The 144,179-nt window shown below is 45.1% G+C and overlaps 1 protein-coding gene and 1 long non-coding RNA gene across 2 annotated transcripts; both read right to left on the bottom strand.

Annotated features, from left to right (window-relative positions):
• Nucleotides 1-25,443: 25,443 nt before the first annotated feature.
• Nucleotides 25,444-26,210, bottom strand: LOC309565727. The gene is made up of 2 exons (XR_014225826.1): nt 25,960-26,210; nt 25,444-25,639 (listed from the first exon to the last, which is right to left on the bottom strand). It is a non-coding gene; the product is annotated as an uncharacterized lncRNA (long non-coding RNA).
• A 6,228-nt stretch (nt 26,211-32,438) lies between these two features.
• CRISPLD2 (cysteine rich secretory protein LCCL domain containing 2) lies at nt 32,439-107,659 on the bottom strand. Its single transcript, XM_082270415.1, has 15 exons — nt 107,475-107,659; nt 87,860-88,155; nt 66,210-66,328; nt 65,305-65,437; nt 64,405-64,520; nt 63,779-63,879; nt 59,055-59,201; nt 57,244-57,304; nt 53,256-53,322; nt 51,951-52,081; nt 51,812-51,855; nt 48,598-48,670; nt 42,316-42,391; nt 34,704-34,837; nt 32,439-32,625 (listed from the first exon to the last, which is right to left on the bottom strand). The coding sequence occupies exons 2-15, from the start codon at nt 88,100-88,102 to the stop codon at nt 32,571-32,573; spliced, it is 1,500 nt and encodes a 499-aa protein (XP_082126541.1). The 5' UTR covers nt 88,103-88,155; nt 107,475-107,659; the 3' UTR covers nt 32,439-32,570.
• Between the last annotated feature and the right edge of the window lie 36,520 nt (nt 107,660-144,179).

Genomic DNA, 144,179 nt, shown 5'->3' on the forward strand with positions numbered 1-144,179 from the left:
AGTGACGAGCGGGGCCGGTGCAGGGCATTCTGGGACTCCGACGTCACCGAAGAGGAGGCAGAAGAGGATGCGCTGGCTTCAGCTGCCCACACCTGAGATGGCAGCGCTGGAGAAGAAATGTTAAAGATAAGTATTTCTTCTAAAAGGTAAGTGCGACCCGGGACAGATCAGAGGCTATCCATTATGGAATGTACCAGCCCTGACTGTCCCGGGGGTATTTTTATCTAAAATTCACCCCCGAGGCCGGAACTCCGCTTTAAGTGTAAACCATGCAATTTACTTGTTATGGGTATTGTCAGTGTTTCCATTGTTTAACCATTTGACCTCCAGAAGATTTACCCTCCCCTTCATGACCAGGCCATTGTTTGCTAAACGGCACTGCGTTATTTGAACTGACAATTGCGCGGTCGTGCAACACTGTACATAAATGAAATTTATGGCAATTATTCCTTACCAATAGAGCTTTTCTTTGGTGGTATTTGATTACCACTGGGTTTTTTATTTTTTGCGTTGTAAACAAAAAAAAAAATCACATTTCTTTATAAACTTAAGGAAGTATTTATTCTGATACATACTTTTAGTAGAAAAAAAAATCACAACAAGCGTATAATGATTGGTTTGCACAAAAGTTATAGCGTCTACAAACTATGGGATATATGCTGGAATTTTTATTTGTTTAATTTTTTTTATACTAATAATGGCAGCGATTAGCGACTTACAGTAGGACTGCGATATTGAGGCGGTATTTTTTATTTTTTGCGTTGTAAACAAAAAAAAAAATCACATTTCTTTATAAACTTAAGGAAGTATTTATTCTGATACATTATTTATTTTTTATACTAATAATGGCATTAATTAGCGACTTATAGTAGGACTGCGATATTGAGGCGGTATTTTTTATTTTTTGCGTTGTAAACAAAAAAAAAAATCACATTTCTTTATAAACTTAAGGAAGTATTTATTCTGATACATACTTTTAGTAGAAAAAAAAAAATCACAACAAGCGTATAATGATTGGTTTGCACAAAAGTTATAGCGTCTACAAACTATGGGATATATGCTGGAATTTTTATTTGTTTAATTTTTTTTAAACTAATAATGGCAGCAATTAGCGACTTATAGTAGGACTGCGATATTGAGGCGGACAATCAGACACTAACTGACCCTTTTGACACGTGATCAGTGCTAAAAAAAAATGCCCTATCACTGTACTAATGACACTCGCTGTACAGGGGTTATATACATCTAGGGCGATCAAAGGGTTAAATGTGTGCCTAACCAGTGTACTTTGTGTGGTGTTTTTTTCTAAAGGATGTGCTGGATTTTAGAGTCCGCTTTGCAGGGAAACAAAATCCAGCACATCCCCACTGACAGGACAGAGCTCTGCATTGTTTACATAGACAGAGCTCCATCTTGTGTGTCTCCTCGCTGATCAGCAGGTGCCGGTGGACATCCATTGGCCGACACCCGCTGATCGGCTTCTGCTGTGAGTAATCACAGCAGAACAAGCGTGCGCTAATGCTCCCCTATGCAGAAGTGCACAATCACATATACAGTATATATATATATATATATATATATATATATATATATATATATATATACAATATATGTACTATATTGGGAAATGTATTGGGACGCCTGCCTTTACACACACATGAACTTTAATGGCATGCCAGTCTTAGTCTGTAGGGTTCAATAATGATTTGGCCCACCCTTTGCAGCTGTAGAAAGCTTCAACTCATCTGGGAAGGCTGTCCACAAGGTTTAGGAGTGTCTATGGGAATGTTTGACCATTCTTCCCAAAGCACATTTGTGAGGTCAGGCACTGATATTAGATAGAAGGCCTGGCTCGCAGTCTCTGCTCTAATTCACCCCAAAGGTGTTCTATCAGGTTGAGGTCAGGCCAGTCAAGTTCCTCCACCCCAAACTCTCTCATCCATGTCTTCATGGACCTTGCTTTGTGCACTGGTGCGCAGTCATGTTGGAACAGGAAGGGGCCATCCCCAAACTCTTCCCACAAAGTTGGGAGCATGACATTGCCCAAAATGTCTGGTTATGCTGACGCCTTAAAGCGGTAGTATCCCGCTTTTTGACACTTTTACCTACAGGTAAGCCTATAATAAGGATTACCTGTAGGTACAATTAATATCTCCTAAACTGGCACGGTTTAGGAGATATTTGCAGTGCATGCAGCTGCTCACGCGAGCGGCGCATGTGCTCTGAAGGTCCGGGGGGACCTCCAGTTTTCCTTGCCGGGAGCTTGCCAGAAAATCACAGCGCCGGAGCCATTAAGTAATACATAATGAGCGGGTTTTTTTTTTTTTTTTTTTTTTTCGTTTTCGGGTTTACAACCACTTTAAGAGTTCCCTTCACTAGAACTAAGGGGCCAAACACAACCCCTGAAAAACAACCCCACACCATAATCCCCCCTCCACCAAATGATTTGGACCAGTGAAAATTCTGTTATGCCCATTCCAGCATCCTTGCAATGCGCCAATGGTTGTTTGCCTTTATCTTGATGCAGCAAGGCTTCACTGCCGGTTGCCCTTACAGGGAATGGTGGTGGCAGGACCCGAGTGAAAAATTGCCTGGGGTGCCGACCTCGCAGGATCGCTGGACAGGTAAGTGTCCTTATATTAAAAGTCAGCAGCCACAGTCTTTGTAGCTGCTGACTTTTTATTTTTTTGGTGTGGGGGCTGGAGCTCCTCTTAAACTATTCACCCCCCCTGCCTTTCATAGGGGAACTAATAGACTAAAACTCCCCCACACTCTGGGTAAGCCTTCTTTATTGTTTGACTGGCATTATCCATAAGGGACGTTTTTTCACAAATGCGTTGTGGACAGCGCACAGTAACACACATAACATGCATTACATGCATTGTGGTGTAATATATACTCAACACTAGATGGTTGTCCCCTTATATGGTCCCATCCCCTGCCCAGGAACTCTCTTTGCATGTGCAAAATTGCAAACAAGCACTAGCACTGTATGGTCTTTGTAGCCCTGAGGAAGTGTTTGGCGAAACGCGTCGGCACTGAAGACCTGCGCTATATACAGTACTTACTGCACTATCTATTATTCCTATCTAGGAATCCATTTTTAATCTCTCCAACCATGTATTGGTTCGCTACTAGGTATCGTTTTTTAAACTTTTTTTGATATAATAAAATATGTATTTTACTCATTTTTGATTATCCCTCCATTGTGGCCTGCAAACAAGGCTGCTGATAAGGCAGTACAGCCAGCTCTCCTGTACTGAGGCCCATCAGTTCAAAAGGGGGGCCCGGGTACCTGCTGAGAAGTAGGACCGGCTGCACTGATCCTCTTCTGCCTCCCCCTGCAGCGATGCCAGCCTCTTCTCCTCTTTCTCCCTCTGACTGCACTGCAAGGGGATTGGTTCTAGCACATTCGCCTCTTTCATTTGCTGTCTGGGCCCCCTTGTGTGCCCCTTTCCCCGCAGCGCTTCCGGCTTTCCTCCTCTCCTGCCAGCAGCTGCTGCGGGCACACAGATGGATGTTACAGGATGGAGAACGAGGAAAGGAGCCCGTAAATGTCATTTTCTGTCCGCTTCCTTTCCTGAATGAACACAGTGAGCGATCGCTATCAATCACTTCAATCACTCCTGTGTTCATTCATCACTGAAGCATAGTAAACCATTTTTTCTAAGCTTCTGTTTGTGAATGAGCAGGAAGCCTCAGAGCGCTTCCAATTCTTTCATCTGGAGGATGCAGAGAAAGGGACTGATAAATCTATGTCCTCAGTCACTTTCGGCCAAGGGGCTGGGAGGAGCCCTGTCAGGTAGGCTGTATGGGGCCCCGTGATTTCTAACAGCAGCCCTGCCTGCAAAGTCCTATTTTTTCTCTTTTTTTTCTTTTCTGGTTCTGGTTCTGTCCTGGGGCCAATCCTGTTTAATTTATTCATAAATGATCTAGAGGAGGGGATATCGAGTACAATCTCAGTATTTGCGGATGATACTAAACTAAGCTTGCCAATATCTTCTATGCAGGATGTGGAAACCTTACAAGCGGACCTGAACATAATAATGGGGGTGGGCAACTACATGGAAGATGAGGTTTAATGTTGAAAAATGTAAAGTAATGCACTTAGGGGCCAGAAACACAAAAGCAAGCTACTCACTAGGGGGGGGAACCTCTGGGTGAGTCTAGGATGGAAAAGGACTTGGGGGTACTGGTAGACAACAAGCTTGGCAGTGGCATGCAATGCCAAGCTGCTGCAAGCAAAGCCAACAGAATACTGGGATGTATAAAAAAGGGGATTCACTCCAGAAATAAAGAGATTATTCTCCCACTCTACAAGACTCTGGTCCGGCCACATCTGAAATATGCTGTCCAGTTCTGGGCACCGATCCTCAGGAAGGATGTGCTGGAACTGGAAAGAGTCCAGAGAAGGGCAACAAAAATAATTAGGGGAATGGAGGACATCAGCTATGAGGAAAGACTACAAGCACTGAACTTATTCTCTCTGGAGAAGAGACGCTTGAGGGGGGATATGATATCAATGTACAAATACTGTACTGGCGACCCTGGCATAAGGAACAAACTATTCAGAGAAAGGGAATACAATAAGACACGTGGCCACTCACTAAAACTAGAGGAAAAGTGGTTTAACCTTAAAATACGTAAGGGGTTCTTCACTGTCAGAGCAGTAAGGATGTGGAATTCTCTTCCACAAGCAGTGGTATCAGCAGGGAGCATCTATAGTTTCAAAAAACTATTAGATGGGCACCTTAACCACTTAAGCCCCGGAAGATTTTACCCCCTTCCTGACCAGGGCCTATTTTGCGATTCAGCACTGCGTGATTTTAACGGACAATTGCGTGGTCGTGCCACACTGTACCCAAATGAAATTGACGTCCTTTTTTTTCCCACAAACAGAGGTTTCTTTTGGCGGTATTTGATCACCTGTGCGATTTTTTGATCATGCGCTATAAACAAAAAAAGATCATCAATTTTGCAAAAATAACAATATTTTTCACATTTTTGTATATGAAATTCCCCCAAAAAAATGTAAAAATCAAAATTTTGTAACATTTTCAGCCAATTTGTTTTATGCTACATATGTTTGGTAAAAAAAAAACACAAAAAGCGTATTTTGATTGGTTTGCGCAAAAGTTATTGCGTTTACTAACTAAGGGAAAGATTTTTGTAGTTTTTGTTTTTTTTTTTAACGCGTAATGGCGGCGATCTGCGATTTTTTTTGCGGTACTGCGACATTGCGGCGGACAGATCGGACCCCTAACTGACATTTTTGACACTTTTGGGGTTACCAGTGACATTTCTACAGTAATCAGTGCTATACATATGCACTGTTACTGTAAAATTACACTGGCAGTGAAGGGGTTAACTTTTTTTGAGAGGGAGGGGTTATGTGTGTCCCTAGGGGCGTGCTTCCAACTCTGATTGGCTGTGGCTTGAGTTGTAGGAACAGTGATCAACGGTCCTACATAGTAGAACCGTATGATCACTGTTTCTACACAGGGGAGAATGACAGGCGGCTTGTTTACATCAGCCGCCTGCCTTTCTCCCTCTGCACCGGCGATCGCCGAGTGACCGGCGGACATCGGGTCCGCCGGTCACACCCACGGAGGGGTCCGTGACCACACGGGAGCGCGCCTCTGGGGGCGCGTGCTCGCTCCCTAGACCCTCACAGGCTAGCGACGTAGTACTACGTCGCTCTGCCTGTGAGGGGCTGACTGCCGACATAAATAGTCGTGCGACAGTCAGCAAGTGGTTAAAGACCACAACATACAGGGGTATACAATGTACGGTTAACAGCAAACACACACACACATCATAGGTTGAACTGGATGGACTGGTGTCTTTTTTCAACCTCGCAAACTATGTAACTATGGTTAAAGGCTAAAGTTATTACAGGTCAACAAAACTAGATGGTGACCCTGGATGATGCCTGAACAAAGATGGTGCCATCCTTCTGGAGAGAAAAGCAGATGAAAGCATTGTCAGGGGGAGTCCTGTGATCTCTGTGAGAAGTAATACATACCTGGAAGGGTTACACTGACACATTACTGAGCAGAAAATATTATTTCTGATGACAAGGTCCACTTTAATTCAGTTCCTGTTCCCTCTCCCCCTGCAGAGACTCTGTTGTGCTTTTACCTGTCGAGTGTTAATTACACCTAACTGCGGCTCTTTTTTCCTGTGCGTGTGCAGGAGACGCGGTGTCAGTTTTTCCATCGCCCGCGCAGCGCCTTCGCTGGTTAACCCCGCAGCGCGCCTGTCAGAAGGGCTTGTGTGCAGAGGAAGAGCCAGTTAAAGACTTTCTGTGATGTCCTCTGTAGAACAGTGTCCTCCTTGGTCAGAGGTGTTTATATTCTACACATCGCAGAGTCTCCGCTTCTCCTTGGACCGCATCCAGCGCTGAACAGAAGACATCTGTGGAGGACGGTCTCCACTTCTGGGAAGAAGGACGACACCTGCCCAATTATTCACATTAAAATAAAAACTGTTAGGAGAGCAGAGGCTGACTCTTAAAGGCGCAGTCTGTCCAACACGGAAATTTCCCATTTGGATGACCATCGAGGAGGCAGCGTACACGTGAAGTGGCTCCAGATTTTATCCCAGTGTTTTTATTAATAAGTGCCTGTAACCATGCATCAGGTGTGAATTCTGGTAACATTGCTGCCTCCTCCCCCACTTGGAGTTGAGAAAGGAGGCTGTAGAGCACAGGGTCATGTGACAAGAGGCTGGAGTTCTATAAAAAAAAATTGAGTGGACTTTCTGAGCAATTCCAGACAACAACTGAAACCAGTCAGTGAGGTACCAGTGCAATCCAGCAAACACTGCTGCTGTGCAAAAAGCAGTATGTCCAGGACTGATGATTGGAGGGGTGGGGGAAGCATCTCTCCTGTACCAAGCCCTGACTTCCCTATTGACTCAATGGGACCTGCTGTCTCTGGGGGGGCGGGGGGTTTAATGGGGGATGCAGGGTGCGTGTAATGGAGGGTACAGAAGGTGCAGAGGGCGGTGTAATGGGGGATGTAGAGGGTGCAAAGGGCAGTGTAATGGGGGATGCAAAGGGTGCAAAGGGCAGTGTAATGGGGGAAGCAAAGGGTGCAGAGAGAGGTGTAATACAGGTACACAGAGAGGTGTAATGGGGGATGCAAATAATGCAGAATGTGAGGTCGTTGGTGATGCAGAGGGTGTAGAATGGGGGGGGGGATAGTTGGGGATGCAGGAAGTGCAGAATATGAGGTAGTGGTAGATGCAGGGGGTGCAGAATAGGAAGTAGTGAGGGTCGCAAGTTGTACAGAATGTGGAGTAGTGAAGGATGCAAGCTGTACAGAATGTAGAGTAGTGAGGGATGCAGGGAGTGCACAGTGTGAATTAGTGGGGGATGCAAGAGGTGCAGAATGTAGGGTAGTGAAGGGATGCAGAATAGGGGGAAGTGACAATGAAAGGGTTGCAGAATGTGGAGTAATGTGCAATGTAGGGGTTGCAGAATGTGAGGCAGTTAGGTATCCAGGGGGTGCAGAATGTGGGGGGTATTGTGGGATGCAGGGGTTGTAGAATGTGAAGTAGTGAAGGATGCAGGGGGTGCAGAATGTGAGGTAGTGAGTGATGCAGGGAATGTTATAGTGGGAGATGCAGGGGTACCAAATGTGGAGTAGTGGGGGATTCAGGAGTTGAAGAATGTGGGTTAGTGGGGATGCAGAGGGTGTAGAATGTGAGGAAGTGAGGGATGCAGGGGGCTGAAATGTGGGGTAGTGAGGGATGCAGTGGGTGCAGAACGTGAGGTAGTAAAGGATGCAGGAGTGCAGAATGTGAGTTAGTGAGGGTACAGGGGGTGCAGAATGTGGCGTAGTTAGGGATGCAGGAAGTGCAGAATATGAGGAAGTGGTAGATGCAGGGGGTACAGAATGAGAAGTAGTGAGGGATGCAAGTTGTACAGAATGTGGAGTAGTGAGGGAGGCAGGGAGTGCACAGTGTGAAGTAGTGGGGGATGCAAGAGGTGCAGAATGTAGGATAGTGGGGGATACAGAATGTGGGGTAGTGACAATGAAAGAGTTGCAGAATGTGGAGAAATGTGCAATGTAGGGGTTGCAGAATGTGAGGCAGTTAGGGATCCAGGGGGTGCAGAATGTGAGGTAGTGATGGTGCAGGGGGTGCAGAATGTAAGGTAGTAAAAAATGCAGAGGTTGCAGAATGTAAGGTAGTAAAAGATGCAGGGGATGCAGAATGTGGGGTAGTGAGGGATGTGGGGGTGCAAAATGTGGGGTAGCGAGGGATGAAGGGGGTGTGAGGTAGCGGGGGATGCAAGAGGTGCATAATAGGGGGTAGTGACAATGCAAGGGTTGCAGAATGTGAAGTAATGAGGGATGAAGGGCTTGCAGAATGTTGGGTAGTGAGGGATGCAGGGGTTGCACAATATGAACTAAAAAAGGATGCAGGGGTGCAGAATGTAGGGGTTGAGAGGGATGCAGGGGTGCAAAATATGAGATGCAGGGGGTGTTATCATGGGAGATTCATGGGATGCTGAATATAGAGTGATGGGGGATGCAGGGGGTGTTGTAGTGGGGAATGCAGGAGGTACAGAAGGTTAGGTAGTAAGGGGTAAAGGGGATGCAAAATGTGAAGTAGTGAGGGATGCAGGGGATGTTATAGTGGGAGATGCAGGGGGTGCAGAATCTGAGGTAGTAAGGGATGCAACAGGTAAAGAATGTGGGGTAGTGAGGAATGGAGAAGGTGCAGAAAGTGGGGTAGTGAGGAATTCAGGAGCTTGGAACGTGGGGTAGTGAGGGATGCAAAGGGTGCAGAATATGGGGTAGTAAAGGGAGGAATGTGAGGTAATAAGGAGTGCAGAATGTGGGGTAGTGAGGAATGCAGAGGGTGCAGAATGTGTGGTAGTGAAGGATGCAGGAGATGCAGAATGTGAGGCAGTAAGGGATGCAGTGGGTGCAGAATGTGGGGTAGTGAGGGATGCAGTGGGTGCAGAATGTGGGGTAGTGAAGGAGGAATGCGGGGTAGTGAGGGATGAAGGGGGGCAGAATGTGGGGTAGTGAGGGAGGAATGTGAGGCAGTAGGGGATGCAGTGGGTGCAGAATGTGGGATAGTGTGGGAGGAATGTGGGATAGTGAGGGATGCAGAGGGTGCAGAATGTGAGGTAGCAAGGGATGCAGTGGGTGCAGAATGTGAGGTAGTAAGATATGCAGTGGGTGCAGAATGTGGGGTAGTGAAGGAGGAATGTGGGGTAGTGAGGGATGCAGGGGGTGCAGAATGGGGGGTAGTGAGGGATGCAGTGGGAGCAGAATGTGTGATAGTGAAGGATACGGGTGATGCAGAATGTGAGGTGGTAAGGGATACAGTGGGTGCAGAATGTGGGGTAGTGAGGGATGCATTGAGTGCAGAATGTGGGGTAGTAAGGGATGCAGTGGGTGCAGAATGTGGGGTAGTGAGAAATGTAGTGGGTGCTGAATGTGGGGTAGTGAGGGATGCAGTGAGTGCAGAATGTGGGTCGTAAGGGATGCAGTGGGTACAGAATGTGGGGTAGTGAGGGATGTAGCGGGTGCTGAATGTGGGGTAGTGAGGGATGCAGTGGGTGCAGAATGTGGGGTAGTGAGGGATACAGGTGATGCAGAATGTGAGGCAGTAAGGGATGCAGTGAGTGCAGGATGGGGGGTAGTGAAGGAGGAATGTGGTGTAGTGAGGGATGCAGGGGGTGCAGAATGTGGGGTGGTGAGGGAGGAATGTGAGGTAGTAAGAGATGCAGTGGGTGCAGAATGTGGGGTAGTGAGGGAGGAATGTGTGTAGTGAGGGATGCGGGGGGTGCAGAATGTGGGTGGGTGAGGGAGGAATGTGAAGTAGTAAGGGATGCAGGGAGTGCAGAATATGGCATAGTTATGGATGTTCTGACTCCAATTGCGTAATAGTGACTTATCCCTTGCTGAGACCTATTCCTGGCCTGTATAAGCAGATACAATCACTGCGGACAATCGTTACCAGATAGCTGAACTCACCAGACACAGTTTCTTTCCATCCACGTAGGTTTTATTGCAAGCAGTAGGTATAGCAGACAACAAAATGTGGCAGATGATTGAAAGATGGTATCTGCATGTTCGGGATGCGAGCAGATTGTATAAAGGCCTAGACAGATGTGGCTCTCTCTATTCCCACAAGCATAAAGAAGCAGGAACAGTAAGTACATCATAAATGGGAGGGGACAGGAAGTTACACAGAAGGGAAAGGAAAGTGCAACAACCAAAATAACCACAAGATGGCAGTATAATGACCAAATATATAGACAATAACATAACTATGCATTATATTATATCTTACATATTGGTATAACAGCACAATGGATGCAGAGGGTGCGGTAGTTGTAAGTGCAGGGGGAAGTGAGGGATGCAGGGGGTGCAAAATTTGATTTTCTAGGTTTATAGTTCTACATGGCAGTGTAAGGTTGACAAGGGAAGTGGGAGGATGATGCTGGTCTGGGGGACATGAGTGCTGTTCCTGATTGTATGATCGAAAAGAGATGACCGCACTCCGATATAAAATCAAACAGGAGTGTATTTATTCCACATCAAAAAATAGGCATAACTTCAAAACATCAAACTGTGAGTGCAAGGACAAAAAAGGTAGACGCGTTTCACGACTGGAGATGTCGCTTACTCATTACCAAGTCCCCAAGTGCTGTTCCTGATTCACATGTCCTGGCTGAATGGCATTCCTAATATTTAGATGATGGAACACCTGAGTCATGGATGGATGGAGAGTATTATGGGATCTCAGTCTCTGCGTGCTTCTATTTATTTTACAAGCTCCTTCACTGGCGCTCATAGCAGACTGACTCATCCTGGACCATGCAGGAGCAACAATAATCTGACCAGTACTGTATAATTATTATGATTATTGTTATTAATAATATTATTATTTGTATTTGAAAAAACAAAATGACACTTTGAAATGATAACCTGTTATAATCACTGAATACAACCAGTAATATCTACAGACAAAACTTTTTTTTTTTGGTAAAGATTGGGAAAAGGATACATCCCCTTTCCCCTATTTTTTATTTTTTTTTTATTTTTATTGTTTCGCAATTGGGCAGATTATCTTCACTTCCTGTCTGGTTAGTGTCCCCATTGATAGGTTTCCCCCTGGTGACAACTGAAAATTTTCGACTTTCCCTACCTTATAGTCCCTATGATTATGGACACTGGGACAAATAAAGAGGATGAATATTCCCAGTGCATATATCTAATTCTAAAACAAAATTTATTAATTTCACATCAGAAAAATTATGTGAAATTAATCAATTTTGTTTTATAATTAGATATATGTGGCATACTCTGTGGCTGGTCTTGAGGAAGCATGAAGCGAAACGCGTCGACCACTACGCCATCGTATACCTCTTATGTGATATTTATCTCTAGAGGTTCTTTTGTATATGCCACTGTTTGCAATTAATCCACACACGTGATACATTCGCGGTGTATGTGTGTTTTTTTAATCAATTGATGTTGAGTATGTCTTTTTTATATATTTTGTACAATAAATTAAATTTTATTTATATCTGATGACCATGTAAGTGCCTTTAAAATCCATCATCAGCAGGACTTGGCGCCTGCACACATTCCTTATGTTAGATGTATAGATAATTATATTTAATAGCCTGCCTATAGGGCGGTGTTATTTTTGGGAAAACCTCCCTATATATATATAAAAGGTACTATCTGTTGGTTCAAGACTTTGCCCAATATGGGATGTTCAGGATTGCACACTTGTATTTTAATACTATTTTATGTTTATACAGGGCTTTTTTCAGCGGGAACGCGGGGGAACGCAGCTCCGGCACCTCCAGCACTGAGTGTATGTAATGGCAAGGCATGCTGGGTTGTGCTACACTGTCTATTGATGCTGGCTGCTGCTATTGTTGCTGGAGGGGATCTATTCCTGCAGGAGGATTTATTGCTTCTGGGGAGATCTGGTGTGGCTGCTGGGGGATCTATTGTCTCTGGAAGAGATCTCGTTTTGCAGGGGGGGTCTATTGTTGCTGGGATGGGTCTAATGTTGCTGAGGGGTCAGTTGTTGCTGGGAGGGATCTACTGTTTAGGCAGCAGTCTATTGATGCTGGCTGCTGGGAGATCTGTTGTTGATGGCCCATTGTTTCTGGCTCAGGGGCGGACTGACCATTCGGGGATTAGGGCACTGCCCGAGGGCCCAGGGTCAGTAGGGGGCCCCATGAGAGGCTACACACTACAGAAAGAAGCCAGGAACTTCCATGCAGACAATGCTGTGGTAGATACTTAAATGCCCACTCTATGTGGCTGAGCTGCAATTTGTAGGTGGGGCTTTGTGTGGCTTGAGTGTGGACACAGGGGGCCCCATGATCTCTGATTGCCCGGGGGCCCCATGAGTTGTCAGTCCACCCCTGTTCTGGCTGGATCTATTGCTGCTGGGGGATCTATTGTTGTTGGCTGCATGGGATCTATTTTACTGCTTTTTTGTTATCATTAACAAATTCCATACAAATTACTTAGTACCACAAATGCTACTTTGTTCTGTATTTTCTAAAAGGGATGGTACTGGGAGGTGGGTAGTGGGTGGAACCAAGGAACGGTTCACGGAGGTAGGTAGGGGCGGAGACAAGGGGTAAGTCCAAAAGAGGGAGTTCCTGCACCTATTCTCTGAGAAAAAAAGCCCTGTGTTTATATAATAAAATTACTTCTTTAATACTATAATGGTCTGTCTTCTATAGTCCATGAGGGGTAGCATCGCAGCAATTTCTGCGTACTTTTTGCAATTTTTACTGAATTGGACAGGACAGAGCTTGGTTTTCTCTCTCTTATTATCTCATGCACGCTACAATACCTCATCTCAATAAACAAACTCATTTGGTGAGTTTTTGTCTCATGACTAACTGACACGTTATAGAAAACAACTCCCCAGGTCTTCTGTATCTCCGATACATTGCGATCTTCCTGTAGATAGGAGCTGACCGTTCCTGATCCACGTGATCCTTTCACTGAGTACTCACAGTTAAATGTCCGCACGTGATTGCGGTTGCAGATAACAACTTCCATGTGCGTGAAAAGTCGTCTACTGCCCAGCTGCCGGTTCCTAGAATCCGGGAATGGTGAAGACTCAATTTGGATCTGTGTCCCGGATCAGGTGACATGTGGTTCTGTTCAAAGGCGTGTTATCGATTTCCGCAAGAAAACATCTGCATCCGGAACTGTTTACTACCAGAGCGCAGATGGGTGCCGCACCCTTTTGAAGGTGACCATGTGTGTGAAGATTGCCTGCAGAGAAGGGTCTCTATAGGCTTTGGATAATCACACGTGTTGACTGGTCACTGTTAGTTTAATTCTGGTGGGATAAAATATGAAACCATCTGAGGGCCTTATTTTTTAATCAAAGCCGAAGAATCAAAGCCAGAAGGCCATCAAGACAGATAACTATTAGAAAAAGTGTCCTTCAAGAGATTGTTGGTATTGTCCCCAACCAGGGGCGTACCAAGAGGTTGGCCAGATTGGCCCCCGCCAAGGGCGCAGGCCGAGGGGGGGCGCAAAAAAATTGGCAGTGTTAGCAGTGATTTTTGCCCTCCACTCAGCCTGCATCACCGGCGCCCCCAGGCAGCGTGCGGCTCCAATCCTTGAGCCCGTAAGACCGCTCAGCACGGTGAGATTCCTGCAACCTCCTCTACCAGGCAAAGCTGACTGGGGGACCCCCCCTCTCTGTCACCCCCCTCTCTCTCTGTCACCCCCCTCTCTCTCTCTCTCTCTCTCTCTCTCTCTCTGTCACCCCCTCTCTCTCTCTGTCAGCTCCCCTCTCTCTCTCTCTCTCTCTTTCTCTCTCTCTGTCACCCCCCCCTCTCTCGCTGTCACCCCCTCTCTCTCTGTCACCCCCTTTCTCTCTCTCTCTCTCTGTCACCCCCCCCCCTCTCTCTCTCTGTCACCCCCTCTCTTGCTCTCTCTGTCACCCCCTCTCTCTTTCTGTCACCCCCCTCTCTCTGTCACCCCCTCTCTCTCTGTCAAACCCCCCCCCTCTCTGTAAACCCCCCCTCTCTCTCTTTCAGGGGGGGGGGGGCGCCGATACAGCTCCTCGCCAAGGGCTCTGGAGACCCTCGGTACGCCTCTGTCCCCAACACAATATGGAGGTTATCCCCAGCCTTGGCTACCAGGATTTGTTAGGTGTCCATGAGGCACGGGTGAATAGGCAGCTAATAGGGGTAAGAAAATATAAAAGTAGGACTTTATCCAAAACATGTTCCTGTTTCAGATAGAGCGGGGAAGAAGAGTGAGGACTTCAACTGGGTTTAATTGTCTTCACTATTTGTCTTCTGCCACCCTTCTATTGCAGAGCTGCAGCCTTCATCAGTCTCTTAGGCACTCAATACTTCTGGGAGTGTCAAATACCGTATTCCTTTCCGAGTGATGATACCAATACTCAAAACCCTATTGATGTAAGGTCATGTAGAGACTTCAGTGTCAGAGAATGGAACCACAGTGTGCAGTGGAGAATTTGGACTGGTTCCCCCATGTTTTTTTTTTTTTAGTAGCAAGTGAGTTATGCAACCAATGAAATTGTAAAAAAATATATTTTATTATAAAAAAAAAATTCATACAGGATTTTAAATATGAGCTCTGGTTACAAGATTTAAAACATAAACCATCCAACATAACAACAAAATAAAGTTAGGCAGGTATATTCAATCAATACAGTAGCCCTGCCCAAAACTTGAACCCCGACACGTTTCGACCCAATACAGTCGTGGCCTTCTTCAGGGGGATTGTGCATTTTTATAAAATACATCAAGATCTTAGAATTGCAACATAATGCCATGTGCTGTCCATATAGACACAGCAGGTACAGTATATTTACCGCTGTTGGATGGAAGACAATCCTCTGACCAGAGGCCTTTCATCCAGATCACTCCCCAGGCTCTCTCTGCAGCTCCCAAGGCAGGGTCCAAGGAAGGGCTGGCTTACAAGAAGTCATACTCTGGGCCAGGGCAGCCATCAGAAATGTTGGGTCCCTTACAAAGCTTTAGCCCTGCCCCCCCCCCCCCCCGGGTCTGATGACAAACATTTCCCAGGGCCCACTCACTGGCTGTCATACAGAATCTACCCATTGGTCATCCCACTGAGTCTGTCAGTCCACCCACTTTTATTTTAACATTATTACAACTTACTATATTACAACACCCCATATATTCTCAAAATATTCAGCAAAGAGACATCTCAATCCAGCAAAGCAGCATCCCCATATATTCAGCAAAGAGCCATCCCAATCCAGCAAAGCGACTTAATACAGCGAACGCACTTACCTCCCAACCGCCTTTGGATTGGGTGGAAGCATCCAGAGATTTGAATTGAACCCGGTGTCTCGCCAATCCAGGCTAAATCCCAGAGGAAACCGCACCGCATTCGTGTGAAAGCACCCTACTAGGGAGAGGGAAGACCAAAAGCATATTTTATGGGCTCAGGAAGGCCCTCCCACTTTAAATGCAATTTGGCCACGCCCACCATTCACTGCGGGTTTGGGTTTTGAGCTATGGGGTGCACACCCTAATGCTATAGGCCCCTCTGTGTGCCCACCCCCACAGTGCTGCTGGCTTCCCTCCTCTCCTTCCCACCAGCAGCTGCAGGCACTTAATAGGAAAATTCAGGATGCAAAGTGGGGAAAGGGTCCGGTAAATATATCATGTCAAATTTTTTATAATTTTTTTTAATATATCTTTTTATATATATATATATATATATATATATATTCTATACTTATTTTTTTTTTGTTTCCTATTATTGGTTGAACCAGATGGACTTATGTCTTTTTCAACCAGACTAACTTCGTAGCTATATATATATATATATATATATATATATATATATATATATATATATATATATATATATATATATATATATATATATATATATATATATGAGATATATATATATATATGAAATATATATATATATGTGTGTGTATATATATATATATATATATATATAGTTATTTATTTATTTACCAGCCCCTTCCTTTTCAGAATGAACACAATGTGTGATCAGGAACGATCTCACTCTGTATTCCTTCATAACTGAGTCCCGGTTCACACTGATACGATGTGGGAAACCCTAAAAAATCAGTGCCGTTTCCCGCATCGCACCAGAATCGTACAGTGTTTCTGTGAATCGCTGGGGGGTGTCAATGTAAAGTTAATGACACCCCCAGATTGGTTCGCGGATCGCAGTGCAAACTGTGAAATGGTGCAGGAATTGGATCACATAGGTGTAAACACCAATGCGATTCGATTCCAGTGCGAGCAAAAAAAAAGTCCTGCACCATTTTGGTGTGAATGCGATGCGATCTCAGCCATACATTTTGCATGGCTGAAATCGTATATCGCACAGACATCGCATGTGATCTGCACAGCAATGTGGTGCGAATTACATGCGATGTCTGGGATTGCACCAGTGTGGACCATCCTTAAAACATAGTAAACTGTATTTATTTAGGAGGTGGGGGAGCCCTGTCAGGTTGGCTGTATGAGCCCCTGTGTGTTTCTAACAGCAGCCCTGGGTGGAGGTGATCTGTAGTCCAGAAGAGGCAAACTGGGCTGACAACACTACTTGGTATTTGAGTGTGGCAGAAGCAGCATTGTCGGCTCACTACAGGAAGCTGGGAACTTGCTGGATTTCTAGCAGATAAACAGGTATTATTCTTTACCTGCACCACTTGTAAGCCAAAACAAGGGGAAATATGTACAAAGATGCAACAGCAGGCTGATGACATCATTTTAACATAAACTGGAGCCCAGGGATGGCTTTAAATTCATAAAAGGTGGAACTGAAAAATGATACTGTTACTGTATACTGTCATGTCAGGAAACTATCCCTACAGACTTAAAACGTTATTGAAAGGTCCACTTAAATTTGTCAGTTAGAGACAGGCTGCCAACAAGCGCGCAGGCAGCAACCCAATGTGCTCTGCAGATTAAATGACAAGAATTTACTCTGCTTTTATTTATTTATTTTTTTTTTAAGATTTATGTTAAATAGTGGAAAAAATGATACAAAACATCAGTTTATAAACAAATTGGCCAAACGCCATCTCAAATTTCCATTTTAAATAAAAGCAGGCTGTTTGTTTAGGAATTGATTAGTCCTTTACCTTTGTAGCAGAAATGGTTCTTGCAGGTGCTGTCATAGTTAGTTGTCCAGTTTTATAAGATGCTTCGTTTCCATGGGATAAAACATGGGAAATGGAAATGTATTGCAGAGATGCATTGAATATGTTTTTTCGCATTCTCCGTAATTAAAGCGGTATTAAACCCAAAAGCAAAAATGTAATATGTTGTAGCATACCAATCATTAGATGTGGTGTCTGCATTCATTTTATTTATTTTTTTGGCTTTTTTCCCCCATCTGTTTTCACCTGGTGATCTGGACAGTAACACATCTCCTCTATTAGTGAAACACAACTCTGGATGAAGGGACACAGGAGGCACAGCAGACAGCAGCACTGTCAGTCTGGGGGAGGGGGGGTGTTAAATGTATTAGCAAATTTAAATACACTCATACAATCAACAAATTGAAGCCAAACTCCAGCTCACACTTTATAATCAGCAGTTAAAGCAGTTTTTTTCTACTTTTGGGATAAAGGTTTTGCATGAATAACTAAAAGTTGATCATTGTAAGCACCCCTTCCAGTGTTAATGGGTTTGTCTCATCCATGCAAAAGGGATTTTAGTGACGGGGGGGGGGGGGGGGGCAATTACTGGAACTGATCCCCCTTGTGGCTCTCTCTGCACCAGCTGAAAGCCGGAATCTTCTCCTCTTCCTCCTGCCAGCTTTCAGCTGCTGCAGAGAGAGCCATACAGGGGATCGGTTCCAGTAATTGCCCCCCCTGCTGCACCGATCACCTTCCCTGTGCACCATACATTTCCCTCCTGCTGCCCAGACCCCTCTTTGTGCCCAACCTCACCACCGCAGTGCTGTCGGCTTCCCTCCTCTCCTTCCTGCCAGCAGCTGCAGGCACATAATAGGAAACTTCAGGATCGAAAGTGGGGGAAGGGTCCAGTAAATATATCATGTCAAATTTTTTATAATTTATATATATATATATATATATATATATATATATATATATATATTTATTTATTATTTATTTACTTATTTAGATTTTTTTTTTCCTTTGATTGGTTGAACCAGATAGACTTGTGTCTTTTTTCAACCGGACTAACTATGTAGCTATATATATATATATATATATATATATATATATATATATATATACAGTGTATATATATATATCAATGATATATATATATATATATTTATATTTATATTTTTATATATATTTACCAGCCCCTTCTTTTCCTGAATGATTAGGACCGACCACCATCTCACACTGGTGCAATGCAGGAAACCCTTTAAATCAGTGCCGATTCCTGCTTCGCATCAGAATTTTTTTTTTCTTCACAGTTTTTTTTCTACATTGGGATAAAGGTTGTGCATGAATACCTAAGGCTGCATTCACATGTCAGCGTATGGATCGCGGGCAGAATTGCTGCGATTCCGCCCGTGATCCGGAAATCATTGCAAATCGCGGGACGCCTGTGCAAATCGCGGGACGCAATACGCTCCAAAGAAGCTCTTGTACTTTTTCGGGTGTAATGCGTCCCACAATTTTTTTTTGCGCGATGTCACCGCGATTCGGCAGGCGGAAATCGCGGCAACATCGCTCAGCGTTTGGGGTGCTATTGCAAATCACGGGCAATGCACAGGCGTCCCGCGATTTGCAATGATTTCCGGATCGCGGGTGGAATTGCGGCGATTCTGCCCGCGATCCATACGCTGACATGTGAATGCAGCCTTAAAGTTGATCATTGGTAAGCACCCCTTCCAGTGTTAAATGGTTTGTGTCATCTATACAAGCTGATACATTCTGCTGGAGAGCTTGAGCTTTTGAACAACAGAAATAACGGACTTACTGGCTGGACCACCAGATGACAATAGAAGAAAGAAAGCCTAAAAAAGAAAACAAATGCAGCCGTCACATCTAAGAATTGGTAAGCTGCAATATAATAAGGCCCCTTGCACACTGCAGCTTAAAAATGCTCAGTACAGCTTTTTTTTTTTTTTTATGAGCTAAAATACAGCCCATTCATTCTAATGTGCCTATGCACACAGGTGCGTAAATGATCGCAGCCTATTCTTTAGTAAGAACAAAATAGAAAAATCTGCTTTTTTGCACAGTAAGGCCTCTTGCACACGATACTCCTGCTTGAGCATCTCCTTTTTTCAGCCGTAATTTTTATCTTATTAAAAAGTGTGCATTTGCTCGTATTTTCGTGCATTTGCTTTTGCGCAAATTCGCGTAAATTCGCTCCTCTGAATACGCAAATTTATTTTCCAGATCAACAGTATGATCGTGTGCGTTCATTTGATCGCATTTGCGCGTATTTGCGCGCAAATGCGCGTATTAGGCGTAAATTACTGTCCAAAAATGCAGATTTTTCTATTTTGTTCTTACTGAAGAATACATGGCGCTCATTTATGCGCCTGTGTGCATAGGCACATTACAATGAATGGGCTCTATTTTAGCTCATAAAAAAAAAAAAAGCTGTACTGAGCATTTTTAAGCTGCAGTGTGCAAGGGGCCTAATTTATGCCTAATGCACGCATTTGCGTGCAAATTCGCGCAAATACACGCAAATGCAATCAAATGAACGCACACGATCATACTGTTGATCTGAAAAAGAATTTGAATTTCAGAGGCGCGAATTTACACGAATTTCTGCAAATTTTCGTGAACGCGTATGCGCGAAAATGCATGCAAATGCGCACATTTCATTAAGACAAAATTTACGGCTGAAAAAGGAGATCCTCAAACAGGAGTATCGTGTGCAAGAGGCCTAAATGTTTGCTTTTGCTTTTACTACTGATTTAATTATATTGTAATTTTCCAGGAGTGAAATAAAGGACGGTAATTATGTTGCAGATGTCCTTACTCAGACGTTTGTGTCTTTTTTTGGACTCTCTCAGAGGATGTCATGGAATGTGATTGCACAACTGTTTAGTAAACAAGCCGTACTGTGCAGTGATTTATTGGGTGCATAGCCATGTTATATAACGGATCAGTTGTGTGGATCAGAGTGTGGGAATCGGGACACTCCGGTGCCGAAAAATGAACCCCCCTTCTCTCTGAATTTCATAAAAACAACCATAGCCAAAATCAGCAGGCCTTTCACAATGCTCCAGGCTGGCATTGTGGTTTTGAAGTGCATTTTGCTACAAAGTTTTACATGTGATCTGACTGCACTTTTCGCTGCACTGTAACTTTTAAAAGGTATGTAAACCCTAAAGCGGGCCGAACACTGTACAATCTGATTGTACTGTCTCTATCAGTGGTGTATTTAGGTTTGGTGCTGCCCTAGGCCTGACTAAATTTGTGCACCCCCTAATTTAAATATGACCCACCCCTTTCTGTAAAGGCCACACCCCTTCTTGTTTATGACCCACCCTGTCATCTGTAAACCACAGACCACAACCACAGTGTATCAGTGCCCATCAGCGTAGCTTCATCAGTTCCCATAAGTTCAGCCTCATCAGTGCAGCCTTATCAGTGCCGCTGTTCTAAAATTTTATCGGACCCATGAAAATTCCGGACCTCGTCACTTCCGGCTGGTGCGAGCCCCGGTGCGCATGCGCACAAGGTCCGAGGAAATTCTAAGACTAAGGGCTCTTTCACACGGGCGGTCCGATCAGATCCGCCTGTCAGTTTTTTAGGCGGATCTGATCGGATCCTCTATGCAGCTCTATGGGGCAGCGGGTGTCAGCGGAGGTCACCTCCGCTGACACCCGCTGCCATCCGCATCCGATCCTGTGCTGAAATCTGGACGGATGGAAACCCTATTTTTCCATCCGTTCAGTAATCGGAGCGGAGCGGATCTGATGAGAGCGGACAAGCGGTCCGCTCTCCTCCGATCCCCCATAGAGGGCAGCGGGTGCTGAGACACCTCCCTCTCCGCTCTGCAAGCGGAGACGGAGCTGTCATCCGCCCGGCTCAGCGGGGATCGCGGATCGATCCCCGCTGAGCAACACGGATCCGCCTGCGGAGGCGGACCGTGTGAAAGAAGCCTAAGGCAGGCCATAGACGATTCGAATTACGTACGATTTATCGTTCGATAAACGAAAGCGGCACTCGTGCACATCATCGAGTGTACCATCAATGTGAGCCGAAAATCGTACGACAAAACACTATTTTCTGTGCCTTTTAACCACATCTCTACCGGACACACTCCCTACTGTTCTGTGTTTTGTTAGGCGAAATCATACAACTCCCCCACTAATGATACGAAATTCGGCCGATTTTCGCAAAAAAAACCAACATGTTGGATATGTGAATTTTTGCTGTCGTACGAAAATCGAACGTTTTACATACCACACTAACGATACGAAAATCGTTCGATAACACTGCCATTTACGATTTTCGAACGAAATTCGAATCGTCTATGGCCTGCCTTAGAGAACAGCTGATTGAGAGGAGGAGGGGCTGAGGTGGGACGCACACACCGCCGCGGGAAAATTGCTGTCACGGGCGAACCATATGTGCTAGAGACCCCAAAATTGTATCGCAGGTAGCCAAGACGCTCCCCTACAGCTGTTAAAATTTTGGGGTCTCGGGGATGAAAGGGTGTGGAGCAGTGGTTCTCGGGGTCACTGCTCCGCGCCCTTTCATCCCCTAGACCCACGGGGTCACTACTCCGCGCCCTTTCATCTCCGGAACCCCAAATTTCTATCAGCTATAGGGGAGCGTTTTGGCTACCTGCGATACAATTTTGGGGTCTGTAGCAGCTTTGGTTCGCCCGTGACAGCAATTTTCCCGCGGCGGTGTGTGCGTCCCTCCTCAGCCCCTCCTCCTCTCAATCAGCTGTTCGCAAGGCTTAGAATTTCCTCGGACCTTGTGCGCATGCGCACCAGGGCTCGCACCAGCCGGAAGTGACGAGGTCCGATTTTTTCACGGGTCCGACAAAATTTTACAACACCGCCTCTTTACTTCCCATCAGTTCAGCATATCAGAGTGGCCTCATCGGTGGTCACCAGTGCAGCCCCATCAGTGGCCACCAGTGCAGCCTTATCAGTGCCCATTAGTACAGCCTTGTGTCACGGGATTAGTAAGATTACTCTTTTAACCACTTAAGCCCCGGAGGATTTGGCTGCTAAACGACCAGAGGGTATTTTGCGATTCGGCACTGCGTGACTTTAACGGACAATTGCGCGGTCGTGCGACGCTGTACCTAAACGAATTTGGCGTCCTTTTTTTCCCACAAACAGAGCTTTCTTTTGGCGGTATTTGATCACCTGTGCGATTTTTTTGATCACGCGCTATAAACAAAAAAAGAGCGTAAATTTTGCAAAAATAGCAATATTTTTCCCTTTTTTTTATATGAAATTCCCCCCAAAAAAAATGTAAAAATCAAAATTTTTTAATATTTTCGGCCAATTTGTTTTATGCTACCTATGTTTGGTAAAAAAAATCGCAAAAAGCGTATTTTGATTGGTTTGCGCAAAAGTTATTGCGTTTACTAACAAAGGGAAAGATTTTTGTCATTTTTGTTGTTTTTTTTTTTAACGCGTAATGGCGGCGATCTGCGATTTTTTTTGCGGTACTGCGACATTGCGGCGGACAGATCGGACCCTTGACTGACATTTTTGACACTTTTGGGGTTACCAGTGACATTTCTACAGTAATCAGTGCTATATATATGCACTGTTACTGTAAAAATACACTGGTAGTGAAGGGGTTAACTTTATTTGAGAGGGAGGGGCTGTGTGTGTCCCTAGGGGCGTGATTCTAACTGTGATTGGCTGTGGCTTCAACTGTATGCAGAGTGATCAATGGATCTACATAGTAGATCCATGTGATCATCTCTCATACAGAGAGGAGAATGACAGGCAGCTTGTTTACACAAGCTGCCTGACTTTCTCCCTCTCCCCCGCCGATCGCAGAGTGGCCGGCGGCGATCGGGTCCGCCGGTCACACGCGCGGGGGGGTCCGTGACCACGCGGGAGCGGGAGCGCGCCTCCGGTGGCGCGCGCTCGCTCCCTAAACCCTCACAGGCGAGCGACGTAGACCTACGTCACTTTGCCTGTGAGGGGCTGACCGCCGCCGTAGATAGTCGTGCGGCGGTCGGCAAGTGGTTAAGGTATTTGGACTTTGGTGTTTGCTGCCACTGATTGTAATTATAGGATTATTTCACTTATTTGTATAATAAATAGGAAGTCCATAGTCATTTTACAAATAATGAAATATTTTTTTTGCTGCCCCCCCCCCCTGCAAAGTGCCGCCCTAGGCCTGGGCCTTGTTGGCCTAGGTCAGGATACAGCACTGGTCTCTATACAATCCTTACCAAAACTATATAACATAGGGACAAACCTATACAACACCTTTTAGGCTGCCAGGCAGTTCCTTATACTACGTAGTTGAAGGTAGATCTAAATGAGATTGTATCATCAGATTGTATAGTGTATGGTCAGCCTAACAATGATTTTCTCTTATTTGCTCTCTTTTGGTCTGTTAAATATATTTATGTATTCTTTATTTCTGGTATTTATATAGTGCCAATAATTTATAGGGGCGGCTGCCAGCCCCATAGCAACCAAGGATGCTCTAGGGCACATGGTCATTCGTTGTTATGGTGTTAGCGGGTTGCTCGCCCGCAACATGGCAATGCATGACGCTCATCCAGGGCAGGTGGCATGGGGAATTCATGCCTCAGAATTCAGGCGAGAACATAGGTCCACCTCTTCCAGACCTCAGCCCGCCCTCTGCCCTGCTGCTGGAGACAAAAGGTAGGGCTCTAATGTGAACAGAGGACTGTGTGATTGGAGGGGGGGGGGCTCTGTGATGGGGAGGACTGTGTGATTGGAGGACTCTAATGAAATGTAAAGACTCCGTGTTAATGGGGTGACTCTGATGTAAAGAAGGTACTCTGTCATGCAGGAACTCTGATGAGATGGGGGTGTTCTCTTGTACAAGGGACCTCTAATTTGATGGGGGGACCTCTAATATGATGGGAGTTTTGACATGAAGAAGGACCCCTGACATGAATTGGGGACTCTGACATGAATGGGGACCTCTAATGTAAAGGGAGACTCTGGCATTAGAGGGGGCTCTGATGTGATGGGGGGAGACTAATGATGTGAAATAGGAACCCCTGATGTGAAGGGGGCTTCTGATTTGAAAGGGGGCTCTGATGTAATGAGGGACCTTTGGCATAATGGGGGGCCTCTGACATGAAGGGGGAACTCTGATGTGAAAGGAGGACTGTGATGTGATGGGAGAGCCTCTGATATGAAGGGGGATCTTTGATGTGAAGCGTGGACTCTAATGTGAAGGGGGAGTTCTGATGTGATGGGGGACCTCTGACATGAAGGTGGACCTCTGATCTGATGGGGGGACCTCTGATGTGAAGAGGGGCTCTGATGTGATGGGGGGACCTCTGATGTGAAGAGGGGCTCTGATGTGATGGGGGCCTCTGACATGATAAGGGTACTCTGATGTGATGGAGGACCTCTGATCAGGGCCGTCTTTATTCTTGATTGGACCCTGGACAAAAATTTTCTTGGGCCCTCTTGAATCCACTTATCAACTATTTGGGGGCTCAAAGGGCAGCTGCTTTGGGCCCCACAACAATGACTAGACCCGGGGCAGCTGCCCCTTTTGCCCTGTGTTAAAGACAGCCCTGCCTCTGATGTGATGGTGCCTCTGATATGAAGGGGGGACTCCTGACGTGATGGATGACCTCTGAAATGATGGGAGGACTTTGATGTGATGGAGGACCTCAGATGCCATGGGAGGACTCTAATGTGATGGAGGACCTCTAATGTGATGGTGCCTCTGATATGAAGGGGGGGGGGGCCTCTGATGTGATGGGAAAGACCTCTAAAGTGAGGGGAAGCTCAGATGAAATGGGAGGACCTCTGAAGTTAAGGAGGGGCTCTGATGTGACGGGAGGACTTCTAATGTGATGGGGGACCCCTGACCTTTGACATGAATAGGCGCCTCCAATGTGACGGGGGTGGGGGTGACTTATGTTAAGGGAGGCTTCTGCTGTGAAGTTGATTTCATTATTTAAGGCTGTGTGCATCCTCCCAGGCTCAGCTCTCCCACTGAAAAGAATCATTTACATTTACTACATTTTAGATCGGGGTGCCTCCAGATAATACATACTGTACTTTTATAGAGTGCTGTGGCTAAAAAAAGAAAAAATTGAGAAACTCTGCACTATCCAAAGCAAATAGAGAGAAGTCAGTTCCCTTTACCTGCATTTTTGTAGCTGGTGTGTGGCTGCCAAGAGAATAGCATTTTCAGTAGCACATCGACAGCCTCCATGACAGGTGACATTTGCCTTTAAATTCCACTTTAAACAAAAAAAGAGACCCAAATACAAAGAGACTGAAAGACTTTTATTGATTGTGAGACAGGAAGGGGGCAGACATGTACGGGTGGAGAATATACAACATACAACCAATGTGATTACCAGCATGAGGTAGGATTCCTAATAAAAAGTGACACACAAACATTTCAACATTTTACGTCATGGAGCCCAATGATGGTGAGTGGCCATGGAAGACCACGTGGATACCTGTGTGACCCAACCATAGGTGTGCACAGCCTATTGCATTAGGGTGTGCACCCCAAAGCTCAAAAACATCTGATTGCCACCTGCTGGCACAGGGAAGAAGCTCAGGTGGTGGGAGGCAGTTGATTAGGAACATATTACGTTACACACTAAATACGGATGTAACATGTTCCTAAGGTTGAACCTAGTCTTTAATATAATGGGGGCATTTACACTGACCACTAGCACCCCCAACCACCCACCTGGTGCCGCCCCTGGATAATACTAATGCAAATGAGGTGATTAAGGTGTGCCCAGGCACACCCAGCACACTCTGTGCGCACGCCTATAGACCCAACCTACATTAAAAGATGACCCTCCAGCTGCTGGAGAACCAGCGTGTTTTGTTGGATGACGATGTGGCTTCCTAATGCCCCCAGGAAGAAATCACCTTCTCCTTGCTGTGGGAGTCCACTCTGTGTAAGCTTCAGGGTCACATGGTGTCTGAGCTTACCCAGGTAGATGAAGGTACTGCCCCGCCATGTGGCATAGAATGGGTCTGGAGATTGGCCCCTCACGCCCAGGCAGTGTCACATGGTGTCTGAGCTTACCCAGGTAGATGAAGGTACTGCCCCGCCATGTGGCATAGAATGGGCCTGGAGATTGGCCCCTCAGACCCAGGCAGTGTCACATGGTGTCAGAGCTTACCCAGGTAGATGAAGGTACTGCCCCACCATGTGGCATAGAATGGGTCTGGACATTGGCCCCTCAGGCCCAGGCCGTATCACATGGTGTCTGAGCTTACCCAGATAGATAAAGGTACTGCCCTGCCATGTGGCATAGAATGGGTCTGGAGGTTGGCCCCTCAGGCCCAGGCAGTGTCACACGGTGTCTGAGCTTACCCAGGTAGATGATGTTACTGCCCCACCATGTGGCATAGAATGGGTCTGGAGGTTGGCCCCTCAGGTCCAGGCAGTGTCACACGGTGTCTGAGCTTACCCAGGTAGATGAAGGTACTGCCCCACCATGTGGCATAGAATGGGTCTGGAGATTGGCCCCTCAGGCCCAGGCAGTGTCACACGGTGTCTGAGCTTACCCAGGTAGATGAGGTTACTGCCCCACCATGTGGCATAGAATGGGTCTGGAGATTTGCCCCTCAGGCCCAGGTGGTGCCACATGAAGCAGGCCGTCTGCTCCTCAATACCTGGATGCCCTGCTCTATTACAGACAGTGTTCTGCTAGAATGAAGAGGGGGCAAGGGAGCATTCGTTAGTGTATACCTTCCTGGAGAGTTGGCCTATCATGAGGCCCTGATGTCACAGCGTCCCTTTAGGGCCCGTTTACACTAGTCTGGTCTGCTGTGGTGCCTTAATACATTAATAGGCATCATGTGTTTCGATACCACGTTCAGTTGAATGGGCTGCTCAATGCAACTCAAAGGACCCAATATGGTGCACACAGCACCGCGCAACACCATGCATGTTGGATGTTCAAGGTGCGTTGGAGTGCTGTTCCGAATTAATGTAACATGCTGCTCTGATAGTGTGAATGGGCCCTTAAGGAACCTGTTTTGGACTTTCCACCTCCACAACACCCATCTATGTAACATCCTTTAATGAGGATCCTGGGTGATAATTGGCTAATGACCTCTGCCGATGAGCCTGTGATCAGCAACAAAAACAATTGAGTACTGTCCGTGATACTTTTTTTATTTGCACTTAACTCAAATTGCTGACTTTTAACAAACGCACATATATTGTTGATGCGCGTTAATAGCTGTTGCAATTGAAGAGACAAGAACTCACTGCTCAAGGTGGTGTAATTGCCTGATGACTCACACCGGTGCATGCCCCGGCGCGCCTCCGTGAAAACTTGATAAAGGAAAAGGAATTGGCAGCACTCCAGGTTGAGTCAAAATCCAGATTTATTGACTGGACATCCAAATATGGCAATCGTGACAAGGTAGATGCGTTTCACACACTGACTGTGTAATGATTAAGCACACAGTCAGTGTGTGAAACGCGTCTACTTTGTCACGATTGTCATATTTGGATGTCCAGTCAATAAATCTGGATTTTGACTCAACCTGGAGTGCTGCCAATTCCTTTTCCTTTATCGCGTTAATAGGTGTGTTTGACTTGTGTATAATGAGCATTAACCACATACCCAGCCATGCACTGGAGGTTTACTACAACAGGCTGTGCAGAATCACGTATATATACGTGATTCTGCTTTTATGTTTAGGGGCCGAGCACGCCCGCCGGCTGTGCTGTGATGTTTTTAGTCCCAGCACAAGCCAATCGGTGGGTGCCGGCCAACGGATGACTGCCAACACCCGCTGATTGGCGAGAAGAAAGACAGGACAGAGCTCTGTCCTGTCAGCGGGGATGTGCCGGTTTTTGTTTCCCTGCAAAGCACATCCCTTAGTGAAAGCACCTCGCATAGCACACACATAAACACTGGTTAGGCACACATTTATTCTAGTAAAAAAATAAAAAAAAATAAAAAATAAGAATTCCAATAGTACAGCATCTACCATAGTTTGTAGATGCTATAACTTTTGTGCAAACCAATCAATATACGCTTATTGGGATTTTTTTTTTTTTTTTACTAAAAACGTGTAGCAGAATATATATTGGCCTAAATTTATGAAGAAATTACATTTTTTTTTAACGGATATGTTTTATAGCAGAAAGTAAAAAATATGTTTTTTTTTTTTTGTTTTTTTTACTAAAAATATGTAGCAGAGTACATATTTTTTAATTTTTTTTTAACGGATATGTTTTATAGCAGAAAGTTATTATTGCAAAATTGTATTTTTCTTTGTTTATAGCGCAAAAAAAAAAAAAAAAAAAAACAAGTGGTAATCAAATACCACCAAAAGAAAGCTCAATTTATGGGAAAAACAGGATACACATTTCATTTGCGCACAGTGTTGCATGACCGCACAATCGTCAGTCAGTGCCGTATAGCAAAAAAATGGCCTGGTTATGGAGGAGGGGTAAATGTTCCTTAGGTCAAAATGCTCCCCTAAGCGCTGTATGCGTGTTTTTGGCGCCTTTTATGCCTATTATTACTGTAATGTTATTAACACGCCACAACCAAAGCGTCACTATAGACTTGAATGGAAGAAGTTGAAAAGCTTTAATTCCTTTAAACTCAACATAAAGCTTCAATTTTGAAGCGACGCAGCGCTAACGCTTCAAGTTTTTATAATGTGAACAGCACTGTGCGCTGTCTATAGTCTATTGCATTAGGGTGTTCACCCCAAAACTCAAACATACATACGTGTGTGTGTATATATATATTTATATATATATATATATATATATATATATATATATATACATATACATACAGATTAGTGATCGTCCGATATCGTTTTTTTTTTGCCGATACCGATATTTTGGTAATCGCATATCGGTATCGGCCGATAGCTGCCGATATTTTCGGACATTTAAAAAAAACATTTTTTTTTTTTTTACAGGTACTCTTGTTGAGGGATCTGGGGGTCTATAAGACCCCAAACCCCTCCTCTACACTTAAAAGCATTCAAAACGCCAAGTTTGGCTGTTTTGAATGCTGTCATTTTTTTTAATTTGGCGCCAGTACCCGGAAGTGATGTCATGACATCACTTTCGGGTTTTTGCATGGAGACCCGATCAGAGCCGAATGCGGCTTTGATCGGGTCTTCGACAGCCATGCAGGTAGAATGCCCGGGTCTCCCAGTGGGATGGGAGACCTGGGCGAGCCGCGGAAGGCAGCGGGAGGTGGAGGGGGGGCGTTCCCTCCCGCTCCTTGTAAAGACAGTCGAGCGGCTTCTCAGCTGCATCGGTTGTCATTACAAGACAGCCGACCGTCGGCTATGGACGCCGGTACCGGGGTGATGCCTCTAGCTGCAGGCATCACTCCGGTACAGCACTTTCCGAAATATCGGCAATATCGGTAACCTCAGGGGCCAACTCATATATCGGGGAAAGTGCAGATCGGCCCTCAATATATCGGCTTTGCTGATAATTGGTCGATCCCTAATACAGACGTACTCTTATTGCAGAGTCAGTACAGTGAAAGAAAAGTACAGTAGCACTTCATTAATGGCAGAACTGGTGAGAGGAAAATATTTCCTATGTTCCCACCAGCACACACAGTTATAATGCTAATGTACTTGGGGTGAATAGGGTGTGCCCAGGCACACCTGGCACACTCCCTGTGCATGCCTATGGCACTGTCCATATTATCAAATGCAAACTCCTGCTTTAAATGCCACTGTGAACAGGACCTAACATCCACATTTTCCGGATAAGCTTTCCGGAGTGTACCCTCTTCCTCAAGTTCCAATCAGTACTTACTTTTGGAATATACTGACTGCTTGGACCTTAAAGAAGAGGGTGCACCCCGGAAAGCTTGTCCTGAAAATTTGGATGTTAGTGCAAATAAAAAAAGTATCACAGACGTACTTGATTGGTTTTGTTGCAAGTGCACTAATACGGCTACTGGCTGAAGACCCGATCAAAGCCGCATTCGGCTCTGCATCGGCACAGACCATTGGGACATGTAAGGGTCGATGAATAAAAATGAACAAGGGCCACCCCCCCCCCCCTGCATCTCGCAGAGATTAGGACAAGCTCAAGGCATCCATCTCCAGCCAAATACAGAGCTGGTCATTTATACAGGAAATGGTTTATGTGCCAAAAGATCAATAATGCACAGACTCTCCTCTCCTTTCCTGCGTTACAAAAAGAGAGAGCCAACACTTCAGAAACTGCAATTTGGATGTTCTGGTGCCACTGCCCCATCTCCTTCCCCCCATTTTGATTACTAGTCAACATCAGGTCAAAGCAACATTTGTGTTTTAATTCTCTCCTCCCCGTCTACCGGACATGCTTTCCTTTCCTTCGCAATCCTGCCATTTTGTTCAGCATCAAAAAGCCAAAGGAAATACCCAGTATTTCCATAAACTGCACTGACGATGTCCAACAAGCCTGGAACACACCTCTTTATAGTCATGGGAATCTTAAAAGGCCAGGCCACCCAAAATTGTGGTTGGAACACCCACCAGCTCCTAATACCTCCAAGAAAAAATACCAATCGGTAACAAGATCTCCCACCATAGTTGAAGGCTCTGCGTTTCTTATGGAGGTACTCATTAGTGAAACATCAGTTTTGAGTGGACTGACCCTTTAACAGATTGAAACGCGTTGCTAGACGTGTATTCTAAGCTCTGGGAACATTTGTGTAAATCTCGCAGACTCGCTGCTTTGAAGATTTGCGTCTGTGTGCGTGTTTTCGTTTAAAGTGTATCTATAGCCAACACTTTAGTTTTAGATTGCGTGGGAAAAGGTTGGAGTTTTTTCTGCTTTATCTGTTATTGAGAGATTTACCCTCTTAATTCTAATTACATGAATACCAATTGTCCCAGATTTGGTGGGATAGTCCCATATCCTCTGTCCCACCTATGCTGTGTCCCAAGCCATGTCCTGGGATCACAGCATCATGCTCATTTGAATTACTGCATATGTGCAGTAATTCAAAAAAGGTGTTAATTGCATGAATCGGGGATCATTTGGGTGGTTCCTGCATATATAGACTCTGGGCAGGGCCAAGCCATAAAGTGGTCATGGTGGGCAGTCCCTGCATACTTAGAGGTGGCATCTGTGCAGAACCAACCTTTAAAGTGATTCAGAAGGGGGGATTGTTGGGACTTTAAATAAGGCAATGACTTGGTAGGATCATATGCCTCCATCCCTATTGTAGATAAAGAGAAAAAAGTTGGCACACCCACCCCCCGGTACCCCATAATGTATGCTATTAGTCCTGGTGGCCCTTGTGGGAGAATAATGCAAATCCAAACGTCTCTGGTTGTCACCAGAAAAGGAAAGTATAGAGAAATTTTCCTGATGGGGACAACTGTCTTAGAAGGGATATCCCCTAATTTTAGAGAGATTTTCTCTCACTTCCTGTTGTGTTTTCAGGACAGGAAGTGAAGGCAAATCTCCCCAATGTGCAAAAAAAAAGAGTTCTACTTTTCTCCAAAAAATAGTTTTGGTTATAGCTACACTTTAATCACTGATCAACCAAAAGACTGGGGTAATAATTTATAGGTGTGTGAAAAAAAAAGGGACTTTAGGCCCTGCCTCAGAACCGCTACCATGTACACGCATTACATCAGTAGCGGGTAACGTCAGGGACTGGATCATGCTGAACAAGGATAAATGCCATGAAATAAAAATGGGGAACAAGGGTTAAAATCCTGACCACACTGTACATCATGGTAAAAAACAAAAAAAGTTTTTGTAAATACGGCACCATCCATTTGCTAACGTTACATATTCAAATCTATATACAAAAAAAAAACAGGGTGAAATTATTAACCCCGATATATAGAAAAAAAAAAAAAGACCAGCGCTGCTGTTTATAAAAACATCAATCTTAATAATAATATTAATAATAATAATATTAATAAAAATAATACAAAAAAAGTACAAAACTTTAAAGGCAATTATATACAGTACGGAGGGGCACCACGAAACAAACCGTTAAAAAAAAACCAAAAAATAAAAAAAAAATGCGGCACTTCCCCCGAATGCTTTCCATTCCTAGAGGCGAAATCTGGGCCCCAGCGTCCGTGAAAGCGAGAAGAAAGCCAAGTTTGCGGGACTTTTTTTTTTTTTTGGGCCCCCGTGGACAGTGCCGTTTTATTAGCATGGTATTAGGAACTGACGTCCGCTGCTCAGCGTCTCGGAATTTGGAGAATTCCTCCCGGCCCGGCTGGTTTCAGGCGCTGCGGTGGCGTGTGCTGGTTTTTCCGGTGTGGAACGCAGCGTTATTTTTTTTTCGGGGTTTGGTGTTCGGAGGCGGAGGAGGAGATGGTGGTTTGACCCAATTCTGCAGAGCAGACAGAGGAAGGTGTTTTTGGTCTTCTCAATGTTCATGTAGACATTCCACGGCTTTCGGGTTACTGTTTCACGGCGAAGATACGGAAGGCTTTGCCCTCTTTCCGATTCCTGATGCTGAAATTCAGAGAAAGGATTTGTTATTACTGGAAGGCATTGTGCGCTCAGCACCTAAAGCCTTGGTTGAGTCATTTCCCTATTTAAGGGAACCTCATACCTTGTTTAGCTCCTTAAAAGCCCCAAAGCCTAAGGAAAACTAGTATGCAAATAGCGACTTCGGGGTGTGCTTGGTCCCACCCCTTTTGTACAATGCTATTGGTCAGCGAGGCCGTCCATCATAATACAGCATGGGAGGTGGACTGCCATGGTTCAATGTTCGAATCCAGCCAGAACCTTTTATGTAGAGTTGGGAAGGTTTGGCCCTCCAGCTGTTGTGGAACTACACATCCCATGAGGCATTGTAAAACTCTGACATTCACAGACATGACTAGGCATGATGGGAATTTTAGTTCCTGAACAACTGGAGGGCCATAGTTTGTAGACCCCTGATTTAGAACCTCTGTTTTTTTAATGACATCCATGTCCCCTTTGGGTAGAGTACCTTCACGTCCTGTTAGGACAGGAAGTAATGGGAAATCTCTTCAATGGGGGGGGGGGGTACTAAAAAAAAAAAAACTTTTGGAACATTTTGCAAGGTGTACATGTTTTTATTGATTTCTGTTGTTTCCTATCCCAATGATGTCCATGGGCATCCACAGAACTTTCTCCGGGGGGAATCATTTTAAGGTCACCCATGCTCTGACCTTTTTCATCCATATAGATCCCCCTTTAGAGCACGCCAGGCCAGGGTCCCCCATAGACCCCTTTTAGAGCAAGGTCCCCATAGATCCCCCTTTAGAGTAGGCCAGGCCAGGGCCCCACTAAGATCCCCCTTTAGAGCAGGCCAGGGTCCCTATAGATCCCTATTTAGTCTTACCTTTTTACCTATATTCCCTGTGCTACCAGGTTTTCCTGCACCGCCAGGTACTCCAGGCTCTCCTTGCAAAGATCCTCATAGATCCTTTTTAGAGCAGGCCAGGTCCCCATAGATCCTCCTTTAGAGCAGGCCATGCCAGGGTCTCCCATAGATCCCCTTTAGAGCATGGTCCCCATAGATCCCCCTTTACAGCAGGGTCCCCATAGATTCCCCTCTTAGAGCAGGCCAGAAAATTTTCAGGGGGGGGGGCACTTCCCCCCCCCCCCCCCCTGTGCGGACGTCCATGATGATGACACACCCTCAATTTCTTGTTCAGATATCATAGGGGCAGGAAGTGAGAGAGAATCTCCCCAATGGGATCACAGGCAGGTATAAAAATTCACAATTCTTTAAATAACATGTTTGGTGGAATGTGTGAAGTGGCGCACCTGTAGGAGATAATCCTGCAAAAGTGACATCAAAATAAAAAACTTCTGGGGCTAAATGACAGCTCCTTCCCTTGCCTGCTTTTGTTTGATGATTTCAGCCTTTCTCAGCATCCCCAGCCGGTTTGTTGAGATTCAGCAGCCGGCCTGAAACTTGGAAGAATTATGAGTAGGGATGGGAGAGATGGTTGTGGCGCAGGTCATTGGTGTCCTGTATGTACATTGTTGGATGATGTAATGCACATTGGAATTACATCAGAGGACAATGTTTATTTCTTAAAACTTTTTACTTTTTTGTGAATGATTATAAAGGGTACTATGTAAAAGTGGGATACTATACAGAAGCGGCCTCCAGATTCCGATAAGCCCCCGCTTGCAGACCCCCACAACCCCCGGGCCAGGGTTATGGGGAAGAGGCCCTTGTCCTCATCAACATGGGTGAGGTACCACCTTATGTTGAGAACATGTGGCCTAAAATGGTTTGAGCTGCATGCTTATATAAAGGTCTGGTTTTTAGAATTGGGGGGGTGGGTGGGTGGTGGGGACATTAGGTCTAGTACGGATGTGGAGAGGAAAGGGTGCTTGCTTGTCTCCCCTCTTTTTCCAGCCAGCAAGACTGCATGCTTGGATGCAAGTCTGATATGAATTTTAAAGGTGGGACCCTAAAAATATTGTATGATAGTAGTCCTCCTTCCTTCTCTTTTGTTATTGGCCTGAAGGTCCCCTTTAACATTCAGCAACTACCCCCCCACCCAAAAAAAAAAGAGGTATTATTGGGGTTGATCAGACTCTACCTTTCTGAATGGATCCCATTCTTATTGGTGCCAAAATAATGGTTCTTCTTGTCCACAGGCATGACATCCACGTACCCGCCAACGTCGTCCTTTATGACTCCAGCGTGGACCGCCGTTCTGCAGATGCTGGAGGTCTGGAAAATAAAGGACGCCAATCAAACTTCATTATAACTATAAGATTCCATCAAAAACCATTTCAGAAATACATAGTTACATAGTAGGTGAGGTTGAAAAAAGACAATAGTCCATCCAGTTCAACCTGTGTAGGTGTGTGTGGCCGTAATCATCTCTCATACCCCTGAATGTTCTGATCCTTGAGATGTACGTCTAAGAGTCTTTTGAAAGCCACCATACTTCCCGCAGAAACCACCTCTTGTGGTAGAGAATTTCACAATCTTGTAGCCCTAACAGTAAAGAACCCCCCACGTTGCCTGAGGTTAAAACGCTTCTCCTCTAATCGCATTGTATGCCCTCGAGTCCTTATGACTGAATAGCTGTTTTTCTATGCCGAGATCCCCATTGAGATATTTATAAATTGCTATCATGTCCCCCCTCAGGCGTCTCTTCTCCAGGGAGAATAAATCAAGCGATTGCAGACGCTCTTCATAATTAAGGTCCTCCAATCCCCTAATTAGTCTAGTTGCCCTTCTCTGGACTCTCTCCAGCTCCAACACATCCCTCCTGAGGACTGGTGACCTACGTAAGCCCAGAGACAGGCCAACCTCTCCCACGGAACGATGAGCAGTCCTGACCGCATACCATAGTAGTCACCCCAACAGGACAGTCTATCTACAAAGCATTATCCTCTATCCACACAGCAATCTCTCTAACATGATAGTTTCTCTACATGGCAGGTCACTATTTTTCTGTAAGCTCTTAAGCCACGCCCACTTTGACCACGCCCACCGGTCGCCAGTATAGGCAGCACCATGTCTTTTAGGATCTCAGCAACATTTCTGCTTGAAGCAGTTGTGTACATACAGTAACTCCCAGGGTCCAAAAAGGGTGGCGCTCCTTCATTCAGCTTCAGCACGTGGGTGAAAGGTATTTTAACTACCCAAGTAAAAGTGTAAGGCTCCTTTGACACTGATGCGCTTTTGCTGCATTAAAATGCACCAAAAACAGAATAAAATATTTCCTTTTAAATCCTAAATCCTAAAGAACTCTTCATATCAGTGCTCTGTGGGTGCGGTGTGTTTTGAAAAGTCCTGCGATGCTGCATCTTTTGGTGCCCTGTTTAAAAAACGGTCTCTCACAGTACACAGAACATGGAAATGCAATTATTTTAGTAAATATAAACTGCTAAATACATTTTTTTTTTCATCAGCAGTATATAGCAGTCTTGTGACTCAACGCTGTATCTTGGCCTAGGCCAACAAGGCCCAGGCCTAGGGCGGCACTTTGCAGGGGGGGCGTCAAAAAAGCTGCCCCTGCATGAAAAAAACAGCCTCCTCCTGGCTCCTGCACGAAAAGAGTCCCCACCACTTGCCAGTTTTAATGGGCCGGGTGGCAAGGCCTAGGAGGCAAATCGGTCTGGCGCCCCCATAAAGCGGCCGCTCTGCTGGCAGTATGATAATACTGGCCGACGACTTAAAAAAACTGGCGGCCGCTAATACTAGTAAGTGTGGCACTGGCAACAGGTCTTAGCAGCCTAATGCTCCGCCTACCCTCCTCTGTGGCATACCGGGCTTTTGTAGTCTTCTGGATGAGCAGTAAATCTGGAACATATACTTTTTGCTCATGGTTTTTGCAACCTGCTGATTTGTCAAGTACATATACTGCAGCGGTCAGCCCCTCCTGGGCAAAGCGACGTATCGCTACGCCGTTCGCCCACGAGCCTCTAGAGGGCAAGCGCGCTCCTCCGCAGGCGCGCTCCCAACGCCGCTCGTTCCCTGGCATCCCTGCGCAAGTGAATGGCGGCTCCGATGTCCGCTGGCCACTCGCGATCTCCCGCTGGAGAGGGAGAGAGGCAGACAGCTGATGTAAACAAAGCCGCCTGTCATTCTCCCTGGTGTAACTGCAGAGACTATACGATCCTGCTATGTAGGATCGTATGTCTCTGTGGTTACATCACAAGCCACGCCCCTTGACAGTTAGAAACACGCCCCTAGGGACACACTTAACCCCTTGATCACTAATAAAGTTAACCTCTTCCCTGACAGTGTCATTATTACAGTAACAGTGCATATTTATAGCACTAATTACTGTAGTAATGTCACTGGTACCCCCAAAAGTGTCAAAAATGTCAGTCAAGGGTCCGATCTGTCCGCCGCAATGTCGCAGTCCCGCAAAAAAAAAAATTGCAGATCGCCGCCATTACTAGTTAAAAAAAAACCAATAAAAATGACATAAATCTTTCCCGTAGTTAGTAAAAGTTTTACCATCTATTTACTGCCTGCGTATCTAATGGCAGGCTTTGCCCTGTAAGCTGGCACAGCACTCTGTACCCATACAAGGGCAGAGCCAGGAATGCCAGCTGTATTAGGTAGACTGGATGTAAGAATCGTATTTTAAGTCTGATGGCTGTGTCTGCGGAACGCCAAGTGCTGGGAAGGAATGCAGAGTGACTTTTCCTTGAGGTTCACAAGCGATGCCCTACTGGGGGTCATGGAAAAAAGTGACCTGGGCACATTTCTTTTTTGGATGAGATAGATTCCAGTGAATAAATAAAACCTGTTTTTTAATGTACTAAGAATAAAATAAGGGCAAGGTCTCAGGACCACTGCAAGCCACTTAGTTCCCTACCAGTAATGTTTACTATAAAACTATGTAACTTATAATTATTATTAAAACGTACAATTATCATATTCTTACAGAATAGAGTGAATCAGGAACTGCATTACGGCCACTAGATAGCGGTGACAATCATAGTAAATAATCATTTGTTTCCTATGATCGTCAGCTCCATCTAGAGGCCAAATTTGGTATTTTCCTAAATTCCCTCTATTCTGTATAAGTAAGCAACATTTGATCTGGAAAGAAAAATAGCCTAATAACATTTGATTATACCTCTATTCGCACAGAACAAATGTATATGCTGTTTCACAGGAGGAATATTGATACAAATGTTTTATAAAATTACCCCTTTGTGATACTGCCAGTAACACACTTTCTGCCCTTTTATCTTTCACATCTAGGCCAGAATGTTTCCTTTTTGCCTCCCTGACTTAAAGCCTTCTGGAATACCCATGTCACGCATCCAAGAATGCTTTTGGGCTATGTAGAACACACTGCGCATGCTCAGTGGAGTGTCATCAGTGTGCCAGCTGCTAGGACCTGGAAGAGTCACCCGGCCTTCTGATGACATCAAAGAAAATGGCGGTACAGGACCTGGCGTATGGGGGATTTTGGTAATTCACAGCAGGATAGCGCTAAATTAAGCTGGGAAGGTGAGTTTCTGCCATACCCAGGCAAGCTAAGAGGGGCTTAAAGTGGTTCTAAAGTCTTGAGATGTTTTACCTCAATGTATTCTATGCATTACAGGGGTATCAAAGGGCCACATAAGCAGTATGATTGCCCTCAAAGGGCCAGTTGTATCTAGCATGCGTTACATATAGAGTGCAAAGTTCAGGAGTGCATTAGGTACAGAGTGTAGGGTTTAGGAGTGCACTATGCACAGTGTGCAACAAACCCCCCTAAAGCTTTCTTGTATCTCTCTCTCTCTCCTACCTGGCCTGGCTCTAGTACCTACCTGTGTTAGCGGCTCTGCCTCGCCTTTCAAAGAGGTCGTTCTCTCTCTCACCTTCTGGAGATCTGTCCCTGCCATTAGTGCGTGCAGGGATCTGTTACTTCCAGGAGAACTGCTGTGTTTGCAAGTGACAGTGGAGAGCGGAGGGCCAGAGCCGGAGGTGGTAGAATGGAGTTTCACCATGTTCTGGCTGCAGAACTGGGTGCAAGGGCCACTTGATAAGGCCTGGAGGGCCAGATTCAGCCCGCGGGCCTTGTGTTTAACATGTGTGCATTAAGGTAAAAACCTTCTTTTCTGCAGGATCTCCCCCCTCCCAGTCCTACTTATTATTACCTGAGCCAGATCTGATCCAGTGCCACTGTCTCCCTCCTCATTGGGCAGCCATTGGCTCCCACTGCTGATAATCAAATGTTGTAACAGGGGGGCAGAGGACAGGGCCGAGTTGCCCGGTCTGTGTCAATAGACGCAGACAGGGCGGCTCAGGAGCAAGCCTGCGTGGGTGCCCCTATGGAAAGCGGCTTTGCATGGGGGCAGTTACCGAAGAGGAGGGGCCTGTAGCGCTAGCTGTTCTGGCTGCAGAACTGGGTGCAAGGGCCACTTAGATAAGGCCTGGAGCGCCAGATTCGGCCTGCGGGCCTTGTGTTTAACATGTGTGCATTAAAGTAAAAACCTTCTTTTCTGCAGGATCCCCCCCCCCCCCCCCCAGTCCTCCATATTATTACCTGAGCCAGATCTGATCCAGCGCCACTGTCTCCCTCCTCATTGGGCAGATTAATAGCAGTGGGAGCCATTGGCTGATAATCAAACGCTGCAACAGGGGGGGCAGAGGACAGGGCCGAGTTGCCTGGCCTGTGTCAATAGACGCAGACAGGGTGGCTCAGGAGCAAGCCTGTGTGGGTGCCCCTATGGAAAGCAGCTTTGCATGGGGGCACTTACCGAAGAGGAGGGGCCTGTAGCGCCAGCAGCGGACCCAAGGGAAGGAGGAACGGGGCTGCTCTGTGCAAAACCATTGCACAGAGCAGGTAAGTATAACATGTTTGTTATTTTAATTTAAAATATATATATATTTTAAGTTCAAAAAGAACCCCAGATGGGTAAAGTTCCTCTTTAACTGGTAAACAAAATGCCTCCCCAGCAAGGTTTAACAAGGTCAGAATCCTATCAAAGATTTCCTAAGAGTTGCTCCATCCTTTAATGAAACGGTCATGTGCTCAAAGCACATGTGGACAATGTAGACCATGTGTGTGATCCTGCGACGCGAGGAGAGGGGGTGACGGAGCACAGCTGGCAGTATTTATACACTGCTTACAAAACTCCGACACGCGTCTTTCTTAGAAGTCACTTGTTTTTTAGCCGCATTCACATTTTGCTTTTCTGCTTGACATCAGCGAATCTTGCAGCAATCTTTGACCACCTGCAGCGATAACTCCCAACTTCCACCCCTAATGATGATCACATACGTAGCGGAGCATTTGTTCTCGCTGGTCTGTATACCTTGCTGTCTACTCTTCAATTCATATAAATATTTGATAGCGCATCATATTGACCTGTTGTAAGCTTTAACTCAATGAAGCTATCGGAAGTAAAGATGGACACATCAATGGTTTGAACTCAATGGGAAGGAGCCAAGGCTAAATTCCTTCTTGTTTTTCTTCTAGGACACTTTGTAATTCAAGAAATGGGGTGGAAGCCAAGAAGATCAAGGAGGAAAGAGAACTCTAGTCTACAGCTACATCCGAGGCCATAAAATCCGCTGTCATCCTATGATTGGATGACCTGACAGTTACCAGATCCTGCTATTTTGGGCTGGATCTAATCAGTGAAATTTTCCTGCAGTAGTTTGTGTCTCTGCCCCTTCCACGATAGTGAGATTTTTCTGCAGTATTTGGGGCCTCTGCTCCTCCCACAATGGTGACATTTACCCACTGTAGATTGTGTCTCTGCCCCTCCCGCTATGGTGAGATTCCCCTGCAGTAGTTTGTGTCTCTGCCCCTCCCGCTATGGTGAGATTCCCCTGCAGTAGTTTGTGTCTCTGCCCCTCCCACAATGGTGACATTTACCCACTGTAGATTGTGTCTCTGCCCCTCCCACAATGGTGAGATTTCCCTGCAGTAGTTTGTGTCTCTGCCCCTCCCACAATGGTGAGATTTCCCTGCAGTAGTTTGTGTCTCTGTCCCTCCCACAATGGTGACATTTACCCACTGTAGATTGTGTCTCTGCCCCTCCCACAATGGTGAGATTTCCCTGCAGTAGTTTGTGTCTCTGCCCCTCCCACAATGGTGAGATTTCCCTGCAGTAGTTTGTGTCTCTGTCCCTCCCACAATGGTGACATTTACCCACTGTAGATTGTGTCTCTGCCCCTCCCACAATGGTGAGATTTCCCTGCAGTAGTTTTTTGTCTCTTCCTCTCCCATAACCATGAGATTTCCCTGCAATAGTTTTCGTCTCTGCCCCTCCCACAATGGTGAAATTTCCCTGCAGTATTTGGTGCCTCTGCCCTCCCACAATGGTGACATTTACCCACTGTATATTGTGTCTCTGCCCCTCCAACAATGGTGAGATTCCCCTGCAGTAGTTTGTGTCTCTGCCCCTCCCACAATGGTGACATTTACCCACTGTAGATTGTGTCTCTGCCCCTCCCACAATGGTGACATTTACCCACTGTAGATTGTGTCTCTGCTCCTCCCACAATAGTGAGATTTCCCTGCAGTAGTTTGTGTCTCTGCCCCTCCCACAATGGTGAGATTTCCTGCAGTAGTTTGTGTCTCTGCCCCTCCCACAATGGTGAGATTTCCTGCAGTAGTTTGTGTCTCTGCCCCTCCCATAACGATGAGATTTCCCTGCAGTAGTTTGTGTCTCTACCCCTCCCACAATGGTCTCATTTTCCTGCAGTACTTTGTTTCTTTGCGCCTCCTACATTGGTGAGATTTTCATTACAGAGGGAAAGTGGGATTTGCTAATTTGCTTTAAACAGTCCTGCATAAAAATACCAATATTGCTTTTTTCTATAGTAATTTCCCTGCACACTAGGTGGATTTTCAGATCAGTCTGGAGGTGAGAGTGCCTTTACTGGCCTAATAAAAGACAAAAACAGAGGTGACTGTCCTGAATTCCATCCAGCTAAAATAGCTAGAAGGCCCCCTGAAGTGTTTGGTCATCTCTAACATTCATATGCAGGTCAGACCTGAGAGTCCAAGATAAAAAAAACTGTAGTCTCAGAAAACAGGAGTCTCAAGAATCAGGGTAAATCAGCAATTTAACATAGGGGACAGACTAAAGCCTCGTACACACGCACCGATTGTTGGCCGTGAATTTTCGGCCGCCGTCCAATCGGCCGATTATCGGCTTGTTAGTATGATGCTTCCGACAGCCGACTGCGACTTTTCGGCCAAACAAAATCTGGTGTGCATGCTATAAAATTTTTGTTGGCCGTCAACAGAACGGCCGATTGTTCGTCAGTCAGTACAGATTTCGGCAGACAAAAATCAGTTGAGCAAGACTGGGCATGCTCAGAGAAGAAAAAACACACGGAAAGTAAACCATCACATGACATCACTTCTGAAGTTGGTTGTTGTTGGCAGACAAAATTCGTGTGCAGTCTAGAGCACATTTCAACCAACACAACAACACTGGACAAAAGACGGCCGATCGGTCGGCCAACAATCGGTGCGTGTGTACGAGGCTTAACTGGCAGAGCAGAAAAAACAGAAGGTTATATCGGTATACACCCAACAAAATAAGGGCCTGGAGCAAGACCTTCTTTAAGTAATAGCGAAGAATTCTTCATTTTTGGCCATGCTCATCCTGGATATAAAATGAGGAAACTGGCTCAGCGTGAAGTTGGCACCAGCCCTTTATAATAACTTGCAACATACACACAGCTATCCCATAAAAGTAAAGAGCAGTAAAACAAATACCACTTACATCTGCATAAATGTTGGAGCCAATGACTGGTGCCCAGTGGGAAGGTTCGTCCTTACAGTGACTTGGGCAGTAAAATCTGGAAGACAATAAGACGGGTTATTGCAAATTCCCACTTGTGCCAGAATGGCATAAAAAAAATCTCTTTTCCAATATATATTCTGGCTCCAAAAACTTGAAGATTTATTAATGTTATTTATGTGCCATTACATCAGGAGTATCGGATGCCAAGTCCTTAATTCAATGTTGCTCTGTAAGTTGATGGCTGAGAACGGTTGAAAGATAATTCCATCCAACACTGTTGTAGAGTTAGTGGGTTGGATAGATTCTCGTATCTTTTAGAGGCTCCAGATTTCAGCTCTACCCAAAACAATCAGTCATAATAAGGGGACCTCAAACTCAACACTAGACTGATCTAAGCCAACATTTCAGTACAGATGCCAGGGCCCTTGTAATATTATTTTAGCAGTTGTTATCCACTTCTGGACCGGAAGATTTTAAAAGTAAGAATGTATGATTAATACAAACTTATAAAACTATAAAATACAGGATTAGCGGATATATTAAGGGCGATGGATCACTATTTGGGCAGTATTTTTGTCAAAAAAACGTTTCTAACGCCGAAACTCCGCTTTAATGACCAGGCCATATTTTGCGATTCGGCACTGCGTTACTTTAACTGACAATTGCGCGGTCGTGCGATGCTGTACCCAAATAAAATTGATGTCCTTTTTTTTCCCCCACAAATAGAGCTTTCTATCGGTGGTATTTGATCACCTGTGTGATTTTTTTATATTTTGTGCTATAAACAAATAAAGAGATAATTCTGACAATTCTGAAAAAATAAACAATATTTTTCACTTTCTGCTATATAATATGTATATAACAATCCCCAAAAAAAAAAGAAAAATTAAAAATATATATATTTTTTTAACATTTTAGGCCAATTTGTTTTCTGTTACATATTTTTGGTAAATCGCTATAAGCGTATTTTGATTGGTCTGCGCAAAAGGTATCACGTCTACTAACTAACTTTCTTTTGGTGGTATTTGATCACCTGTGCGATTTTTTATTTTTTGCGCTATATACAAAAAAAAGAGCGACAATTCTAAAAAAAAAAAAAAAAAAAAAAAAAACAATATTTGTTACATTCTGCTGTATAACATTCCCCAAAAAAAAATTTAAAAATCAAAATTATAGGCCAATTTGTTTTCTGCTACATATTTTTGGTAAAAAAAAATTGCAATAAGCGTATTTTAATTGGTTTGCGCAAAAGGTATCGCGTCTACTAACTATGGGAAAGATTTATGTTATTTTTATTGTTTCGTTTTTTTTTACTAGTAATGGCGGCGATCTGCGATTTTTAGCGGGACTGCGACATTGCGGCAGACAGATTGGACCCCTAACTGACATTTTTGACACTTTTGGGGGGGACCAGTGACATTACTACAGTAATCAGTGCTAAAAATATGCACTGTTACTGTAATAATGACACTGGCAGGGAAGGGGGTGATCAAGGGGTTAAATGTGTACCTAGGGGCGTGATTCTAACTGTATGGGGGTGTGGTTTGTGAAATGATCACAGAGACCTGTGATCCTATATAGAAGGATCACAGGTGCTCTGTGATCATTCCAGAGAGAAGAACGGTCGGCTGTATTTACAACAGCTGACCGTTCTTCTCTCTCAGCGGGGAGCGATCGCGGGTGTCAGGTGGCAATCGGAGCCGCCTGCCCCGTGCATCGGAGTCCCTCCCCCCTAGCTGCAGGCGTGCGACCAACGTAGCCCTACATCAGTTTGCGCAGGTGGGCCGCCCTGCCACAGTATATATGCGGTGGGCAGTCTGGAACCGGTTATATAACAGCATACTGTTGATTTTAGAACGTGAAATTAATATGAAATTCCTGGGGCTAGTATTAGTGTGATGCTATTGTTTTTGTTGCAGTGATATTGTCAGAAGGATTATTGTGGACTTTGAAGTCACCAGTCTCACCATATTGATATTTCCTACAGCAGGCTGGGCACGGCTTTCCTATCTTCTTGAAGGCCTTTATACTTATGAGTCTTCGCGAAGGTCAAAACTAGAACACCACCAGTGTGCAGTAGTCATGGAACAGAAGAGCAATGTCCAGCTCACCTTGGACCACATCATCAGCACATTGGTATGTGAACTAGATGGATTTGTGTCTTTTTTCAACCTGACTATGTACCAATGTAACTATGTTATCATCTTATCTGAAGTCAGTAATATTATACCAGGATGGTAAATGAAGGTCATTCAGGGAATCAGTGCACTAATACTCTAAGTTTTAGTGTTCTTGGGGACAGCTTGTGAGGGGAAGACTGGCCATTTCTTGCACAAAGTGGCATTTCTGCGCTAAGTGCATGGCACTTTTTTTTACACGGCACATTAACTAAGACACCTCAACTAATGCCCCATACACACTTTCAGATAATCGGACGACTTATCGTTCGCATTTTGTTGCATGATACCAACATCGAATTCAACAATGCGTACTAACCGTATGATTTTTGTCATACGATTCTGGAAAAGCTTCCTGGTTGCTACGTATCAGATGATGCAAAACAAAAACCATGGCAGCCAGGCTTTTTCCATGCTATTTTAGGGTTTCTGAGCATGCGCGGTCTTTGTCGATCGATTTTTAGCGAACGCATAGTGTACTGATGAAACGATTGTCGTTCGCGACAAGTTTTCCTGTTTGTCCTTTCGGATTTTGTTGGATGAACTGTTGTGATCGGCTGTCGAAAGCTGTGTACTAACGATCAGATTATCGTGCGATCAGGTCAAAAGCAAGTTTTGTGGTATGATTATCGGAACGTGTGTAAGGGGCATTAGGCAAGTACAAACAATAGTGCTCCATACCAAGTTATCTGCAGGTTCCCTTTCATATTTTCACTCTCTCCTTCAGCTCAGCTTCTTTTCCCCTCTCTTCATCTCCCAACATGCTCATACTAATCTTTTTTGCAATAATGCGTTTTCTCTTCCAACTCTAATTTTTATTATCCCCCCCCTTACCACCCCACAACCTGTACATGTCACCCTCACTTCTGCACTCTCACTTATCATCCCCTGCTCCTTCTGAGCCCACATAATGTCAACACTTCCAATTCACTGTGGCATTTGCCCTCGTAAATCCAACTCCCACCTCACCGCCCTCACCCTCCTACTACTCCTAACTTCTGGAGATATCACCCCAAACCCTGGCCCTCCACCATCTAACTCTCGCCCCCAGAACTGGTAGTCTTCTTCTCTGGCAACAGCCACAACCCTCACTCTCTTACTTCAATTCCCCTGCTTCCATGAGCTAGCCCCCCCCCCCCCCTCATATGTTCCCTCTGGAAAGCCCACTCAGTTTCTAACAGACTGGCCTCTGTCAATTACCTTTTCCTCTCCAACTCCCTCAACTTACTTGTTATTACTGAATCCTGGCTCAGGGACACTGACTCTGCCTCTCCAGCTGCCCTCTCCCATTGTGACCTCCTCTGGACTCACTCATCCAGACCCAGCGGATATAAAGGAGGCGGTGTTGGGACTTCTCCTTTTCCTGCAAAGCACGTTCCAGGTTCTTCCTACACTTCCCTCTCTGTCCCTCTGCTCTTTTGAAGTGCACTGCATTCGTCTTTCTTCTCCAGTTTGTCTGAGGATTGCAGTAATCTACTGGCCTCCTGGCCCAGTGTCTCACTTTCTCAAAGATTTCTCTGCATTGTTACCCTACTTTCTCTCCTCTGAAGTACCCGCCATCATCCTCGGTGACTTTAACATTCCAGTCAACACTTCAGCCACTTCTCAAATACTCAACCTAACCTTTTCTTTTAACCCTAACACAATGGACACAAAGCACAATTCACACCAATGGCAACACCCTCAATCTCATATTCTCCCACCTCTGCACTCCCAGCAACCTCTCTAACACCCCTTTTCCTCTCTCTAATCACAACCTTATCAGTTTCACACTCTTTTGTTGTCTCCAACCTCCCAATGCCTCCAACCAGCAAACAGTTACCCGTAGTAACCTTTGCCATCCCTTCTTCATTCTACTACTGACTGCCTTTATGATAAAATACCCCTGTCCTGCCCAGGCCTTGCCACTTTTGTCTACAACAGCTTACTGGTCATAGTTGCTCCTCTCTCTAGATGCAGAACCCTTCTTCGCCTGCTAAAAACCATAGCAAACAGATGACACCAGAAGTCTCAAGAGACGCAGCCGTGCTCTTGAGCAAGTGTGGTGTAAAACGAAATCCCTGCAAGATCTCACCCTCTACAAATCTGTGCTTCTGAAATAGAACTCCTGCCTCCACGCTGCTAAACAAACCTACTATGCTTCTTTCATCAAAACCCTCTCATACAGTCCTTGTCAACGCTTTAATACCCTTAATTCACCCCCCCCCCCCCCCACTGCCTCCACACACCAAATTACTTACTGCCCAGGAATTTGCCAGTCATTTCAAAAACAAGATATGATATCTCCAGTGTCCAGCCTTCCCCTCAGACCAACATACCAGGTGTATCGTATGAGTTGTTACCTCACTGACAACAACCGTCTTGATTCCCTACAGTCCAGCTGAAACTGCCCTGCTGAAACTCATTAATGACCTACTAACTGCTAAAACCAATGGCCATTATTTCATACTTGTTATACCTGAAGGGTTTCACATGTACTGTTACTTTAAGGCTGGCTCCACCCAGGAGTGATGACAAGGGTTTAAGGGGCAGAGTGGCCATCTTAGACACATGTAAGAGATGCATTGAGATACCGAGCTGTCCTGTAATGCATGTTGGAGTGTACAGTGAGTCCTGAATAAACATCCATTTTTCCAGATCAGAGTCCTGTGTCTCTCACAACACGGAGAATATAACAGTGGCGACGAGGATGGGATTTACAAGGTCACTATCCGTGTGAGAAAAGAAAAGAAGAAAAAAAAAACTCTGGATTGTCACCTGGATACAAACACCCACAGAGCCCAGCAGGAAAATGTCATTAATCGGGACATTAAGTGAATTTGATGGAGAACAGACATGCTGGAGTTCCTGGGTTGAGAGACTGGAACAGTATTTTGGTGCAAATGTCATCCCAGGCGACAGGCAAGTAGCAGTATTTCTGACAGTGGTTGTTGCTAGGACATATGACACTCTCAGGGATCTCCTTTTCTCTTAGACCTTTCCACTATCTTCGACACCAGTTGACCCGCCTCTCCTTCTCAATAAACTCCGCTCACCTGGCCTCCGTGAATCTGCTCTTTCCTGGTTCTCTTCTTACCTATCTCAGTGCACTTGCAGTGTCACAAACAGCACCCTCTCCTCCTCTCCTCTTTCTTTTGGGGTACCCCTTGGCTCTGTCCATGGGCCCCTCCTATTCTCTCTCTACACCTCTTCCCTGGGCCAGGCTTCCAATATCACCTCTATGCTGACAACACCTGATTCTGGAGCACTGTACTGGATCACTTTTTCACTTTTCAAGTCACCGCCAATTTTTTGTGCACATCTTTTCACTGAACTTTGTGCTTCCACCAATAAGTTTATATTGCTGATCTTGGGACTGTGCATTTAAATCTATATTTTTCACCATATTGGTTTTTATTGTTGATGTTTTATTCAAGATTGGACTTATATGTATACATTTTTTTTACTTTAGCACCTTTTTGGACTTTTATAACAAAGTATTCACATTTCCCTTTAGATTGTAAGCTCCATGAATAAGGCCCTCCTATTCCTTCTGTATTGAACTGTGTTGTACTTTTAATGTCCCCCTTTATATTGTAAAGCACTGAGCAAATGGTTGGTGCTATATAAATTCTGCATAATAATATTAGTTACACTGGGAGATATAGCCATCTCTGTTCAAGAGTATATCGCTACCCTTTGAAAAATATTCTTTGGGACAGCCATTTTTTGGGAGATCCATGGATAACTTCAAGCTTGAGGAACCCATTTGCTGTACGGTACTTGGGTTCATACATTCTGGTGAGCACATTCAATATTCACTTCGTCGTTGTGGGAATCCTTTCCTGTCTTGATCACGTGTACAAGTTTTGATGGTTCCACATCTATGCTCCAATCTTCAATACTTGGGACTCACCATTAAGGACAGGTCCTTCCGCCCAGTTGACACCACCCATCACTGAGTCTGATTGTACACTTATGTGTATAACCTAATTTAGCTATTCTTTAGCTCTTCCATGTCCCTCCTACACATGTACCTGGCCAATGTACCATTTAAATCAAACTCCTGTATATCAGACTGAAAGAACAACCACAACATGCCTACCTTGGACAGTGTTTAGCTGGCTTTTCGAAGGGGCATATCTCAGCAATAGTTGAATAGCAGTCAACTGTCTGTGCTAGGAGAGAAGACAAAACATGAGCATGTCATATATAGACATTCATTACCAGTCTCGGAGAACTCATCATCTTAAGATCCTTGTCTGCTGTCCCAGGTGAAAACAATCAAATCTACCAAATGGTGCCATAAAGTAAGAAATGTTTTAAAACTGCTCAAACTGGCCATAGATGGTGCGATTTTCTTTCCTGCAATCACATGCTGCAGTAAAGATAATGGCTTGACTCCCCCATAAACACAGTCAGCTCCTGTGGAGCTATTGTATTCTTCTGATGCGGGGTGAGGGAGCTGTCCCTACCGGGAGAATACACAGTGATTATTGTTAGTGGCTATAACTGCTGGCAATAATTGCGTGAAAAATCCAACATGCTGGTTGTACCCAAGCTGATTGATTGATCGATCAACTTGGGTACAATCATTCTGGCCATACATGGTTCGAATCTCATCCCGTCCCTGCTGAACTGGCCGAGATGCAAACCGTCTATGGCCAGCCTTAAACTTTTTACCCCAGGGGAACTCTTGTAGTAGTTTTCAGTCCTTGGAGAACCCTTGCTAAAATTCATTAGGGGGTCAGTGGGAAAAGTGCACCTTACATTGGTGGCTAGTGGGAGAAATATCCCCCTTACAGTGGTGGCCAGAATGCCATTGTTAAGGCTCGTTTATATTGAGGGGCTGTAAAACCCCACAGTTGATCTGCATTTTTACCATTCCTCCTTTAGCTAGAGAGGCAGGAGTCGGGGGTGTACACATGCTGCAGCCACGATGCTTTGCAGATGCAGCAATAATTATACTCCATATCACCTTCAGCTAGCATAGTGCCTGCCAAGTGCGACCAATTCAAGTGAGGCCTCTCAAATTTGCAAATTAGTATAATGCACACGTTTGCAGTGCGCTAATGCAGCGATCAAAGGGTTAAACCATGTGGTGAGGAGGCATTGTATCACTTCTTCACCATCTGTTCATTGCTCTCTGAAGAGCAATCTATATGTGGATCCCTCTTCAGATACCAAAGCAAGAGTGAACAGACAGCTAAAAATAGCATTGATTTCATTGGTTGCTCTGTCAAGTGGTGTTGGGACTGGAACTATGCAGGAGCCATCAAATGGGAGGTCAATTAGCCACCGTTTAAGAAACCCATAGAAATCTCTGGAGGAATTCTAGTTGAAAAGGGCTGGAATAGAGGGTGAGTGTCAGTTCTTTATTTTGCAACAAAGTAACCAAAATGTTCAAAGTATTTCTTCCTGTAGTCATAGTAGCTTTTCTTTTGTAGCAAATCACCCAAATACAGGCAACATGAGCTGGCTACAAATGTTACAACTTGGAACAAAAGAAGGAAAATACTCCCAATGAGACTTTATAGGCAGTAAATGGACAGACTAATGATAGTAGAAGATATAAAATCAATATATTTTATTCAAAATGGTAAAAAGGTGAAAAATATCACAATACAGTTTTAAAACAATGCAAGAATGACCATACGTTATAGTACACTAGTACCATAGGTTCACTTAGGGAGCCCCGGGTGGGTCTAGGAGTGTAGGTGCCCAACACAGGGTTCACACTGACATATCCAACATGTTTCGAAACATAATGATTCCTTCTTCAAGGGATGATGGGAACAAAGTACTGAGGTACTATATAATTGGATCAAATCATAATAATTAGCCCATAAAGGATGTGCTCCATTGCAACCATGCCTTGGTAAGTTACCCTGTAGTGTAGAACCGTGCATCCCAAGGTAATAGATGGAGAAAAGGGGATGCTGAAAAGTAGGTGCTAAAAGGCTCCGCCGAGCTGGCACTCACAAGGATCACAAAAATAGGAGACCAAACCTAATTAGTAGTTCGTATAGGTAGTTCTCAACTGTGACCAAGATGGATATATGGATGCATAGGATAGATCCAATTATATAATAAGGATCACAAAAAGAGGAGACCTCACCTAATTAGTAGTTTGTATAGGTAGTTCTCAACTGTGGCCAAGATGGATATATGGATGCATAGGATAGATCCAATTATATAAGGATCACAAAAATAGGAGACCTAACCTAATTAGTAGCTTGTATAGGTAGTTCTCAACTGTGGCCAAAATGGATTAGGATAGATCCAATAGATATAATTGATCCAATTATATAGTACCTCAGTACCTTGTTCCCATCTTCCCTCGAAGAAGGAATTATTATCCGAAACATGTTGGATATGTCAGTGTGAGCTTGTGTTGGGCAACTACACTCATAGACCCACCCGGGGCTCCCTAAGTGAACCTATGGTACTAGTGTACTATAACGTATGGTCATTCTTGCATTGTTTTAAACCTATACTGTGATATTTCTCACCTTTTTACCATTTTGAATAAAATATATTGATTGTATATCTTCTATTATTATTACTCTATCAATTTACTGCCTATAAAGTCCCATTGGGGGTATTTTCCTTCCTTTGTTCCATATATTCTAAGGCAGCCTTTCTCAACCTTTTCAACACAGAGGAACCCTTGAAATAATTTTCAGGTCTCAGGGAACCCCTGCTAAAAATGACTATATTTACAACTCTTGATAAATTGGTGTGATGGTCAGTGTAAGGAATGCTCCTTACACTTGTGGACATTGGGAAGAATTACCTTTTTCCAGATAGCTAAAAAGATCAATGGTGTCAGGGGAACTTAGCAGACAGGCAGAAATTTCTCATTGCTCAAGGAACCCCTAGCAACCTCTCGAGGAACCCTAAGGTTCCACGGAACCCTGGTTGAGAACCACTGTTCTAAGGGATGTGGCAGATAGTCCTTTTGACTCCACAACACTGAGCTCAAAGTATTATTTAAATGTTACAACTTAGGTTGTCTTTTAAAGTTCCCAAAAGCTATGTAGTAGAGAAGCCTTCCTGATTGGATATCCTGCATATTGAATGGGCCTTTTAGTTAGCCTCTGGTGCTACATAGTTTTATGTAAATTATAGAGGAGATTGACAGAGATTGTCAGATGACAACAAGTGTGACCAGCAATATTTAAAACAATGTTGCAGATTTCAATCACTGTGTCTCTTTGTGGTATTTTTGTAAAGTGGTCTACTGCTCTTTTTGATTTTTAGTTTTTTCCAACTTGTAAAATTTGACTTTAAGTACACAGTTTTCCCTTAACACTTACCGGTGACTTTGGAGACCATGAAGGAATTTGCTGGTTTAAATTTGCTGCGGGAGGAAAGCAAAATAAGTAATCAGTGCAGAAGACGAATTGGAGAACAAACACTTAGAATTGTTTACCGCTACTCAACGTAACATCTTACCTTAAAGATTCCACACCATTCCTAGTGGACTTAACGAAAAACTGCAGACGGCCCTTCCGTGTGATGTCCACCAGACCGCCATTATTATCGATGACCCCGTAGTGAATTGCTGCCCGGCAGAGGCTGGACATCTGCGGAAACATTGGATTTGTTTAAGGTCTTCAATTGGTAAAGTCAAAATATAGCATAATGCAGCTATCAGAACTAAGACATTGTTACTGGGGTCATCAGGTACATTTCTTGTGGACCTAGCAAAAAATTTGGTATAGATCAGGGATGCTCAAGCTACGGCCCTCCAGCTGTTGCAGAACTACACATCCCATGAGGCATTGTAAAACTCTGACATTCACAGACATGACTAGGCATGATGGGAATTGTAGTTCCTGAACAACTGGAGGGCCATAGTTTGAAGACCCCTGGTATAGAGTAAGGAAAGGTTAAAATCTCTGCCAGTTTCTTTTCTTTTTTCCGAAGGAAGTCTTGGCAAAACTCTTGGAATAGTAGTAATCACTGATACAGAATTGACAATACTTATTTAAATTCAATTTTGTAAGACACAAAGGCCCTGGTGAGGTGGATTTCCCCAAATAAGAAGCTGCATAAAGAGTACCATATCTAAACAGTCCAAAAAAACTTTAGCCATTCATCAAAAGTTCGAATACAGTCAACGCATTTTTAGGGGTCCAAACAATCCCCCTTCATCAGGGCTTGGAAAATAAATACACACTTAAAAGGACTCAGAGTACATATATGCTGACTAACTTATTTTTGGGACACTTTGTAATCCATACAAATTTATAGTTATAGTTTATAGTCCTTTTTTGTGACTTTTAGTCAATTTAAGTGTACTTTTAATACCTAAACCCTGATGAAGGGGGATTGTTGGGACTAACTAAAAACATTTGTTGGGATCTTCAATCGTCTGAAGAATGATTCAAGTTTTGTGGACTCATTTTGGTCTGGAACTTTATAGTCTGTGCTCCATTGGGGAGATTTCTCTTTACTTTCCCTCCTGGAGACATGACAGGAAGTGTGAGGAAATTCCCCAAAGGAAGAGTTTTCTCTATTGAAATATTTCTTCTATTTTTCTGTTCTGGCGACAACTTTAAAATGTGGGGTTTTATATAACTTTCTGTCTTGCTGACAATGGCCATCAGGGCGGATAGGGTAAATCTCCCCACCGGGGTCACAAACAGTAATAAACACCTGACAGGGGCTATTTTCCCCATTCTTTGCAAAACTAGAAAATAAAGCTGGTTTTAGAAACATTCAAAATTAGCCTTGCGGTTTGTGTGAACTACTTACGCTGTCATAGAAAAGTGTTCCAAAAACTTTTGCCTTCTTATTTGCACAACCTGGCGGGCAGAGGTACCTGTGGGAGGAATACACATTGGTTTATTTAATTTGGCGTACAGTTTGTAATCTGGCGAATACAAAGATGTTGCTTGTGATCATATCATAGGTTTAAAAAAAAAAATCTAAATTGGTATGTTTACAAAATTTTAAATTCAGTAATCATAGATATTTTAGATGTTGGATTGCATAAGGACTTGTTAGCATGACCCTAAAATCATGTCACTTTTTTTGCTATATTAGCTTTTTCTTTTTTGGATAGTTGAGCTAATTTAGAGGAAAACGTCTCCTTTACTGAAGCTGTTCCTTTAAGAAAACCAGGAAAGAGGCAAACACCGCCGACCTCCATTAAGTTGAATACTAGAATCAAGGATGTGGAGATTATGGAGTCTCTTACGGCCTGCCTTACTGATACGGTACAGCGACAGTCTCAGAGCCTTGGCATTTCCGAGAAGATGCCTCGTGAAGCTCTACTATTCTTCTATGTCTGTGACGTTGGCGTGCTCTGACCCCCCCAGGAGTGATGAACTCAGGATCCTTTTCTACTCTTGCTCTCCTTCTTTCTCTTTTCTTTTCTGTTATTTCTTCTTTTGGTCTTATTGTTGTTATTTTTAGAATTTATTTTAAGACTTTATGTAACACCTTGAGCCCAGCTTGCAGGCCTTTCTAAGTTATGGCTGGTCCCTTCTGGGATTGACCCCGGCTAATAACAACTGAGAAGCTAGACTGTTCATCTCATGTTTTTGGTTGAATGGCATTACTATTATTTGCAGTTGTCTTGCTGCTACAAAATTTGCAACCCTTTTGGGCTACTGGTCTTACTGTATATCGGTCTGTTGTAGTGATGGACCGATATAGTTTTTTCTATTTTGGTCAATGCATATCGGTATCAGTCGATATTGGCCGATATTTTTGTACATTTTTTTTTTTTGACAGGTACTTTTGTGGAGGGATCTGGGGGTCTAAAAGACCCCAAACCCCTCCTCTGCACTTAAAAGCATACAAAATGCAAAGTTTGGCTGTTTTGAATGCTGTCATTTTTTTTAATCTGGCGCCAGACAGTACCTGGAAGTGATGTCACTCATGACATCACTTCTAGGTTTTTTGCATGGAGACCCGATCAGAGCCGAATGCGGCTTTGATCGGGTCTTCGGCGGCCGTGCAGGCTGGTTGCCCGGGTCTCCCGGTGGGACGGGAGACCCGGGCGAGCCGCGAAAGGCGTCCCCTCCGGCTCCTTGTAATGACAGCCAAGCGGCTTCTCAGGCGCATCGGTTGTCATTACAAGACAGCCGACCGTCGGCTATGGACCCCGATACAGGGTGATGCCTCTAGCTGCAGGCATCACTCCGGTACAAGCAGTTTCCAAAATATCGGCAATATCCGTAACCTCCAGGGCCAATTCTGATATATCGGGAAAAGGTCACATCGTCCCTCGATATATATCGGCTTTGCCGATAAACGGTCGATCCCTAGTCTGTTGTAAACCTTATAAGAAGACCTTTGTCATTCTCTTTTTTCTTCTGTTTTGTAAAAGGAAAAAAATTTATTAAAAATTGTCAATTAAAATAAAAAAAGGAACTAGAATTTTTAGAAGGAGGTCAATATCAGTTAGTCTCAGTCAGTAGAGTTTTTCTTTACAGATGACAGCCCTCCTTTTTTTTTTTTTTTTTTTTAAATACATTTTCAGTGAAGTTCAGCATGAAGCATTACAAGTACATGGAGTTTATTTTGCCATCTCTGCACTGAGACCTTCAGAAGCTATAAAATGACTATTTAAACAATCTTTGCTTTTTGCCCGCCGTTCCCCCCCCGCTGCCTGTGACTCAGCCACCGGCCGTCCTCCATGACTGACATTCTCTATTCTGATGCTGCTTGGCCAGGTCTCCATGGTGAAGCCAAAACTGCACAATCTCTTCAAAGTTTTTAACAACAACGAAGGGGTGAAAGTTGAAGTAAAAAATTGCATTTTTGTCCTTGCCGAGTCAGCGCTCTTAGGAAACCCGCCGAAAAACATCTTAATGTTTATGTTTAACACATGTGCCCCCATCTTTTAAATATACGATGGAGTAAAACAGCGTTATGTCCATAACAACCAGATGTTTGTTTCTGACCTCAAATCGGCACTACGAAAATTATTTTCTGATTGGCTGCCGAGGAGTCTGTTTGGCGTTACGGATTTTTACTCCAGCTGGAGAAGAACAAGTTGAGCGGTTGTCCTAACTGCCAAGGTTATCAATTCTACTACAGTCAAAGCTTGACTTTACAACCACCCCTTATGCTACTATAATCTAAGGAGCATGAGACAATTATGCCATTGTTCAGCTATTTTGAATTGGGTTTATCAACCTGGTAGTGATGGTGATGAGGTATGAAACCTTGTAGATGTTAAGGTAGCTTTGTGGGCCCTAATTCATCAAGCTGAATAAGGGCTAAATAAGCTAAATAATTGCTAAACAGTGCTTAAGGAATGCTAAATTTACATACATTCAGACATGGGAGTAAGTCACACATGTGCAAGTCACAAGCAAGTCTCAAGTCTTAACCTTAAAGTCTCAAGCAAGTCCCAAGTTACTGTGGCGAAAAGCAAGCAAGTCAAGTCGAGTCCCTGCTAGAAGTCAAGCAAGTCAAGTCATTTGATTTGGTCAAGTCACAAATCAAGTCAAAATACTGATCTACCCCAATTTTCACCTTTAAATCAGTTAAAAGTCAGTGGTCAGGAAAGGTTTTGTTTTATTTTCAACATTAACAAAACTGCTTAGTGCTTTTTTCTTGGCATATTAAAGAAACACTTTGAATGCCCAAACAGCTCAAAATCCTTAGTCCGGTCAAAATCAGAACACACTGAGGTGTTTTAAGTGACTGTGGTGTCAGAAACATAACTGGCACATTCATTTTGCTTTAACACATCTTGAGAAAATGCAAATATTTAATATGATATGCATTGACCAAAATAGAAAAAACTTAAAAAAGTAAAGTCATTTTGAGTCATTTGTCTCAAGTCAAAGTCAAGTCTCAAGTCATGAATACCAAGTCAAAGTCAAGTCGAGTCTTTTATTAATTTTAGTCAAGCAAGTCTCAAGTCCTCAAACTGGTGACTTAAGTCTGACTTAAGTCAAGTCATGTGACTCAAGTCCCCCACCTCTGCATACAATCACATTGGTTGACAGGGCAATTTTGAATTCCTTAAATTCTATTGCAGCTGAAGGCCATGAATTAAAAACTGAAATCAAAGTCAAGGCCAGAAAATCAAAATTGACAATGAAGTCTTAAAATGCTTACAGTGGTCACTATTGCTCAGGACTTCTGTTCCCTGTCCAGACACAGCTCCGGAGCACCAAGCCACTTAATTGTGTAATCAAGACTTTCACAACAAGGGTTCTGTGGGACTGAAGGGTTTCTTCAGATCTTGCTAGGGTAGGGGTTCCTTAAAGTGGTGAATTGATCTCTTGCCTGATTGTGTCCACATAATTCCAGCACTGATGCCATTCTGCAGAGCCAGTGGCCTGGGACCAGTGGAGCTTCTTGATTTTCAGGTAAGTTGCAGTTGACACGAATGATCATGTTAGCTGTCAATAAGGGAGCATTCTTCCCCGTTTCCTCCAAAGTATGAGGAGGACATTACACTGACTACTGCCGTAATGGGCATTCTCACAGACTACTGGTGTAAAAGGGCATGTTTCCACTGACCACCAGTGCAAGCAGGGCTCTTCTCTAATTGACTGCCAATACGCTGTCTAGCAAGGGTTCCCTAGAACATGAAAACAACTACAAGGGCTTCTCCATGGTAAAAAGGCTGGTATATTCTGACCCATTGCTAGTAATCTGGTGACCTGAGAACACCTAATGACTTAAGGAACATGAATCAGCTTTTCCTTGTTCTAAATATATCTTGAAACAAGTACAACAAAGAGCACCAGCTGGGTAAAATGTAGCCTAGTACCTGTTACAGGTGGATCCTTTGCATTTGTCCCTCATTTTCGTCTCACACTTGATGACTTGAGCTGAGGAAGAAGAAAAAAAGTTGAAAATGAGAAAATAAACGAAGTCAGAAGACATATGAAATGTGTAAATACCAAAACCAGAAGAGGAACTAAGACTTAAAGCGGAGTTCCGGCCACAAAATCGACATAACCGATCTTGTGGCCATCCACTTGCTTTTCCTCACCTGAAACAGAAATGGATAGTTAGGATTTTTTTTTTTTTTTACTTACCTTGTAATTGTAGAAAGATATACTCACCTGTCTTCTACTTCCTCCCTCGGCGGCCACGGCCCGCGCCGTCACTTCCGGTTTGCAATGATTCCTGGGAGCTGAACGTCATCGCTCCCAGGAATCAATGCAACGGCACCGGCCCCGCTCGTCACTTCAGGTGCAACGCCGCATTCCCTGCTAAACAGCTTCTGGGGATGCCCAGAAGCTGTGGAGGAACCGGAAGTGACGAGAGGGGCAGGTGAAGGCGCATTCTGGGAGAAGAAGACACGGAAGAAGACGCAGAAGAGGATCGCGCTGGCTTCAGCTGCCCACAACAGAGATGGCAACGCTGGAGAAGAAATGTTAGTTAGTAAGTGAGTATTTCTTCTTGCAGGTAAGTGCGAACCGGGACAGTACAGAGGCTATCCATTGTGGAATGTACTAGCCCTGACTGTCCCAGGGGTATTTTTATTGAAATCTTTTTTTTTTGTGGCCGGAACTCCGCTTTAAGACATATGACACTCCGTAAAGACCAAAAACAGAAGAAGAATGTAAAGTTTGACATAACTGAATCTGATACAAAACAATGAGGGCAGGGACTGATGTGAATGTGCAATGTACATGTAAAGCGCTGTGTAAATTGAGAGCGCTATATAAGAACCTTAAATAATAATAATAATAATAATAGCATGTGCCATTATCAGTGTCTAAAACCAATGGTTGGAATTATATACAATGGGGCCCTAGAGCAAGTCATTAAAAGACCCCATAGCAAACCACTTCAGGGCCTCTTGGCCTGCTAACTCTTATCTCAGGGTCTTTTTTTTTATTCTGGTGATTTTTGGAGCGGTTGAGAGGGGTTGGGTGGTGGCAATGATTTTTATTGCTTCTCTTCTTGTTGTCACACAGGAAGTACGGGTGAGTCACCCCCAACTGGGAAAGCCAATGGTGTAACTATAGCAGCCCACGTGGCTGTTATGGGGCCTCAGAGTAGAATGGGAGTCCTTTTAGGCAAGCTTTTGAGGCAAATTAACTTGTGAAGTCTATAGTCTTCAAGAGTTGGCATGACCAGTTTGATGTAGAAGGCTTGGATGGTCTAGATAGAGCTCTAACCTGAACCCTACCAAACACCTTTGGGATGAATTGGAATGCCAAATGTGCACCAGTTCTTCCCACCCAACATCAGTTCCTGACCTCACAAATGGGCACAAATTCCCGAAGACAGCCTTCAAAATCTTGGGAAAAGCCTTTCTGAAAAGAGTGGAGGATGTTATAGACGCAAAGGGGGGCCAACTCTGTATTAAAGATTATAAGGGGAGGGGAGCAACTCCATAATATCGGCCATGGTTTTGGAATAGGATGTCCAAAAAACTCATAGAGGAGGTGTGATGGCCATATGGTGTACCTCATCTAAAGAGGATTACTGTATATTTTTGCAAAGATAGTTTTGAATTATTTTTATCCAAATACACCAAAAATTAGGGGCAGAAATATAAATTTGGGGAAATTAAACAAAAGACAATTGCACTTCTATAAATCACGCCTTATCAGTATGTCTTACTCATTCGGTTTTCAGTGGTTGGCTGTGTCGTCTTTGGCACAACTTTGGGTTTGTTGATCTTTTCGTGCACCCAGATCAGTGTTTCTTCAGGAACTCGAGGCGATTCGATTTCATTTGTCTCCTCCGTCTCCACCACAGTTTTGTCACCTGGAGGGAACAGAACAGGGCGCCGTGTTCAAAGCTGGCTGCAGAATGCACAACCGCCAAAACAATCAAACTGATATAAACAAGACTTTCCATTGTTTCTCCAAACATGTAAACAGTCCAATCAATTCTTAGGAATATAACAAATGTTATTTATTAATATTGTATAAATCCTCGGAAAGGACAAAGAGAGGCTTGAAGAACAGAACAGGCCGCTTCAGTAAAATTACTTCTTTGGCAGTGGTAGAAATTAAAAGAATTCTCTTTTAAAGCCTGACTATCCCAAAAAGATGTACAGTGTGTGATCTTCACTAAGGCACTGCGAATTCCAAAAATGTTCTGTTAAATCTTAACTCTAGCCAAAGCCTTTTTTTTTTTGTTATTTTGGATTGAGTGTGGAAGGAAGAATCTCATTCCTTTATTGTATAACACGAGTTCTCCTCAGTACTAACAACCTTAAATTAAAGCCCAACTCCAGGAATTAGAAAAAAATCTAGCATTACGGTGCACTGCAAGGGTTAAATGCTCATTAGGTCGAGGGGTTCTGGAATATCAGTATCTTCCTTTCATTGATGTCCTTATCAGAGTACACCCTTACATCAGGAGTTCCTCCTTTCATTAGGGCCCCCATCAGCACCTCCCTTACATCAGAGTCCCCATCAGAGCCCCCCTTACATTAGGGTCCTCCTCAGAGTCCTCCCTTACATCAGGGTCCCCATCAGAGCCCCCCTTACATCAGGGTCCCCATCAAAGCCCCCCTTACATCAGGGTCCTCATCAGAGTCCCCCCTTACATCAGGGTCCCCATCAGAGTTCCTTCTTTCATCAGGGCCCCCATCAGCACCTCCCTTACATCAGGGTCATCATCAGATCCCCCCTTTCATCAGGGCCCCCATCAGCACCTCCCTTACATCAGGATCATCATCAGATCCCCCCTTACATCAGGGTCGCCATCAGAACCCCCTTTACTTCAGGGTGCCTATCAGACCCCCCCCCCTTACATCAAGGTCCTCATCAAAGCCTCCCCTACATCAGGGTCCTCATCAGAGTTCCTCCTTTCATCATTGCCCCCATCAGCACCCCCTTATATATCAGGGTCCTCATCAGAGTCCCCCCTTACATCAGGGTCTTCGTCAGAGTCCCCTCTTACATTAGGGTCCTCATCAAACGTGAACACACACAACACAAAAAAGAGTGGGGAAAGGGAAGTGGAGAAGTGCGGGTAGTGTCAAAGTGCAAGACCTTGACAGGCCCCCGGTCAGGAATAAAGAATTCCTCTGGTCCCAGCCAAAAGGCTTGTCCCAAGAGGCAGGTGCGAAAAAAGTGTGTGTGGTGCAGTGACCAAGGTGCCAAAAACTCAAAGGTGAACTGTGCCTCACCAGTGAGAATTACGGCACCCCTGGGCTGCCACCCCAGGGGCACGTACACCACGGGCTTTTTTTCGGTCCCGGCCTTCGGCCAGACCAGTGCAGCCTATCCCTACCAGCAGGCATCGGAACTTGGACGGTCAGGCTAGGAGGTAAAGGACTAGTTGACGCTGGATGCCCTCCAGCCAGGAGATGAGGAGGGCTCTGTCTGACTTGCTGCAGCTTGTAATGCACATTGTGAGAAGCTCACAGTTTGCACTGAAACCAGAGTAAGCCATGTCATTACAGGAGAGGAGCCGGTACAACTGTGCAAGACTGAAGGGACAGCTAGGGGTCAGCTTTTGGTTTTGTGCATTTTGCTATTTTACAAACTTGAAAAATGTATCCACATTATTATTATTATTATTATACAGGATTTATATAGCGCCAACAGTTTGCGCAGACTTTACAACAATATGCATCCAATGCATCCGGATTGGATGCATATTGTTGTAAAGCGCTGCACAAACTGTTGGCACTATATAAATACTGTATAATAATAACAATATTAATAATAATGTGAATACTTTTTTCAAGTTTGTAAAATTGCAAAATGCACAAAATCACACCTGCAGTCAGAGAACCTCTTTAAAATAAAAACTCTGTATATCTGACATCGCTCTGCCAATATAGGGGCAATACTTCTAAAAATTGAGCATTTTTGCTTTATTGCATCCCATAAGCCGGAAGGCACAGTTTGGCGAGCCCAAATGTATGACGTATTCCTAATGGGAATCGCATGAGGACCTTCGACGTGTGATGTACACGTAACCCAGCCACGATGAAAGTCCTTCGGCGGACCCAGGCTGCAGTTTTTACGACTAAAATAATAAAACGCTTTCACGATTCATCATGGAACGCTCAATAACGCGTTAAATATTTGGTTGCCGGGCAGCCCCGCATGCCAGGACAAGCGTTTCTGATCGTCGCTGGATTTGCAGAGAAGGAATAGCTGCGGCGGATTAACGGCTTTTACAGCTGATTAAACAATTCCTGATGACTTTTTTTTTTTTTTTTCCCCATTTCAGGGAAGACGAGCGTTAAAGGTGATGACGACTCTTCAAAACAGCCCATTGATGATTGTTCCAGGACTCTGAGGAAGGGAAACATAGTCACCAGCCGGGCCTCTGCAGAGGGCGAGGAGGTGTTTGAACGGAACGGCTTTCCCAAAATCAATTTAGAATTCCTAACAAGATGGCTGGATGCTTTAAAGTGCTTCTAAACCGAATGTATTATTATTATTATTTTTTTAAATAACAAATGTTATGGTTTTGGACACAGCGACCCTGATCCTCCTCTTCACATGTCCCCCGATGGTGCTTCTGGCTCCTCTCCCCTGCAGCTACTTGCTATGGGGGCACTCATGCGTGCTCGCTCCTAAGCTGGCTCTGGGTGTCCATTGACACACAGAGCATGGCTTGGTACTGTTTCCTCCTCACTGGGGGATTGACAGCTGCTGTCTATCTGTCCAATGAGGAGAGAGGGAGACAAGAAAGCCACTACTCTCGTGCACATCACTGGGTTGAGATCGGGCTCAGTATAAGTGGGGGGGGGGGGAGGCACTGTATTGCAAGAGGTTTATTTTACCCTAATGCAGAGAATACATAAACCCGTTGGAGCTGACGCCTCCTGGCCCTTTAAGGGGTTTAAGATGCTGGGAGGCAGGGTTTGTTATCACATGACCGCCGTAATTGGCTGTCACAACAGTCATATGATCAGAAAGCAAGTAGCAGTTGGGAGCATTCCATTAGCCGCCATTAACTGTTCCAGGACAAAATAAAAAAGAATACAACTTCTCCTATATTCTGCAATACATGCACATCTCTCACAAGTTATCCCTTTAATACTACTGCAAGTAGAGAAAACTACCCGCTGATCCTGCCAGAAATCCAGAGACCTCCCAACTTCCTGTAGTGAGCTGACAACGCTGCCTCGGCTGCACCAGTATGTTAAGCAATGTTGTCAGCCCTGCCCTGTCCACCATTGTGAGCTACAGAGCACCCCTTCTTATATTATGGAGATAAGGAAAGAGGAAGGAGTTCTGTAGACCAGCAGGGGACAACTGGGCAGGGCTGACAACACTTTCAGGGTAGCAGAGGCAGTGTTTTCAGCTAACTATAGCAAGTTAGGAGCCTACTGCATTTGAGGCAGAGATTTTTCTGAGCTTGCAGTGCTTTAGTCTAAGTTCACACAGGTAGAGGGGCCACGGCAAAAAAACTGTAATTGGTATGGTAAAGACCCATGTCTGTTGATCACCTTACAGCCTATTGGGGCAGTTCAGTCAAGCGCATCAAAGTCACTTTGCAGCACTGCACGCTGGTTTTAACTTGACATGTTGAGTTCAACAGGAGTTAAGCTTGCCAAGTGCACCCAATAAAATCAATGCCAAATGCAGCTATGGTGGTTGGGGCACAGTATGTAAAATCCCCCTTGGGATGAAAAAACTGACATTCAGGAAGTGGTAGCGATGAACCAGCCGCCCTTGAGCTCAAGTTCAGTGCCTAGGCCCAGATCATGTCATCAATCAGCTGTTGCAACATTGTAACTTTGCACATGCATGTTATACATATGGTACATGTGGTACCCCTGTGGAAATCACATGACAGTAACGACACGCGTTGGGCGGAGCCGGGTGACTGACAGCTAAAACAGGAAGTGACGAGGGAGACGCGAGCCCACTGTTTCTTTTATGCCTTTACTTGATGTAAGCGCATTATATTTTTAATAAAATTGATTTGAAGAAGCTTGCTGCATTTGTGCTAGTTGGGATGATTAGGGGTATTTGTGCTAGGAGGGGGAATTTGGAGGGAGGGATTTGTGCTCGGAGGGGAAATTTGAGGGGTAGAAAATTTGTGCTAGCAGGGGAACATGCAGATTAGTGCTCACATTTTTTTGGTGGGGGATATTTGCTGACATATCAAGCTCAAAAACCTGGGGGGGGGGGCAATTTGACATGTTCGCCCTGAGCTCTAGGTGACCTTGTCCCGGCACTGGGTTTACCTACAGGTAAAAATCATCAAAGTGGTGACTTTACTACCATTTTAAAGGGCCAGAGGGAAGGGGTTAAAAATCAAATTGGCCAAACTCCATCTCAACTCAAATTGGCCAAACTCCATCTCAACTCAAATTTTAAAGAAAAACAGATGGTTTGTTTAGGAATCATTGAGCTCTTTACCTTTGAAGCAGAGGTTGTTCTTACAGTTGCCGCCATAGCTGGGTGGGCACTCAGAGCAAGGTCGCCCGGTTTTATAAGGCGCTTCACCAATCCAGTTACCCCTAAAAAATAAAAGGAAGCAGTGGGGAGAAAAAAAAATCGACATTAGATTCATATCACAGGCGTATGGTGAGCCTCCTCCGCTCTCTGGGGTGAGGTAACCTAAGAGGGGCGATGGTATGAATGCAGCTACTGTGCGCCGTAAAGGCAGACTGCGGCCGTGCTCTCAGTAACCTGCTATGAATGGATAGAAAGATGCTTTGAATCTCACAGCGGATGGACTAAGATTAGAACTCAGAAAGTGTTTACATCCTTTGCGAAACCTCTCGGCGTTCCGCTATTCGATTGCCAATTGTCGTGTTAACCTTTGTGATGATTTGATACATTTGATGAATATGCACATTAATGCGAAGATGTTTTTTAGGAGGATGCTAAGTCTGTCCTATAGGTGACAGAGAGGTTTACTGATGCCGCGAGGAGTATTTTCCACCTCCACCGCCGGCCATGAAAGCTCCGTTTGTGTGTGCGCCAGCAAGGCACCCCCCCTCCTCCCCACCAACCTCCGAGTTGCGCATTCTGGTCCTTACTTTGGGGAATAGTTGCAGACCAGGTAGACGGCGTTCTCCCAGATTTCTCCCCACACGTTCATCCGTTTGCAGACGTTGACCGCGCAGCCCACTTTTGTGGTCGTGGCCCAGACAATCTGGAGATGGAAAAGATGGGTGAAAAAAAAAAAAATTAACATGGTCAACGGGAGTCTGTTCGGAGAGGTGCGGCCGGTGGCTGCGGTTCGGTTCTGCCTGGGAGGTCAGGTCATCTGTGGGTCTCACGGTCCACTGCGGTACCACATTTAAATAACCGCAGTGGATTTAAAGGGAGTCTACCAGATGAGTCTCTCTGGTTTTAGGCTGCTTTTACACTGCTCCATTGCAAAAATGCAGTAAAAACTAATATGGGTTTTTTCCGCATTCTTGCCTCGTTTCTGGTGCATTTTGCACCTGTGAAAAAAAGACATTTGACTAAAAAAACACCAAAATTGCAACCACGGTGCATTTTTTATGCATTTTTGGCACCTTTTTGATGCGTTTTCCATTCATTTAAAGGGAGAGGTGCATTTTTGGTGCATTTTTTCTTTACCTCACCAAACATGCACCAAAAATGCAGCATGCAGGATTTAAAGTGGTTATAACGTTTCGATTTTTTAAAAAAATAAAAATACCATACATGCCTATAATTACAGAGTTTAGGAGCTGCTGCGGTTTGGTGAGATTCAAGCTCCGTCAACCTTAGACTCTGTGTATATTGATACATAGGCTTTTATGGAGTTGAGTTTAGGAGTTCTGGCAAAAAAATGCAAAAAGCTCCTAAACTCAAGTTTAGGAACTGCTAGTGTACATGAAGCCCTATGGGTAATAAAGGAATAATCATGGAATCCTCACAACCAACATTGGGCAACTGACATTTCTTGTCCAGAGGAGAACACTCACCTGGGTGTAATGGGTGCACATTGGTCCTGAACATCTCTCTGGACAATATGGGTTACATTCATGTGGGTACGGATAGGTATAGTCCTTCACCTCATCATACCAGGACTGGACGTGAAAAGCCGGAGATCGATATCTTCAAGCAGAGAGAAGAATGGGAATGTTATTTGACTTTACATGGGCAGTTGTATGAATATTCTTCCTGTAGTACCATTTCATGCCAGCAGGAAGTGGCAGTGGCTTGTAAGGTTTTTAAAGATTTTTGTAGCTGGCAGCCCCATTAATTGAGAATTCACTACAGGGTCTGTCTAGTCATCATTCAGTTATGGCTGAGCATTGATAAGATTAACAACCTTTGGGAATCTCTTTGGGACTCCAGCAGGATCTCTGCACAGGGCTCCCAGTCTGGCCTCCTGTAGACAATTCCTGATCTCATCAATGAGGGTTGACCTCCTTGTAAAGGACCAAGCAGGCAGGCAGAGCTGGTAACTTACTGTAAGTAATCACATGTTTATGAGGGGGACAAACAGATAATGTTGCACCATGTAACAGTAGGGTCATGGTCACACATCTAACTGACCTCTGATGTCTACATGCAGCTTTGTGAGTGCTGGTAGAAAGGCACTGGATGTTTCCTCACATTGGCCACCAATTGCAGTTGTATCTCACCATGCAATACATGGGGGTGGTCTGATTGATGACTGATTAAGACAAGCAGATTGTGCTGCACCATGGCACAGTAGGGTCATGGTCACACATCCAACTGACCTCTGATGTCTACTTGCAACTTTATGAATGCTGGTATAAAGTAGCTGGGTATGTTTCCCCATATTGGCCGCCAACTGCAGTGAAATACATGGGGGTGGATGACTGATTGGTAAATGAATGGCTCCAGAAGTGTCTCTCACCTGCCCCAGTGTACCGCTAAGTTTTGTCCAATGGACATGAGAAGGTTGGTTGGTCCATGCTCCCACATACACTCCTGTGCCCAGGCTTCTGAAGACCTTTCCAGCTCCTCGTCCCATGTCTGCTCAGACAAAAAAAAAGAGACTTTATTAATGATTATATTCTAGACATTGCCTATTCCAAATAGTGTACCCTTTTTCTGTATATACAGTACATGTGAATCTGCTCATCTCAAAGTGGAACTTCAAACAAAACTTGCATTTTGGATAGAATGGGAAAAGCATGGAACTTTTTTCAAGTTTTACATTATCCTCTTTGGAAAGGTTTCCCCTCACTTCCTGCTCTGGTGAGCACTGTCAGGGAGTGAAGGTACTCTCTCCAAAAGATATATATATAGATATATATATCTATCTATATATATATATATATATATATATATATATCTATATATATATATATATATATATATATATATATATATATATATACAGTATATATATATATATATATATATATATATTATTGGGTTTTTTTTTTTTAACTGACAGAGGTTCTCACCCTCCCCACCCTAATGTACCTACAGGAGAGGTTTTCTCTCACTTCTTGTCCTGGTTACCACAGGCAGGAATTGAGAGCACTCTCACTAATAGAGACATAGACAATAATGAAACCTCACAAAGGTTCTAACCCATTCCAATACTGCTGTCTCCCACTGTACTGGTTTAACGTAATTTCCTGTTCTGGGGCCCATAATCAGGAAGTAAGGGCACTTGGGGGAGCAGATATGCAGTACTGGTATGCTGGGGTTATTCTGTTGGCAAAAATATTTAATAGAATTGCACTGGTGCTTATACAGCGTATCTGGATTCTGGGCTGGCAGCTTCTACACACCAAAGGATTCCCAGTTTCTTTGCTTGTAATGCACATAAATGGATCCGAGGTTGCAGTGCCACACCATGAATGAATAGTGCAGATACAAACTAATTCCAGCATAAAATCAGGGGGAAGATCAAACATGAAATCCAACACTATTTAGGGGACAAACCCACCCCCCCCCCCTTCAGCAAGGCTTAAGGTTAGGAAACAATGGGGTTGATTTACTAAAAGTGGGAGTGCAAAATCTGGTGCAGCTGTGCATGGTAGGCAATCAGCTTCTAACTTTAGATTGTTAAATTTTTTCCTTACTGCCACCGCCTCTGGCCTTTAAGGGGTTTCTAATTCCGGATGGCGGGGCAGAGTTTATGATCATTGGGCCGCTATGATTGGCTGTCACATGATCTTCAAGCTCCCGATCCCAAGTAGCAATCGGGAGCTTTCTGTTAGGCACCGGTAGGGCATGCACGCTCCGCACAGGTTTGTTTACAATTTGGTACGCAAATATGTGGCCTCTCCGAGCAAGGCCCACCCGCCAAGAGGCCCACAAGGCCCACCGTGTGACGAGGTTAAGCTTTGACAAAAAAAAAACCTGGAAGCTGATTGGTTTCTATGCAGAGCTGCTCCAGATTTTGCACTCTCCAGTGTTTTAGTATATCAACCCCAATGTATCCTGAACTGAGGATGCATGGTTTATGACCAATAACGCCTTTGGGTCTTGTATGAATTTTAAAAGGACCCAACGTAAAAAAAAAATTTAAAATGGCATGAGCCACCCTCTTTAAATTCCATACCAGACCTTTATCCAAGCATGAAAGCATAGGGGGGAGATACATGTGCTCCAACCCCGCCACCTCTCCTCCTCAGAACCATTCCAGGCCACATACCCTTAACATGGGGGGGGTACCTTAACCATGTTGATGAGGAGAAAGGGACAAGGTCTCTTCCTCACAACCCTGGCTTGGTGATTGTGGGGGTCGCAGACAAGGGGTTTATCGGTAGCTAGAAGCCCCCTTTAACAATATAGGAGCTCCTAGATATTGTCCCTCATATGTGTAGTATATGACTGAGACAGAGTACCCCTACTCCTTTAAAAAAATAAATAAATGTACCCTAGAAATAAAAACACCTAGACATTTGATTGACTCCCAATGGCTCCCACTACTATCAATCTGCCCAATGAGGAGGGAAATTCCGCTGCTCTCATGCACGTCACTGGATATGGTTGGGCTCAGGTAAGAATAAAGGGGGGGGGGGCTGGGGGATCCTGCATTAAGGTAAAAAAAAAATCTTGAGGCTTTAGAACCACTTTAAAAAATGAATGCATGCAGTATTTAATTCATGTTTTTTTAGTGAACTGCCTACTACTGAGATAAATAACTGTTATTCATGGAAATTTGGCACAGCAAGCAAATGAAAAGAAATAATTACTCCCATGTTAACCTTTCAATCATAACACAAATTATTATGATCATTTGAACTGACATAATTACGTAATTAAGCCAAAAACTAAGTAAAGTAAGAGTTACAAAGGATCCCATTAGTAGATCACTTTGTGTGTTATGGTGGCCATAGACTCTTCAAAAAATGATGGATTTCTTTGATCGATCATTTGGATTGATCTATCTCTTCTGATAGGAATAACTGATCTGAAGTCAAAAACCTATTCAATCAATATACCCAACACGAGGATGTGGAATTCCATCGTTGGAGGTTGCGATCGCAAGTTATCAATTGTTCCTCTGTTTTCATTGTGCAATCTTATAATCTGATCAACTGAAATACAATCAAATTCATTAACTAAGCATCTCAGTGCTGCCAATCAATGCAACACAATCAATTATTTTCTGTCCTAGCTGATAGACTCGAAATCGAGTTTAAATCGAACAGAAGAGAATTTATGCTTATTTGATGGTTTGCCAATTCGATCGTTTTGATCAGATTGTACATTGATCAGATATATGGCCACCACTTAAGGGATGTTTTTTTTTCAATTAAAAAATATGTGAAAAACAGACAGAGAAGCAAAATGTGAGAGTTTCCATCTCCACCGCTAGCTCAGTTCTCACTCCCACCCCCAGCACAGCTCAGAACTGGGTCCAGATGTGGAGCAGATCACATGAAAGAAGCGTGACCTGTACAGGACACACTGGCCTCAGCTGACATGTGACTGCGCTTGGATATATTTTGGAACCTGCTGAGAATTAGCAACCCCCCCCCCCACCCCAGACTTCCCCCAGACTATCGAGATGGCTTTGAGCTTAATTCTTGTTAACATTAGGCACTTCTGTCATCTGATTTCCATTATAAAGGCTGAGTGAGCACATATGCGCGATTAACGCGACGTCCGCTAAAGATTATTCCACCCGCTGACACAGCGCCGAGAAACAGACAATTAGCAAGATATAAATACGAAAAGGAAAAAAATAAAATATATATATATATATATATATATATATATATATATACACAACATATATACAATATTCTCAGAGCACGTTAGATAGTAGAAAATAATCAACATGGAAGGTACAGTAGTGGGACAAATATTAAGGGGTTAATCTACCCAAGAGCGATATTTGGGTTATGGGTAGTGTCTGACTCGCCAAGTCACTACACCAGCTGCAAAATTTCCCTGAGTGTTCCCACTCTTCCTTCTGCATTGTTCATAGTATAAATGAAGAGTAGACCTCCTACTAGAAGAGTTCCCAAGAGAGGTAAGAAACTGCTCCAGCATCCACCAAATACCAAAATACCCATTTTGTACAGACATTCGATAACTTAGTCTGTGACATCACTGGCAGCGAAGCCAATCCATTCACTAGAGACCGGTGACATCACTGAGAATGCAGCCTATCAATTCACTAGAGACCGGTGACATCACAGAGAATGCAGCCTATCCATTCACTAGAGACCAGTGACATCACTGAGAATGCAGCCTATCCAATCACTAGAGACCGGTGACATCACTGAGAATGCAGCCTATCCAGTCATTAGAGACCAGTGACATCACTGAGAAAGCAGCTTATCCAATCACTAGAGACCGGTGACATCACTGAGAAAGCAGCCTATACATTCACTAGAGACTGGTGACATCACTGAGAATGCAGCCTATCCATTCACTAGAGACCGGTGACATCACTGAGAATGGAGCCTATCCATTCACTAGAGAGCGGTGACATCACTGAGAATGCAGCTATCCATTCACTAGAGACTGATGACATCACTGAGAATGCAGCCTATTCATTCACTAGAGACCGGTGACATCACTGAGAATGCAGCCTATCCATTCACTGGAGACCGGTGACATCACTGAGAATGCAGCCTATCCATTCACTGGAGACCGGTGACATCACTAATAATGCAGCCTATCCATTCACTGGAGACCGGTGACATCACTAATAATGCAGCTTATCCAATCACTAGAGAGCGGTGACATCACTGAGAATGCAGCCTATCCATTCACTGGAGACCGGTGACATCACTGAGAATGCAGCCTATCCATTCACTGGAGACCGGTGACATCATTGAGAATGCAGCCTATCAATTCACTAGAGACCGGTGACATCACTGAGAATGCAGCCTATCAATTCACTAGAGACCGGTGACATCACTGAGAATGCAGCCTATCAATTCACTAGAGACCGGTGACATCACTGAGAATGTAGCCTATCCTTTCACTAGAGACCGGTGACATCACTGAGAATGCAGCCTATCCATTCACTAGAGACTGGTGACATCACTGAGAAATCAGCCTATCCAATCACTAGAGACCGGTGACATCACTGAGAATGCAGCCTATCCAATCACTAGAGACCTGTGACATCACTGAGAATGCAGCCTATCCATTCACTAGAGACCGGTGACATCACTGAGAAATCAGCCTATCCAATCACTAGAGACCGGTGACATCACTGAGAATGCAGCCTATCCAATCACTAGAGACCGGTGACATCACTGAGAAAGCAGCCTATACATTCACTAGAGACCGATGACATCACTGAGAATGCAGCCTATCCACTCACTAGAGACCGGTGACATCACTAATAATGCAGCCTATCCGTTCACTGGAGACCGGTGACATCACTAATAATGCAGCCTATCCGTTCACTGGAGACCGGTGACATCACTAATAATGCAGCCTATCCGTTCACTGGAGACTGGTGACATCACTGAGAATGCAGCCTATCCATTCACTAGAGACTGGTGACATCACTGAGAATGCAGCCTATCCATTCACTGGAGACCGGTGACATCACTGAGAATGCAGCCTATCCGTTCACTGGAGACCGGTGACATCACTGAGAATGCAGCCTATCCATTCACTAGAGACTGGTGACATCATTGAGAATGCAGCCTATCCATTCACTAGAAACCTATGACATCACTGAGAATGCAGCCTATCCATTCACTGGAGACCGGTGACATCACTGAGAATGCAGCCTATCCAATGACTTGGTGAAGTGATGACTCCAGGAATGGATAGGTTGCATTGTCACTGTCAGCGTAGTCCTTATAAATGGAGCACACATCCATAGTTCAGAGGCTCGGCAGGCGCCGGAGTGGATGAGCCCTTCCCCTCCCCATCGGGGGAGACACGTCCCAGCTGGATAAATGTTTCTTCTCTTTCCATCCAGTACACATTACCCCCCCCCCCCCCCCAGCCTATAGATATATTTAACCCTGGATTTTGGCCCCGGTCCACGCACAGCGAACTTGGAAAATATACAGAATGCAGCAGCAGCACACCAGCAGCCTTCACCCGTCTAAGCGATTACATTTTGGCCCAGCATCACCCATCCACATCTGGCCTGGGACGGATTGTGCCAAACCTCTCAGCTACATATGAAACACTATTCCTGCCATAAAGCTCCACTCTGCTACAATGCCGCAGATTATCTCGCTGTTGTTACATTCACGCTCGGTCCTTTGGTTTCACTTCCAGGCATGAAATCGCTACTGTGACCTCTCTACGTAGTATAGATCCATTCTTAGAACTTTCGATTTCGCCATTGAAGGTTATAGCCTCTGGCTGGTTTTTATTGCCATTGGTGTCCCTGCTAGGGAGATTTAGCCTTACTTCCTGTCAGAACTTTGGAAAGGAAGTGATGGGAAATCTCTTCAATAAGTACACAAAAACATATTCTAGTACAGCGGGGGAGGGTTAAAATGTCTGACAACATTCCAAAAACTGCCTGTGCCTTTCTGTGCACTGCTCCTCCAGTTTTTGGGTTTCACAGGGACAGGAAGTAATGAAAAATCTCCCCAATGGGTTAAACCTGACAGAAATTGTAACTTCATCTACCCTATCCAAAAGCCAAAAAAGTTTGGATGGAGTCAAGGTTTGAAGGAAACCTTTATTCTTACCAATGCTATTTCATTCACTATATTGTCAAAAGTATTGGGACGCCTGCCTTTACACGCACATGAACTTTAATGGCATCCCAGTCTAAGTCCGTAGGGTTCAATATTGAGTTGGCCCAGCCTTTGCAGCTATAACAGCTTCAACTCTTCTGGGAAGGCTGTCCACAAGGTTTAGGAGTGTGTCTATGGAAATGGTTGACCATTTTTCCAGAAGTGCATTTGAGAGGTCAGGCGCTGATGTGGACGAGAAGGCCTGGCTCTCAGTCTCCACTGGAATTCATCCAAAAGGTGTTCTATTGAGTTATTATTATTATTATTATAATTCAGGATTTATATAGTGCCAACTTTTTTTGCAGCGCTTTACAATATAAAATGGAGACCATACAGTTACAAAAAAATTAAATTCAAGAGGATTAAGAGGGCCCTGCTCAGAAGAGCTTACAATCTAATAATGTGTTCAGGATTCTGTGTAGGACAGTCAAGTTCCTCCACCCCAAACTCACTCATCCATGTCTTTATGGACCTTGCTTTGTGCACTGGTCCAAATCATTTGGTGGAGGGGGGATTATGGTGTGGGGGTTGTTTTTGAGGGGTTGGGTTTGGCCCCTTAGTTCCAGTGAAGGGAACTCTTAAGGCGTAAACATACCAAAACATTTTGGACAATTTCATGCTCCCAACTTTGTGGGAACAGTTTGGGGATGGCCCCTTCCTGTTCCAACATTACTGCGTACCAGAGTCCAAGGCAAGGTCCATAAAGACATGGATAAGCGAGTTTGGGGTGGAGGAACTTGACTGGCCTGCACAGAGTCCTGACCTCAACCTGATAGAACACCTTTGGGATGAATTAGAGCGGAGACTGCAAGCCAGGCCTTCTTATTCAACATCAGTGCCTGACTTCACAAATGCGCTTCTGGAAGAATGATCAAACATTCCCATAGACACACTCCTAAACCTTGTGGACAGCCTTCCCAGAAGAGTTGAAGCTGTTATAGCTGCAAAGGGTGGGCCAACTCAATATTGAACCCTACGGACTAAGACTGGGATGCCATTAAAGTTCATTTGCGTGTAAAGGCAGGCGTCCCAATACTTCTGAGAATATAGTGTATTTGTAGATTCTTCCTCTATCACAGCTGTGCATTCCGCATTACTGCTGAACAAGTGCTGAGATTGCACATAGAGAGTCCACTGTGTTTATCATCTCAGTAGAACCTGCCTATGGGTGCCTCACTGCCTCTATGTGTGTATACTGACAAACAAGGCCATCCAAGCACTGATACTATTACTGATAGCAGGGCCGGCACAAGGGGTGGGCAAGAGGAACCACTGCCCTGGGCGCAATAATTTATTGCCGAAATGTGGGCGTCCTTACCCTAACCCTAAGGGAGGGGTTGCGCAGTTTGGCTGGATGGCCTTGTCCCGACACTGACTGATAGCAATGAGATCACATGGCCAAAAACATAGGCATAGATTCGGAGATTCCATATCTGGGTTAAAGCCCGACTGAACTTTCATTTTAAATCAGCGGAATAAATTCCAGGTGCATCATAACAAAAGAAGTGCAAAGTCTTGGAACTTGTTTTCTTTAGAAAGCAGCCACATCCTGAGAAGAAAAGCCTGATCCCTGCCAGCATGATACAGAAAAGGATCCGTGCTGAATATTAGCAGTTGTTTCAATGCAGAGCCTGGTAGACCTTCTGCTGAGTCACAGCAAGAGCCCTCCAATGAGCAAAGTTAGTTTGGTGACTCAGCAAGGAGCATGTTGAACCTCAGCAGAGAGACCACTGATTCCAGAAAGAGCAAGGGTCCCTCTCTGTCTCATGACAGTCAGATACATAGCATTTTTTTTAACTGAATATATCCCTCAGCAAAGGGTTCAATTAAGTTAAATTATCCTATAAATTATATGCTTTCAGCATACCTAAAGCCAAAACCTTTTTGTTTTTCAATGGGGCAGGGAAGAGTTAAAACTAGAATGTAATCTGTTCAGATTTTGCCTTCCTTGTTCCTCCCCCCCCACTTGTAAACATGCTAATTTTTTTTTTTTTAAATAAAAACTATTCAATTTTCATGAAATATCTGATTTTAGACTCAGTCTTGCCATCACTGGGTCTCTTTATATATTTTTTATATTTTTATATTTTGCCTCCTTGGTTCATCTTGCCCCCCCCCCCCCTTGTAAACATGCTAATTATTATTATTATTTTTAGTTAAATAAAACTATTCCATTTTCATTAAATATCTTATTATAGACCCATGCTTGCCATTGCGGAGTCTTTTTATATTTTTTTTATATTTTGCCTCCCTGGTTTCTCCCTCCCCCCCAGTAAACATGCTAATTAAGTTTTATTTTTTGTAAAATAACTCTTCCATTTTCATAAATAGACCCAGTCTTGCCATCACTGGGTCTCTATAAAAATAAATGTATTTTTATATTTTGCTTCCCTAGTTCCTCCCCCCCCCAGTAAACATGATGCTAACTATTTTTTTTTACATACATACATACACTATTATATATGGGAGGAATAGTGCCCCATCATAGTATTAGTGGGAAGAATAATCCCCATTATTAGTATCAGTGGAAGAAATAATGCCTCATCTTTGGTGTCAGTGGGAGGAATAGTGCCCCATCATTGGTGTCAGTGGGTAGAATAGTGCCCCATCATTGGTGTTAGTTGGAGGAATAGTGCCCCATCATTGGTGTTAGTTGGAGGAATAGTGCCCCATCATTGGTGTAAGTGGGAGGAATAGTTCCCCATCATTGGTGTCAGTGGGAGGAATAGTGTCCCATCATTGGTGTCAGTGGGAGGAATAGTGCCCCATCATTGGTGTCAGTGGGTAGAATAGTGCCCCATCATTGGTGTTAGTTGGAGGAATAGTTCCCCATCATTGGTGTCAGTGGGAGGAATAGTGCCCCATCATTGGTGTCAGTGGGAGGAATAGTTCCCCATCATTGGTGTCAGTGGGAGGAATAGCGCCCCATCATTGGTGTCAGTGGGAGGAATAGTGCCCCATCATTGGTGTCAGTGAGAGGAATATTGCCCCATCATTGGTGTCAGTGGGTAGATAAGTGCCCCATCATTGGTGTCAGTGAGAGGAATAGTGCCCCATCATTGGTGTCAGTGGGTAGAATAGTGCCCCATCATTGGTGTTAGTTGGAGGAATAGTGCCCCATCATTGGTGTCAGTGGGAGGAATAGTTCCCCATCATTGATGTCAGTGGGAGGAATAGTGCCCCATCATTGGTATCAGTGGAAGGAATAGTGCCCCATCATTGGTGTCAGTGGGAGGAATAGTGCCCCATCATTGGTGTTAGTTGGAGGAATAGTGCCCCATCATTGGTGTCAGTGGGAGGAATAGTTCCCCATCATTGGTGTCAGTGGGAGGAATAGTGCCCCATCATTGGTATCAGTGGAAGGAATAGTGCCCCATCATTGGTGTCAGTGGGAGGAATAGTGCCCCATCATTGGTGTCAGTGGGAGGAATAGTGCCCCATCATTGGTGTCAGTGGGAGGAATAACCCTTCATCATTGGTGTCAGTGGGAGGAATAGTGCCCCAATTACCCAAGGTAAAGGCAAGCAGAGGCCCATATCCAGCCTGTGGGCCGCAGTTTGGAGACCACAAGGATAGATGATGCTGGACGTCCTTTAGCCATTAAATAAAGTGGTGGTCTCTTTGTGACTTGCTGCAGTTTCTAATGCACATTATGAGAAGCTCACAGTGTGCAGGGAAATCAGAGGAAGCCATTTCAGTCCAGGAGAGGAGCCGCTACAACTGTGCAAGACTGAAGGGAAGGCCGGAGGTCAGATGTAAATTTCCCCAGCGCAGTGAATGAAATGTTTATGCGATAATGAAATCTGTCTCTCCTAAAATAACATCTAAATTTGGAAATCCTCTAAAAAAAAAGTCTTTCATTCTCACTTGTACTGAGAAGCTGCAAATTATTTGGGAAGAAGAGGGCCATGTGTTGGCGCTGGCAGAGGGTCGCTGGGCCCGCCAAGTGCCTTTCACGTACGACAAGTTCAAACGCTTCGCCCACCCCCGGGCCACCTCGGCCTCTCCTAAAATGCTCCCGTTCCCGGAGTCACGTCAGGTCACCTCGGACCAGGAGACGAGGTCCTCAGGCTGTAATTTTGGTGGCAAACATTCTGGCTGCGTCTGCCAGCTCGGCCCCGTCCTGGTACTTTTCCACGCTGCTAGAATGAGCTTCAGTCTCACCCCGCTCATACCTCTGCGGGCAGCGCCGCTACCTGCAATAAACTCCCTCTGCTCTCATTCATCCCTCACCTCATCTGTTCCCGGAGATCCACCAATCAGACGACGGCAGAAGATTTACGTTAGCGCTGAAAGATAGATCCCTATACACTACAGTGATAACTCAGGATGGGGGGGGCACTATATGTGAAACAAAGTAACTCTTTTTTCCTGTATAATATATCTTATATCTGGAGAGCTGTGATGTCACTCCTCTATAATGTATCTTATATCTGAAGAGCGGTGATGTCACTCCTGTATAATATATCTTATATCTGGAGAGCGGTGATGTCACTCCTGTATAATATCTTATATCTGGAGAGCGGTGATATCACTCCTGTATAATATATCTTATATCTGGAGAGTGGTGGTGTCACTCCTGTATAATATATCTTATATCTGGAGAGCGGTGATGTCACTTTTGTATAATATATCTTATATCTGGAGAGCAGTGATGTCACTCCTGAATAATAGATCTTATTTTTGGAGAGCGGTGATGTCACTCCTTTATAAGATCTTATATCTGGAGAGCGGTGATGTCACTTCTGTATAATATATCTTATATCTGGAGAGCGGTGATGTCACTCCTGTATAATATATCTTATATCTGGAGAGCTGTAATGTCACTCCTGCATATCTTATATCTGGAGAGTGGTGATGTCACTCCTGTATAATATATCTTATATCTGGAGAGCGGTGATGTCACTCCTGTATTATATATCTTATATCTGGAGAGCTGTGATGTCACTCCTGTATAATATATCTTATATCTGGAGAGGGGTGATGATACTCCTGTATAATATATATTATATCTAGAGATCGGTGATGTCACTCCTGTATAATATATCTTATATCTGGAGAGAGGTGATGTCACTCCTATATAATATATCCTATATCTGGAGAGCAGTGATGTCACTCCTGTATTATATATCTTATATCTGGAGAGTGGTGATGTCACTCCTATATAATATATCTTATATCTGGAGAGCGGTGATGTCACTGCAGTCCATGAATAGGAGTGTCACCCTTTTTATCCCATGCAATCATGCAGCACAGATGAATGTTTTGGCAGGAATGACAATTCCGTTGTGTGTTTTACCATTTTTCCCGGTTGCCCTTCAGGTTAAGTTTATTTTAGCGGTTGGTAGTTTGGCGCAGAGGCGTTTGATCTTCAGAATTGGAAGTGAAATGAGATTATATCGATTTGTTCTGCTTCATGCACTTTACGAGAAAGTTGACATTTTTAATCATTCGGCCGCCATGATTTAATTATTCACATGAGTGGCATGCTGGGCACACGTGGTGTCAGATTTAAAGGTACAGTCCAGCCAAACATGAGAAATGCTGCACATAAGTGACTGAGAGGCAGCCTACCTGCCAAACTCCTACATCTCTGTGGATGCTGCCATCTATATTTTCTGAGTTTTCTAAGCCAGGAAAATGCAAGGCAGAGGGGCCCCGGTCCTAGCTGCACCCTCTGTAGTTCCTAGGGAGTGAGGTTGCACATTACAAAGTCATGTGACTAGAGGTAGCAGTAATGTCTAGGAAGGAACACTGAGAATAGTCTACTAAATCTGGTTGCAAGTGATTATATAAAAATCTGAATTGCACAGCTACAATAAATCGAAATACTCTCAGAAGTCTAGGTGGGATGAAGTCAGTGCAGAGCTTGTCAACGAACGTAGTATGCAATGTTGCATAGCAAGGCTTTTCAGTCAGTGTTGCAAAGAGGATATGATCAGTACAGAGCAAGTATGAAGACAATGCTGAACTTATCCATCAGGAATCATGAGGTCAGTGCAGAGCTCATGACTCAGTGTAACAAGTAGGATCAGATCAGTGCAGAGCTTGTCAGTCAGTGTAATGAGGAGCATGAGGTTAGTGCTAAGCTTGTCCATCAGTATAGTAGGAAACATGAGGCCAGTACAGAGCTTATCAATCAGTGTAGCAGGGTGGATCAGAGCAGTGCAAAGCTTGTCAGTCAGTATAGTAAGGAATAGAAGTTCAGTGCAAAGCTCATCAGTGTACAGTAGAAGAATCAGGTCAGTGCAAAGCTCATCAATCAGTGTACAGTAGAAGAATCAGGTCAGTGCAGAGCTTGTCAACCAGTGTAGCAGTGAGTATGAGAATAATGCTGAACTTGATCATCAGAATATCAGGAATTATGAAATCAGTGTAGAGCTTATTAATCAGTGCAGAGCTTGTCAGTCAGTGTAGTAGAGAGCATGAGGTTAGTGCTAAGCTTGTCCATCAGTATGGTAAGGAATATGAGGCCAGTGCAGAGCTTATCACTCAGTGTAGCAGGGTGGATCAGAGCAGTGCAAAGCTTGTCAGTCAGTATAGTAAGGAATATGAGTTCAGTGCAAAGCTCATCGATCAGTGTACAGTAGAATAATCAGGTCAGTGCAGAGCTTGTCAACCAGTGAAGCAGTGAGTATGAGAATAATGCTAAATTTGATCATCAGAATATCAGGAATCATGAAATCTGTGTAGAGCTTATTAATCAGTGCAGAGCTTGTCAGTCAGTGTAGTAGAGAGCATGAGGTTAGTGCTAATCTTGTCCATCAGTATGGAGGTCAGTGCAGAGCTCATCACTTAGTGTATCAGGGAATATCAGAACAGTGCAGAGTTGGTCAGTGAGTGTAGTCAGGGCTGCTGATAGAAAAATTGCGGCACCCTGACAGCTACCCCCCCCCCCCCCCCCCAAGAAAATATTAAAGCTATTTTTTTATAAAAATACAAAAAAATCATTATTAGCAGGCACAAATACAACATAACTCACAGAATTCCTGCTAAACCTAAAAGATGAAACTGAGTTGATAAATAAATCTCTGTGTGTGGGGGAGGTGTTGGGGCTCATGCACATGGGTGCTCTAGTCTGTACAGTGTGAATCAGTGGTTCATTTATGTGGCTTGAGCCACCTGGATCTGTAGGAACACAGCTGCAGGTCCTAATCTGACAGGCGTGGGGATGCAGGTGTATGACCCGAACACTGACAGTGTGCATTTGGGGACCGCTCACCTGCACACCTGTCCAATTAGGGCCTGCGGCTGTGTTCATACAGGAGCTGCATCCCCATAGAATGACAGATGGCTGCAGCCCAAACCCCTCCTTAACACATCCAGAGTTATATTTTTCTAACCTAAAAAATAGATCTCTCCAGAAGTGTGCTGTCACTACTAAGAGGGATTCCATCTTCATCTGGTCTTCTCTCTGGTTTCTTGGGCTCCAGTCTTTTAGCCAAACTATTATGATGTAACCCACATGCAGGGCCGTCTTTAATATTGATTGGACCCTGGGCAAATATTTTCTTGGGCCCACCCAAATCCACTTATCAACTATTTGCAGGCAGTGCGGGCTCAAGGGGCAGCTGCTTTGGGCCCCACAACAATGACTGGACCCAGGGCAGCCGCCCCTTTTGCCCTGTGTTAAAGACAGCCCTGCCCACATGCATGTGCGCGGGTGTCATGGTCAGTGGCGTAGCATGGGGGGTGCTGGGGGGGCCAGCCGCACCGGGCGCAAACTCTGGGGGGGGGGGGGGGGGCGCAGTGTCATGCTGCCATTTAGGAGCCTGCTCAGCCATCCTTAGTGTAGGAATCAGGTAGGTCTCTGTAGTGGTCAGTGTAATTGTCAGGTAGGTTTGTGTAGTGGTCAGGTAGGTCAGTGTAGGAATCAGGTAGGTCTGTGTATTGCTCAGGTAGGTCTGTGTAGTGCTCAGGTACGTCAGTGTAGGTGTCAGTATAGAAATTAGGTAGGTCAGTGTAGTGATCAGGTTGGTTAGTGCAGGAATAAGGTAGGTCAGTGTAGGTGTCTGTGTAGTGGTCAGATAGGTCAGTGTAGGAATAAGGTAGGTCTGTTTAGTGATCAGTTAGGTCAGTGTAGGTGTCAGTGTTGTGGTCTAGTAAATTTGTGTAGGGGGCGCAAATTACTTACCTTGCCCCAGGCGCTGACAACCCACGCTATGCCACTGGTCATGGTCACAGCACAGCTCTCTCAATGGATGGCATGTCATCCATTGAGAGCGCAGTGCACATGCGCTGTTGCTATCACCGGCTGCTACGTTTAGGAGATATTCACTGTACCTACAGGTAAGCCCTATTATAGGCTTACCTGTAGATACAAGATAAACAATAGAGTTTACTACTGCCAGATCAGTTAGTAAATGGTTAAATAGAAGGAGTTGATACATAGATGCAGAGGGAACTGACAGTATAGGGGAGAAGAAGCAAAGCTGCATAGGTCACGAAGCAGTCTGGGGAAGAGGAGTGGGAAGCCCAGCTACATAAAGCACATTGAACTGCACTGGGACAAGATAACAGGCAGCTATAGAACCACTGAAACAGTAAATTCTTCACCCCATGGTAATGCAGCTGATCAGCTGTGACTGTGTCAGGAAGACAGAGCAATGGGGGGAGAGAGATGAAAAAAAAACAGGCTGGGACAAGGAATATAGGAATAACTGCAGGGAGAGAAACAAAGTTACAGAAATAACAAACTCAGGAGCAGAGCTAACATTAGAGCCAGCGCTGAGAGGGTGGGGGGCACACAGGGAGGGGGATTAGTGGGGGACAACAGTCTCTTTCTCAGCAGATAAAAGCTGGCAGCAGGGAGAGGGGGAGAGAGCAGCTTTCATCTGCTGCAGGAAGAGAGACACAATTGTTGTCTGTCACTAATCCCCCTCCCCCTGTGTGCTTGGGCCCCCTACAAGAGGACCAGTGGTCCCCCCCTACCAGCGGCCCTGAGTGTAGTAGGCAGTATGATGTTAATGCTAAGCTTGTCCATCAGTATAGTAGGAAACATGAGGTAAGTACAGAGCTCATCACTCAATGTAGCAGGGAGGAGAAAAAAAGAAGTGCAAAGCTTGTCAGTCAGTATTGTAGGGAATATGAAATCAGTGCAAAGCTCATCAATCAGTGTACAGTAGAAGAATCAGGTCAGTGCAGAGCTTGTCAATCAGTGTAGCAGTGAGTATGAGAATAATGCTGAAGTTGTCCATCAGAATATCAGGAATCATGAGATCAGTGTAGAGCTCATTAATCAGTGCAGCATGGTGGATAAGATTCAGTGCAGAGCTTGTCAGTGAGTGTGATAGGGAGTATGAGGTTCGTGCTAAGCTTGTCCATCAGTATAGTAAGGAATATGAGGTCAGTACAGAGCTCATCACTCAGTGTAGCAGGGAGGGTCAAATCAGTGCAGAGCTCATCCATCAGTGTAGCAGGGGTATTAGATCAGTGCAGAGCTTGTCAACCAGTATATCAAACACATTTCAGGGAGAAGAGCTTTTTAGGAGGTTTGTTTAATGTAAATCAAACCAATTCAATGCACTAAAAAGCACTTTTCAAAATGCTGATATATAGCTGGCAGAATGATTAGATCAACACAAAATAATTTACAGAAAAGGAGGATATTAGGGACTGATTTAGATGTCATTCATGATTGACCAAAAAATGGTTTAACCTTTATACAGTGCCTTGCAAAAGTATTCGGCCCCCTTGAACTTTGCGACCTTTTGCCACATTTCAGGCTTCAAACATAAAGATATAAAACTGTAATTTTTTGTGAAGAATCAACAACAAGTGGGGCACAATCATGAAGTGGAACAAAATTTATTGGATATTTCAAACTTTGTTAAATAAAAAACTGAAAAATTGGGCATGCAAAATTATTCAGCCCCTTTACTTTCAGTGCAGCAAACTCTCTCCAGAAGTTCAGTGAGGATCTCTGAATGATCCAATGTTGACCTAAATGACTAATGATAATAAATAGAATCCACCTGTGTGCAATCAAGTCTCCATATAAATGCACCTGCACTGTGATAGTCTCAGAGGTCCGTTTAAAGCGCAGAGAGCATCATGAAGAACAAGGAACACACCAGGCAGGTCCGAGATACTGTTGTGGAGAAGTTTAAAGCCGGATTTGGATACAAAAAGATTTCCCAAGCTTTAAACATTCCAAGGAGCACTGTGCAAGCGATAATATTGAAGTGGAAGGAGTATCAGACCACTGCAAATCTACGAAGACCTGGCCGTCCCTCTAAACTTTCAGCTCATACAAGGAGAAGACTGATCAGAGATGCAGCCAAGAGGCTCATGATCACTCTGGATGAACTGCAGAGATCTACAGCTGAGGTGGGAGACTCTGTCCATAGGACAACAATCAGTCATATACTGCACAAATCTGGTCTTTATGGAAGAGTGGCAAGAAGAAAGACATTTCTTAAAGATATCCATAAAAAGTGTTGTTTAAAGTTTGCCACAAGCCACCTGGGAGACACCAAACATGTGGAAGAAGGTGCTCTGGTCAGATGAAACCAAAATCAAACTTTTTGGCAACAATGCAAAACGTTATGTTTTTTTTTTTTTTACAAATCAGTGAGTTTATTGGAAAAAAAAAAGAAAAAAAAAAAATGAAAACAAGTTTTACAACAATAAACATAGAAATTCAACAGATGTCATCAAGGACCATGCATGTAGGTACAGTTTAAGCAAGGCACTTCAGTTGGGCACAGTGGTTAACATTACTTGCACAGAGCACACATAGAGTAGAATTTGCTACTTGCGGGGGTCACAGTCATGGGCAGGAGGCGTCTCAGCTCCCCGTGTCCGGGCTCTGGACCCACCTATCCCATATCTTAGTGAATTTGGCTGGATTTCCCCTGTTCTTATACATGAGTTTATGGTACGGTAGGACCACATTGACTTCAGCCTTCCAGGCACCGAAAGTGGGCGGGGAATCTCGCATCCACCTTCGGGCGATCAGCTTTCGAGCTATGAACAATGTGGTCTGGAGAAAAATAAGTTTGCTTTTGTCCATATCCTCATCTGGGTATATACCCAGCAGGCACTGTTTGGGGACCAGCTGTACCGGGGAGCCCATCTTGTCGTGAAGGAAAGTGACGATTTGTTTCCAGTACCCCTGGAGCTGAGGACAACTCCAGAGGAGGTGGAAAAAGGTGCCCACAGCCAACCGGCACATTGGGCAACTGGGTGACACTTCAGGCCTGTAGCTCTGGAGGCCGATGGGGGTTAGATATGCCCGGTGGAGAATGAAAAGTTGGGTGAGTCGATCCGACAGTCTGGGGGACACAGTTTTGCACGACCCCAGAGCATCATCCCATTCATCATCTTCTATAGTCCCTATATCTGCCTCCCAGGGGGTTTTAGCTGCATAGGCGAGCGCCGTGGAACTAGGAGTGTGGAGTTCTGCGTATAAGATGGAAATCAAGTGGTGGGGGTCGGTACTCTTAAGGAATTCTAACATAGAGGGGGTCTCCAGAGGGTGGGGAGGGGTCGGGAATTGGGCCCTAAACGCATGTCTAAGCTGGCAGTATCGGAAAAGCATGGAGGCTGGGAGGTCAAAGGTGGAGCTCAGGTCAGCGAATGTGCGTAGGGTCGTCCCATGCAGCAAGTGCGAGAGGGAGTGAATCCCTTTACTACACCAGAGCTCAGGGTCCGGCACAGACACGAACTCCGCCAGAGTCGCATTGTGCCAGAGGGGGGTATGAGTGTGTAGGGCTGGGTACTGCATCTTAGTCATAACCACCTCCCAGACCCTGCCATAATGATACAGCAAGGAGTCCGTCTCACCTGCAATCTCGGATCCCCTCACCCCCCGAAGAATAACAGTCAGTGGCTCGTCAGTCATCTGGGACCACCTGGGGCACAGGAGCTGCAGAAAACGTGTCCTGTCAGTTTTGTCTATGTGAAACAGGTGGGACAATTGGGCGGCTAGGTAGTAGAGGTTGAAATCCGGCAGGGCCACGCCACCCAGATTTGAGGGATTTTTAAGTTTGCGCCAGGCAAGCTTGTGCCTGCTCTGGCCCCATACAAAAGCTTTAAGAAGGGATTCCATTTGTTTGAAATATTTTAACGGCAGGTATATCGGGGAATGCCAGAGAATATAGAGTATTTTCGGGAGCAGGACCATTTTTACAAGATTCACCCTCCCCATAACACCTAGGGGGAGCCTTGCCCATATTTGGGTTTGCAAAACGTTATGTTTGGCGTAAAAGCAACACAGCTCATCACCCTGAACACACCATCCCCACTGTCAAACATGGTGGTGGCAGCATCATGGTTTGGGCCTGCTTTTCTTCAGCAGGGACAGGGAAGATGGTTAAAATTGATGGGAAGATGGATGGAGCCAAATACAGGACCATTCTGGAAGAAAACCTGATGGAGTCTGCAAAAGACCTGAGACTGGGACGGAGATTTGTCTTCCAACAAGACAATGATCCAAAACATAAAGCAAAATATACAATGGAATGGTTCACAAATAAACATATCCAGGTGTTAGAATGGCCAAGTCAAAGTCCAGACCTGAATCCAATCGAGAGTCTGTGGAAAGAACTGAAAACTGCTGTTCACAAACACTCTCCATCCAACCTCACTGAGCTCGAGCTGTTTTGCAAGGAGGAATGGGCAAAAATTTCAGTCTCTCAATGTGCAAAACTGATAGAGACATACCCCAAGCGACTTACAGCTGTAATCGCAGCAAAAAGGTGGCGCTACAAAGTATTAACTTAAGGGGGCTGAATAATTTTGCACGCCCAATTTTTCCGTTTTTTATTTGTTAAAAAAGTTTGAAATATCCAATAAATTTCGTTCCACTTCATGATTGTGTCCCACTTGTTGTTGATTCTTCACAAAAAATTACAGTTTTATATCTTTATGTTTGAAGCCTGAAATGTGGCAAAAGGTCGCAAAGTTCAAGGGGGCCGAATACTTTCGCAATGCACTGTATATACTCCCAGTTTAATAGATTAAACCTCTCCATATTTACCCAAGAATGTTACTAATAGTTTATTACACAGCCCAACTTGTTACTTGTATTTTGTGGCTCATTAATAGTCAAAGGATCCTCCCCTTCCTAAATTTGTTCTTCTTAACTTTCTGCTTAAAGAAAAGCTTCTGTTTCCCCCACAAGAAAAGTGCATTCAGCAGAAGACAAATATAAAATGCTGCCGGCTCTAATGGCTACGAGCAAACAGTATGTCATCTCTGAGCTTTCATATCCCGCGCCAAGCCAAATACTCTGCTCAGCTGTCTTTTCTGGGCCCAAGAGCCCTCGCTCAGGATTTTGGCCCCGCTCCGGGCTCTGCTGGGACCTCGGTTTCCAGAATAGATCCTGTTCAGTGTCACACAGAAGAGCCTCTTTTCAGCAGATTCGGCTAAACAGGAGCTAAACATCTGCGTTCCTGGGCCCAAGGAGAACCATCTGGATGCTGATCTGTCAAAAAGTCTTGCTTTCTTTAGAAAGGAAGACTTATGGCTAAGATGCGGAGGAAGATATCTGTGCAGCTTCAGCTGATTCTGGAACTACAGTTCATTTTACACTTTCCGGAATATTTAAAGAATATTTTCTAAAGGAGCCCTTTAGAGTTGAGTTGATGTCCCACAGGTCATGAAGTCTGTAGACTCCAGAAAGAGATTTTTGACTCGTTTGTTGTCAAAAGCCTACAAATGCTTTCCTTTTAATTTTGAATGGGATAGGGAAGGGTTAGGATCTCTGTCGTTTTTTATTTTCTGTTTGTTTCCAAAGATTTTACTTTAATTCCTAATGGTTGGGACCAAGACTGGACATGAAAGGAAATGTCCAACAACACAAACAGCAATAAAGGCCTGGTAGAGGTTCCAGGCATTTCATCCTCTACCCAACACCTAAAAAATACATTTTGTTGTGAAGTCTACTTTAAAGCAAAACCCAAAATTTGTTAAGAAAAAACAAGCCCCAAGAGTAAATTAAATACATTGTACCCATTATAAAAAAAAAATTGTTACCATAATTTTGTCCATCAGACAAATATTTAGCCAAAACAACCTGGACCATACATAGGAGGCGAGTCCAGAACTTCGATTTACGTTTCCGTTCTCATTTTCTCTTGTGTTTCCCAATTTAATATTCTCTTTAACTCTTTTTTTTAACTGCTACATATGTTATACTCCATCTGCCATGATAAGGAGAGGTGGAGGTCAAGTAAAGATGACTCAAGTACAAGGTTTGCATTTTCAAAAGTTCCAAAACAAACCATTTTTGAAAAGTGCTAAACCAAATTTTTAGCCCCTAAAAAATGACTTCCGGGTTTCCAACCATCCAAAATGTGTACAGGTGGTTTGATCAGACATTTTAGTATCTAAGAAGACACAAACAGTGGAGGTTCCCTCATCTTCAAAAAATGAAAATATTTTTACAGAGTTAAGTTGGCCTACATTGTTGCTCTAGCCAATTTAGGACGCACCTAACATGGACTTTTGGCGCTTTTCCACTGCATGGAACCGAACGGTTCGGCTCGCTTTTGTGCTTTTCCACTGCTGGTACCGGTGTAGGAACGGTTCGGTACGGTACGGCGGCGCTTTTCCACTGCATGGAACCGAACGGTACGGCTCTCAAAAACAGTACCACCTCGATTGTGGTTCCAAGAGGTACCATACCCGGTTCGACATGGACTTTTGGCGCTTTTTCACTGCATGGAACCGAACGGTTCGGCTCGCTTTTGTGCTTTTCCACTGCTGGTACCGGTGTAGGAACGGTTCGGTACGGTACGGCGGCGCTTTTCCACTGCATGGAACCGAACGGTACGGCTCTCAAAAACAGTACCACCTCGATTGTGGTTCCAAGAGGTACCATACCCGGAACCATATCCCACAATCCTTTGCATGCAGTCACTACTAGCCACTGATTGGTCAGAGAATAGTTGTTATCCCACCCACTTAACTTTAGTACTACTTTAGTGGAAAAGCAAACCGTACCGTACCGTACCGTACTGAACCGTTCCAACACCGTACCATGCGGTACCAGCAGTGGAAAAGCAAACCGGGCCAAGCAGAGCCGAGTAGAGCCAAGCCGGTACTTGCAGTGGAATAGTGCCATTTGTCAGATGGTTGTCACTTCAAACAAGGACAAATTTCAACAAAATCCAACTTGCACATGAAGCTAAGCAAAATATTCCTAAAACCTCAACACCAAATAATGGCTTGGTCAATTAAATAAGTCAAACTCCAAATAAGCAAAATATGGAATTATTTTCAAATACAGATGAAATTCATACACATTGTATCACAATTGACCTACTATAACAACGCCACTGGATTCAGCAAGCTCAACCATACAGCTATGTCTATAGCCATTCAAGTTTATGAATATTAATCACATCTGACAACTTACCATGAACTCCATGTTAGAGGATGATGGATGAACCTGCCCTCGTAGCTTGTTGTGCAGTTGTAGGATCTCTTCTTTATCCGACCTGGAGATGGCCCTTTTGCTCCGCGAATGGGGACTGTCGCTGTTACTGTATTTGCTCAAAAAGTTCTCCATAAAAGTGTTGTTGGGCAGGAATAGGCCATGGCACTGATCCACAAGGAGAAGAATGCTCAGCGGCAAGAACCATGAGTGAGATAAGCTCATGTTTGGAAAATTTGATGCTTGAGGTGCACTGGGGTGATATACTCTGTTCAATTCTAAAAGAAGAAAAAGAAGATATTGAAATTAGTATAGGAATTGTGGATCAAGTCAACAACAGCTCTGGAAAACCAGAAAAAAGAACAGGTGAAATATACTGTATACTGTATGTGAGATCAACGTTACTTGTCAAAGAGTATGTAAATAAATGTGGATACTCCTTATGCCCCGCTCCCCCCGCCCCAACTGCTTCTGTTCTATAAGAATGCTAAGATTAAAGCCTAGTACACATGCTCAGAATATCGTACAAAAATAACACTTTATGATAATCTGATCATTAGTACACAGCTTTCGTCCGAAATTATCCGAAGGGACAAGCATGAAAATTTTTCTCATAAGATACCAGATTGTATGATTTTCCTTTAAATAGTACAGTTTTTCGTCCGAAAATATAATACAAATACGTTACATCACTTCTGAAATTTTATTCTGTTGTACGAGAATCCTTGTACTTTAGTAACCTCTTCATTTTCGATATGAGATTACCATGCAAATCCATTCGTCCGATAATCTCACTGTGTGTACTAGGTTTATGGAGGGTAAAATTACTTTCAGAGCCTTCAGTTCCTTCGGAAGTATGTACCATTGCCCTGCCCCCTGCTGGCTCTGAACCACTAGTGAGCACCATCAACTTTTCCTTACCCTGAACTCCCTTCCTCATTTAAGCTCACCTATGTAACTTCCCTTCTGAGCAGTCATTGCCACATAGACCTCCTGCTGCCACGTCAAGTCTGATTTCAACTTTCAGCCTTTGCTTGGCAACACAACAGCAACTAAACTGAACAAAGATATGACAGTAGTCTCTAACAATGGCGTCTCATCCCCATTGTAATTTGGCTCTGGGCTCATCAACAAATCCCAAATCCAGAGACGTAAAATCCAATGCACATCCCCCCCTATAAGGGAAGAAGCCACTCAGGTTTAGTATGATTAATGCATTTCATGGGAAGTCTCCCAAGGCTCTGATAAAGAGGGGATTCACCTTGAAACATGTCAGCTATACTAAACCTGAGTGGCTTCTTTCCAACTAAGAGAGTATGTGCATTGGATCTCACGTCTCTGGATTTGTTGATGAGTTTACATACACTTGTGAGTATAACAATTTTCTTTATTTCATTAATAAATGATCTACAAAGACAATGCAGTAGGATGGTGCGCCCCCTCTCTTTGTTTTCTAGTTTCTTTTGTTATCGGGCTTCCCTAGTCCCAGGAGGGCAGCAAACCATGGTGGCTTAACGTATCTCTGGAGTGGAACGGCGAGGGTCCATTGGTCTCTGAACGCCACACTAGAGTGCAGGAGGTTCATATTTTTGCTCTGGGCCTGTAGAGATTCCTGGTGCAGCAGGACAAGGTGGTAAGCATGATGGAGAAGGTCCTTAGTCCTTAGGACTAAGGAATTTTCTGAAGGGTTAAGTTAGTGTTAGGGGATAAAGGTTGGATGTCAGGGTTAAGGTTTACAGGGTAGTTGAAGAGGAGCTCCAGTTTTCCCCCATAAAGTTAACAAATACTGTAGCTGCTGACTTTTATTTTAAGGAGACTTACCTGTCCAGGGATCCAGCGATGTCCTCACCTGAGCCCATTCTTCAATCGGCTTTGGGTGCAGGCACTGGCATCTTAGGTAAGGGAAGCAGACAGTGAAGCCTTCCGGACGGTTTCCTACTATGGCGCTTTGTAAATAGTCCCGCAGCCTCTTGGGACACATCATGGGTCCCAGAAGGCTGCTGGGGGAAGAAGGGGGGGGGATTTCCCCACAGATCGGGGCGGCAATCTGAGCAGAAGTGGGAACGGGGACCTGTCAAAACCAGGTACCCACCCCCTTCCCAAAAAGTGCCAAATGTGGAGGGGGGGATGTAAACAAGCGGATCTTCCCCTTTAAGTGTTGGGGAGGGGGATTAGGCTAAGGTTACACTTTAGTTTTTTCAGGTTAACCGCTTGCCGACCGCCGCACGGTCAGCCCCTCACAGGCAAAGCGACGTACTGTAGTACTACGTCGCTAGCCTGTGAGGCTCTAGGGAGCGAGCGCTGCCGGAGGCGCGCTCCCGTGCGGTCACGGACCCCCCCCCCGCGCGTGTGCCCGGCGAACCCGATGTCCGCCAGGCACTCGCGATCGTCCGTTACACCGGAAGAAAGGCAGGCGGCTAATGTAAACAAAGCCGCCTGTCATTCTTCCCTGTGTAAGAATGGAGATCATACGGTTCTACTATGTAGGACCGTTGATCTCTGTTCTTACACTAGTAGCCACAGCCAATCACAGTTAGAAACACGCCCCTAGGGACACACTTAACGCCTCCCTCTCCAATAAAGTTAACTCCTTCACTGCCAGTGTAATTTTTACAGTAACAGTGCATATGTATAGCACTGATTACTGTAGTAATGTCACTGGTAACCTCAAAAGTGTCAAAAATGTCAGTCAAGGGTCCGATCTGTCCGCCGCAATGTCGCAGTCCCGCAAAAAAAATCGCAGATCGCCGCCATTACTCGTTAAAAAAAAAAACAACAAAAATGACAAAAATCTTTCCCTTAGTTAGTAAACGCAATAACTTTTGCGCAAACCAATCAAAATACGCTTTTTGTGATTTTTTTTTACCAAACATAGGTAGCATAAAACAAATTGGCCTAAAATGTTAAAAAATTTTGATTTTTACATTTTTTGGGGGAATTTCATATAAAAAAATGTGAAAAATATTGTTATTTTTGCAAAATTTATGCTATTTTTTTGTTTCTAGCGCATGATCAAAAAATCGCACTGGTGATCAAATACCACCAAAAGAAAGCTCTGTTTGTGGGAAAAAAAGAACGTCAAATTCGTTTAGGTACAGTGTCGCACAACCGCGCAATTGTCCGTTAAAGTCACGCAGTGCCTAATCGCAAAATAGGCCCTGCTCAGGAAGGGGGTAAAATCTTCCGGGGCTTAAGTGGTTAAGTGTTAGGGTCCGGTTACAGTTTACTATTAAGGTTTAATTTATGGGTTATAGGTTAGGTGTTGAAGGGAGGGGATTACGTGTTAAAGACTCATGGTAAGGCATGGTTTCATGTTAGAATTGGGGGGATTATATATTCCCCCTCCCTTTAGATTGTGAGATTCATGAGCAGGGCCCTCCTTTTCCTTTTCCTCCTTTTCCTTCTATACTGAACTGTATTGTATTTCTACCGTTCCCCCTCTACATTGTAAAGCGATGCGCAAACTGTTGGCGCTATATACTGTAAATCCTGTATAATAATAATAATATAATAATATATGAAGGGACCAGTTAAATTTCAAGTGTTGGGAAAGATCAAATGTTAAGGGCTTGATTCAAAGGTTTAGGAGTAGGACCCTTTTTATTTGCAATTTATCGATAAACCAAAACAAGTCAGATGTATTAAATGGCGAAGGAAGAAATACTTTTCTAAACTACGATAGCTGTAAAACGAATAGTTGTGAACGGGGAAGAGAGACACTTGATACGGCGCCCGTGGAAAGTGAGGATATATCTGGTGGAAACCTCCTACAACACACCAGAGATGTGCGGGCGGCAGCAGGTTTAGCTGTCGGTGTCAGGATACAGGAAATCTGAGCGGAGAGGCGGTACGTGGTGTACGCCGGTTGATCTGGCCTCTCAGAGGTTTATGTAACAGATCAGAGTTACATGAAGAAGAAATGACTTTCTGTGGATCTCCAAACCGCAGATGACGCACAGCGAGATGTTCCAACCAGAAGCTTTGATACATAGACAAACACTGGCCAAATATTTACAGAATTACTCACTGCTGCCCTGAGAGAGAATTACTCCGCTGCTTGGTACGATAGATAGAGATAGATAGATAGATAGATAGATAGATAGATAGATAGATAGATAGATAGATAGATAGATAGATAGATAGATAGATAGATAGATAGATAGATAGATAGATAGATAGATAGATAGATAGATAGATAGATAGATAGATAGATAGATAGATAGATAGATAGATAGATAGATAGATAGATAGATAGATACTTGACCTCCAGATTTACCCCCCTTCAGGACCAGGTCATTTTTTTTCTATACAGCACTGCATTAATTTAACTGACAATTGCACAGTCATGCAACACTGTACATAAATTAAATTTGTCATTTTTTTTCAAATAAGTAGAGTTTTCTTTTGGCAGTATTTGACCACCTCTGCGTTTTTTATTTTTTTGCGCCATAAGTAAAAAAGGACAATTTTGAGAAAAAAAAAACTAATATTGTTTTATTTCTGCTATAAAACATATCCAATAAAAAAAAAAAAAATCACATTTCTTCATAAGTTTAGGCCAATATGTATTCTGCTACATATTTTTGGTTAAAAAAAAATCCCAATAAGCGTATACTGATGGGTTTGTGCAAATCAAAGGAATAAATCAATGATCAAAGGGATAAATGTGTGTCTAACCAGCAGGGGCAGACTGGCAACTTTCGGCCCAGGGGGCAAGTAAAAACCAGAAGTGCAGCGACTCGGCCCCCCCTCCCACTCTCCCTCTTCCCCACCTCCTCCTGACTCCCATTCCAGTCTGAAGCTTTGTTCCAGGTACTCTCTACCCACTGGTCGAATCCTGGTTCCCAACCTGGTCAGCAGGGGGCAGTTGGGGGGAGCTGGGACAGTTCAGTTGGGGCTGCCTGGTGAAGGAGAGTCTCCAGTGGGGCATGGAACCGGCCTCTGCTCAGACTCAGTTTACACCATCCATGCTAGGGGGGATGCCTGCACTCTGTCCTTGTCTTCATCCCACACTCAGTAGTTCAGCAGTGGGGACTTTTTACTTCTCTTCACCAGGAATCCTTTAGGCATGTCTGTGGCAGAAGCGGTGCAGCCTTTTTTTGGAGCCTCAGAGCAGCCCGGGGGGCAATTGCCCCCCTGTACCCTGGCCCAGTCCTCCCCTGCTAACCAGTGTTTTTGTGTACGTGTGCTGCTTTTAATAAGGGATGTGCTGGATTTTATTCCATGCTTTGCAGGGAAACAAAATCCAGCTCATCCCCACTGACAAGACAGAGCTCTGTATTGGTTACATACTGTATGCAGAGCTCCATCCTGTGTCTCTCCTCGCCAATCTGCAGGTGCTGGTGAATGTCCATTGGCCAGCACCCACTGATCGCCTTGTGCTGTGACTAATCACAGCAGAAGAGGTGCGCCAGCGGCGTGCGTGCGTGCCCCCTATGCGGAAGTGCAGAATCACGTATATAGAGTATACGTGATTCTGCACAGAACAGCTGCCCTGTAGCAGTAAATTTGCTATAGGGCGGTCAGTAAGTGGTCTTAAAGAGACAGATGTAGTTATTTCCCCCACAAGATAATATGTGGGCAGGAATGTCCTTCTTCTATCCATAAACATTATTATCTGATATGTGTATGTATGGTTACAGAAATATCTTTTTGTGGAAAGAAGGTCTCACCCTTCTGACTTATAAATGCATTTCTATGTTTTTGGGTTTTTTTTTGTTAGAAATTTAAATAGAAAACTGAACTCAGGAAAATGTGCCCTAAAAAAGTCAGGCAGAGGGCACAGGGCCAGTCACCAGTATTGCCTGTGGTCTCCCTGTAACTAATCTTTCCCCCATCGCTGACTTACCATGCCTTCTCCTGCACTGTCTCCATGTGGAGGCCCAGGGTTGGCCCAAGACATTATGCTGCCTGGGTCCAAAAATAAAATGCTGCCCCCCCCCCCCCCCACCTCTTCAAAAAAAAAAATCTGCCCACCAAAATGCCCCCACATTCATTATTTTATATAAATATAAAATGTTGAAAATATTATATATCCTCTTATCTTCTTCCATAACTAACCACCAGACCGGTCCACCAAAAACACCCACTGTCTGTCCTCAGTCCTCCTGTCACTCCTGTGTCTGCCGGGGCCATGGCACTAGAAGATCCAGCCTGCCCTGCGTGAGATGGAGTGCGCTAATGTCTGACGTCATTGCGCACACCACGACGCGAGGGACGTTCCTCAGAGATGCTCCTTCTCCTCATACTCATCAGTTTGCACTACAGGCGACAGTATGAGTTGGGGAGATGCCACCTGTAACGTGCCACAAACTGATGACACACAAAAGTGCTGGAAAAAAATCTTGGGAGTCAATTTGCTGCCCCTCTCCAAGTGCTGCCTGGCTCCAATGGACCCAGTGGGACCCATGGTAGGGTCGGCCCTGTGGAAGCCTACATCTTGGTAAAGCATCTGAGAAGAAAATGGTCGCACACCACCACAGAATGCAATGAAGAGAAGTTCCTTTATCCACATAAGCACATAGCAGTCGTGTGAAACGCGTCTACTGTCCTACCTTGCTGTACCTTGTACATGTACGACCTAATGAATAAAGGAACTCTCTTCATTGGATTCTGTGGTGGTGTGCAACCATTTTCTTCCCAGATGCTTCTCCTGGTGGTGAGCCGAGGTTCAGCACCTACCCTGGGTTGTGGATTTTGATTTGCCTGAGCGGTGTCATCTCTTTTTATTGTACATCTTGGTAAAGGCAGGGCTTGGCTTCCCATTGTTAGAGTTACTCCCTTGATGGCTGGTGATCTTTTAACTGGTGGAGTAATGATTGAGGTGGAAGAATCCACAGATCCACAAAATTCATGTAAGGAGCAGGAAGATCCTTGCACTGCAGGTCCCCAGGTACGGCTTCCTCTCCAGCAAGGAGAACAGTGATCAGCACAGAAGTGACAACATCAAAGCTCACTACAAATCTCCTACTAGAGACTAGCATTCAGAGAGACAGCAGTACCTTAGTATCAAAAAATCTCCACTTTTTGAGTTTAGTTCCTCTTTAATTATTTGCTCTATTCTTAACTGGGTGTAAGAATCCCCCCCCCCCCCCTCAACTTTTGACATTGATTGTGTTTAGTGATCAGATTCTGATCAGGCTGGAATTCGTCTGTAAGGGGAAATGTAGGAATTTGAGATTTCTGGATTCCCTATGGAGGGATCACACAGGTGGTCTGCAGGAAGGGGAGATGTCCTCTATTGATGAGATTGGATGCCCCTCACACACAGCTGCTGCTTTCCCTCCTCGCTCAGCCAGAGCTTGGCTTGTCAGGGTTATAAATATGTAAACAGTGATTTTCCCATCAGACTCCACCGGAAATGTTCCAAGGGGAAAAGGGGAACATTCCAAAAGTATCAGCGGACTTAACCCTTTGCGCTGCCAGACTGGTCTGCACAAATAATTATGGAGCGCCCTACCTGCCATGTAGGCACATATTCTCTCCGTGAGACAAGGCTAGAATGATTGGATTCACTTTATACATGATGCTAATATACATCCCTCATGTCTGTAAGCCAGCAAGAGATATGTAGTAAAATGTAATACTTCAATAAATACAAAATATATAATATAATATAATATAATATAATATAATATAATATAATATAATATAATATAATAATATAATATACGTCTCCCCTGCATTTAATTGTAGATGGGAAAGCAAGGTCTGTATCACTGTTTATACAGTGTGGTCTGTACTCTAGATGTATAGAAGGATCCTTATCCCATCCTATTGTATCCATATATTTCAATTTTTTTTATAGATAACTACAGGGGAACATAGGCATTATAACTTCCTGTTTTGACTGCAATTCTGCCGCATTTACTGCAAGTTTTCAATGCATACAACAGAGCCTAGATCTCAATATTCATCCCTGATCTGCAAATCAGAGCACATGAGGATTCTCAGCCTTGACCAGCCTCTTGGAGCACATGATGATTCTCAGCCCTGACAAGCTGCTCAGAGCACATGATGATTTCAGCCCTGACCTGCAAATCAGAGCACATGATGATTCCCAGCTCTGACTTGCAAATCAGAGTACGTGATGATTCCCTGCCTTGACAAGCTGTTCAGAGCCCATTATGATTATCAGCCCTGACCTGCACATCAGAGCACATGATGATTCTCAGCCCTGACCTGCAAATCAAAGCACATGATGATTCTCAGCCCTGGCCAACTCCTCAGAACACATGGTCATTATCATCCTTGGCCAGCTGCTCAGAGCACATGATGATTCTCAGTCCTGACCAGCCTCTTGGAGAACATGATTATTATGAGCCCTGACCTGCAAATCAGAGCACATAAATGATTATCAGCCCTGACCTGCAAATCAGAGCACATGATGATTATCAGCCCTGGTGATGGCTGATCATCATCCACAAGCGAGGTGGATGGAGGAATCCTCCCCGCTGTTCTATTGTATTCTGTAAGTATACAATCATTCTCAGCCCTGACCAACTTATCATCCCTGACCAGCTACAAAGAGCACATGATGATTATTATCCCTGGCTAGTTGCTCAGAGCACACAATGAATATCATCCCTGACCAGCAGCTTAGAGTACATGATGAGTCTCAGCCCTGGCCAGCTACTCACATGTGAGTTTCAGTCTTTGTCTTTATGTGGCTGGATGATTTGGCCACCAAAAGCACATGCATCTCTTCTCAAACTTTCTGAAGCTTTTCTACTGCAGTAATGTCTCTAAACTGGACCACTCTTTCCCATACTATGTTCCATGGTAGTTACCACACTACTACCACCACCACCACTGTCTTCACCATGCTCCCTGATTTCCATATGGTACCTCAACTCTGAGCCCCCCTAACTGCAGCCTTGTCACTGTTTTTGTGGTCCAGTGACTTCAGAATGTCGTAAGCTGTACCCCATTCCACTAAGCACCAGCCCCTTAACTAGGCTGCACGATAGGTTTGTCATGGCTTATGAAAACAGCTTAACTGCCCAGAAGAGAGAAAGGACAGTTCATTTATGACTGCTGTCCTCTGCCTAAGGTAAACTCCACCTTTGCCACCTCTCTTGTCATCCTGCAGTCCATGAACAGCTCCTCCCTTCCATTCTTTCCCGGTGGGTGGGACATAATCAGCTGCTGCTCCCTATGATCAGGTCCCCCTGCCTCCTCTCTTTTTCCCTGTCCATGATAATAACCCTCTTTCTCCTCTCTTTTCCCATATTCATGATCAGGTTCCACTGTCTTCTTTTTGTTCCCCTGTCATGTTCATAACCCACTGTCACCTCCCTGTTCCCCTTGTTCATGATCACGTCGCATGGTCTGGTCCAAGTGTCTCCTCTCTTTTTCCCTTGTCTATGCGTAAGAGGGGCTTTGTGATTGATGGGTTTTGGCGCCAAACTACAAATCCTTACCGACACTCCAGCCCTGCTAGAACACTTTCCCTCCTGCTGAGGCTGGACACTCTGCCATCTTGTGCCCTGCTGCTTGCCATTGGCCGCCATATGACATTCCCGGTCATAGACCTTTGTATCCCCAAGGAAGTAATCTCCAAACAAGATGTGGTTTTCTGCACTTTACTAGTGGTACTCAGTCACATCAGGAGGACACACATTCCAGAGTCACTTGACATTATTCAGTTAATCACATTTAGTGGACGGTTCACTGTAGTCACAAGCGAAAGTATGTGCAGCACCTCAATAGCTCCCTTACAGTCTCCCCTCTACCCAGGGTAAATGGTACTCACAGGACTGTGCCCTCTGTAGTCACCTTTTTGCTAGTTACATCTCTCCTCAGGACCCTCCCAGGAAATAGCCTCACACAGGGATCTTCACCCTCACCTAAAAGGCCTTTTGCAATCTGCCCTAGCCCCCATCTCAATAAGGGACAAAAAGACTACAGTCGGCTCCTCCTGTGCACAGGTTCACTCTATCTGGCCTCCTGTCCTGTCCAGTGCCTGTGTGTGCTGGGTACATCCACATAGGTGTGGGGAGCTTAGTTCCCATGCCCCAAATGTGTGTGCCCCTACCCACTTGGCTTATATATAGGCTCTAACTAAAAGGGGCCTAACACCTGGTGTCACTACCTGCTTGAACAGACACTATTCTGGTATAGATCCACCCAGTGGCGAAGTAGCTAACTGCACCTGCCTACATATGGTCAAGTCCAGTACTATTAGTCTGGGCAAAATACTGCCCTACATTCACCATCTGGATTTAGGCCTGGCAAGAAGAGGCAAGGGCTGACTGGTTTCTGTGAGATAACACAGATGGTTTCAGGTCACAGACATCCTGTGCTGTATGAGGGTATCTTATATGTTCGGTGGGATTTAGTTAATGTGTTTCTGGTGGAAAGGAGACAATAAAAGCAGCGGTTTTAAGGAATATTTGTTGTCAAATGATGAATCACACAGACTATAACATGCTCCAGATTACAGCAGAGGCTTTTTACCAGCACTCCAACCGCAGCCTTAAAATGAACTCATCATTATACCTAGCTCCCAGGATTGTTTCCACGATTGTTCCCCCTACACCCACAAAATTCACATTATTCCATGGAGCTCTTACTTACAAGTCATTAAAGGGGCACTACTCCTTCTCAGGAAAGCATTTTAACAAAGCTGACTTAGCAGACAAACCCCGCCTGCTGAGTGTCAAAAATGTTCACATGGGGTTCACCCTTTATATCTTTGACTGCATTTAACCTTATTATCTGAATAACCCAGACATTGGGAAGGTTTCTTTTCATCCTTTCCAATTCTCAGAGGCTGGATATACTGCACACAATTATGTGACCAAAGCCCTTATTTCCATCCTAAAGCACTGTGAAAGGCTTGGGGAATCTGCTGCTACACGACAATTCAGATTCATACTACAGTAAGTGGACTTAGTGATTTTAGCATGGCTGCAGTGTGCACTGGATAACGTTTGCAGTTGCTGCTTTGGTGGAGATACGTTGATGATATACGTGAGAAACATCAGCTGATCTATTAGCATCTGATATTAAATTGTGTCAGTGTTTTAAAGAACTTTGTTTTTAAGCATGCTTAAGATCCCGTTCACACTGGGGCGAGCCGACTTTGCCGGGCGACCTGTGTAATCGCGGTGCGTAGCTCGCACCGCGACCTCGGAGCGGCCGGCACAGACTTCATATAATTAAAGTCAATGCAGGTCGCTCCGGGTCGCCCCAAAGAAGCTCCGGACCCTTTTTCTAAGTCGGAGCGACTTGTGTCGCTCCTATTAGAACGGGTCCACAGCTTCTCTATGGCAGGCGACCTACGGCGACCTGTCAGGCGACCAGGTCGCCTGACAGGTCGCCCCAGTGTGAACCGGCTCTTACAGTTGACTCCTGAGTCCAAGGAGGCAGCCATAGCTGGCTGTTACCAGCTCTTTTTTTTCTCAGAGAATAAGTGCAGATATTCCCCCTTCTGAGTCACCCTTATTTCTGCCCCCTACCTACCTCCAAGCACATCCTTTAGTTTCACTCCCTACCCACCTCCCAGTACCTCCCCTTTTAGAGAATACAGAACCAAGTATCATTTTGTGGCATGGAATTTGTTAATGATAAAAAGAAAAGCAACAAAATAGGTCCCCTGCACTAGGCAACAATAGACATCCTCCTCTTCTCCAGCAACAATTGATCCCTTCAGCAACAATAGATCCCAACAACAATAAACCCCCTCAGCAACAATAGACTCCCCGCAACAAAATACCCCCAAAAACAATAGACCCCCCACAAGCAAGAATAGATCTCCCAACAAGCCAACATCAATAGACCCTTCAGCAGCCAGCAACATTAGACCCTTCCCTCAATAACAAATGTCTCCCAACAACAAGTGATCCTACACCAATATAACCCCCCCCAGCAATAACAGTTACCCCACTAGCAACAATAGACCTTCCAGCAGCCAGGATCATTGGACCCTCTAGCACACCCCAGCACCCTTTGCCAATACAAACGTTCAGTCCTGGAGGTGCCAGAAATGCATTCCCCCATGTTCCCGTTGAAAAATAGCCCTGGCCGTTACATATGCATCCATTGCTTTCTGCTTAATATAGTACCACAGCGACTGCACTGTAGACTAGGTTCACAAATGTGCGTTTCTCTTCTACATGTCTTGGAAAAAGTACAGGTGCTTTCTTTTGATACAATTATATGCCTTTTTGTCCCCAGAGACTTCAATTGGAGGGCATAGAAACTAATTTAAAAAAGCATTAAAAACACATGGAAAACACATGAAAGTGCAGACTCACAAGTCTGACTCTAGCAGAAGTAGGAGGGGTTCCCTATCACAAGGGTGGACATATTCCCAGTGGGCGGGTCCTAATCACGTGCTTGAAGAAGATGGAAGAATCAAAAATATTCTATGGAATCTTCCAACATTGTGATCCATTCAAAGACCTGCTATTGGCCATCTATTGGCCATTGAAAGCTATTAGGGATAACATCCAGTAGGTTTTTTATGAAAGACTTGATTCATATTGTTCCCCCTAAAAAGAGTGGTGCTTGTATTGCTTTTGCACTTTCCTCCCTCTTTGTGGTTTAACTAGTTGACCAAATGGATTATGCAGTTAATGGAGCAATCAGAAGTACTTGTAGATCTTCTGGCCTAAAGATGCCTGCCTGTCCAACTGCCCTTCTGAAGCCAGCCACCCTACTGTACCCCTCTTTCACTTTATGTCTGTCAGCCCCCTTTGACTTACCAAAATAAATGCGCTCCTCTGTGGCTAGTAGTTATTCTCATCAGTTGCAAATCACAGAGGCAAAGGGATTGTAGTGAAATATAGAGCTCCCTCTAGTGGATAATTCTCAAATATGAATATTTAATGGGAGGAATGGTGTCCCATCATTGGTGTCAGTGGGAGGAATAGTGCCCCATTGTTGGTGACACTTGGAGGAATAGTGCCCCATCATTGGTGTCAGTGAGAGGAATAGTGCCCCGTCATTGGTGTCAGTGGGAGGAATAGTGCCCCATCATTGGTGTCAGTGAGAGGAATAGTGCCCCGTCATTGGTGTCAGTGGGAGGAATAGTGCCCCATCATTGGTGTCAGCGGGAGGAATAGTGCCTCATTATTGGTGTCAGTGGGAGGAATAGTGCTCCATCATTGGTGTCAGTGGGAGGAATAATGCCCCATCATTGGTATCTGTATGAGGAATAGTGCCCACTCATTGGTGTCAGTGGGAGGAATAGTGCCCACTCATTGGTGTCAGTGGGAGGAATAGTGCCCCATAATTGGTGTCAGTGGGAAGAATAGTGCCCCATCATTGCTCTCAGTTGGAGGCATAGTGCCCCATCACTGGTGTCAGTGGAAGAATGACGTCCCATCATTGGTGTCTGTGGGGGGAATAGTGTCCCATCATTGGTGTCAGTGAGAGGAATAGTGCCCCAGCATTGGTGACAGTGAGAGAACTAGTGCCCTAGCATTGGTGTCAGTAAGGGGAATGGTGCCCCACCATTGGTGTCAGCTGTGGGAATGGTGCTCCACGATTGGTGTCAGTGAGAGGAATAGTGCCCCATCATTGGTGTCCGTGGAAGAATGGTGCCCCATCGTTGGTGTCTGTGAGAGGAATAGTACGCCATCGTTGGTGTCAGTTGGTGGCATAGTGTGCAATCGTTGGTGTCAGTTGGTGGAATAGTGTGCCATTGTTGGTGCCAGTTGGTTGAATAGTGTCCCCAGGGCCAGATAAAGGCAAGCAATGGACCACATTCGTCCACCGGGCCGCAGTTTGGAGACCACTGATTTAGACATACTTTATGTTAAGATCAATGACAGTTGGGAGATTTTCAGGGGGGCCCGTTAAAAATTTTATTATGGGGCCCCATGATCTGTAGTTAGGTCCCATCTAAAGCCCAGATTAAACCTTTTCTTCGTGCAAAGCATGACACAACCTCCAATAAATGATCTGCCATGCATAACAGAAAACAAAATCAAATCTTTATATTATTACAGATGTCAGAATAGTAAGACGAAAGCCCTTAATAAACATCTCTGTATTTGTATGTGCTGCAAATGTAAGAGGGCGCTGCTGTGTGATCAGTCGTGCTGACTTGGCTGGGAATGCGTTCAGGAACTCTGGATCATACGTAGCGCACAGGGTTAATCTGTATTGTGAACTCTGCACAATGCTGACAATGAATCTCTACAGTACATTGAACAAATCATGACTCATCAAGGCTGTGAGTGATACAATGTTACAGAATGGTGACATAACATAAGTATGTTTCTTATGGAAAGCTACAGAATGATCGCATTTCTACCCCACACAGCATGGTAGGTAAGGCCAGTCTGGACCCCTTTCACACGGGGGGCTGTCCTGCAGCTGGTAAAAAAATATTTTATTTTGAAATTCCAAGACTCCAGCCACAGCAATCAAGCTTGGTTCACACATATGTGATGCGGGAACCCTGCGAATCCCCTGTGGGTTACCGCATCGCATTCAAATCGCAGGCAGTTCACGCTGCCATATGCGAATCGCTGGGGGTGTCAATACAAAGTTAACGACATCCCCCAGATCAGTTTGCATATCGCAGTGCGAACTGATAGTTCGGACATGAATCGGATCACATGGGTGTAAACCACCATACAATCTGTATGGCCGAATTTGCATCGCACAGAGATTGAAAGTGATTTTAGGAGCAGTGCGCTCCGAATCACATGTGATGTCTGTCATCGCTATAGTGTGAACCGGGGCTCACTTACGGTTGTATATTGCAATTAAAAGCGATTACTTGCGTATACATGCGGCTGCTTTTAGCTGCGGTGGAACATTCTCTCAGTTTCCGAGTGCACTGCGATTTCCTGCGGTTATGTACAAGTTTATTATTTCTAACAGCACAAAACCGCATGTCATGAAACCGTCGCTAAACGCATTGTGTGATTGGGGCAATATGAATGCATTGTCTGAGTTTAGCGGCAGTAGATAGCTTTGTCTATCTGCAGCTTAAAGCTTGATTCTATCCGCCCGTGTGAAAGGGGTCTATATGCATTGTATGACATTCATGACAAAAGCGACAATTTAACTTCAAAATCAGTGAAATGGCTGGACATCTTAAAGAGGAAGTAAACCCTTCATGAAAAAAATGAGAAAAAAAAAAAAAAACTTTTTTAGAACAAGGCATAATGAGCTAGTATGCATCGCATACTAGCTCATTATGAAATACTTACCTTAAAACGAAGCCCCCGCAGTTCCGCCCGCACAGCGACACGACGGCCGACATGTTCGGCCATCCTGCTTCCTGGTTCACAGCCTCTGGCCATCTGATTGGCCGGAGGCGTGATTACATCACTCCCGTGCATGCGCGCTGGAGCCGCCGTTCATGGCACAGGGCTCTGAAGGAACGGCACGGGTGGCTGTTCATTCAAGGCGCATGTGCCAATGACGTAATAGGGTGGATTAAAAGTAAATATCTCCTAAATGGTGCAAGTTTAGGAGATATTTACAGGCCTTATTAAATGCTTACCTATAGGTACAACTTCCAAGAGAGGGTTTACAACCTCTTAAAAGTATATCTATATCTAGAGTCGCAAGAAGTCTTCTACCGTCATCTAGTGTCACCAATCCTCCTGTAGATGGCAGTATAAGCTGACAGTAGATGACTTTCTGGGTTCTTCAATGAACTTTTGGGCTGGATTCACTCTTGATTCACATGCGGCTCACAGCAGGGGTCCGGTGCGTCCCTGTTCTCCATTTCAGGGATGAATCAGTCCCGAATTTTTGCCTGAATTCGGACCTGAAACGGAGCCAAAGACGCACAGGACCCTTGTGCAATTTTCTACGCAGCCACCCCAGGGATGTGTGAACCGGCTCCATTGAGAGCCGCACAGTCTCCATCCAATTCGCATAAGTGTGAACCCAGGCTAAAGTGATATTAAAGGGCCCTCTTTAGATATGGACTTTTTTTTTTGCCCTCTAGTCATGCATGGCTGACTCATTCTGTAGGAGGCTACTTCAAGTTTTTGGCTTTTGTTTTTTTTTTTTTGTTTTTTCCTTCTCTTTTCTCTCTTTCCTTTTATTTGTTTGTCTATTTATTTATTTAGTTGTGGCTTTTTTTTTTTTCTTTTACAGCCCATTCACACTGCCGCGACAGGATTTTGTGGGGCGACCTGTGAAGTCGCGGTGCACAGCATTTCTCATCCATTGAGGGACAAAGGAGCCAATTTTCTGTCACCAACCCTCCTGTAGGTGGCAGTATAACCCAAAAGCAGAGGACTTCCTGTGTCCCTCAGTGGATGAGAAAGAAAACTTGATTTTTTACTCAACTTAAAGTCCATTGAGGAACACAGAAAGTCATCTACTGCCAGCTTATACTGCCACCTACAGGAGGATTGGTAACAGTAAATGACTTGTGTTCCTCAATGGACTCGCAGAAAAAGAATTTAAAGGGTAAGTTCACCTTTACAAAAAATCTGTAAGGTGAATTTGCACTGGCCCCCTCCCCAGCCCCCACCGGTCCTGCCATATCAGAGTACGGTGATCCTCCACTGTCAGGTACTGAGAACGCCTGGGAATTTGAAATCCTCCTGGCTTTCTCTCCTTTCTTCGCAGCACTGATAGGACAAGCTGTACAAATTCTGATTGATCAGCGCCGTCCATGTGACAGTGCTGACCAATTTGAATGCCTCTCCTCCGTACGCTCTGAGAGGCATGGATAGGAGAATAAACCACAGGGATTTAAAATCCCGGACCGGTGAAGCGGCACCCCGGTGCCTGACAGCGGGGGATTGCGAGACTCTGGTATGGCGGAAGTTCCCAGTGCAAGTTCACCTTACAGATTTTCTCCACTCAAAAGGGAAAGTTCCGCTTTAAGGTCTCGTCCCCCACAATTGGCAAGAGGAGCGGGGGAGGGGGGGGGAGCATGTGCCCGATTTTGACAGGTACCTGCTCCCACTTCTGTTTGGCGCATGGGAACCGAAGTTCTCCTCCCTACCTCCTGCAGTCTTCTGGGACTCTGAAAGGGTCCCAGAAGACTGCATCCACCAATCCAGGATGCACCTCGCGACTCGCGCATGTGCAGTGGGCACTCGGTGGTGAAGTCGCAAGCTGTCACAGCCAGGTGCCCATAGTGAAGGTGCCGGTGCTGCCAAGGGTGGACGACGGATGAAGACGGTGAAGACGGCTGGGGTGAGCTCACCGCTGGACCGGGGGACAGGTGAGTGGCTGATTTTTAAAAGTCAACAGCTACACTTTTTGTAGGCCTGACTTTTATTATTTTATTTTATTTTTTTTTTATAAGTGGCTGGAGCTCCTCTTTAAGGTGAGTAAAAAACCCAATTTTCTTTCTCTGTCATCAATCCTCCAGCAGAGGGCAGTATACTAGACAGTAGATGACTTCCCCGTGTATATAATATATATATATATGTATATATATATATATATATATATATATATATATATATCTATATATATATATATATATATATATATATATATATATATGTGTATATATATATATATATATATATATATATGTATATATATATATATATATACACACACACAAATCACCTACCCTTAGATGTAATGACTTTTGCCAGCATCTTTGCTTTTATTTTTACTTGGTGACCCTGACAGTAAAACATCTACTGTCCTAGGGTGACAATGCCAACCCACTATACTGTAGCTTGTCATTTCAGGACAACACTATAGAACACCCCCCATTCTCCTAAATTCTAAAATACAGTGGGAGGTGTTCTGTAGTTCACACAGGGGATTGGGCCGAGCTGATAACCCTGCCCAAGATTTCAATGCAGTTCAAGTAATGAGCTCACCTGATTTTTGGCAGCATAAACAGATATTTGTGTACTTATTGGACAGATATAAAAAAATATCAATTGAATATTTAACGAACTAAAAGGGAATAAATAAAATAAGTTCCTTGTTAGGGTTTACATACACTTTAGGGCTGTTGATAAATCAGTAAACCTCTGTATTACAGTACAGAAAATATATGCATCAATGTACCTTGATCAAGAATCGTGGTGTGTCAGTAAATCTGTACATTATTATATACAATGCTGTGATGTGTCAGTAAATCTGCACATTATTATATACACTGCTGTGATATGTCAGCATATTAGACAATTTTTACAATGGTGACATAGAGCATTACATTGGTATTACTGAACAAGGTTTTTACATTTTTTTTATATAGCTGGAAAGTGAAATTTGTCAGTAAATATGCATGTTATGGAGCAGAAGAGAGAATATTTTGTTACTGATGATGCTAAATGGTGATTTAAGTCAGTAAATCCGGATATTACAATGTAATGTGAGTTATTATTTGTGTGTATTACAAGGAAAAAAGATGATTTAAGTCAGATGTCTGAAATGAATGCCAAATGCAGACAAGTAATGAACAATACTTTGTGTCAGCGAATGAATGTATATTTTTGTGTATCTAAAATGCTAAAAAAATATCAGAAAATCCATATAAAAAAACAAAAAAAAAAAAAACAGTAAATTGGTAATATGTGTCAGTAAATGTGTATTATGGTGTAGGGTAAAAATTGTTAGCAAATTAGTAAATATTGATATATGTTAGTGTTTATGTAAATAACTAAATGTTGAAAGGAGACAATATATAACAATGTGGAGGGTGGATAAGTGTCAGTAATTGTATATATCTCAGTATAGGAAAGTGCTATGTGTCAGTAAATTACTATATCTGAGCATAGGAGGGTGATAGTGTCATTAAGTGTACATATCTCAGCATAAAAAGGTGCTGGGTGCCAGTTATTGAATCCAGCTCAGTATACAAATGTGATATGGGTCAGTAAATATATATATATAGCTAAGTATAAGATATTGTAAGGTGCTACGTGTAAGTAGTTGTAAATATTTCGGGATAAGAACGTGCTTTGTGTCAGTAGATGTATATATCTCGGGATAAGAATGTGCTATGTGTCAGTAAATGTGTATTATGGTGTAGGGTAAAAATTGTTAACAAATTTATGTATGAAATAGTAATATTGAAATATGTTAGTGTTTATTTAAATAACAAAATGTTAAAAGGAGACAATATATAACAACATGGAGTGTGGATAAGTGTCAGTAATTGTATAAATCTCATTATAGGAAATTGCTATGTGTCAGTAAATGAATATATCTGAGCATAGGAAGGTGATAGTGTCATTAAGTGTACATATCTCAGCATAAAAAGGTGCTAGGTGCCAGTTAATGAATCCAGATCAGTATACAAATGTGATATGGGTCAGTAAATATACATAGCTTAGTATAAGATATAGGAAGGTGCTACGTGTAAGTAGTTGTAAATGTTTCGGGATAAGAAGGTGCTTTGTGTCAGTAGGTGTATATATCTCGGGATGAGAATGTGCTATGTGTCAGTAAATGTGTATATACAAGGATAAGAGGGTGCTATGTGTCAGTAAATGTATAGAGCTCCACATAGGAGGTGCTATGTGTCAGTAAATGTATAACACTCAACATAGGAAGGTGTTATGTGCCAGTAAATGTATATAGCTCAGTATTAAAAGGTGAAGTGTGTCACTAATTGTCTATATCTCAGTATATGAAGGTGTTAGGTGTCAGTAAAAGTGTAGAATATCATTATTCAGTCTCTCTCTCCCACCTCTTTCAGGTTCAGCTGTGGATATGGCAGTGATGGGCTCAGCAGGGTCTTCCCAGCTCCTTGTCCTGTCTGTAGATCTCTGCTCTGACCGGTTGCCCTCCCTGCTGTCTGCTATTTATACCTCTGGAAGGGGCACGCAGGAGCAGAGCCTGGAAGATCCTGGCATCCTTCCCTGTGTGACGAAATGAAAGAAGAGGCTGTGAGCCAGACCCTCCTGAGCAGAGACTGAAGCAGCCCATCCAAGACAGACCTGAGTGTGGGGGTAAGGAGAGCCATTCCCCCCACACTCAGCTGCAGCTATAGGTCAGGGAGAGAAGCAGGACACCTCCCCTCCTGTCTGCTGCTCACCATAAGACAAACATAGCACTCAGCCAAAACTTCCCTCCTCTCCAAACACTCCAACTCTTCTAAAAGAAACCTTCCCTTCCCAAGTAGAGTGTCAGCTCTTGGGAACAGTCTCTTCTTCGTACTGCTGGTCAGGGGACAAACACTGCACTCTGGCAGAACTTCCCTCCTCTCCAACTGTTCTTTAAGAAACCTTTCCTTCCCCAGTAGAGTGTCAGCTCTTGGGAACAGTCTCTCCTTCATACTGCTGGTCAGGGTACAAACACTGCACTTTGCCAGAACTGTCCTCTCTAAACAGTTCAACTGTTCTTTAAGAAGCCTTCCCTTCCTCAATAGAGTGTCAGCTCTTGAGAACAGTCTCCTCTTCATACTGATGGCCAGGGGACAAACACTGCACTCTGCCAGAACTTCCCTCCTCTCCAAACACTCCAACTGTTCTATAAGAAACCTTCCCTTCCCCAGTAGAGTGTCAGCTCTTGGGAACAGTCTCCTCTTCATACTTATGGCCAGGGGACAAACACTGCACTCTGCCAGAACTTTCCTCCTCTTCAAACACTACAACTATTCTTCCCCAGTAGAGTGTCAGCTCTTGGTAACAGTCTCTTCTTCATACTTCTTCTTTAAGAAGCCGTCCCTTCCTCAATAGAGTGTCAGCTCTTGGGAACAGTCTCCTCTTCATACTGCTGGCCAGGGTACAACCACTGTACTCTGCCAGAACTTCCCTCATCTCCAAACACTCCAACTGTTCTATAAGAAACCTTCCCTTCCCCAGTAGAGTGTCAGCTCTTGGGAACAGTCTCCTCTTCATACTTATGGCCAGGGGACAAACACTACCCTCTGCCAGAACTGTCCTCTCTAAACAGTTCAACTGTTCTTTAAGAAGCCTTCCCTTCCTCAGTAGAGTGTCAGCTCTTGGGAATAGTCTCCCCTTCATACTGATGGCCTGGGGATAAACATTGCGCTCTGCCAGATCTTTCCTCTTCTCCAAACACTACAACTGTTCTACAAGTAACCTTTCCTTCCCTCCAGTAGAGTGTCAGCTCTTGGGAATAGTCTCCCCTTCATACTGATGGCCTGGGGATAAACATTGCCCTCTGCCAGAACTATGCTCTTTTTCAAACACTAACTGTTCTATGAGAAACCTCCTCTTCCCCCAGTAGAGTGTCAGCTCTTGGGAACAGTCTCCCCTTCATACTGATGGTCAGGGGATAAACATTGCCCTCTGCCAGAGCTATCTTCCTCTTCAAACACTACAACTGTTCTACAAGTAACCTTTCCTTCCCTCCAGTAGAGTGTCAGCTCTTGGGAATAGTCTCCTCATCATACTGCTGGCCAGGGGATGAACATTGCCCTCTGCCAGAGCTATCTTCCTCTTCAAACACTCCAACTGTTCTATAAGAAACCCTCCCCAGTAGAGTGTCAGCTCTTGAGAATAGGTTCTCTTTATACTGCTGACTTCATATCGCAAACAACATTTGTCAGTTCTAAAAAAAGGAAATTTGTCAAAATAAATTTATAACTAAATTTTACTGACTGACAACCGTTATCGATCAATGTAATCTGTTGTTTAGAAATGCAGATGGCACAATGGCTGTGTGTGTGGTGAGCTTGTGACCCTCAAACATACAATTCACATAAAAGGGTAGTTGGCAATACCTACCATGTGTTCCCAGGCAGGTATGCAATTCCGGTTATGTTGGCACACACTGCCATTGGCTTTGATTTACAGCTCACTGGGTTTTTAATTGAGGTACAAAGGTGCAGAAATTGGGGTAATCCGAGGTGCGAGGGGCAGAAATTGAGACTGATCTGAGGTCTGATGGTACAGTAAATGGGGTGATCTCAGGTGTGAAGATGCAGGAACTGGGGCGATGTGAGGTGCCAAGGTGCAAGTACTGGGGGGAACTGAGGTGTGAAGGTGTAGGAATTGGGGTGATGTGAGGTGCCAAGGTGCAAGTACTGGGGGGAACTGAAGTGTGAAGGTGTGGGAATTGGGGTAATCGAAGGTGCCAAGGTGCACGTACTGGGGGATCTGAGGTGTAGGAATTGGGTTGATCTGAGGTGTGAAGGTGCAGGAACTGGGGTGATGTAAGGTACCAAGGTGCAAGTACTGGGGGGATCTAAAGTGTAAAGGTGTAAAAATTGGGGTGATCTAAGGTGTGAAAGTGTAGGAATTGGGGTGATGTGAGGTGCCAAGGTGCAGGTATTGGGGTGATCTGAAGTGTGAAGGTGCAGGAACTGGGGTGATGTGAGGTACCAAGGTGCAAGTACTGGGGGGATCTAAGGTGTGAAGGTGCAGAAACTGGGGTGATGTGAGGTACCAAGGTGCAAGTACTGGGGGGATCTAAGGTGTGAAGGTGTAGGAATTGGGGTGATCTAAGATGTGAAAGTGTAGGAATTGGGGTGATCTAAGATGTGAAGGTGCAGGTATTGGAATGATCTGAAGTGTGAAGGTGTAGGAATTGGGGTGATCTGAGGTGTGAAGGTGTAGGAATTGGGGTGATCTGAGGTGTGAAGGTGTAGGAATTGGGGTGATGAGAGGTGCCAAGGTGCAGGTATTGGGGTGATGTGAGGTACCAAGGTGCATGTACTGGGGGGATCTGAGGTGTGAAGGTGTAGGAATTGGGTTGATCTGAGGTGTGAAGGTGCAGGAACTGGGGTGATGTGAGATACCAAGGTGCAAGTACTGGGGGGATCTAAGGTGTGAAGGTGTAGGAATTGGGGTGATGTGAGGTGCCAAGGTGCAGGTATTGGGGTGATGTGAGGTACCAAGGTGCATGTACTGGGGGGATCTGAGGTGTGAAGGTGTAGGAATTAGGGTGATCGGAGGTGCCAAGGTGCAAGTACTGGGGGGATCTGAGGTGTGAAGGTGTATGAATTGGGGTGATCTGAGGCGTGAAGGTGCAGGAACTGGGGCGATGTGAGGTACCAAGGGGCATGTACTGGGGGGGATCTAAGGTGTGAAGATGTAGGAATTGGGGTGATGTGAGGTGCCAAGGTGCAGGTATTGGAGTGATCTGAAGTGTGAAGGTGTATGAATTGGGGTGATCGGAGGTGCCAAGGTGCAAGTACTGGGGGGATCTGAGGTGTGAAGATGTAGGAATTGGGGTGATCTGAGGTGTGAAGGTACAGGAACTGGGGCGATGTGAGGTACCAAGGTGCAAGTACTGGGGGATCTAAAGTGTAAAGGTGTAGAAATTGGGGTGATCTAAGGTGTGAAGGTGTAGGAATTGGGGTGATGTGAGGTGCCAAGGTGCAGGTATTGGGGTGATCTGAAGTGTGAAGGTGTGGGAATTGGGATTATCTGAGGTGCCAAGGTGCAAGTACTGGGGGGATCTGAGGTGTGAAGGTGCAGGAACTGGGGTGATGTGAGGTACCAAGGTGCAAGTACTGGGGGGGGGTGGGATCTAAGGTGTAAAGGTGTAGGAATTGGGGTGATCTGAGGTGTGAAGGTGTAGAAATTGGGGTGATCTAAGGTGGGGTGATCTAAGATGTGAAGGTGTAGGAATTGGGGTGATCTGAGGTGTGAAGGTGTAGAAATTGGGGTAATCTAAGGTGTAAAGGTACAGGAACTAGGTTGAACTCAGGTGTGAAGGTGCAGGAACATGGATGATGTAAGGTGCCAAGCTGCAGGTATCGGGGTGATCTGAAGTGTGAAGGTGTAGGAATTTGGGTGATCTGAGATCTGATGGTGCAGGAATTGGGGTGATATGAGATCTGAAGGTACAAGAATTGGGGTGATCTGAGGTGTGAAGGTGCAGGAACTGACTGAGGAAATGCTTTCTTCTACCTCCACCAGACTGGTGACATTATCTCAGTCTAGGCAAAGTCCCTGATTGGAGCTTTTTATTGATAAAAAGGTGGAGTTTAATTGAAATATAATGCTGTTACTGTATATTGTAACATCAGGAATTGTGAAGTCTCTAACATACAGACTTGTGAAGATACTGACAGGTCCACTTTACATGCTAGTAATAGAAGGATGACAAGCAATGCCGGGACCTCATCTATCCGCGCTGAGATCGCTATTTCATATTTGTGGTCATACAGTATGTGCTGAGAATGAACATCAGATATTATCAGCCAGAAAGAAATAAAATGTCATAACATTCCATCTCCCGAAATCTACCATCTGATGAGTCTTCTATGAGCAGACCAAACTATTCGCTAATCCACCAAACTACCCGGGACATAGCACAGGAGACTGAGAGAGGGGGGCTTCCAGATTCTCTGTATCTCCAAACACAAACCAAGGCTGCGGAGTGGAATTTAAAGTGTTTGTTACTCTTAAAAAAAAAAAGAAAAAAGGGGATCCTGTTCCTATAAGGCATGTTATACAGCACAGTGCTTGTGCTGTGTAATTTGCCCCCCTGTATCACCTGAAATACCTGGCTGATCCTGCCTAGCTATACCCTCCCCCCTGTAAACTGACCACGGCATATCATGGCTGCTGAGCCCTGACACCGTGGTCAGTTTATATGCTTCCGTCAGCCGCAGCCCTGCTTCTCCGGTGTCCTCCTCTGTCCTCCTCCCCACTACCCTCCCTACCTATAAGCTCCCAGATCCTCCCCCTGCTGTAAAAAAAATAAAAAACACTGTTTGTGCTTTCTATAGTTCCCTCTGTTATATAGCATTAACCTTATTTATAAACGGCGCTCGGTGCTCACGTGACTGCCAGCTGGTCTCCTCCTCTCCTCGTCCCGGCTAACGTCAGTGGGGGATACCCAGCACCTCCCACTCCAGCTTTCAGATCAGGAGTAGAGACCAGCGGGCAGTCACGTGAGCGCCAAGCAGCGCTCGTAAATAAGGTATTATACAGCATATTTTTTATAAATGATATCAACTGGGGAGCCTAATGTTATCTTATATTACATACATATTTTTGGTAAAAAAAAATCCCAATAAGCGTATTTTGATTGGTTTATGCAAAAGTTATCGCGTCTACAAACTAGGGGAAAGATTTATGTCATTTTTATTTTTATACTAGTAATGGCGGCAATCAGCGATTGCGGGGGACAGATTGGACCCCTAACTGACATTTTTGACACTTTTGGGGGGACCAGTGACATTACAGCAATAATCAGTGCTAAAAATATGCACTGTTACTGTAATAATGACATTGGCAGGGAAGGGGTTAACCCCAGGGGTGATCAAAGGGTTAAGTGTGAGCCTAGGGGAGTGTTTTCTAACTGTATGGGGGAGGGACTTGTGAAATGAACACAGAGATCTGTGATCCTATATATAAGAATCACAGGCACTCTGTGATCAGTTCAGAGAGAACAACAATCTGCTGTGTTTACAACAGCAGACCGTCCTTCTCTCTCAGCGGGGAGCGATTGGGGGTGCCCGGCGGGAATCGCGGCCGGCGGCCCCATGGATCGGCATCACCGCTGCCTAGTGGGGGCAGGCGCTCACCCCAGGAGAGCTCCCCTGAACCGACATACCCATACGTCGGTTCGCGCAGCTGAGCCAGCCTGCCGCAGTATATCTGCGACGGGCAATCGGCTAGTGGATAATGAATTCTCCCAATCAGGGATAAAGGGAGATGTGACCGGGCTTTCAATCTCTGTTTACACCACTGAAGAGCTGGGGACAAATTAAGATGTCTAAAATCCTTAGTGTTTGGAGAAATTTTGATCCCTAAATATTTAATAGTCGTTGCCCATTGCAAATGAGAATTGGGGTCAGCCAAACTTTTAGCCCCTTAATCAATCAGTAGCATAAGGGATTTACCCAGTGGCGGCCCGTCCTTTGGGGGCGCAGGGGCGCCGCCCCCCCATCCATGCGCCCGGCCCCCTAATCTACATGCAGGGCACCGGACGCATGGATTCCAATGGGGTTTTTTTTTTTTTTTTAGAAGCACGTGATTAGAGCCAGAGGCTCTAATAGGCTTCAAAAAAGGGTGGGCTTGGGGCGCAGAGCACTGCACCCTGAGCCAACCTAGTTGTGTGACAATAGCGAATGAATATTCGCTATTGTCACATGGATCCTCCTCCTGGCCAATCAGGAAGCGGGTCCTGAAACCCGTTTCCCAATTGGCCGAAAGGAGAAGCCATGCCATTGGCCAGAGAGGAGGAGGAGACAGGAGATTGAGGGGGAAGCCGGCGACGGTGGGGCTGGGGGGGGGTAGGGTGTGCGGGCTGGTGTAGTCGGGGGGGGGGGGAATGGTGTGGTCTGTCTGCCGCCCCCCCCCCCCCCCAGCCCATGGAGCACCAGCTGCCACTGGATTTACCCCAATTAGTATGTAGACCCGAAAGGGCCGCAAAGCGGTCCAAGATCCATAGGGCTTCCGAAAGTGAAGGGCCAGGGTCCCATAGAAAGAGAATTAAATCATCTGCATAGGGCGCTACCTTGGCTACAGTGGAGCCCACACGAATCCCAAGTACCTTATCAGATGCCCTCAATGCCTCCGCCAATGGTTCCATGGCCAGCGCAAACAAGGCAGGGGAAATAGGGCACCCCTGCCTCGTCCCCTTCTGGATCAGAAAAGGAGACGACAAATTGCCATTCAGCTTAATGCTAGCTACAGGCAGGGGCAGACTGTCAACTGTCAGAGCTGCATCCTGGCACCTAAAAGGTTAAAAAAATAAAAATAAAGCCCTTTAACCACTTGCCGCCTGCCCGCTGCATATATACTGTGTCAGGCTGACTTGGCTGCGCAAATCGCTGTACCCGGGGGTGAGCGCGCGCTGCCCGAGCGCCGCATGCCTGCCCCCACTAGGAAGCGGGGATGCCAATCCACGGGGCCCGGCGGCTGTGATTGCCGCCGGGCACCCGTGATCCCTCCCCACTGAGAGAGGACGGTCAGCTATTGTAAACACAGCAGACCATTGTTCTCTCTGAACTGATCACAGAGCGCCTGTGATCCTTCTATATAGGATCACATGTCTCTATGGTCATTTCACAAGCCCCTCCCCCATACCATTAGAAAACACTCCCTAGGCTCACACTTAACCCTTTGATCACCCCTAGGTTTACCCCTTCCCTGCCAGTGTCATTATTACAGTAACTGTGCATATTTTTAGCACTGATTACTGTAGTAATGTCACTGGTCCCCCCAAAAGTGTCAAAAATGTCAGTCAGGGGTCCGATCTGTCCGCCGCAATGTCGCAGTCCTGCTAAAAACCGCAGATCGCCGCCATTACTAATAAAAAAAAATATTAAATAATAAAAATGACATAAATCTTTCCCCTAGTTTGTAGACGCGATAACTTTTGCACAAACCAATCAAAATATGCTTATTGGGATTTTTTTTTACCAAAAATATGTAGCAGAAAACAAATTGGCCTAAAAGGATGAACAAAAAAAAATAGATTTTTATATATTTTTTTGGGAATATTATATAGCAGAAAGTGAAAAATATTGTTTTTTTTTTTTTTTTGTTTTTCAGAATTGTCGCTCTTTTTTTTGCTTATAGCGCAAAAAATTTAAATCGCACAGGTGATCAAATACCACCAAAAGAAAGCTTTATTTCTGGCGGAAAAAAAAGGACATCAATTTTATTTAGGTACAGCATTGCACGACCGCACAATTGTCCATTAAAATAACACAGTGCCGAATCGCAAAAAATGGCCTGGTCATTAAAGGGGGCAAATCCTTCCGGTCCAGAAGTGGTTAATGGGGGCAAATCCTTCCGCTCCAGAAGTGGTTAATAGGAATATATGCAGTTACAGGGAATGCCCAGCAGAGGGAGATCCATTCTGATACTTTGTATTGGTTCTCCAACAGATGACAATGATTTGTAAACAAGATCGTTTCTGGAAATGTTTAAATGCTGCCGCAGAAAAGGGGCGGCCGGAATCCTCGGCAATCCTGAGATGGAGATGAAAGGAAGTTTATGCATCTGTGTTATCGCCAAATCTCTGGGCTTGTTGTATTTACGAGGACACGACCTAAACGCGTTCATCCGAAGCGTGTAAACAGCGGGGGGCGCTCAGCGACCCGACTGCCTGTGTGGGTACAGGAGCACCTTCGCTTTCACCTGTTTTCCACTCAAGGGGATCTCCATTTTTAGTTAAAGCGAAACTCCAGGCAGATATAAAAGACACAAATGAATGCAGCTCTGCAATAATGAATACAACAGTAAATGTGTATTTTTAAATACAAGCAGAGTAAGTACCTGGTGTCAGCCTATTGCAGTCTCTGATTCTGAGAGGAGGAAGCAGCACAACGAGCCAATCAGCTCATGTGCTGACAAGAAGCATGCTCTTACAGGCAAAGCGATGTAGGGATACTTTGCTCGCCTGAAGGAAGCTAGGGGGTGCACGCCGCCAGCGGCGCACTCCCGCCCCTGATGGACAGTGGGTAAGCCGCTGCAGTTGTCAGGCGGCTCCGATTGCCGTCTGACACCCGCGATCGTTCCCCGCTGAGAGAAAAGAACGGTCGGCTGTTGTAAACACAACTGATCGTTCTTCTCCCTGGAATGATCACAGAGCGCCTGTGATCCTTCTATATAGGATCACATGTCTCTATGGTCATTTCACAAGCCACACCCGCCCCCACAGTTAGAAACATTCCCCTAGGTACACATTTAACCCCTTGATTACCTATACTGTTTACCCCTTCCCTGCCAGTGTCGTTATTACAGTGACAGTGCATATTTTTACTGTAGTAATGTCACTGGTCCCCCAAAAGTATCAAAAATGTCAGTCAGGGGTCCGATCTGTCCACCGCAATGTCGCAGTCCCGCAAAAAATCGCAGATCACTGCCATTACTAGTAAAAAAACAAAAACAAAAAACAAAACATTAAAAATGACATAAATCTTTCCCGTAGTTAGTAGACGTGATAACTTTTGCGCAAACCAATCAAAATACGCTTATTGCGATTTTTTTTACCAAAAATATGTAGCAGAAAACAAATTGGCCTAAAATGTTAAAAAATTTAGATTTTTACATTTTATTTTGAGAATTTTATAGAGCAGAAAGTGAAAAATATATATATTTATTTTTTTTTCAAAATTGTCGCTTTTTTTTTGTTTATAGCGCAAAAAATAAATATCACACGTGATCAAATATCACCAAAAAAAAGCTCTATTTGTGGGGGGAAAGAAAGGACGTAAATTTTGTTTGGGTACTGCGTCTTACGACCACGCAATTGTCCGTTAAAGTAACGCAGTGCCGAATCGCAAAAATAGGGCCTGGTCATTAAGGGGGCAAATCCATCCGGTTCAGAAGTGGTTAAATTATATCTAAAGCCACATTTTAGGCTCCATTAACATATAGGCATTTCGGATCTTGGGCAGGATTTCTGCAATTCTGCCCATGATTCCGAACCATCGCAAGTCGCAGGACGCCCGAGCAATTCCCGTGACTTGCAATGGCACCCCATGATTTTGCCGCGATTGTCGTCTGACGAATCGTGATAAAATTGTGCAAACAGAATTGCGGGACGCCTGTGGTAAAATCGCGCAAACAGAATCGCGGGACGCCTGACACCCAAAAGAAGTACAAAAACTTTTTTTGGGCATCAGGTGTCCCGCAATTCTGTTTGCCCAATTTTACCGCGATTTGTAGAACGACAATCGCGGCAAAATCGGGCCGCATTTGGGGTGCCATTGCAAGTCACGGGAATGGCTTGGGCATCCTGTGACTTGCAATGGTTCGGAATCGTGGGCAGAATGGTGGCAATTCTGCCCGCAATCCAAAATGCCTATATGTGAACGGAGCCGAAAGGTTTTGGATAGAGCGGAGAAGAGTTTGCTATTTGTGTTTTGAGATTTCTCTGGACTTCCTGTCCCGGGGACACAAAAGGAATCTTGAAGGGAAACCTCTTTTGTAGAAAGGTGTCCCCATTAAGAGTAGGGATCGACCAATATCAGTTTTTCGTTGCCGATACCGATATTTTGGCCAATGCATGTCGATATTTTCGTAAATGTTTTTTTTTTTACTTTACAGGTACTCTTGTGGAGGGATCTGGGGGTCTAAAAGACCCCAAACCCCTCCTCTGCACTTAAAAGCGGTCATTTTTTTTAATTTGGCGCCAAGTACCCGGAAGTGATGTCATGACATCACTTCCAGGTATTTACATGGAGACCCGATCAGTGCCGAATGCGGCTTTGATCAGATCTTCGCCGGCCGTGCAGGCTGGTTGCCCGGTGGGACAGGAGACCCGGGCGAGCTGCGTAAGGTGGCCAGATGGGGGGGGGGAACGTCCCCTCCCGCTCCTTGTAATGACAGCTGAGTGCCTTCTCAACCTCATTGGTTGTCATTACAAGATAGCCGACTGTCGGCTATGGACGCCGGTACCGGGGTGATGCCTCTAGCTGCAGCCATCACTCCAGTACAGCACTTTCCTGAAATATCGGTAATATCTGTAACCTCCGGGGCCGAATCCAATATATCGGGGAAAGTGCATATCGGCCCCCGATATATCGGCTTTGCCGGTAATCCGTCGATCCCTAATTAAGAGATTCAGTAAAAACTGTAAAATATTGGATTTCCCATCACATTCAATAACAGCAGCAACAAACTAGCCATTACACATAGTGCAGCTCCATTGTACATTGACCCCCCCACAGCAGCAATGTGAAATATACGTTCAGGCGCTCAATCACCAACCAGAAGACTACGGAATCCAGGGAGATAATTAATAACGGCGATGTGCGTCTATTATTATTAGTCAGGATATCCGGGGGGGGGGGGGGGATAATAATATCTCGGGATGAATCAAGGCACTAGTAGCGGTATTCCTTGGCGTTGTTGTGCGTCAAAAGACGCATGGGCCGATCTGTCTAGACTCGCCCCCACATAGGGAGATGAACTCACATGTTCTGCTCTGTGTCAGTGACCTTCCAGGATTCCCCGGGAGCTCGAAATTATGGGAAGGATCTTCCTCCGACAACGATCAACTTTTTCAGGGCGGAGCTTAACGAAAAGCAGTGACAGGATTAACAAAAAAAAAAAAAATTATTTTGTGTGTTGGTCCTCACATCTGTACAGAACGCAGGCTGCGCATACGACCCCTGTGCAGCATCGCTGGCAGTGCCAGGGAGGGACTGTATTGGTATGCAGATCACAAAATACAGTGACTGTCATTATTCAGAGAAGATCGATCTTTTATCATTGGAAAGCAGTCCTTGAGTGACTTTGCCTAGGCAGAGATGATGTCATCATTTTGCTGCAGGCACCATTTCCTCAGTCTCCTCTCCTCCTTGAGTGGCTTTGCCTAGGCAGAGATGGTGTCATCAGTCTGCTGCAGGCAGTATTTCCTCAGTCTCCTCTCCTCCTTGAGTGACTTTGCCTGGGCAGAGATGATGTCATCAGTCTGCTGCAGGCAGTATTTCCTCAGTCTCCTCCTTGAGTGACTTTGCCTAGGCAGAGATGATGTCATCAGTCTGCTGCAGGCAGTATTTCCTCAGTCTCCTCTCCTCCTTGAGTGACTTTGCCTGGGCAGAGATGATGTCATCGGTCTGCTGCAGGCAGCATTTCCTCAGTCTCCTCTCCTCCTTGAGTGACTTTGAATAGGCAGAGATGATGTCATCGGTCTGCTGCAGGCAGCATTTCCTCAGTCTCCTCCTTGAGTGACTTTGCCTAGGCAGAGATGATGTCATCAGTCTGCTGCAGGCAGCATTTCCTCAGTCTCCTCCTTGAGTGACTTTGCCTAGGCAGAGATGATGTCATCAGTTTTCTGCAGGCAGCATTTCCTCAGTCTCCTCTCCTCCTTGAGTGACTTTGCCTAAGCAGTGATGATGTCATCAGTCTGCTGCAGGCAGCATTTCCTCAGTCTCCTCTCCTTCACTAATCAGACTGCAACATTACAACTTTGTAACAAGTCACAAGGTGGTGAGAGGCTGCCACAGGGGCTGATCTGTGTCAGACATTTGTGAACACAACCAAGAACTGCACAGACATTGAATGATTGTGTCATCTGTGAGCTGGTATCTCAGTCCAGGAAGTAGAAGGCGACCCTGGGAGATGCCTGCACAAAGATGGTGCTGTCCCTCTGGAGAGAAAAGCATTGTCAGTGAGAGTGCTGTGTTCTCTGTGAGAGGTAATAAATACCTGGAAGGGGGACACGGACATATAACTGAGCATGCTGCACCCAACATGAAATAATATCCCATGAGAGGACTACTTTAACCACTTGCTGACCAGCCGCCGCAGCTATATGGTGGCAGGTTGGCAGGTTCCCGTGAAAATGCTGTACCTGTATGGCGGTCTGCGGGAGTGATTCTGGGGGAGCGCACCCACTCACCAGCAGGGAAGCCGATTCACGGGTCCAGCATCCGTGTTTGCCACCGGGCTCCCGCGATCGCTCCCCGCGGAGAGAGAACGGCGGTCTGCTGCTGTAAACACAGCTGACCATTCTTCTCTCTGGAACCAATGCAGAACTCCTGTGTTCCTCCTATATAGGATCACAGGTCTCTGTGTTGATTTTACGTCCCTCCCCCTCGCAGTTAGAAAACACCCCCTAGGCTCACATTTAACCCTTTGATCACCCCTGGGTTAACCCCTTCCCTGCCAGTGTCATTATTACAGTAACAGTGCATATGTTTAGCACTGATTACTGTAGTAATGTCACTGGTCCCCCCAAAAGTGTCAAAAATGTCAGTCAGGGGTCCGATCTGTCCGCCGCAATGTCGCAGTCCCGCTAAAAATCGCAGATCGCCGCCATTACTAGTAAAAAAAAATTTAAAATAAAAAAAATCCATAAATATATCCCCTAGTTTGTAGACGTGATAAACTTTTGCGCAAACCAATCAAAATACACTTTTTGGTTTTTTTTTTTTTTACCAAAAATATGTAGCAGAATACAAATTGGCCTAAAATTATGGAAAAATTTGATTTTACATTTTTTTATTGAGAATGTTTTATAGCAGACAGTGAGAAACATGGTTTTTTTTTTGTTTTTTTCAGAATTGTCGTCTTTTTTTTTTATAGCGCAAAATAATCGCAGAGGTGATCAAATACCAACAAAATAAAGCTCTATTTGTGGGAAAAAAAGGACATCAATTTTTTGGGTACAGCGTCGCACGACCGCGCAATTGTCCGTTAAAGTAAGGCAGTGCTGAATCACAAAATATGGCCTGGCCATTAAAAGGGAACATCCCCTTAATGACCAGGGCATTTTATGTGTTACGGCACTGCGTTACTTTAATGGACAATTGCGCGGTCGTGTGACGCTGTACCCAAAAAAATGTATGTCCTTTATGTGGTTGAGGTACATCTGTCCGGAGGATGGTTTGGAACGTTTTAAATCTCACTACTGCATCATAAAGAGAAGATTACAAAATGCTGTGTCAGAAAGCTGTATTCCCATCTGTAAGCACTGTGATAGGACTGCTGAATCTGTCTGCAAAGTTATTTTCAGCACAGCTCTCCCTAGAGACAGTTAGCAGGTCAGTGACCGGTTGTGCTCATTTTCCCGAGTTATTCTATCACAGGTTGGAATGTCCTCTGCCAGAATGATGGGGAATCCTCTGACGGAGGTCCGGTCCGTGAGCGCCCAACAACGCCGCATGTATCAGCAGCCAGTGAGCGTCATGCCCACCCCCCGCCGTGTTTCACAGTCTGAGATCATGTTCTGATTAATCCTCATATCTCTGGGGATGGCCCCTTCACACAGCGCAACTCCACTCCGGGAATGACAGTTCCCAGACCTCTGACAAGACAGTTACTGGAGGAATGCTTCTATGAATCTCCTCCTAAAGGGGAACTCCAAATAAAATACACAATTCAGCAGTGTATTCTATTCTATCAGATAGCGGAGGAGGAAGCAGTGCTGGATCAGTCATCTCTATATAATTCATCCCAAAGGTGTTCTATAGGGTGGAGGTCAGGACTCTGTGCAGGCCAGTCAAGTTCCTCCACCCCAAACTCCCTCAGCCATGTCTTTATGGACCTTGCTTTGTGCACTGGTACGCAGTAATGTTGGAACAGGAAGGGGCCATCCCCAAACTGTTCCCACAAAGTCAGGAGCATGAAATTGTCCAAAATTTCTTAAGTGTTCCCTTCCCAGGAACTAAGGGGCCAAGTCCAACCCCTGAAAAACAACCCCACCCCATAATCCCCCCCTCCACCAAATTATTTGGACCAGTGCACAAAGCAAGGTCCATAAATACATGGGTGAGTGAGTTTGGGGTGGAGGAACTTGACTGGCCTGCACAGAGTCCTGACCTCAACCTGATAGAACACCTTTGGGATGAATTAAAGTGGCGACTACGAGCCAGGCCTTCTCGTCCACATCAGTGTCTGACCACAGCTTCTGGAAGAATGGTCAAACATTCCCATAGACACAATCCTAAACCTTGTGGACAGCCTTCCCAGAAGAGTTGAAGCTGTTTTAGCTGCAAAGGGTGGGCCAACACAATATTGAACCCTACGGACTAAGACTGGGATGCCATTAAAGTTCATGTGTGTGTAAAGGCGGGCGTCCCAATACTTCTGACAATATAGTGTATGTGTCCCCGACTACGCCCTGACCCGAAGGTGACCGTCATTTCCCGGACAGGAAGAAAGGGACGGGGACTCGGCTGAGATCGGCAGAAATGTTTGCGGTTGAGATGAAAGGCGGAATGTAATGGCAGTTATTTCTGTTATGTGGGAACAATGGCGCCGCGTCCGCCCACCCTGACATAAATCGTATCTTTTATTCAGTCGACAATGTAAAGAAAAGGCCACATGGAGAGTAATGACAGTCATTATCCGGAGACGCTCCTAATTGCTAGCAGGTATGATACCGGCGAGGGGGCGGGGCCTCCGAAACAATCCCTCTCTGTACGGGACAGTGCGGGGTGAGGGCAGAAATGAGGGAGGAAAATCTCTAATACATTGTGATCTCTTCTTATCTGTAACAATGTATCCTCCCTCCGAGAATCACACACTGCGCACAGGAGGAATCCGACTACATGGAGGTGTCCGAATCACACCCAATCCCAGGGGATTACATACTCCCCATCACTGCACTCTGCAAGCTGTGATATATATTACATACTCCCCATCACTGCACTCTGCAAGCTGTGATATATATTATATACTCCCCATCACTGCACTCTGCAAGCTGTGATATATATTATATACTTCCCATCACTGCACCCTGCAAGCTGTGTTATATATTATATACTCCCCATCACTGCACTCTGCAAGCTGTGATATATATTACATACTCCCCATCACTGCACTCTGCACGCTGCGCTATATATTATATACTCCCCATCACTGCACTCTGCAAGCTGCGCTATATATTATATACTCCCCATCACTGCACTCTGCAAGCTGTGCTATATATTATATACTCCCCATCACTGCACTCTGCAAGCTGTGCTATATATTACATACTCCCCATCACTGCACCCTGCAAGCTGTGCTATATATTACATACTCCCCTTTACTGCACTATGCAAGCTGTGCTATATATTACATACTCCCCTTTACTGCACTATGCAAGCTGTGCTATATATTACATACTCCCCATCACTGCACCCTGCAAGCTGTGCTATATATTACATATTCCCCTTTACTGCACCCTGAAAGCTGTACTATATATTACATACTCCCCTTTACTGCACCCTGCAAGCTGTACTATATATTACATACTCCCCTTTACTGCACCCTGCAAGCTGTGCTATATATTACATACTCCCCATCACTGCACCTTGCAAGCTGTGCTATACGTTACATACTCCCCATCACTGAACTCTGCTAGCTGTGCTATATATGACATACTCCCCATCACTGCACTCTGCAAACTATGCTATACGTTACATACTCCCCTTCACTGCACTCTGCAAGCTGTGCTGTACGTTACATAGTCCCCATCACTGCACTCTGCAAGCTGTGCTATACTTTACATTCTCCCCATCAATGCACCCTGCAAGCTGTACTATACGTTACATACTCCCCATCACTGCACTCTGTAAGCTGTGCTATATATTACATACTCCCTATCACTGCACCCTGCAAGCTGTGCTATATATTACATACTCCCCATCACTGCATTCTGTAAACTGTGCTATATATTACATAATCCTGATCACTCCCCTCTGTAAGCAGTGCTGTGCATTACATACTCCTGATCACTGCAGTTTGTAAGCTGTGCTATATATTACATACTCCCCATCACTGCACTCTGTAAGCTGTGCTATATATTACATACTCCTGATCACTGTACCCTGTAAACCGTGCTGTGTAGTACATACTGCTAATCAATGTACTCTGTAAGCTGTGTGGTACATTTCATACTCCTGATCACTGTACCCTGTAAACTGTGCTGTACGTTACATACTCCTGAACACTCCGATGGCACACTGAAGAGATGGACCATTGCTCTGTCACAGCGGGCCCCTAGCAGTCTGACACCCCCCCCCCCCCCCTGCAGAAATTCTGATGTCCTCTTTGATGTCTGAAGCACTGTGCAGGGGAAGAGTCTGGCTGGGGGCCCGGATCGCTGCGCCTTGCATCAGAGCAGAGTAGGGCTGCCACCTCATCCCTTTAATCCAGGACACATATGAGTTACACAGGTTATGAGGCCGATATAATGCAGATAAGGCACCAAGTGAGTGTAATTACCACCTTAATCAGCCACAGAACCTGTGTAATGAATGTGTGTCCGGGTTTAAAGGGATGAAGTGGCAACCCTAGAGCAGCGCTCCGTCTCTTCATTGTGCTGCCAACACAGAGAGGGGGAGATGGGAACTCAGGCGCTCATTCAGTTTTGATGCATCCACCATAGACTGTAATGAATGTTCCAGGGAGCCTTTCAAAGCTACCGTGTTTCCCCGAAAATAAGCCTGGGTCTTATATTAATTTTGGCACCAAAAGACACAGTAGGGCTTATTTTCGGGGTAGGTCTTATCTCCCTCCCTGCCTGTCAGGAATCCCCTGTGTGAACCTACTAAAAGTGTTTGTATAATCCTAAAATCCACTCTATTACTGTTTTATATAGTGTCCAGTGTGTTTCTGCATTATAATTGTGTGAAATAGCTTCGCTACAGCGCCGCTTGGTGCTCAGCTGATCTCTCGCTCTGCTCTCCTTCTCTTCTCCCAGCTGTCAGCAGGGGATCTCAGCTCCTCCCCTCTGCAGTGCTCAGAGCGGGTCACAGCGCTGAGTATTATATTAAACCGTAATTGTGTGAAATAGCTTCGGCACAGCGCTGCTCGGCGCTCAGCTGATCTCACTGCTCTCCTTCTCTTCTCCCAGCTGTCAGCGGGGATCTCAGCCCCTCCCCTCTGCAGTGCTCAGAGCGGGTCGCGGCGCTGAGTATTATATTATACCATAATTGTGTGAAATAGCTTCGGCACAGCGCTGCTCAGCGCTCAGCTGACTTCACTGCTGTCCTTCTCTTATCCCAGCTGTCAGCGGGGATCACAGCCCCTCCCCTCTGCAGTGTTCAGAGCGGGCCACAGCGCTGAGTATGATATTATACCGTAATTGTGTTAAATAGCTTCGGTACAGCGCCGTTCGGCGCTCAGCTGATCTCCCGCTCTGCTCTCCTTCTCTTCTCCCAGCTGTCAGTGGGGATCTCAGCCCCTCCCCTCTGCAGTGTTCAGAGCGGGTCACGGCACTGAGTATTATATTATACTGTAATTGTGTGAAATAGCTTTGGTATAGCGCTGCTCAGTGCTCAGCTGATCTCACTGCTCTCCTTCTCTTCTCCCAGCTGTCAGCGGGGGATCTCAGCCCCTCCCCTCTGCAATGCTCAGAGCAGGTCACGGAAGCGCTATACTGAAGCTATTTCACACAATTATGGTATAATATAATAATGCTGTGACTCACTCTGAGCACTGCAGAGGGGAGGGGCTGAGATCCCCCCGCGGACAGCTGGGAGAAGAGAAGGAGAGCAGAGCAGGAGATCAGCTGAGCACCGAGCGGCGCTGTACCGAAGGTATTTCACACAATCAGATCACAGAAACACACACTGGACATTATATAAAACAGTAATACAGTGGATTTTACAAAAACTAAAACTAGGGCTTATTTTTGGGGTAGGGCTTACATTGCAGCCCTCCCCCAGTAGGTGTTATTTTCAGGGAAACAAGGTATGTTCTAGAGCACATGTGTCCAACACAAGGCCCAGGGCCGTATCTACCTCTCCAGGCCATTACATGTGGCCCTTGTACCTCTCCTCCTTACACCCCCCCCAATCTCTGCAATCAGCAGCCAAGAGGACAGAGCTCCTCTGCAAGGATCCTGTGCATCTCTGAGCAGCCTTAGTTAGGCTCGTCTCTGCCCCCACCCCACCATCTTAGCAGTCACGTAAGAGATCACACAGATCCTGCGGCTCTCTTTGCAGCCACAGCACACCTTCGTCTACGCCTCCCCTGGTGTCAGCATTCAGCAAACTCCAGCCCTCCTCCGGTCCTCCTCCAGACCCTGCACTTTCTGCTTTCCAGTGCCGCCACCAACTTCTTCCCAGCAGTAGCACAATGTAAGGGGGTCACTTGTAATATAAGAAAGAATAGGGTGCTGAACTTCTGATGGTGGAGGGGACTCTTGATATCTGATGCTCTGGTGGGATGCTCTGAGCATCTAGTCTTAGGCTCCGTTCACATGTAGGCGTTTTAAGGGGTTTTTGGGGAGTTTTTCTGCTCTAGGATCAGCTCTCAAAACGCCCAACAAGACAAATCCTATTCATTTCAATGGCCCCTGTTCACATCTGAGCGTTTTGACGCTGTATACAAAACGCCCAACGCTCAAAAAAGTACATGAGCTTCTTTTTGGGCAGATTACAGGCGTTTTCCATTGATCTCTATTCAATCTAAAAACGCCTGCACAAAAATCGCGGTAAAAATCGCTGTAAAATCGCAGTAAAAATCGCCACAAAAATTGCGGTAAATTCGCGGTAAAAAGCGCGCGAAAAGGCTACGCTCAGGTGTGAATGTAGCCTTACAGATACAGCCAGCCCTTTGAGGATGACCATAATGCTGATGCGGCCCGCAATGAAATTGAGTTTGACACCCCTGTTCTAGAGGATGCACACATGATTTTGCAGGGTGTCAGGGCTTACCGCCATCTTACACCCTGCAGGTTACAGGCCATGGAAAGTGCAGAGCCCTCCGCTGGGAGACGACGGAGGTCATTTGGGCTTTTTAAAGATCTGAACATGAAGAAACGAGCTGGAGAACGAATCACAAATCCTAATATAGAGAGAATTGTTCCACTTTGAAGTTGAGTGGAGAGGTCTTGGGAAGACAGAGCCGGCTTCTAGGAGGTCAGCGGGATCAGGATGGAAAATAGCTGAGCCAAAGAAACTCCATTCCAACCAAAACCAGGCCATTTTTTGCGATTCGGCACTGCGTTACTTTAACGGACAATTGCGCAGTAGTGCAACACTGTACCCAAATAAAATTGACGTCCTTTCCCCCCCCCCCCCCCACAAATAGAGCTTTCTTTTTTGGTGGTATTTGATCACCTATGCGATTTTTATTTTTTTGCGCTATAAACAAAAAAAGAGCAACAATTTTGAAAAAAACAATATTTTTCACATTCTGCTACATAACATTTCCCCCCAAAAAAATTTAAAAATCAAAATTTTTTAACATCTTAGGCCAATTTGTTTTCTGCTAGATATTTATGGTAAAAAAAAAAATCGCAATAAGCGTATTTTGATTGGTTTGTGCAAAAGTTATCGCATCTACTAACTACGGGAAAGATTTATGTCATTTTTATTGTTTTTTTTTTACTAGTAATGGTGGCGATCTGCGATTTTTAGCGGGATTTCGACATTGTGGCGGACAGATCGGACCCCTAACTGACATTTTTTACACTTTTGGGGGTACCAGTGACATTACTACAGTAATCAGTGCTAAAAATATGCACTGTTACTGTAATAATGACACTGACAGGGAAGGGGTTAACACTGTGGGTGATTAAAGGGTTAAATAAGTACTTTGGGGCGTGTTTCTAACTGTATGGGGGCGTGGCTTTTGAAATGATCACAGAGACCTATGATCCTATATAGAAGGATCACCGGAGCTCTGTGATCATTCCAGGGAGAAGAACGGTCAGTTGTGTTTACAGTAGCTGACCGTCCTTCTCTCTCAGCAGCGAACGACCGATGGTGGCCGGCGGCAATCGGAGCCACTGGCCCCATGCATCGGAGTCCCCGCTGCCAAGTGGGGGGCGGGAGCGCGCCGCCGGAGGCGCGTGCTCACCCCCTAGCTGCAGGCACGTGACCGACGTACAGCTACGGCGGTTCGCACAAGAGGGCCAGCCTGCTGCAGTAAAAACTGTGGTGGGCGATCCTAAAGAGGTTAATAGTAATGCAGAGTCCAGGGGGGTCAGGAGGAGTACAGTGCATCAGGGAAGTATTCGCAGCGCTTCACTTTTTCCACATTTTGTTATGTTACAGCCTTATTCCAAAATGTTTCACTGTAGGGATGGCATTGGCCAGGTGATGAGCTTTTAGCAAACTCCAGGTGATCTGTGCCTCCATACAACCCTGTCTCGGAGGTCTACAGACAATGCCTTGGACATGGCTTGGTTTGTGCTCTGACATGCACTGTTAACTGTTGGACCTTACATAGACAGGTGTGTGCCTTTCCAAATCATGTCCAATCAACTGAATTTACCACAGGTGGACTCCAATCAAGTTGAAGAAACATCTCAAGGATGTTCAGTTTAAACAGGACGCACCAGAGCTCAATTTTGAGTGTCATGGCAAAGGGTGTGAATACTTATGTACATGGGATTTTTTATTTTTTTTATTTTTTAATAGGTTTGAAAAGATTTTAAGCAAAACTACTTTCACGTTGTCATTATGGGATATTGTTTGTAGATTTCTGAGGAAAATAATGAATTTATTCCATTTTGGAATAAGGCTGTAACATAAAAAAATGTGGAAAAAGTGAAGCGCTGTGAATACTTTCCTGATGCACTGTACTCCTCCTGACCCCCCTGGACTCTGCATTACTATTAACCTCTTTAGGATCGCCCACCACAGTTTTTACTGCAGAGTTCAGAGGTCAGTACCATGTAACATACAGTGAGGGGGTCAGAGGTAAGTAATGTAGAGTGTAGAAGTCAGGAGTCGATATTGCAGAATGCAGGGGTCAGTAGTATGTAACACATAGTACAGAGGTCAGTAGTATTAACTGCATAATGCAGGGGGGCAGGAGTATTTAATGCACAGTGCAGGGGTCAGGAGTGACGCAGAGATCAGGGATCAGTAGAATGTAACAGAGAGGTCAAGAGTAAATAATGCAGAGTACAGGGGTTAGGAGTAAGTAACCCAGATTTCAGAGGTTGCGAGTATTCAACACAGAGTGAAGGGGCCAAGAGGTCAGTAATATTTAATGCAAAGCGCAGGGGTCAGGAGCAATGTTCCCTTTAAGCTGCGCGCATGTGCGGCCACGCAGTCTAATTGACGGTCCGGCGCAGCACAAATTCAGACCGCGCAGCCGCGTGAAGACGGTGAAGGTAGTGAGCAGTGCGCCCCGAGAGCCCACCCATTGTGTGACAATAGCGAATGAAAATTCGCTATTGTCACACGGATCCTCCTCCTGGCCAATCAGGGAGCGGGTCCTCCTGCTTCCTGATTGGCCGAAAGGCAAACCACCCCATGCCACTGGCCGAGGTCCGAGGAGGAGGCGGGAGGACTGAGGAGACGCGGGGACTGAAGAGAAGCTGCCGTGAGGTAAGTGCACGGGTCTCGCGGGGGGAACGCTGGCATCTCTCCATTGATTGGGGGCAATGCTGTGGGCACTCTGCAATTGATTGGGGGCAATGCTGTGGGCACTCTGCATTGATTGGAGGCAATGCTGTGGGGACTCTGCAATTGATTGGGGGCAATGCTGTGGGCACTCTGCATTGATTGGCGGCAAAGCTGTGGGCACTCTGCAATTGATTGGGGGCAATGCTGTGGGCACTCTGCATTGATTGGGGGCAATGCTGTTGGCACTCTGCATTGATTGGGGGCAATGCTGTGGGCACTCTGCAATTGATTGGGGGCAATGCTGTGGGCACTCTGCAATTGATTGGGGGCAATGCTGTGGACACTCTGCAATTGATTGGGGGCAATGCTGTGGGCACTCTGCAATTGATTGGGGGCAATGCTGTGGACACTCTGCAATTGATTGGGGGCAATGCTGTGGGCACTCTGCAATTGATTGGGGGCAATGCTGTGGGCACTCTGCAATTGATTGGGGGCAATGCTGTGGGCACTCTGCATTGATTGGGGGCAATGCTGTTGGCACTCTGCATTGATTGGGGGCAATGCTGTGGGCACTCTGCAATTGATTGGGGGCAATGCTGTGGGCACTCTGCATTGATTGGGGGCAATGCTGTGGACACTCTGCAATTGATTGGGGGCAATGCTGTGGGCACTCTGCATTGATTGGGGGCAATGCTGTGGGCACTCTGCAATTGATTGGGGGCAATGCTGTGGGCACTCTGCAATTGATTGGGGGCACGCTGGTCACTCTGCATTGACGTCAATGAGCGCAAACCTTTAGACTGAGCAATGGGGGGGGGCCCCATTGCTCAGTCTAAAGGTTTGCGCTCAGAATTTTTTTTATTTGCTCAGCACAGTAAAAAATTAGAGGGAACATTGGTCAGGAGTAAATAATACAGCATGCAGAAGCCAGGAGTAAATAATGCGAAATGAGGGGTTTGTGATAGGGATAGACCAATATGTTTTTTTCAGGGCCGATAACGATATTTTGGTCGCAACATAAAGGTATCAGCCGATATGGGCCGATATTTTGTACAGTTAAAATTTTGAAAAATAAAGACAATTTTTGACACAAATCTGGTATTGAACATGTTCATTTTTGTTTAATGCTTAATGGCTGGCTTGCTGGCTCCCTGTGGTGGGTGGCTGGCTGGCACCCTGTGGTGGATGGCTGGCTGGCACCCTGTGGTGGATGGCTGGCTGCCTGGCACATTGTGGTTGGTGGGTGGGTGGCTGGCTGGCACCCTGTGGTGGGTGGCTGGCTGGCACCCTGTGGTGGGTGGCTGGCTGGCACAGGGGCTGTGGGTGGCTGGCTGGTACAGGGCCTGTGGGCGGCTGGCTGGTACAGTGCCTGTGGCTGGCTGGTACAGGGCCTGTGGCTGGCTGGCACCCTGTGGTAGGTGGGTGGCTGGTACAGGGCCTGTGGGCGGCTGGCTGGTACAGTGCCTGTGGTTGGCTGGTACAGGGCCTGTGGGTGGCTGGCTGTCTGGCACCCTGTGGTGGGTGGCTGGCTGGCACAGGGGCTGTGGGTGGCTGGCTAGCTGGTACAGTGCCTCTGGCTGGCTGGTACAGTGCCTGTGGGTGGGTGGCTGGCTGGTAAAGGGCCTGTGGGTGGCTGGCTGGTAAAGGGCCTGTGGATGTGGGTGGCTGGCTGGCAACGGGCTGCTGTGGGTGGGCGTATGGCTGTGATACACTCCCGCGAGACTAGTCCCGACTCCAGACGAGGCTGTCCAAGGCGAGGGAGGCGGCCGCCTAAGAAGGCAGAATGACGTCACAATAATATCGGCAATATCGGCCAGTTCCGGGGCCGATACCAATATATCGGGGAAAGTGCATATCGGCCACCGATATATCGGCCTTGCCAATAATCGGTCTATCCCTAGTTTATAATATGTAAGACAGAATTCAGGGGTCAGAGCTATGTAAACAGAGTTCAGAGGTCAGTAGCATGTAACACAGAGTGAAGGGGTCAGGGGTAAGTAATACATGGTGCAGAAGCCAGGATTAATTATGCAGTATGCCGGCAGTCAGTACTATGTAGGACAGCATTTCGGGGACAGTTCTATGCAACACAGAGTTCAGGGGTCAGTAGTATGTAGCACACAGTGCAGAGGTCAGAAGTATATAATGCATAGTGCAGGGATCAGGAGTGTGTAACACACAGTGTAGGAGTCAGGAGTGACGCAGGGATCAGGAGTCTGTAGTGTGTAAAGCAGAGTTCAGGAGTAAGTATTGCAGAGTACAGGGGGTTAGAAGTAACGCAGAGTTCAGAGGTCAGGAGTATGCAACACAGAGTGAAGGGGCCAGGAATAAGTAAAATAGACTGCAAAAATCAGGAGTAAATAATGCAGAATGCAGGGGATCAGTAATATTAAAACAGAGTTCAGGGGGTCAGTAGTATGTAACACACACACAGTGCAGAGGTCAGCAATATTTAATGCATAGTGCAGGGCTCAGGAGTCAGTAATACAGCGTGCAGAAGCCAGAAGTAAATAATTCAGAATGAGGAGTTTGAAAATATGGAAGACAGAATTCAGGGGTCAGTGCTATGTAACACAGAGTTCAGGGGTCAGTAGTATGTAACACACTGCGCAGAGGTCAAAAGTATAAAATGCATAGTGTGCAGGGGTCAGGAGTATGTAACACATAGTGTAGGGGTCAGGAGTGATGCAGAGATCAGGAGTCTGTAGTATGTAAAGCAGAGTTCAGGAGTAATCAGGGGTTAGGAGTACAGTATGTAACACAGAGTAAAGGGGCCAGGAGTAATATTGAGTGCAAATGTCAGGAGTAAATAATGTGGAATGCAGGGGGTCAGTAGTATTCAACACACAGTTCAGGGGTCAGTGGTATTTAAAGCATAGTACAGGGGGAAGGAGTATGTAACGCACAGAGCAAGGGTCAGGAGTGATGCAGATATCAGGGTCTGTAGAATGTAACACAGCATTCAGGAGTAAGTAACACAGAGTAAAATGGTTAGGAGTAAGTAACACAGAGTTCAGAGGTCAGGAGTATGTAACACAGAGTAAAGAGGTCAGGAGTATGTAATGTAGAGTGCAGAAGTCAATAAGAAATAATACAGACAGCAGGGGATCAGTAGTATATAATGCACAGTGCAGGGGTCATGAGTAAGTAACACAAAGATCAGAGGTTTGTAGTAATTAATGCAGAGTGCAGTAGTAAGTAGTACAAGATTAAGTAACACAGTGCACAGAGGTCAGTAGTAACGGAGGGCTCGGAATTCAGTAATATGTAATGCACAGTACAGGGTTTAGTAGAATGTAATGCACAGTGCAGAGGTCAGTAATGTGTAATGCACAGTGCAGGGTTTAGTAGTATGTAATGAACAGTGTAGGGTTTAGTAGTATGTAATGCACAGTACAGGGTTTAGTATTATGTAATGCACAGTACAGGGTTTAGTAGTGTGTAATGCACAGTGCGGGGTTTAGTAGTGTGTGATGCACAGTGCAGGGTTTAGTAGTGTGTGATGCACAGTGCAGGGTTTAGTAGTATGTAATGCACAGTGCAGGGTTTAGTAGTGTGTGATGCACAGTACAGGGTTTAATAGTATGTACTGCACAGTGCAGGGTTTAGTAGTATGTAATGCACAGTGCAGAGTTTAGTAGTATGTAATTCACAGTGCAGAGTTCAGTAGTATGTAATGCGCAGTGCAGAGTTTAGTAGTATGTAATGCACAGTGCAGAGTTTAGTAGTATGCAATGCACAGTGCAGAGTTCAGTAGTATGTAAATGTAATGCACAGTACAGGGGTCAGTAATATGTAATGCACAGTGCAGAGGTCAGTAGTATGTATTGCACAGTGCAGAGGTCAATAGTAAGTAATGCACATTACTGTGTTTAGTAGTATGTAATGCACAGTGCAGAGGTCAGTAGTATGTAATGCACAGTGCATTGTTTAGTAGTATGTAATGCGCAGTGCAGGGTTTAGTAGTATGTAATGCACAGTGCAGGGTTTAGTAGTATGTAATGCACAGTTCAGAGGTCAGTAGTATGTAATGCACAGTGCAGAGGTCAGTAGTATGTAATGCACAGTGCAAAGGTCAGTAGTATGTAATGCACAGTGCAGGGTTTAGTAGTATGTAATGCACAGTGCAGAGGTTAGTAGTATGTAATGCACAGCGCAGGGTTTAGTAGTATGTAATGCACAGTGCAGAGGTCAGTAGTATGTAATGCACAGTGCAGGGTTTAGTAGTATGTAATGCACAGTGCAGGGTTTAGTAGTATGTAATGCACAGTGCAGAGGTCAGTAGTATGTAATGCACAGTGCAGAGGTCAGTAGTATGTATTGCACAGTGCAGAGGTCAATAGTATGTAATGCACAGTGCAGGGTTTAGTAGTATGTAATGCACAGTGAAGAGGTCAGTAGTATGTAATGCACAGTGCAGGGTTTAGTAGTGTGTAATGCACAGTGCAGGGTTTAGTTACCCCCAACCTCTGCACTGTGCTACATACTACTAACACAACTAGCCCCCCTCTGTAAAATTCATTCACAAGACCTCAGATAAAGCAGCACCTGGAAGAGCGAGGGAAGTCCTCCCAGGTGTCCCCTCAACTGTGTCTCATGTCATGTCAGAGCTGAGAAGGAGCTGATACATTAATGTAATTTCAAAAGTAATTTTCAGTTATTCTAAATCTGCAGTTTTGACTAAAATAATCCTTGGTGATCCTGCCACGAAGGTCCTTGTTCAGGCACTTCCTGTTATAGGGTGACAACCCTCTGTCTCCGACTCTCAATATTGCTCTGGTGTTGTCTCCCTGTCACACAGGCATCTGATGGAATCTACAAGTGACCATTTCAACATAGATTATGCAGGCATGATTCACTGCTGCCAGGTAACCCGCCCTGGGGGGATGTCATGCAGCCATTCCTAGAGTGCAGGTAGAAAGAAGGTGGTTGCAAAGAGGCTGCAGGAGATTACAGGATGCAACAAAGAATGAAAAAAGGTGAAAAGAAGGATTTTATTTAAAAAAAAAAAAAAAAGCATGTGAAACATAGTGCATAGAGCAAACTAAATGCTATTCCCTAATGATTCACATCTACATTCCCCATTTCCAATATTTCATGCCGTCAGCCCTCCCTCTTTTCAGCAGCTCCATGGACATCTGCAATTTCTCTCAGCAGTTTGCTATAATCAGCTGCAACAATGGCCAAGAAAGCCGAAGAATGCTCCAAAATCTGACATATTCTGAGATCAGAGGGCTCAGCCAACAAAAAACAGGCGCGTCTATGCACAAAGAGCGAGCACGGGCTAAGGGGCACGGGGTGTTACACAACAACCATCCGCGCAACAACCTGGCCACGTTGTGCGGTTATGTTCCTTATTAGCACAGATCACATCCACTGGAGCCGCTCCCGTCCGACCGCAGGAAAGATACAAAATTGCAACATTTGTAATAGAAGACAGTCAGCTCTGCAGCCAAGATCAAAAACTTCATCCACAATGAAAATAAAAAACAAAGATATAAAAGAAACTGAACAAATGTTCTGGAATCCAAAAGGGACACAACGTACAGGAAATGACCGATAGAAAAGAGAGGTTTTCCTATGTGTAGCAATCAGGGGTCATCTCCTGCATCAGATGGAGACATTTTGCAGTCTATCCAATCACTAAAGACCAGTGACATTCTTGAGAATGCAGCCTATCCAATCAGTAGAGACCGGTGACATCACTGACAATACAGCCTATCCAATCACTAGAGACCGGTGACATCACTGAGAATGCAGCCTATCCATTCACTAGAGAGCGGTGACATCACTGAGAATGCAGCCTATCCATTCACTAGAGACTGGTGACATCACTGAGAATGCAGCCTATCCATTCACTAGAGACCGGTGACATCACTGAGAATGCAGCCTATCCATTCACTAGAGAGCGGTGACATCACTGAGAATGCAGCCTATCCATTCACTAGAGAGCGGTGACATCACTGACAATACAGCCTATCCATTCACTAGAGGCCGGTGACATCACTGAGAATGCAGCCTATACATTCACTAGAGACCGGTGACATCACTGAGAATGCAGCCTATCCAATCACTAGAGAGCGGTGACATCACTGAGAATGCAGCCTATCCATTCACTAGAGACCGGTGACATCACTGAGAATGCAGCCTATCCATTCACTAGAGAGCGGTGACATCACTGACAATACAGCCTATCCATTCACTAGAGACCGGTGACATCACTGAGAATGCAGCCTATGCAATCACTAGAGAGTGGTGACATCACTGAGAATGCAGCCTATCCATTCACTAGAGAGCGGTGACATCACTGACAATACAGCCTATCCATTCACTAGAGACTGGTGACATCACTGAGAATGCAGCCTATCCATTCACTAGAGACCGGTGACATCACTGAGAATGCAGCCTATCCAATCACTAGAGACCGGTGACATCACTGAGAATGCAGCCTATCCATTCACTAGAGAGCGGTGACATCACTGAGAATGCAGCCTATCTATTCACTAGAGACCGGTGACATCACTGAGAATGCAGCCTATCCATTCACTAGAGAGTGGTGACATCACTGAGAATGCAGCCTATACATTCACTAGAGACTGGTGACATCACTGAGAATGCAGCCTATCCATTCACTAGAGGCCGGTGACATCACTGAGAATGCAGCCTATACATTCACTAGAGACCGGTGACATCACTGAGAATGCAGCCTATCCAATCACTAGAGAGCGGTGACATCACTGAGAATGCAGCCTATCCAATCACTAGAGAGCGGTGACATCACTGAGAATGCAGCCTATCCATTCACTAGAGAGCGGTGACATCACTGACAATACAGCCTATCCATTCACTAGAGACTGGTGACATCACTGAGAATGCAGCCTATGCAATCACTAGAGAGTGGTGACATCACAGAGAATGCAGCCTATCCAATCACTAGAGACCGGTGACATCACTGAGAATGCAGCCTATCCATTCACTAGAGACCAGTGACATCACTGAGAATGCAGCCTATGCAATCACTAGAGAGTGGTGACATCACAGAGAATGCAGCATATCCATTCACTAGAGAGCGGTGACATCACTGAGAATGCAGCCTATGCAATCACTAGAGAGTGGTGACATCACTGAGAATGCAGCCTATGCAATCACTAGAGAGTGGTGACATCACTGAGAATGCAGCTTATCCATTCATTAGAGACTGATGACATCACTGAGAATGTAGCCTATCCATTCACTAGAGACCGGTGACATCACTGAGATTGGAGCCTATCCAATCACTAGAGACCGGTGACATCACTGAGATTGCAGCCTATCCAATCACTAGAGACCGGTGACATCACTGAGAATGCAGCCTATCCAATCACTAGAGACCGATGACATCATCCTTACAGCCAATAAAAGGGTCCCTAACCCCCAACCCAGGAGAGCTGCCAGGGTATGCTGGAACTTGTAGTAGCTGAACAGCTGGAGGATGTCTAGGCATTATAACTGGCACACAGTAAGTTGGAAGGCTGGCGGTGTCAGAGGTGTCACTGGCACCAGATGTCAAAACTTTTAGTCTTAGAAACAGGGTTGAAATTGGGGCGACAAGGAGAACCGCGAGCAATCCGTGCCAAAACCATGACTCCACACTTTGTGAAAGTTACAGTAAGTGGAATTAATTTTACATTTCCTTAAAGAGTCCCTGGCACCTCTCCGCACTGCGGTCAGTGTATGTCAGCAGGAAATAAAGACGTATACCTATGAAAACACAGTGGGTGGGTCTTCTGGAACAACCCGATTATCGCCGTATGCAGCATCCAGTAATAGTTATTAAGTAACCTGGAAGACATTGACGTATCTATCGGCAAAACTTTTTTTGGGGTGTTTTCAAAAAAGTGAGGAGAACCTGACATATTTGTATTACTCTGGCTGAGATTCAGAGAGGATTCCTAATATAATTAAAAGTCCTTTCACACGGGCTTTCCACCCGGCGGACTCAGTTTTGCTCAGTGGGGATCGATCCGCCGATCCTCGCTAAGCAGGCAGATGACAGCTCTGTGTGCAGAGACTGACCCATCAGATCCCCGCTCTCCTCTATGGGAGATCGGATGATAATGGACCGCCTGTTCGTTTTCATCCGATCCAATCCTCCAGACGGATGGAATATAGGGTTTCCATCTGTCTGGATTTCACTGACAGGATCGGATCGGATAGCAGCGGGTGTCAGCGGAGAAGTCACCACTGACATCCGCTGCTCCATAGAGGTGCATGGAGCATCCGATCAGATCCGCCTGAAAAACTGACGGGGACTGGATCGGAAAGCCCATGTGAAAGTGGCCTTACAGTATATCTGGAGAGCAGTGACATCACTCCCGTATATAATATCTGGGGAGCGGTGATGTCACTCCTGTATAATATAACTTATATCTGGAGAGCGGTGATGTCACTCCTGTCTAAATATATCTGTAGTGCAGTGATGTCACTCCTGTATAATAAAACCTATATCTGGAGAGCAATGATGTCACTCCTGTATGATATATCTTATAACAAGAGGTCGGTGATGTCATGCCTGTATAATATCTTATATCTGTAGAGCGGTGATGTCACTCCTGTATAATATAACATATCTGGAGAGCGGTGATGTCACTCCTGCATAATATGGCTTATATCTAGAGAGCGGTAATGTCACTCCTGTATAATATATCTTATAACTAGAGGTCGGTGATGTCATGCCTGTATAATATATCTTATATCTGGAGAGCGGTGATGTCACTCCTGTATAATATATCTTATATCTGGAGAGCGGTGATGTCACTCCTATGTAATATATCTTATATCTGGAGAGCGGTGATGTCACTCCTGTTTAATATATCTTATATCTGGAGAGCTGTGATGTCACTCCTGTATAATGTATCTTATATCTGGAGAGCGGTGATGTCACTCCTGTATAATGTATCTTATATCTGGAGAGCGGTGATGTCACTCCTGTATGATAGATCTTATATCTGGAGAGCGGTGATGTCACTCCTGTATAATATATCTTATATCTGGAGAGCGGTGATGTCACTCCTGTATAATAGAACTTATATCTGGAGAGCGGTGATGTCACTCCTGTATAATATATCTTATATCTGGAGAGCTGTGATGTCACTCTTCTATAATATATCTTATATCTGGAGAGCGGTGATGTCACTCCTGTATAATATATCTTATATCTGGAGAGTGGTGATGTCACTCCTGTATAATAGAACTTATATCTGGAGAGCGGTGATGTCACTCCTGTATAATATATCTTATATCTGGAGAGCGGTGATGTCACTCCTGCATAATATGGCTTATATCTAGAGAGCGGTGATGTCACTCCTGTATAATATATCTTATAACTAGAGGTCGGTGATGTCATGCCTGTATAATATCTTATATCTGGAGAGCGGCAATGTCACTCCTATGTAATATATCTTATAACTGGAGAGCGGTGATGTCACTCCTGTAGAATATATCTTATATTTGGAGAGCGGTGATGTCACTCCTTTATCAGATAACATATTTAGAGAATGGTGCCGTCACTCCTGTATAATATAACATATCTGGAGAGCAATGATGTCACTCCTGTATAACTTATATTACACAGAAGTGACATCGCCACTCTCCAGCTATAACATATCTAGAGAGTGACAATGTCACTCCTCCAACAAAGTTATTGGCTAATTGACCCGCAACATCTACAGGAATTTGCACAACATACAGAAATGTAATATTTTTCGCAGATCAGTTTACTGCCGGAAAGTTAAGCAAAGACTCCTGTGCTACAAGACCAGATGCCAGCCTCTAAGCATTGCCTATTGAAATCCATAGCTGCCCAGGTTAGTCTGATGGCTCACCCATCCTGGCATGTTTTGCTCTTTGTATAGGTAATTCTAGAAATGTGTGCCATTGCCATCTGTCTTTATTATGAAAAGGTGATTTCTGTCCAACTGTCAGTAGTGCGTATGTGAGGACATGCCAGCAGAGGTGACACAGCCACAGTCAAGGCCCTGGGAAAGACAGACAATAGTGCAAAGCAAACCATACACTGCCCTCTACTGGCCATTGCTCTGAACAATTCCATGAGCAAGGTGATAAAGGTTGAAAAACATAAAAAAAACATAATGTTTCAAGCCGGATTTTTGTTTTAGCGAGGAGAAAATAAAATAACTTTTAGGTAATCAATATGCATTGAAATTATTTTATCAACTCTTTTCAGAGACTCAAAACTTTGTCTGCCATAAAGAAATAGCTGTTGCACCAGTGTCAATTCTAAAATGTATTTAATAGAAAGTTCATCCCACCTTATAAGCTCCTGAGCAGAGGCGTAACTAAAACCTTCAGGGCCCCGGTGCAAGAAACCATGAAGGCCCCCTGGACCCCTTCCCTTCAAGCCTGGGGCTCTTCCCACTGATCCTGGGGCCCTTTAGTCTCGTTGCAGGGCCCTCTATTACGGTCCCAAAGCGGGCCCCCTTCCTGCCATCTTGGGGCCTCCCCACAGTGGTGGAATGCCAGGGCCCGGTTGCAAGTGTGACCTTAGCAATCCTGGAAGTTCACCCACTGGTGTCAGTAGTTTTTATTTTTTGGTATTTTAATTGTATTATTTTTTACCATTTTATTTTATTTTTTTTACAATGTCACTGACTATGACTGTCCATTCAGAAAAGGAAGGAGCTGGTAAATTACATATTTACCGGCCCCTTCCTGGTTCTCTATTGTGACACATCCCCTGCAGCAGCCCGCAGGAGAGGGGAGGGAGCACAGTGTGGGGGGGGGGGGGACCAGGGGAGCACACAGGGGCCCAGAGACAGCAGAGTACAAGTGAACTGGATAGGAGGAGTGGCGGGGGCAGCATACAGAGGAACCAATCTCCTCCATTTTCCTCCTGCTGCTACTGGAGGAAAAAGGAGGACAGTGATTTCTCTACATGCTGCCCCCACTGCCCCTCCTATCCAGGTTACAGTGGAGCCGCACAGGTCCCCTGGAACATGGGGCCCGGTTGCAGTTGCATCCCCTGTAACCCCTGTACTTATGCCCCTGCTCCTGAGCATTCTCAGTGTCAGTGTGAAAAAATGGATTTTTGTAAGATCTTACCGTAAAATCCTTTTCTCTTAAGCTCATTGACAGACGTAGTCTTCTTGATTCTCAAGAGCTGGGTTATGTTGTCTCCGCAGGAGTAGGACTAGGCAGAAAGACAAAACGTTCTGGCTCCACCTTAGGGGCAGTCCCTGAGGGTATATCCTCCCTCTCTCTGCTACAGGGAATCAGTTCTGTTTTAAAGCAGTACAGAGAATTTAACCCAACCCAACTCAATGATAGAGGGGCGGGTACTACGTCTGTCAATGAGCTTAAGAGAAAAGGATTTTACGGTAAGATCTTACAAAAATCCATTTTTCTCTATCGCTCATTGACAGACGTAGTCTTCTTGATTCTCAAGAGCTGGGACATCCAGAAGCAGTGCCACAAAATGAGGGGTGGGATTGACAGAATCAAAATCCAATCTAGAAGGCCCAACCGGAGCCAACCAGAAGTATCAAAGGACTCATCGAGAAAACAGATGAGACCTACCCCACAAATCCTCGAGGTAGACCAACAGTCTCCTCAAACAGTGGCCTGCAGGAACCTTGCGGCCAGAAGAGGCATCTGACGATGCCATCACATAAACCTTATACAATATTGTAAAGGTATGAACCGACTACTAAAACAGTCGCCTTGAAAACCTGAACCACTGACGCCTGATGGCGGAAGGTCCAGGAAACTCTAAGCGCCCGAGTAGAATGCGCCTTAACAGGGAATGGGGGATCCCGACCCTTAGATAAAATAAGCCTATACCACCGTCTGTCTGATCCATCTAAAGATGGTCGCAGCAGAACAGGCAACCCCTTCTTAGGGCCATCCGTGATCACAAACAGTGAATCCGTCTTACAAATTGAATCCGTAGTATTCAAGTATATCCTGATCGCCCGAACTACATCCACGGAATGCCATGCAAATTCTCGAGGATGATTGGGCTAAGGACATAGGAAGGACAATACACTGTCCTTATTCAATGAAACTTTGAAACCACCTTAGAAGGAAGGATGGATTCGGATGAAGAACAACCTTATCCCTATGAACCACCAGATCTGGGGAACAACAGGATAATGCAGCCAGTTCTGACACCCTGCGTGCAGAAGTGATAGCCACCAAGAAGACCACCTTCTGGGATAAAGTAAGCAAGGGAATCTCCCTGATATTTCCAAAGGGAGGTGTCTGAAGAACCGACAGCACCAACTTAAGATCCCAGGATGGTAACGGCGCGTGCACTGGCAGAGCCAGGTGTCGCACCCCCTGGATGAAATTCCGCACCAAGGAATGAGTAGACAAAAGCTTCTGAAAGAAGATAGCAAATGCTGAAACCAGACCCTTGATAACACTCAAGGCCAGCTTCTGCTCAACTCCCTGTTGCCGAAAGCCAATATTCGGACTACCGAATAAAGATGTAGATGGAACCCAAGGGATTCACATCACACAATATAAGACTTCCATGTACGATGATAATCTTTCTGGAAGTCGCTTTCCTTGTTTTAACTAGAGTAGGAATAACTGAAGCTGACAATCCCTTGTCCTTCAGCACCTGGGTCTCAATAACCAGGCCGTTTAAAACCAGCGATCGTAAAGCAGGATGGAAGATCGGTCCCTGAGACAGTAGATCCTCCCTGAGAGGAAGTCTCCACGGGACGTCCGCCATCAGTCTGACCAAGTCGGCGTAACAAGCTCGACGAGGCCAGTCCGGAACTGCCAGGATTACTGGAATTCCTTCCTCCTCTATCTTGCGAAGAAGTCTTGGCAGTAACCCAAGAGATGGGAAGGCATACATTAGCTGGTATTGCCCCCACGGGGCGATCAGTGCGTCTGCGGTTTCTGCTAGAGGATCGCGGGAGCGAGCCACGAATCTCTGAACTTTCCTGTTGAATTGAGATGCCAACAGATCCATATCCGGGGTGCCCCATCGTAGGCACAACTGGTGGAAAACGTCTGGATGGAGGGACCATCCAGACGTGGATGGAGGGACCATTCCCCCTGATCCAGAGTCTGACGGCTGAGATAATCTGCCTGCCAATTCTCCACCCCCGGATTGCTGGAACAAATCGTTCCGCCCAGCGAAGAATGCAAGCCACTTCTTTGGCCGCTCGGACACTCTTGGTGCCCCCCTGGTGATTGACATAAGCCACGGCCGTGGCGTAGTCCGACTGGATCCGAACCGGGCTGCCCTGGAGCTGCTCGGTCCAGTGAATCAGACAAAGTCTGATCGCTCTCAGTTCCAATACATTTATCGGTAACCTGGATTCTTCCGGGGACCAAAGTCCCTGGACAGATAACTGACCGAGAATTCCTCCCCATCCGGATAGACTGGCATCCGTGGTCACTGTCGTCCAATATATTGGCAGAAATGACTTTCCCTGGCTGAGCATCGGAGACCGAAGCCACCAGACCAGAGACTCTCTGGTCTGTTTGCTCAATCGGATCTGATTGTCCAGGGATTCCGGATTCCGATTCCATCAGAGAGGAATCTCTTGCTGAAGAATTCGGGTATGGGACTGGGCAAATGGGACTGCTTCGAAGGAAGCCACCATCAACCCCAGACCCCTCATGCAAGTCCGAAGGGAAGACCAGCTGTTGGTGGACTGCTGATTGAATCTTTCGGAGTTTCCCTACCGGAAGAAAAACTCTTGACCTGACTGTGTCTAGAATTAGACCCAGATATTCGAGCCTCTGGGTGGGAACCAGAAATGACTTTTGCTGGTTCACCAGCCACCCGAATTCCTGTAAAGAAATCATAGTATTTTCTATGTTTTGTAGCAAGGTCTGAGGAGACTCTGCATGAAGCAGAAGATCGTCTAGGTAACCTAGAATCGATATGCCTCTTTGGCGCAGAAGTGCCAACATTGGGGCCAACACCTTTGTGAAGACCCGCGGAGCCGTGGCGAGACCGAGAGGTAACGCCACAAACTGATAGTGGTTCTCTTCTACGGAAAAACGTAGAAACCGCTGATGACCTGCGAAAATGGGAATGTGAAGATATGCGTCCTAGATGTCTATGGACGCTAGGACATCCCCTGGATGCAGAAAGGCTGCTACTGTGCGAATGGACTCCATTCTGAATCTTCTTATGTAGACAAAAGAATTGAGTGCCCTTAAGTCCAGAATTGGACGCACTTTGCCCTCTTTCCTGGGTATTGAAAATAGGTTTGAATAAAAACCCCTGAAAGCGTTCTGTCCAAGGAACGTGGACTACCACTCCTTGTTGTAGTAAATCTGTGACTGCTCTCCACAGATCGTCTAAACGATCCGGGGATAGTCGGCTATTGGAAGGGAAGAATCGCGCCGGTGGGAGAGATCGAAACTCGATCTTGTACCCTGACCTTATGACTTCGCAAACCCATCTGTCCAGGATTCTGGAAAGCCATGGATCCGGGAACCGGCGAAGACGTCCCCCCCACCCCAGTTATGGGTGGGGGGCGCACCTTCAGGCTTTGGACGGTTTATCTTCAGGTCTAGAGGGGGCGGGCTTTTGCTTGCCCGACCAACGACCCCTGACGCCTCCTGCAGGAGCTTTGGAGGACTTAATTTTTTCACCCGCGGGACGAAAAAAACCTCTTGTGAGCAGAAAAAGAAGGCCCTCGTCTTTGACGAGTTCCTTTACCTTTAAAATTTTGCGGTAAAAAGGTGCTCTTTCCACCCGTGAGATCCTTAATGATCTCATCTAAGTTGGCTCCAAAT

Source organism: Pelophylax lessonae (assembly GCF_965119305.1).
Source record: "Pelophylax lessonae genome assembly, chromosome: 10".
In the NCBI taxonomy this organism is placed as follows: Eukaryota; Metazoa; Chordata; class Amphibia; order Anura; family Ranidae; genus Pelophylax; species Pelophylax lessonae.

What these genes read in the sequence shown, in the direction of transcription:
- CRISPLD2 (XM_082270415.1), bottom strand. Translation starts at nt 88,102, where the DNA reads ATGAGCTTATCTCACTCATGGTTCTTGCCGCTGAGCATTCTTCTCCTT. An exon ending in CCTCTAACATGGAGTTCATG is followed by an intron (nt 66,329 to 87,859) that starts GTAAGTTGTCAG and finishes TTGTCTGAGCAG; the next exon opens with ACATGGGACGAGGAGCTGGA. An exon ending in TTAGCGGTACACTGGGGCAG is followed by an intron (nt 65,438 to 66,209) that starts GTGAGAGACACT and finishes CTCTGCTTGAAG; the next exon opens with ATATCGATCTCCGGCTTTTC.